General features: G+C 35.9%; 7 protein-coding genes across 8 annotated transcripts; 1 reads left to right on the plus strand and 6 right to left on the minus strand.

Moving 5' to 3' along the window:
* Positions 1–18908: 18908 nt before the first annotated feature.
* Positions 18909–19580, minus strand: LOC145691802 (uncharacterized). The gene has a single exon (XM_081767114.1). The coding sequence runs from the start codon at positions 19578–19580 to the stop codon at positions 18909–18911; it is 672 nt and encodes a 223-aa protein (XP_081623240.1).
* Positions 19581–19930: 350 nt separating this feature from the next.
* Positions 19931–20413, minus strand: LOC145691806 (uncharacterized). The gene has a single exon (XM_081767118.1). The coding sequence runs from the start codon at positions 20411–20413 to the stop codon at positions 19931–19933; it is 483 nt and encodes a 160-aa protein (XP_081623244.1).
* A 302-nt stretch (positions 20414–20715) lies between these two features.
* LOC145691814 (uncharacterized) lies at positions 20716–21600 on the minus strand. Its single transcript, XM_081767127.1, has one exon. The coding sequence runs from the start codon at positions 21598–21600 to the stop codon at positions 20716–20718; it is 885 nt and encodes a 294-aa protein (XP_081623253.1).
* A 53-nt stretch (positions 21601–21653) lies between these two features.
* LOC145691817 (uncharacterized) lies at positions 21654–22016 on the minus strand. The gene has a single exon (XM_081767129.1). The coding sequence runs from the start codon at positions 22014–22016 to the stop codon at positions 21654–21656; it is 363 nt and encodes a 120-aa protein (XP_081623255.1).
* A 2-nt stretch (positions 22017–22018) lies between these two features.
* LOC145691819 (uncharacterized) lies at positions 22019–27168 on the minus strand. The gene is made up of 2 exons (XM_081767131.1): positions 27118–27168; positions 22019–24049 (listed from the first exon to the last, which is right to left on the minus strand). The coding sequence occupies exons 1-2, from the start codon at positions 27166–27168 to the stop codon at positions 22019–22021; spliced, it is 2082 nt and encodes a 693-aa protein (XP_081623257.1).
* Positions 27169–27941: 773 nt separating this feature from the next.
* LOC145692710 (uncharacterized) lies at positions 27942–62774 on the plus strand. 2 transcript variants are annotated; one of them, XM_081768120.1, is made up of 6 exons: positions 27942–28066; positions 36176–36249; positions 37517–37639; positions 43165–43287; positions 48043–48180; positions 62649–62774. In XM_081768120.1, the coding sequence occupies exons 2-5, from the start codon at positions 36183–36185 to the stop codon at positions 48174–48176; spliced, it is 447 nt and encodes a 148-aa protein (XP_081624246.1). In that variant the 5' UTR covers positions 27942–28066; positions 36176–36182; the 3' UTR covers positions 48177–48180; positions 62649–62774. The 2 variants fall into 2 exon arrangements, with proteins under 2 accessions (XP_081624246.1, XP_081624245.1); XM_081768119.1 differs by lacking the exon at positions 62649–62774 and adding an exon at positions 51404–51582.
* On the minus strand, positions 58616–94067 carry LOC145692707 (uncharacterized). Its single transcript, XM_081768117.1, has 9 exons — positions 93890–94067; positions 91803–91876; positions 75742–75873; positions 73933–74082; positions 70588–70737; positions 67891–68040; positions 65496–65633; positions 62634–62780; positions 58616–58783 (listed from the first exon to the last, which is right to left on the minus strand). The coding sequence occupies exons 2-8, from the start codon at positions 91867–91869 to the stop codon at positions 62641–62643; spliced, it is 927 nt and encodes a 308-aa protein (XP_081624243.1). The 5' UTR covers positions 91870–91876; positions 93890–94067; the 3' UTR covers positions 58616–58783; positions 62634–62640.
* Between the last annotated feature and the right edge of the window lie 30417 nt (positions 94068–124484).

The following is a 124484-nucleotide window of genomic DNA, read 5'->3' on the forward strand; positions in this document are numbered from 1 at the left end:
CGATTGGCAACATTATTACTATGCACATGACATGTTGATTAAGGCAATCCATTCCCGATTTTTGATTGTAAGGACATGTTTTGCCCATAACAAGTTTCCAATAGTACATTCCTTAAATTTCGGACATTCTCCATTCTCAAGCCATAATAAGATACCTTTATGCAGAATTTCATGTCTCTATCTCATTGAAAAGTTTCTAATTAATGAAATGAGTGAATGAATGAACTTATTTCTGCTTGGCTAAGAACAGTTTTCGCCCATAAAATATCCCATAATCCATTCCTTAAATTTCGAACTTTTTCAATACTCATTATAAGATACCTTTAGTCAAGTCATTATAAGGTAACTTTATGCAGACTTTCACGTCTCTGTCTCATTGGGAAGTATCAAATCAATTTGATGAGTGAGTGAATGAACCAATTTCTGCTTGGTTAAGAACAGTTTTTCTCCCATAAAAATTTCAATAGCACATTCCTTAAATTTCGGACTTTTCCCAAACGCAAGTCATTATAAGGTATATTTATGCAGAATTTCACGTCTCTATCTCATTCGGAAGTTCATAATCAATGTGATGAGTGAGTGAATGAACCTATTTCTGCTTGTCTAAGAATAAGTTTTAGCCTATAAAAAATGTCCCACAGTACATTCCTCAAATTTCGAACTTTTTTCATACTCAAGTCATTATAAGTTACCTTAATGGAAAGTTTGATGTCTCTATCTCATTGAGAAATACTTAATCGATTTGATGAGTGAGTGAACGAACCTATTTCTGCTTGGCTAAGGACAGTTTTGAGCCCATAAAAAGTTTTCATAGTACATTCCTCAAATTTTGGACCTTTTTTCATACTCAAGTCATTATAAGGTATCTCTATGCAGAGTTTCACGTCTTTATCTCATTGAAAAGTACCTAATCGATTTGGTGAGTGACAGAGTGAACCTATTTCTGCTTGGCTAAGGACGGTTTTGAGCCCGGACTTTCTCCATACTCAAGTCATTTAAGGTATCTTAATGCAGAGTTTCACGCCTCTAACTCATTGGGAAATACCTAATCGATTTGGTGAGTGACAGAGTGAACCTATTTCTGCTTGGCTAAGGACGGTTTTGAGCGCGGACTTTCTCCATACTCAAGTCATTTTAAGGTACCTTAATGCAGAGTTTCACGCCTCTAACTCATTGGGAAATATCTAATCGATTTGGTGAGTGACAGAGTGAACCTATTTCTGCTTAGCTATGAACAGTTTTTAACCCATAGAAGGCTTCCCATAGTACATTCCTCAAATTTTGGATTATTTTCTCCATACTCAAGTCATTATAAGGTACCTTTATGCAGAGTTTCACGTCTCTATCTCATTGGGAAGTAATTAATCAATTTGATGAGTAAGACTGTGAATCAATGAGCCTGAAAACTGCATATTTTAAGGGTCCAATACTCTAATGTGATTGAAGCTAGAATGTGAGATTTGGTTTATGAGCACATCTCTCGAATGTATAAATTCTAAACCATATATTTCTACCTTTAATAAAATTTTCTTTACAGAGCTTCGAAATCGGCGATTATGCCCAAAACTCTTTTTCCTGTATAACATGCTCCCGGCACTGCAGGTCAGTTTATCATTGCCATCGAATTTTCTTTGCGGAACTTGGCTGCCATTCACTGCCTTGCATGTTGATTTATTATCGCATTTTAATAATTGTCGAAAATGAATAGAGAGAAAACCAGTTAGCGTTATCCCATTAACACAACTAATTGCATCAGCGTTTTTACGTCATTTAGGTCGGCTTCGTAGAAATGGATTGAGAGACTCTTACGCGATCACTTTCTTACTAATATTAAAATGAATATATGCTATATTTAAGTCTCTCTATTATCATAAATCGTGACAGAAAATGACAAAACATAGCATGAAAAACAACTTGTTTGTGTCATAATTGTTTTTTTTTTATTATTATTATTTTCTTCCTACACGTGTAACATCTTCAGTGTTGAAGGTTAATTAATATGGGAGCATGGTAGAAAGTTGTAAAATAAAATTTACAAGACCTGAAAATGCTTGTTTACATAAAATACTAAGCTATAGGTGCAGCTCAGAACGTTATTTGAAAACGAACTCTTAACTAACTTATGTTTGCATTTGTTTGTAAGTAATTAATCAAAACAAAGCACATTCGTTCGTCGCAAGAATCAGAGCTAAACAAATATGATTTTCTTAAGGATTAAAGAAAGCATTGGTATTTTTGATTCTTGATTAATTGTAACGCAAGTAACCTCTTTGTTTAACTGATGTTATATGATAAAGGGATTTGTGTTTGGTGCTCACGAACGCTTTAATGCACGGCAGGTCTGTCATTTACGGTTCTCTTCCGATCATTATTCCTCTTCGCCTATCGGGTTTTGTACCAGATATGTTAATAAGTTCCATTATGCATATTTTTTTAAGATTCTCAAGTCACCGTATAAATTACTTCTATATTAGCATGCATTTTACAGTAACAAAATTTGACAATTAGCACTGATTTCAAGTTTAGTCAAGACTCATTAGTTTACTTCCCTCCAGGCCCGTATCCAGGGGGTCTAGGTGACCCGCCCCCCCCAAATTTTTACTGGCCCCCTCTAAAATGTTCACGGTAGGCTTGCAAATGAACTACAATATGGAATGAACTAATATTTTTGGATCAGGCCCCCCCTACATTTTCGGACTGGCTACGGGCCTGCTTCCCTCCCATAGAAAAGTTTATTAGCGTCGGTTAAGTAAATATACGAAAATACCCATATATGGTGCCAATTTCTACCAAACTTCCCTTTATCTCTTTCGAGAAAATTAGTCTAAAAATCCTACACAATGAGATTTCCACAAGGGTTGGCAACACTGTACATAGTATGGGTTCTGCACTATCACCCCAATTGGCGCTGCGGTCGCCACCTGAACGTAGCCAAACAAGACATCTGACGTATTTCTAATTCCAGGTGTTTTCACTATTATATTCATAGTATTTGAGTGCGTGTGTGTGTGAGAGAGAGAGAGAGGGGTAGATTAAACATGGCGCCTTCTGCACTGAATAGATTGTTGATGAAGTTTTGTCAGAGCGAGAATTTGTTCCGCTAGATTTAAGCAGGTGAAATTTTGGCGAGACTTCGACCAGGTGAAATTTTTGCTCTACGAGATGTTGTCGCGCGAAGTTCTGAGTGGCAGGGTTTCGGCTACAAAATACCTTGGCCCGCTTATTTTAAGCGGCGATGTTTCGATCACAATACTTGACCTTATAACAGATCGGATTCTGGAATTCGAACAAATTAATTGTCATGTGAACAGGTCTTCTCGTGCTGCCCAGTAAATACTGTTATATCTTGCGACGTTTCGAGGGCTGACATCGTCCTCATCTTCAGACGAATACGATGGGGCAATAGAGTGTACGGAATATATATACTTCATGTATGTGTGATTGGACTCTTCTAATTGGTGGTTGAAATGGCGGTTTCTGATTGGTGCTTGAAAGGTGGGATATGATTAGTGTCCACGTTTGATTCTTAGATACTTTAAATTAATTGCCATTTAATAAGTATGAGTTAATTTAAATGCTAGCGAAGTTTATAGATTTTTCTAACAAACCAGTATAGAACAAAATGGAGATGGAGCTAAACATATTGGGTTCTGTTGATAACAGATCAATTATGTCTGTATCGGCTTAATAAAGCTAGAAACATCAACCTAGAAATAAAGATGGGAGACGATTGCATATAATATAAAAAGGATCTATAGGGGGTGAATCCGAACAAAGGTTTAATTGGAGAGAAAGTAAAGTATTTCTGTCACCTCACCCCTCCTGAAAAACCTTTTAATTCCTAATATCCACTGTATTTGATTTCAAATTTTATGTAGATACTTTTTTTTGTTTGTAATAAAATTGCGATGAAAATCATATAAATCGTCACAGTTTCCTCTAGAACAAATAATTATAACTATCGCTTTTTCGAGATTTAAAGCCTTACTTTCGATGAAAATACATTGTGACTCCGTGCGAGATTTGAATTTTATGTTAAACTGACGGTTCCCGTTCCATATATCTTTAGTGCTAAAAAAACATATTAACAGTAACAGCAAAACAAATTTGCTTTGCTCTCCTAAATAGTGAGAAGGGAACTTGTCCGGCTTCTGATGTCACTAGATGTAACGGAAACACTTACATAAACAACCTCCGCCTTATGCAGAGTCGTTTCGACGTATGATTAGTGTCATACTAAAGGCCTGACTACTGTAGGAAACATATGTTAATCGAACTCTTTAGTATGGCACTAATCACGCATCAGAACGACTCTGCATAAGGAACTCTATTTTTAAGAATGTTTTAAATAGTCAGTACGACTCATTTTCAACTAGCAAATTACTAAGGTGTAATGTGAGGGAAGTATAAGTAGCTTAGTAAAAAGGTGTTCACTTTCAGTGCGAAGAATTTCTGGTTTGATCTCAGGCAGTTTCAGTTTGGATGGAAGGTTGGTTGGTTTGGAGTTTAATCAACCCTCTGCCCTTAGGCTCTATGAGATATGGAACTACAGTTTAACGTGAGATTCTAACCACATACGTTCCCACAAGGAATGAAACCAAAGTCCCGTACACCGAAGGTACACCTTGTCTCAAAAAGGTTGAGCGCATTCTTTATTGCTGTTTCGAGGCAAAAATTTTCTAAGTCCAACTTCGGGTATCTTCGGGAAAAAGTATACCAGGTTCGAACCTCGAAGCCAACCTTTGCAATCGGGAAAAATCTTGCAGATGTGTTTTTCTCCTTTTAAATATAATAAGACTTATTACCAATTATATATAAAAAAGCAACATTGATTGAAATACTTAATGATACAATGTTTCGAAACTGTATTAATGCCAGCACATGCTTGTTTGTCATTTTGCTCTCCATACGTAATGGAATATTTAGATACGTAAACGAATCTTTCCATATGTAAAAGAATGGTGAAAGAAAGTTAAGACATAGAATATTATTCCCTCCTGAGTACTAAAATAAAAGTCAAAGTAGAACAAAAACAGCGTTTGCAGTGGATATGAATGTAATTATTATCTTAAATACCGTTAAATATCGCTAGAAGTATTATTCGAGGAGCGCTTGTGTTAGCTCAGTGGTACGCCGTTGAATTTCAAATCGTAAGGTCGAGGGTTCGATTCCCATCTGAGCCAATGCTTTTTATGAAATTCTATTTTCCGCAATGCGTGAAAAAATATTTAAAATAATTACATTAAAATACGTCAGTTGTATATATATAACATATAATCATTGCAGAACATTGTGATTATTAGAAATATGTTTAAAATATAACAGGTGCTCACAGTACGTTGGTATTCTATGATATGTGAATGTTAAATACAAATTAAGAAAATAATATCATCGCAATAAATAAATTATGTAGTGTATTTATTTGCAGCTATTTGTCATATAGGGGTTACTTCTGAACATTCGTATTACAGCATGTCATTGATATTCTTGAAAAATTATCCGAGTCATAAAAAGAGGGTATAAACAGAGAATCCAAAGTCGGAACGCTCGCAAGAAATTCATGAACCCCAAAGTTCACGTGAGCAGACTGGAATTGTCCTTATGAAGCATGCCACAGCAGAAGGTCTTTACATAGATTTTCAATTCAATACCTGATATATGCTTTTGCAATGTGGAAGTGGTGATGCCTTTGGTCGCTCTCTTTCACTTTCTCGCTCGCTCACTCTGTATTTATATATATGAAAGTGGATGTATGTGTGTGTTTTGACATAATTCTGATATGTCTAGAGCAATTTTAACCATATTTCTTACAATCTGGAAAAGAGTACTGTCGGGATATATATCAAAAATGCTAGAAAAGGATCGATATTAGTATCGAATCCATAGTTTCGTGGTCGCTTAGGTAAACAGTTCTACTTTCAATTCAAGTCCAATTAAGCTCCCATTAGCACCCAGGGTGGTTACGTAGCGACAAAAAATATCGAAATCAACCAATATTAGAGTCGAAGCGTAAGTTTTCAGAGCCGCATTTCCCATTAGTCCAACTAGGCCCGTGCCTAGAGGGCAACATATTTGAAGAGCGCAAAGTTTAAAATTTTAATTTTTTTCGTATGAAAACGTTAAAAAAAATCGAGAGCAAATATACTATTTCATGAGCAGTCCTCTTTTACTATTCTAATATATTTAATGATAGCGTAGGAAATCTGAAAATAATTCAGAACATGTTTCCATTTTTTTTTTTTTTTGTTACGTAATTGTAGCTGTAGCATCTAGTGAGTGGTATTTAACTGCAATAAATTCACTAATTAAGCATATTCGAATTAAGTTTTATTTGTAAGTTAGGGATCAAGGGACGGAGAAATGTGTAGTTATTGGGGGCGCCGAGAGCAAAAGTGCGTAGGGACGCCGAACTTCTAAATGCAGCACTGTTCGCTAAATTAATTGGTAGAAATTTTAATGCCATTTAAGACCAAATTTAGTCCTAGCAGTGGCAGTATCCGTTTGCTGTCCTAGGAGGAATGAAAGGGACTGACATCAAAATTATAAAAAAAAGGCCTACATTAGTGTCGAATCTATAATTTTGGGGGTCTCTTAGGTAAAGATTGGAACTTCAGATGCCATGTAAGTTAAGCCCTCATTAACACAATGAAGGAGTTTGTGAAATTTGTGACATGTAGAAATAATTGAAAATAACCAATGTTACTATACAACCCATATCTTTCGTGGTCGCCAAGTTCATTGGGGGCAGTTCTGATGACCTTTAAGTTTAAGTTCAACTTCCGGTAAGAGTAAGATCCCCCAGCACATCTAATAAGGAGAGCGTAGTTCTGGAATGTCTGGGACAACCTTTACCAAACTTGGGGGACATATTACTTTCAATCTAAGAAGAAAATATTGTAGTAGTATGAAGTTATGGAAGTTGGGAGGTGTGACATGTAAAAATAATGTAAAACGACTGATCTTAGTGTTTTATCCATAATTTTCTCGGTCGTTGAGATGGATAGTGATGCTCCCAATGGAGGTTACATCCAAATTCATCCCCATCTTCACAGGATGATGGCCTGGGAGAGCTAAAAATAAAATCTCAAAAATTACTTAAATATTTGTCGAATTCATAGTTTTCGGGGTGAGAAAGCGTTTCTAATAACTTTGGAAGGTAATTTGTACCCACGTCAAGATGGGCTTTTTAATCATATCAATTTCTCACCTTAAGAAGAAATTACCATTACAATTATGATATTAAGCCAACCTTCGCAATCGATGAAAGAATTATGTGGATGTATGTTTCGTCTTTTAAATGAAACAAGACATGTTAAAATGGATGGAGTGGGTCAGTGGGTCGATTGGTAAGTGAGTGAAATGGGTCAAGATTTGTGAGTGGATCAGTGGATCGTGGGTCAAAAGGACGTGACCTTCTGTGAAACACCACTCACCGTGACTCACACTGGCCCACTTGGTGGCCACCCTTTTAGTCCAAAGATATTTCGTCCAAAGAACATTTCGTCCAGAGACATTTAATCCAAAGACATTTGGTCCAAAGGACAATTCGTCCAAATGACATTTCGTCCAAAATACAATTGGTCCAAAGGATATTTCGTCCAAAAGACAATTGGTCCAAAGGACATTTCGTCCAGGGATGTTTAGTTCAAAGCACATTTCGTCCAAAGAACATTTGGTCCGGTAACGCTTGTGGGTCAAGGGTTTGTTTCTATTAGAAGAGTAAAAGTGATTCATATAACATTATGACTCAGTAGCTTCTTATTTCTAAAGGAAATTTGAAATAGAGATTTATTCCGCAATTTTCATTTTGATAGAACAAATAATGCTGAGATATTCAGAAAAACGTAAACGCCTGAAAACAACATGGCCGAACAACAGGAGTGAGGGAAAGGTTGTAGTGTGAAGTATGTTGCTGTAATAACTGCTATCATGACATCTAAAATTTTCATGTTGTGAATGAAATAGTTCTAAAATAAGTACCGGTAACTAAAATTAATGGAGTTTAAATTTGAGTAAGTTAAATATTAGGTATTCAAACCCTTGTGTTAGAAAAGTGAAAAATTATGTGTCAAGTATCTTTGAAGAAATACTGAGAATAGAAAAATACACACGTGTGAAATATATTCTTAGTGTCTTATACTCTTCAAAGATAATACTCTTAAACAGTCACATTCTTGGCTGCAAAATTGTGAAAAGTGATTGACAAATATAAGATGAAAGTTGGAACATTTCGTGTAGAATATACGTATCTTTTCAGGTTAACCACAAGTCTGGTTTCTATTTGTAGACTATTGATAGTGTGTAACTTCGGCAGACGTTTCTACATAATTAGTGAGTTGTATGACAAACCAGAATTGTTAACTTGTCTTGTATTTTTATTTCAGTGTTACTCCTTATGCAAATATAGTATATACTTTTGCTTTCATATTAATTTTCTCGGTACAGCACAGTACATTTAAGATATCCATTGAAAAGTCTCAAACCAAATACAACATTCACATGACCATGCGGAGGCAATGTTGTCCGCAAATGAAGAGGGAGTATGCTCTTCAAGGGGTTGTTTATCATTTTGGGAGGTGAATTCCTTAACCAACGAAGCTACAACTGTATTTCTGCGAAGCTAAAACTGTATTTTTGTAAAATTATTAATGAAAGCAAAGAAAGATGGCCATTTAGTGTTCAGGCGTTTACGTTTTTTCTGAATATCTGAACATATATTTGTTTTATTGAAAAGAAAATTGCGGAGTAAATCTCTATTTCAAAATTTCCTTTAGAAATAAGAAGCTACACAAGTAACACTTCCCAAGTGTAACACTCCAATTTTGATAAAAATTTGGCAGGCAGATACTACACCTAAAATAAGTAAATACGTGTTTTTTTTTATTTTCTGCGGAAAAACGGTTTTAGGGGGCAAAAGCCCCCACCCAAAATTTTGAAAGTTGTCGCCCGAAAGGCAAGAAGAAGTGGACCGAAATGAATGAAATCGTGCACAAATATTGTAGACGAAAAATGAGGGAATACGGGTTTCGTGTTTTTCTAGAAAGAATGGTTGGGTGGGGCGCGGACCACTGCAAACCTTTGCTCATAAAATATCAAAAGTGCTAGTAACAGTATGTCAGAAGTGCCTAAATTTACATGAAGAATTGCAACGAAACTTTGTGTATGGACAATATGCAAAAAATAAATGAACACGGGTTTTTTATTTTCTGCGAAAAAAGGGTTATAGGGTGCAAAAACTCCCACCCAAAGTTTTGAAAGTTGAAGCCCGAAAGCCAAGAAGAAGTGGACTGAAGTGAATGAAATTGTATGTAGATATTGGATACGTAAAATAAGGCCTTTCGTGTTTCACAAGTGTCTCCATCTGATTTCTTCAAATTTGGCAGATCAACAACAAGCACAAACAGTATAGTGTATTTTATAGCATTTCAGGAGGCACCTTTAATCCTTACAATGTTTTTCCGCATAAAAAAAAAAAAACACGTGTCGATTAATTTCCTGTTTGCTGTTGATGTGCCAAATTTGAAGCAAAACGGATAGGGATACTTCAGAAACACGAAAGACCTTATTTTACATAGGGTCTCTAAAATGTCTACCCACAATTTCATTTGCTTTGGTCCACTACTTCCTGCGCTATTACGGTAATATTTACTTTTTTTTTTTTCGGAGAAGGCCTAGGTCCCAACACTGTTTTCCGCACAAATTAAAACACGTTTCGTTTATTGTTTTGCGAATTGTCCCTATACGAGGTTTCGTTGCAATTCTCCATACTCTTTAAGAACCTCTGACGTATAATTATTTGCACTTTTGACATTTCGTAATCAACAGTTTAAAAGGTCCGTGATATACGCAATGGAAAGGAAAATACGAAACCCAATTACCTCAATTTACGTCTACAATATCTGTGCACAGTTTCATTCAATTCTGTACACTTCTTCTTGCCTTTTAGGCCTCAAATTTCAAAATTTTTGGTGGGGAATTTTGTCCTCTAAAACCGTTTTTCCTCAGAAAATAAACTCGCATTCGTTTATTTTTTGCGTATTGTCCCTACACAATATGTCGTTCCAATTCTTCATGTCCTTTAAGCACTTCTGACATACTGTTATTCGCACTTTTGATGTTTCACGATCAAAGTTTTGTAGGGGTCTGTGTCCCACCCAAACCTTTTTCTTTTTTTTTTTTTTCAGGAAAATACGAAACCAGTATTCCCTCATTTTATGTCTACAATATCTCTGCACAATTTCATTCACTTTGGTTAATTTCTTGTGACCTTTCGGGCCTCAAGTTTCAAACTTTTGGATGGGGACTTTTGCCCCCTAAAACCGTTCTTTCGCAGAAAATAAAAAAAACGTATTTATTTATTTATTGCGTATTGTCCCTACTCAAAGTTTCGTTGCAATTCTTCATGTTCTTTACACACATCTGACATACTGTTATTAATACTTTTGATATTTCGTGATCAAAGGTTTGGAGGGGTCTGTGCCCCACGTAACCATTTTTTCCAGGAAAATACGAAACACGTATTCCCTCATTTTACGTCTGCAATATCTATGCACAATTTCGTTCACTTCGGTCCACCTCTTCTTGCCTTTCGGGCGTCAACTTTCAAAATTTTGAGTAGGGGCTTTTGCCCCCCTAAAACCACTTTTCCACAGAAAAACACGTATTCGTTTATTTTGTGTGTAGTATCTACCTCCCTATTTTTTTTTTCAAAATCGGAGTGTTACACTTGGGAGGTATTACTTGTGAGTCATAATATTATATGAATCACTTTTACTCTTCTAATAGAAGCAAACCCTTGACCCCCAAGCGTTACCGGACCAAATGTTCTTTGGACGAAATGTGCTTTGAACTAAACATCTCTGGACGAAATGTCCCTTGGACCAATTGTGTTTTGGACGAAATGCCCTTTGGACCAAATATCTTTTGGACCAATTGTGTTTTGGACGAAATGTCCTTTGGACCAATTGTCTTTTGCACCAATTGTGTTTTGGACGAAATGCCCTTTGGACGAAATGTCCCTGGACCAAATGTGTTTGGACTAAATGTCTCTGGACAAAAATCCTTTGGACGAAATGTTCTTTGGACCAATTGGCTTTTGGACGAAATGTCCTTTGGACCAATTGGTTTTTGGACGAAATGTCCTTTGGACGAAATGTTCTTTAAACCAATTGTGTTTTGGACGGAATGTCCTTTGGACCAAATGTCTTTTGGACGAAACGTCCTTTGGACCAATTGTCTTTTGGACAAAATGTTCTTTGGAGAAATTACCCTTTGGACCAAATGTCCCTGGACCAAATGTGTTTGGGCTAAATGTCTCTGGACGAAAATCCTTTGGACGAAATATCTTTGGACGAAACGACCCAAAACTACCCACCGTCCCATTCTGTTCTGCGCATTGTAGATAGCATTTCTGAACACTGGTGAGCTTGTCTACGTTTTACTTTCAATATCTCCATTTTTCTTCTTCTGAATCTCCATTTCTAATGAAAAAAGCTCAGGCATTTTTGGATTTCGATATTTGCAATTGTAAGAGTGGCAATAGCAATAGGAGTTCAATTTTGAGATACAGCTTGTGAGCTTTTAGAGGAGGTAACTGCTGGAAAAAAATTTTGAATCACCTGTAATATATAAATTATTATACCTAGTATAAAAAACTGAAAGTAACTATGCCTGCGTGATTATCACGGTCAAATTGCAAAGTCAAATGAAATGACATTTGGTATATAATCAGGCCCCAATCCCAACTGGGAAGTTATCATACGAATATCACTTTCATTATAACACATATCCTTAGTGGGGAGTAGGTGTCCGAATTTTTGCGAAAAACTGAGTATCTTACAAGCCGTTCAACTTAGAGAGCTTAAATCCAGTATGTAACTCTTTACTAAAAATAAACAGAACGTGTCCTGGCATTTTTAAAAATGTGTTTTATGAGCGGGGGATTTCTATATTTTCTATACTTTTGCAATGGTAAGACAAGTGTTTACCTCTTCTGGATAGTTTCACAGTTTCACATTTGTAGAGGTGGTCAAGGAGTTTTCAATGAAGGATTTATTACCATCTTGAACGCTCGCTATTTTGCACAAGTTACCATAAAGACTCGGGACTCTTACCATTTTTTTTAATTTTAGTAATACCGGGGAACTTTGGGGCAAATCTTTTTCCTCGACACGGGGTACCTTTGGAATTATAAAATGCATGTTTTCTGGTGTTGACATCTGTTTCATCGTTTCAGACTTTTATTAGTGTCAACGGGCTTCATGGATACCATGCTTCTTTATTCTCTTAGTTTACAGATACAAGCCCCCATGTCGTAAGCGTCAGTGGACCACCGATGCGCAACTGGCGACATTTCGCCAAAAGTTGGTGATCCCGCAGCTACGATCCGTGGTGGCCCCACTTCGGTTTTGAAAATTATACCACAAGCGGCAGAGACTCAACGAAACGCCAACGAACCACAAAATTTCTCCCCCAAAATATATTAAATCGCCCATATGCTCGATTTGTTTATAGTCAGGTGAGTGTAAAAAACACTAGGGGAAAAAAGCAAGTATCCCAAGGTGGGCGCGAACCTTCAACCTTCAGTTTACTTGCCGCATATTCTTCTGACTTCGCCACGGAAACGATAAAGAAAATCTCGCTTGTAGAAGGATAAATTATTGAGGTCTTAATTTAGCCAATCAAACAAATCCCTCTATCTCGAGTTCTGTGAGATGGTACTGTGAACCGTTTCGAGATTTATTGCTTTCTGGTGGGGTACTATCTATGTGCAAAATTTGAGAAAATCGCTGACGCGCACCTTCGGAAACTCTCCTCTTTAGTGCAATGTTGACAAGAGATGGTGTGGGTCAATGAAACCTTGATCCACAAAATACTGACCCACTACACATCGTGACCCACAATGACTCAACACCCAACGTGACCCATTCACCCACCATGACCCACTCTGACTCACCACCAACTATAAACAACTCTGAACCATTGTGACCAACTCCGACCCACTAAAATACATCGTCATTAAGTTTGATCCATTATCCACGCCATCCTCTCTACTGACTTAAGAGGTTATATTTGTAATAAACCAATTTTTTCCAGTAGTTAGCTCCTCTAAAAACTCATAGCCTGCATGTCAAAAGCCAAGCAGTAAGTCCTATTGCCATTGTTACAACTGGAAATATCAAAATCCAAAGGAGCCTGAACTTCTTTCTTCATTACAACCAAATGAAAAAAAGAAGACAAACGGAGGTCTTGAAAGTAAAACGTAGACAAAGTTGCCAGTGTTCAGAAAATGCTATCTAGATGGCACTGAGCAGAATGGGTTGGTGGGTCAATGGGTCAGTGTGAGTCACAGTGATGGTGTTTCGCAGTGGGTCACGCCTTGCTGACCTACGATCCACTGACCCACTCATAAATCTTGACCCATTTGACCCACCGACCAACTCAATCTCTGATTTTACATTTAGTATATCATTTAAAAGACGAAACACACAATTTTTTCTCGATTGCGAAGGCTAGCTTGATACATATACTACTTGAGATGGTAATTTCTTCTTAAGGTGAGAAATTGATGTGATTAAAGAGCCCATCTTGAAGTGGTTACAAACTACATTCCAAAGTTATTAGAAACGCTTTCGCGACCCCAGAAAACTATTACTTCGACAAATGTTTAAGTAAGTCTTTACATTTTATTAATCATATCTCCAAGTCCCTCATCCTGTAAAGATGGGGATGAATTTGGATATAACGCCATTGAGTGCCTCACTACTCATCTCAACGACCGAGAAAACAATGGATAACACTCTGCAATCAGTCATTTTACACTATTTTTTACATGCGACTCTTCCCAAATTCAATCCCTTGAGGTATCTGAATTCCACAATATTTTTTTCCTTAGATTGAAAGTAATATGTCTCCCATGTTAGATAAAAGTTGTTCCAGACATTCCGGAGTTTCGCTGAAATATACACGTATACATACATCAAAACATTTAGAACTGTGCTCCTGTAAATTCAAAATCCAGGAGGCATAGTCGCTCATACCAAAACGTGGCATTAAATGACATTGTGTTTGTAACAGTGTCACGAACTCAAACTATGGATTTGACACTAATCTCAGTCACTTGAGACATTTTATTTTTCATCCTTTATCGCCCGCCATAATAATGGGTTTTGAATCAATTGAATTGATTTTAACGTCCCGTCAGCAGTGAGGCTATATGAGACGTAGACCTACTAATTAACGCGAACTACATGAGCTCTCGCTGGGGGCCGAATTTGGATCTCCCACACCGAAAACGTGTACGCTATACGCTTAACCACAAAGGAGCTTTACGATGAGAGTTAAATTTGGACTTTAACGCTTTCGGAGTTGTAATTATTAATTTCTGCAACAACGAGAACTATGGATTCGACACTAATATCGATCGCTTTTACTTTATATATATTGGCGGAGAGAAAGGGACCACATCCATATACAAAAGCCTTGCAGATTATTGAACTGAAATCCTTTGGAAAGAAATCCTATTCTGCCTTCTTTCTCGAGCATAAATAAGTCTCTTAGACATGACGTCGTGTTCGTAAATTTCCTGTTTACATAGTTTTGGGGATCGGGAGTTTTGTGTCTGTAACGAAGATTGGAGTTTGTATAATAATTTCTGATTATACCAGAATAGTCTCTTTACCTTTCAGAAAGCGTAAATCACTTGCTGTAATGAGAAAATTCAGAAGTAACTTCCGATGACAAATAGCTGCAAATAAATACACTACATAATTTATTCATTGCGATGATCTTATTTTCTTAATTTGTATTTAACATTCACATATATCATAGAATACCAACGTACTGTGAACACCTGCTATATTTTAACCATAATAATCACTTTGTTCCGCAATGATTATCTGTTATATATATACAACTGACGTATTTTAATGTAATTATTTAATATAATTTTTCATGCATTGCGGAAAATAGAATTTCATAAAAAAACATTGGCTCAGATGGGAACCGAACCCTCGACCTTACGATTTGAAATTCAACGGCGTACCACTGAGCTATCACAAGCGCTCCTCGAATAATACTTCTAGCGATATATAACCGTATTTAAGATAATAATTACATTCATATCCACTGCAAACGCTGTTTTTGTTCTACTTTGACTTTTATTTTAGTACTCAGGAGAGAATAATATTCTATGTCTTAACTTTCTTTCACCATTCTTTTACATATGGAAAGATTCGTTTACGTATCTAAATATTCCATTACGTATGGAGAGCAAAATGACAAACAAGCATGTGCTGGCATTAATACAGTTTCGAAATATTGTATCATTAAGTATTTCAATCAATGTTGCTTTTTTATATATAATTGGTAATAAGTCTTATTATATTTAAAAGAAGAAAAACACATCTGCAAGATTTTTCCCGATTGCAAAGGTTGGCTTCGAGGTTCGAACCTGGTATACTTTTTCCCGAAGATACCCGAAGTTGGACTTAGAAAATTCTTGCCTCGAAACAGCAATAAAGAATGCGCTCAACCTTTTTGAGACAAGGTGTACATGTCCTATGTAATCATAAGAGAGCTTCTGATTCTGGTGAAATAAAAAAAATAATCCGTGAGTTTTCTTAGTTAATTCTTTATTACACTTAACATTTGGTGTTTATAAGTTAGGGAAAATAGGTTGGTTAGTTGTTTTGAGGTCATGCATTCCTATCATAATCAAGGTTGTTCAAAAATAGACCTGTAGATTACTGTGGGGGAAAAATGAAATAAAATCTTTGAGTTTTCTGTCCCACGTTTATGCTAAAGGAGACGGTAATGATGAGGGATGAATGAAATGGTGGAATGAAGAAAGTTTGAGAAAACGGGAGAACCCCGAGAAAACCCATGGGCAAGGTGTTTGTCCACCACAAAGTCCACACGGTCTAGGATCGAATCAGGGACCCCAAGCACTGGAGGTGAACGCTCTACCACTGAGCCACCGCGACCCCAGCTTAATATGGGATCTGAACTTTATGTGCTCCCAGTGGAAATTGAACCCAGCCTCCTGCTCTAACCATATAGCCAGGAAAGATTTCTGTAAGGTAAATTTTAAACTCAGAAACGATTTTAACAATAGAGTTCAATATAACATGTAGAAATACATCTCGTAGCGAGCAGAACTCTCCCTCGCGATTTTTATTTGCGCTGACCCCCGTGTATCAGACTCAAATAAATAGAATGCAGTTTATTAAAATTGAGATAGTAATGCGCCAAGATTTTGCCAATGATATTAGTCAAGAAATACGAAGATACACATTGGACAAAGTTGCGATTATTTTCAGGTAATTCCCCCATTCGGTAATATTTCTTTTACAGAAGTATAATCTTGTACTATATTCTCAAGGCAGCTCAGTGGCTTAGGGAAGGGGGAACCCAGAGGGGCTGCCCCCCCAAAGAGGTCCGACAAAGTACTTTGGTACTTTGATGTTTGTAATTTTTTATATATTTTTATGTTTATATATTTTTTTGTTTGTAATTTTTTCTATATGTACCTATAACAGCACTTTGCCCCCCCCCCCCAACACACATCTTGGCTACGCTACTGAGACAGCTCAATGCTCTGGATAAACTTTGAAGCTACCTCGGAGGTAAAAAGAGTGTATTGATGACGTCTAAGAGCACCTCCCGATTGAACTGCTCTACAGAAACATTTTAGGGTGAATTGAAGAACGGAGTAACATATTGAACATTTAGATGGAGAATAATGCGAATATTATTCATTGTGCATGCGTTGATGTCCCTGCAGATGGATTATTTATAGAACTGCAATCGGTTTGACTATTCGAGATTTTCTAAGCTTCAGAATTTTATTGAATGACGCATAATCCGTTGTCCATAAAATGTTTGTAAAAAAATAAAAATTAAAATAAAAAGTATAAAATAAAATAAAGAATATTACTGTGAAGCGCGGGGCTCTGGGAAGTTATCTGGTTCGCCTATGTAAGGGTCGCTACTGCCACCATGTGGTGTTACGGTTAAACTTACTACTATTATTTAAAGCTAAAATTCGTAACGATAAGACTCGTACTAGTCGAGCAGATTCACTTATCGTTTTTTTTTTTTTTCCTGTCAGCTACCAATCAATAACCAATAATGTTAATTTTATCACTAATAAAAGTTTCAATGTCACACATACGTACTAGCTGTTGAATGCACTTATTAATTATTGAAAGTACTTAAGGCCCCTTATTAATCAATCTTTGTAGCCATTTGCCGTGGAACTGAAGAAAAACCAGAACAAAGATCGGTTAGGAGTGTAATCCGCTTACGAAGCTAGACTTCAAACCCTCGAAAAAGTTCCTTATCATTGAAGGTGGAAACAAGTTTTTAATAATAATAATAATAATAATAATAATAATAATAATAATAATAATAATAATAGACCTAATAATAATAATAATAGATATAGAAGGAAAAGCCAGAAATAAAGATAAAAGAGACTGGAATTGCAAACTGATATGTTAAGATTGAAGCTCGATATTGAATTGTATATATCTTATATATAAAAGAGAACGTACAAAATCCTTTGTTCCCTCATCACGCTAATACGGCTGAACCAATTTCTTTTATTTTTGGGGGGTTATTAGGATTTGGACCCTAGATGGTTTTTATCATATCACTTTAATTTTTAATTACCAGTGTCTTGAGATAATTGACCATTCAAGTGTCCATAACGTACAAATCCTTTGTTAGTTATTCATCATAGGTAAAAATAAACGTATTTATATGCAACCCGCATGACCATGTAACTCGGCGGGTTAACATAAATGACAGGCGATATAATGTTAACATTTACTGCAATCTACTATGGTTTTTATCATATCACTTGAAAGCGAAAACTTCCGGGGTGACCGCAGCGAAGCGGGGCGGGTTAACATAAATGACAGGCGATATAATGTTAACATTTAATGCAATCTTCTATGGTTTTTATCATATCACTTGAAAGCGAAAAAGTAAAAATTATCTAAGTAACAAAGTTTATTGCGTTCCGGGGTGACCGCAGCGAAGCGGGGTGAACGCTGCTAGTATATATATATAAAAAAAAAAAAATAAAAAAATAAATCTTTTGCAGGTGTGTTTGCTTTTCTTTTACTAACCACAACGAGATTCCATTTTTCGTGTTTAGGATTTTCTGAGTGCGAATGCCTTTTTTACTCCCCTTCCTTGTTCATGATGGGATAGGACACTTAAAACCATGTGGTGGACTGTATAATACAAACGCTGGTTCATTCTACAATAGTTTGATTTAATAATATTATGAATGTTACTCATAATTCAGTGGTGCCCACCCCCCCTTATGTCTATGACGCACCCCCCCAATTGTCTATCCGTAGGTGTTCTTCCATGAAAAAATCTTCTTTTCGATTAATTTTACCCCCCCCTCATCAAACATATTTATATAGATTTTAACCCCCCAATATTTCAATGACGCAGTTTGCGTCATAGCCCCCCCTTGTGGGCACCCCTGCATAATTCTGCAATTAAAATAAAAAACACATCAGCAACACTACGATGATCTAACTACACGCTGCGCGTATACTCACAGACTGCTGCTATACACAGTGTTACAGTCTATAAAAGCAATTCGTGTTTAAGAATCAAAACACAACTTTCTATCTTTTGTCTATTTTCCACTAAACATCACACATTACTATCATTCTACAAACAAGACCAAAACCATACAAATTGACTGAATGTTTTCAAAAATTACAAATGTTACCGGTACACATTACTTCAACCTTTTCTATAGCTTCTGCCGCAACTACTACGTTCCATTACAGTCAAATGTTTTTGAATTTTTCACAATGTTGCCAGATACAAACTCCACATCCTCCCACCTTTTGATTTATGGCAAATAAATCAAAACAAAATTACACTAAGTATCGTACAGGTATATTCACCTTTCGACCTTTTCTTGTTGTGACAACACGTTCACCCTTTTCTTCAATTTTACCTAAAGTCAAGGTTTTAGACGGACATTCCTCTTCATTTCTCGCTTGCACAACACCTTCTTCGGTTTGAACAAAACTCACTTCCAAGGGGTACAACCGCTGAACAGGTCTTGTAATTTCTCCACTCTCAGTCTTAATCCTAGCCACTCTTACAATATCATCCTTCCCAGGGAACACCTTTGTAATTTTTCCTAAAGGCCAGTCTAGTCTTCTCTTATTGTCACTTCCAACAAGTACAACGTCTCCTTCTTTTATTTCTCGACAAGTTTTCTTTCCGGTTTGCTTCAGTACTAACTGACTTAAATACTCACTACGAAATCTATCTCTCAATTGTGTTCTTATGTGCTGCAATCTTCTAAATCTTTTTGACTTGTCAACTGTCTCTATATGATCCAGATCAGGTACTCCTATCTCCAAATTATCTTGTAAAAACATAGCTGGAGTAATGGGTGTGAGATCGTTTGAATCTTCTGACAAATAAGTCAACGGACGTGCATTGATAACTGCTTCTATGTCACACAACACTGTACTCAATTCTTCATAACTTAGAGACGCTCTACCCAACGTTCTACGAAGAAGTTTCTTGATCATTTGTATAATTCGCTCCCACCATCCAACCCACCAGGCAGCGGTAGGTGGAATGAACTTCCACTGAATTCTTTCTACTGATGAGTACAAAGAAATTTGTTCCCAGTCGATTAACTTAAAGAGATTATCTGCACTGACAAAATTCGTTCCGTTATCAGAATGAATGACCTTCGGCCTTCCGCGCCTGTCAATAAATCTCCTTAATGCTGACAAAAAACTAGAGGTCGATAAAGACAGTACCAGTTCTAAATGTACTGCACGATAAACGGCACAAGTAAACAAGACAATCCAACATCTTTTCCCATCTTGAAGGAAGAGAGGCCCAGCTAAATCTACTCCGGTTATTTCGAAAACTAATGCATCTTTAACTCTGGCAAGGAAGCTGGTGTAACATTAATATTTTTTGCATCGTACCGTTTACATTTAACACATCTTCGAACAACAGAACTTATAGTTTTTCTCCCACGAAGAATCCAAAACCTTTCACGCAACTTTGTCAATAATACTTGAACTCCAGCATGAGATGATTTCAAATGTTCCTTCAATATTAACATCTTCACAACTTCATGCTCAGGTGGTAATACAATAGGGCTCCGAAAATCATCTTCATCGAGTCTACGTGCAATTTTAGTCTTTAACCTAATCAAACCTTCACCATCAACAAAAGTACACAATTGTTTCAAACGATCTGGTTCACTAACAAAACATTCTTTCTGGATAGTTCTCATTATAACCTTCTCAGCTGATTCTATTTCAAATACCAATAGCTCACCCGTTAACCTTTCACTTTCCTTTGAACGACAATTATGGATAGAACGCAAGATCCATGCAACCATACGTATTAATTTCTCATAATTTGAAAAATATTGCATTTACCACTTTGGCTCATTTGCAACACTTAATGAAACAACTGTTTTCAGTTTTTCATTATTTACTTCAAGCGCATTTGGTTTCATATCAGTTTTCGGCCAGAATTCTTCCATCTGCCGTAACCAGTCAGGTCCTTCCCACCATTTACTCTTCAGTAACGCTGCAGCATTGCAGCCTCTTGAGGGTAGGTCAGCTGCGTTCAAATTTCCCGGTACATGTCTCCAACACTTTACATCGGAGAGAGCTCGAATTTCCTTCACTCTATTCATTACAAACACTCCCCAAGGTTCATCATTTTTATCCAGTAAAGCGCCACCAAAGAATCAGTCCAATAGAACACAGGAATGTCTAAATTTAAACTCTCAATCACAGACACAGCAAGTCTAACTCCGATACAACAGGCCATTAATTCTAAACGTGGAATAGTTGACTTTTTCAATGGCGCAAGACGTGCTTTGCTGAATAGCAACTGGACATTAACTTCTCCATTGCATTCACTTCTCAAAAACACTACAGATGCATATGCATTTTTACTAGAATCACAGAAAACATGTAACGTCCAAGAGTTCCTTGTACCATCTTGTGCAAACTGTCTAGGAATCTTTATTTCGTCCAACATCGCCAGTTCTTTATACCACTTGTCGAATTTCCTGGAAATTTCTGAAGAAACTGGTGTGCCCCAAGAGTTGTTATTTTCCCAGCTTTCTTGAAGTAGCAATTTTGGAATCAACGTCACAGGTGACAGAAATCCTAGAGGGTCAAATAACTTATGAGCAGTAGATAAAATAACTCGTTTGGACACTGGTCCTTCTACTCTGCCTAAATTCTTTGTATCACACAATAAAGTGTCTGTACATGTGTCCCATAACATACCTAGAACTGGAGTGTAAACATCATTACTGCCTATAGAAGAACCACTATATACCCATCCTCGTAAATCGAATTTACCTTCACTGAGCAGCGACTTTGATTTTTCGATCAAAGCAAACATTTCGTCTTCATTGTCAACAGACGTGATACAATTATCGACATAAAGGGATTGTTTCAATTTACTAGCTATTTCTTCATATTCACAGGGAGCATTTTCTAAATGGTAATTAAGAACGGCCCCCAACAGAAAGGGACTGCAATTCACACCAAAAACAACTCGCATATGTCTAAAAGTTTTAAACTTCCTTTCGTCAAAATTCTCCCACCAAAGAAATCTTAAATAATCACGATCGTTTTTATTTTCCGAAATTCCAGGAAAGCTTTTCTAATGTCTGATATAATCCCTATCTTTTTCTCTCTAAACCTATGTATAAGTGCCGGAATTTCTTCAATTAAGTGTGGACCCTTCTCTAAACAGTCATTCAATGAATATGCACCCTTTGTTTTCGAAGACGCATCAAAAACTGGCCTAATTGGGGTAGTGGAATTCTCTTTTATCACTGCCCTATGTGGTAAATAGTAACTTCGATTGTCCAGCTCCTCCTCCGGTACTTCTTCTATGATTCCTTCTTCCAACCAGTTTCGAAAAACGTTATCATAGTCTTCGTATCTTCCTTCTTGCCACAGCTTCTCGGTCATCTTCACACTCTCTTTTCAGCTAGTTCCTTGTTGTCATGTAGTTCCATAGGTTCTTGCTTCCACGGCAATTTAACTTCGTAACGACCATCTGAATTCACACACAAAGTTTCTCCAAAATGTCTTAAAATTACTTCATGGTTTTCGCTCTTAGTCTTAACTTCTATTGGGTCAGTGATGCCTAACGTATCTAATTTCCACAAATCCGCAATACGGTCATTGATTGACAATAAATTGATCACAACATTGGCAGACATATCATAACATCTTTTAGACGGTAACTTACCCATTATCGTCCATCCAAACATTGTTCTAACAGCAAATAGTCCTGACTCTAACTTTAACATATCTACTGTTAAAAATTCACTAGCCATATCCGCACCGATTAACAGTTCTATTTCTCCCGTACTATCTAAATCGGACAGGCAATTTTTTCTCTTCTTCATTTCTTTTAACCACGGTCCACGTTTAAGAGAAGGTATCTCACCGCAAATCACTGGTTTCTCTAAAACTTCCATCCTACACGAATGATTGTCATTAACATCAGCTACAAGTATACTATATTTGTTAAGGGACTCCTTTTGTGTTTTGACACCACCAAACAAACTATGTTCTAAAGTTTCAGTACATATTGGTTGACAACCCAGCACTTCCACTACTCGCTTAGAGACATATGATCTCTGTGAACCACTGTCATAAAGTGCACGCACTACACATTCTTTCCCGTTTGTTTTCAATTTTAACTTGAGTGTTTGTAGGAGAAACTCATCCCTACCATTTTGATTCGTTAGCGTTACGTTATGCTGTTCTGAATTTTGTTTTGTTTTGTTTTCTAATTTTTCCGAGCACAAAACCGAAAAATGTTTTCCCTTACACAAAAAACAAACATTAAACATACAGTTCTTGGCAGTGTGTTTTTGAGGTTTCAAACACCGAAAACAACACTTTTGCTGCATTAAAAGTTTCTTTTTCTCTTCCAGGTTCATACTCTTGGCCTTTTCACACTTTTGTGGTAAATGATACGCCTCACAGAAAACACACTGTTTATCCTCTTTTACGTGATTTTGTCCAGAAAACAGATTATTAACAGTAGGCACCCTTTTTTCTTCTTTATTCTTTTTAAAATTCACCATGGAAGTTTGTTTCACTTTAAACCCTGCTTGAGCTAACGCAATGCGTTCTTCTCCCTCCACTTCATTTCTCAGAAACTGTAACAACTGTTTTAGTTTCTCACTATACGTATTTGCATTACTGTCACTTACACTAGCAGTCGCTGTATGCCTTAACCAAACCCTCAAAATTTCATCAGGCAAACAAGATTCTACCAAGGGGAATAACATAGCTGCATATTTTTCACTAGTCATACCTATTGATTCTAGCGCACGTAAATATGACTCAAGTTTATCATATAAGGAATACAATTTTAACTTATTTTTGTCATTTGAAACATTCTGTATAACAAGTCCTAACAGTTCACGTGTGTAGTACTCTATCAACAATTCTTCTCGACCAAAACGATTGCATAAACTTTCTATAGCTTTATCGTAATTATCGGCTGTGGGTGGATAACTGTTCACTACATCCCATGCTCTATTACCGGTACTAATTGCTTGTAGGAGGTATTGGAACTTGTCCTCTTTCTCGATTTCATCATCGTTATGAATTCGTTTGAACTGGCTCCAGAAACTTATCCACTCACTTATTTCCCCACTGAAAGTTTTCAACTCAATTTTCGGTAACTTAAGTTTCTTTTTATCTGTATGACCACCTGAACTGCTAGAAGGAGCTACTTTTTTCAAAATGTTCTCATGTTTTACACGCGCTTCGTCGAACATTTCCCGGTAACTTTCCACGTTGTTGTACTCTTCCATGTAACGTGCTTCACTTTTTTTGCTTGTATCACTAAGCAACAGTTCAAGTATATTTTCATCATAGGTTGACAATTCGGTTATAAGTCTCTCCAACTTCGTAAAATATAACTTGACACTTTCCACATTTACATTGTCCTTTTCACATTCAGCCACTAAGCTATTACACTAGTTAACAAAGGTTTTGTTACATAAAAGGAAATACCTGTTCTTAAAGGAACTTTTTGCGCTGAATTCGAATATGCACTCGGTTTTTCTCCATCACGTACGATTTTCCCGTAACAGAGGGATTTTCGGGGAAAATCCCTCAAAAATTTCTCTTTTCGTTTATTTTACACCCCAACATCTTGTCCCCTTGCATATACTAACATAGAAACTATACCTAAGTATACTTTGATTCATATTTAACAAACCCTCCAAGTTTCGTAATAATCGCTTTATTCTTTCTACAGAAATAAATATGTTTGTATGTATACTGTGTGTACTGTTTATTGCACCTTATAGTAATGCTTTCAGATCTCTTAAGTTGAGGTAAAACGTTTTGCTTTATTACCACAAACACATATATAAAATATAATACAATATAATTTACAAGTGTGACAATTTACAATAAACAATAATACAAATGTACCAAAAGGTCATGAAAAGACAATCAAAACTATCACAATATATGAAACTTCCATTGGGTCACAAAAACGTACACTACTTCCTTCTTTTGTAAGAAATGTTGCATTCTCTAACAAGACCCCAACAATAGTCCCCCATCATTGAAGGATCCCATCGTCCCTGGTACCTTTTCTCCATTGCCATTATATCTTGGTGGAATCTTTCCCCCTGTTCGTCGCTGAGAGCACCTAGGTTAGCAGGAAAGAAGCTGAGGTGGGAGTGCAAAAAGTGGATTTTTAAAGACATCCTGCAACCCAACTCTTTGTATTTCTGTATCATGTCCTGTACGATTTATGTGTAACTCTCAGCTTTGTTATTGCCCAGAAAGTTGCGCACAACACACTTAAATGCTGTCCAGGCAGCTAGCTCAGCACTGTTTAACTTGCTGTCAAAGCTATCATCAAGCATTAATTTCCTAATTTGGGGACCAATAAACACTACCACTGAAATCTTAGCATCACTCAGGTTAGGGAACTTATCTCGCAAATACTTGAAACCTTCACCAGATGTGTCCATGGCTTTGACAAAGTTTTTCATAAGTCCGAACTTGATATGAAGTGGCGGTAGTAATATCTTATTAGGATCTACCAAAGGAGCGTATTTGACGTTGCATTCTCCAGGTACGTAATTCACTCTAGGTTCCCATTCCTTCACTTCATAATGTTTGTCATCAGCTCGGCTATTCCATAAACATAAAAAACATTGGTACTTCGTGTAACCGCACTGCAGTCCTAATAAAATACCAACTACCTTGAGATCACAACATATTTGCCAACAATGGTCCTTGTAATTTATAAGATTTAGCAAAGTTGACATGGTGTCATAGGATTCCTTAATCTTCACTGAGTGCGCAAGTGGTATAGAAGGTTTTTTATTTCCATTATGTAAAAGGACAGCTTTAAGGCTGACCTTTGACGCGTCGATAAATAACCTCCATTCTTCTGGAACGTAAGGAATTCCTAGCTCCGCCATCATCCCATTTATATCCGTACATACGCACACATTATCTTGCATTGAGAAATAGCTTGAAAATTGAACATGTCTTTTCCTGTACACTCATATGTTCGTTTCTGCATCCAATAAGTTCCACTGCTGGAGCCTTGATCCCAGAAGTTCCGCCTCTTGTTTTGTCAGGTGCAAATCACGGACTAGGTGATTAAGTTCACATTGCCGGATGAAATGTGGCTCGCGAACAGTCAGGGATGAACGTTGGATCCTTGGATGTACATGTTGATGTCGATGGTTCATCAAGGTCATGATCATCATCAGAGTCTTTTGGCCATATCTCTTCCCAGTTGGTAGGGGGCTCGGGAAGTGGAAGTTCATCCCCGTGCGGAATAAGTCTAATTGCAGATTTAACGTTGGGATAACTTATTGTGTATTTGATTTTTTTAGAATGTCCCTTAACTACTGTGAGACAAAAATAACAATCATCCAGATGGTTGGTGGGTTCTCTCCACACCATTGGTACAGCAAATTTCATGAACCTCCGTTTCCCTTTGGCCCATGCAAGTAAAGTGACGTAGCACGAGTCTGTATTCCATTCTTTCTTTCTTTTGCATTCTGTTACATTTGATAACAAATATTGATAACCATTTCATGAACAAAACGAAAAAACTTGGAGAATTGTATATATATGTATTAAGATATACATATACTGTACGTTTAAAAAATATATACGTTGGAAGTACATTCTATTTTTATACATGTTTCTAATTTACAGAGAGCAATACAAGTGTGTTCTTGACTATTGTAAGTATTCATTTTTATGTCTGTGTTTGTAGTAATAAAGCAAATCGTTTTTACCCCAACTCAGGAGATCTGAAAGCATTACTATCAGGTGCAATAAACAGTGCACACAGTATACATACAAATATATTTATTTCTCTAGAAAGAACAAAGCGATTTTTACGAAACTTTTAGGGTTTATTAAATATAAATCAAGATATACTTAGGTATAATTTCTTTGTTACTATATGTAAGGGGACAGGAGCTAGGGGAATAAAATATCTGAAAAAGAGAAATTTTTGAGGGAATTTCCCGAAAATCCCTCTGTTACGGGAAAACTGTACGTGATGGAGAGAAACCGAGTGCATATTCGAATTCAGCTCAAAAAGTTCCTTTAAGATCAGGTGATTTTTCTCATGTAACAAACAAAAAGTTTAAATTTGTTAACTAGTGTTATAAGCCTTTGAAAACGATATCTGCACCGGTTTCCTAGCCTTTACTAATTTATCCATGATTCGTCCTTTTTTCCCGCCTCACGCTGGTGTGCCAAAATGTTACAGTCTATAAAAGCAATTCGTGTTTAAGAATCAAAACACAACTTTCTATCTTTTGTCTATTTTCCATTAAACATCACACATTACTATATCATTCTACAAACAAGACCAAAACCATACAAATTGACTGAATGTCCTCAAAAATTACAAATGTTACCGGTACACATTACTTCAACCTTTTCTATAGCTTCTGCCGCAACTACTACGTTCCATTACAGTCAAATGTTTTTGAACTTTTCACAATGTTGCCAGATACAAACTCCACACACAGTTTCAACAAGTATTTACTCGATTTGCTTCTTCTTCTTCTACAGCTAATAAGTTACATTCAGCAGCCATCTTTTAACAAAAACTAAAAATGTGAATAAGTTAGTTATGACTAAACACCGTGGCTTTTAAGATTTGTTCTTTCAGTAGCAAGGGAGCGGCGGGAAATGATGAAATTGCGCGGGGCAGCAAGTTGTCTAGGGCCGGCCCTGCACATATACACTCTTGGTTTAGAAAATCGTGGGAATGCTATTATGGAAACAAATAAATGAATACATAACCTAAAATATACATTTTCCAGAATGTTCCATTTTTTTCTCATCACATGTGTATTAAAAACAAAACAAAAAATGGCGTAAGTGAAAGAAAGAATCCACGCTGAGCAGTTGTCATGGCCGACAGGAGCGTCATTTCACATTTTGCTTGAGGGGGGGCAAGACCTCTAGAAATAAGTAAAATTTCACGTTTTTCACTGATTTACTCCTATTATATTGATAAAATCTATATAAATCTCAAACTCAGGGTGGGCAATTGCCCCTCCTTGCCGCCCTAAATGACGCCGCTGATGGCTGGAAGAAGATTCTACACGCAAAATAATCAAATAAGTAAATAAAAGACTTTAAATTTGATTAAAATCATCTTTTCCTTGTAAACAAGAATTATGTGAGCTAGAAGAACGTGATAAGAATTTTAAAACATAAGATTTCCTTATTTTACGACACGACCTTCCTCCTTGAATTTTATTGGCAGTTTGACAGGTAATTTTCACTAATGACACAGAACAAACGCTACTTGTTTCAAGGAGTGGACGATGTAGCAAGAAATCGCGTTGCATTTTTTTTTTTTTTTTTTTACTTCTATTTTGTTTATTTCACACACAAGTCGTTACTGAACCTGAAAATTACGTATAACAGTTATATTGTGATCGCTGCAGACGAAGCTGCTGGTGTATTTTACTATAGAAACAACAGTAAGTACTAATTTTCATAATTTCAGTAATAAACGTAATAGGATACACATGACCATCTTCAGTGTGAATGTCTACTCAGAGTCAGAGCCGTAGCTAGACGGGGGCGAGCGGGGCGGTTGTCCCGGACGCTGATAGCAAGTGGGCGCCGAATGAGCAAGAAGAAAGGAAAAGTTTTGTAAATGAGTAAACGACGCGGCGCCCCGTAGAATTTCTGGCGCCCTATTAAATCAATATTGTTGTCGGTTAGCAAAGAAATTGATTTTTTAAACTTGTCTCCACCTTCAATGATAAGGAACTTGAGTTGAATTGGTTTTAAGTTTAACGTCCCATTCAGCAGCGACGCTATATGGGACGTGGATTTACTGATCAACGTGGAATCCGAATCACGTGAGCTCCCGCCAGGAATCGAACCCGAGACTCCCATGCCAAAGGCGCGTACGCTAACCGCTTAGCCACGAATGAGCTTCTTGATAAGGAACTTGTTTGCGACAAAGACAAGACCAGTTTACGTATCAGCTACTGTTCGAGAATTGAGTTCTTGTATTTGACAAGAATCAAACAATTCATGCTGGGATTTGTTTGACCACTTGCTTTAGCACTGTCCATGTGAAGTTAAACTAATACGTCCTAATTATGATTTATGAATGTATTATTCAAATAGAAGGCCAGTTCAAACGTCTAACTACCATCATCACGAAATCTGTTTCCAACAAGAAATAAAGAGAGTTTTGACAGATTTTGTCACCCCTCGAAACTTGCAACCCCATGCCAATGCCGTGAGTACAGGCAAAAAATAATATGGCGCTTTCCGCAACACTGTCGTAGATTAAATTTTAATCTGCACACGAAATTATTTGCTAGGTTTCTAGAGTTTGTCCTCCCCTCCACGATATGTGAGGAACGAACGGATCATATGAATTTGAGCATTATGCTTCTTTACCATTTGTAAACCTTGTGGAATTACGCGATTGACCGTCGCGGCGGTATGTTGAACTGCCGTTTCTATTGTTATTTGAAAAAGTGGATTCTCTTCTCATACTCAGGAACGCACGGTTTGCACCATATTGGGATCTCTACAATACATCGCATAGGTCACTGATATGTAAGATATCAACCGAATATTGAAGAGCGCAGGAAGAGTGTTGTTTTCTTGCGATTGGACATAGTGTTGATCCCTTTGTAACGCTGGAACTCTTTGTAACTCATTTTTTGTTTACTTGGGTTGCAAAAACCCACAAATGTAGGGTGAGAAGGTCGTAATTTTATGGAGCCATATGGTCATTCAGTATACAACATTCATTGGCCCTGTAACTCACCACACAGCACCTTCGAACTATCCGCATTAACTTCTGAAGTGTATTCAAGAGGGCTGCTACCAATTAGTCGAATTCGTTACCATAATCCTAGACTATGCGAGTTCATGTTGGCTTCTGTTGGTTCTTCCATTTACTCCCATATCCTTCTTTTACCAATTGTTTTAAATTCACTTTCATCAATCAGCTTCTTCTTCTTCTTTCTTCCTGAGGAGCATAATCATGGAACGTGAACATTAGAAATTTCGCTTCATGTCATTTCGTTATCGTAATCCTGGAACGAGTATCAGTTGGCCTTATGCAGATTGGTTTTGACGTATGATTAGTGTCATACTAAAGGCCTGACTACTGCAGGAAACATGTTAATCGAACTCTTTAGTATGGCACTAATCATTCTTCAGAATGACTCTGCATAAGGCTCATTATGACTAACTGTAAAAGGTAACTTATGTAAGATCACGAATTTTAAGACGAACTTTAACTTTTCACAGCTAAGATTTGGACTTCAAAAGGGTTGGGGCCGTTTCGTCCAAAGATATTTCGTTCAAAGGACATCTGTCCAGAGACATTTAGTCCAAACTAGGGATGTAAAATACCTGGGTATTTATTTCAGCGGGTAAATACCCTGGGTAAATACCCGGGTATTTACCCAAAATGGGTATTTTAGTGGGTATTTTATGTTTCAATTACCAATAAATGAATTTTATCGTTGTCAATGAAAAATATAATGGTCATTTGTATCACCTGCAACAGGAGCACTAAATAATCACTAAATTAATCATTTTTTCTATCAATTAAAGAATGAATTTGATATTTATTAAGTAACAAGTACTGATTTCCTAGCTACTACCCATTATTTTTCTTTCTACTCACACTAAATTTCCTTTTATTATCCTTGGCGGAAAATAATTGTCCATTCTACTCCGTAAATTCTTACCTTAGTGTGCCCCTGAGGCGTCCAAACAGTTGCACGGTATAGAATTCGATAGTGGACCTAATCAACACGAAAATATAACATTTATGATAGAACATGACGATGACCACAGAAAGTGAAGTCAGTTGTCACCAAACTAATCATACACTATTATTAAGTATTCTGTCTGCCAGCAGCTCTTGGTATTAATAACATGAAATTTAAGTTATTCCTTAGGTTCGCGTTTGATGAAATTGCTTTCTTCTTTTCTCTCGATCTGGCACATCTTTTATTTCCAATACCTTCTCCAGTTTTTCAAATCACCGATGAGCACACTAACTAAACTATTTAAGTAACAGGGGGATCTCTATAACCAAAATGAACAACCACTTTTTCTTTAGGTTTACCAAATTCATTAATTGCAGAAAATGAATTATTAATAATTACTTTTCTATTATAAGGATCTAAAGTTTACATTACCTTAAAAATGTGAATAGTACTGATGAAAAACAACTTTAATAATTAAAAAAAACTGCTGATATTCCAAATACAGCTGGTTACTTTTTCAAGCAAAATAATGTTATTATTGGTATTTTATCTATTAGGTAATGAGATGTACTGAATTATCAATAATGCAAAAAATTGGACCAATAAGTTTCTTATATTTTACTCCTGGTTTATTGAATTAACAAATTAAATATAATTAAGAAACTATACTGTAACATCTAAGTTGTTGATATAGTTATATCAAGGTAAAGAAACTCGACTTTAGTAAGTAATAACCTAGAAAATATTTAGAAACTAAACAAATTACACATTTACTAATTTGCCATTCTGTAGAAGTTACGAAAGTTGCAGAATAATCAAAGTAACTGAATTTAATAAATTGTTCGATCAAATTATTTACTAAATATGCCGTTGAAAGAAAATGATCCATAAAATAAGAAATAACACTTTGTAAAACACTTAAGTAATTCATTCCTGATTTTTAGAATTGTTCACTAAATGGAGTTTAACACTAATAATAATGCTTTGTGAAAGTATTTATTGGAATAGCATATTTAAAATACTAATGTGATAAAAAAAACGTTAAGTTGTATAGTAACTAAGTGAAGGTAATATTTATACCTTAAATTATTCAATATAGAACAGCAATTAACCCCTATCATATTTGGAGCATTATAAATAAAACTATCACAAGTTTTACTGTTCTACTCAGTATCAACCGTAAGTTCAGAGTCGGAATCATCACACATTTCTTCAGTATCAACTTCAATATCAATCGTTTCTTTACTTTCTTCTATGTCATTCATTTCTTCTGTATCCTTTGCCAATGTCTCTGGTATTTTGTTCTGTTCCATGCCAACAGCTGGTGCCTTCTTCCTTCTAGACCATGGTTCTGAGTGTTGCATCTGTGAAACTTCAGGTAATTTCTTATTTAAAAGCTTCCAGTTATGCGAAGGATATTTTAGTTTCTCTGCCCTCTCCGATGATAAACAATTTATTGTTTTACTATGGTCCAAGTAAATGTAGAGAAAGTTCTTTCTGTGGCAGCAGATGTAACAGGAGCACTAAGGATTCGAATTGCAACATCAGCTAATTCAGTGATGCCTCGAAACCCTCTCCATCAAAGTAGTGAGCTCATTTGTTCCAGTCCGTCCCACAAAAGCTTCCTTGCCCATATTCCTTCCTTGTCCCTGTAGTCAGTCAAATGTGCTCTCGTAAAACGGAATTCAATCCCATTTGTTTTCCAACTTCACAAATAAGATTTATTCATCAAGCAATTATTCAGCTGTCAATTTGCAGCCCTGAAAAGTGGAATTGTGGAGAATTGGACCCACATTGACTTCATTCTTTAAATTTTTCCATTATAGATTGCTCTTCTGTTTTTGAAAGGGTTGACGATGGTAACTGTTCTGTCCGAGTTTGATGAATTCTCTGGAATTTTGAATACACAGTGTCTATATGAGGCTTATTTTACTCGAAGCAATTAATCAAATCCACTATAGGTTTCAAAATAGCTTCAAGTTTTTCAATACAAACTCAGAATACATTATCAAGAGGTCTTTTCTTGATTTCTAAAGGTAATGACAATTCTTCACTCACAGCGAGCGTCTGAAGCCTAGTTTTATTGACAAGAAACTTTGGAGGCAGTGTAAATGGCTTCCCCATCTTGTTTTCCTACCAACTTTAACGAAATTGTAACCCTTCTTTCCATTCAGATTTGTGTAAATAGTGCTTGCAAGTGATGTCTATGTTTGTATTAACAACATCAGTTACACTTCCCAGTAATGTCTTTACTGGGACATCCGAGGATGTCATCCGATGGACATCCGAGGATGTCAGAACAAAGCAAATGGAGATGAGCAAGACAACCCAAAGATACTATATTAGAATACTTCTGTTTTACTAATATAATAGCTGCTCTCATGTTATACGTGTTGTCTCCTATATTTACTAAAATTTTTACAGCGTTATATTGTTTACAGAACATTCATGATCTCTTCAGACAAGTAATGTGCATCTTTTGACAACGTGAAATCAACAAAAACAGGTTTAGACTTTGAAATGACGAAATAAATGACAGATTCATTTCTCAAGTTACTCCACCCGTCACACTGTAAATGTAGATTTGGAGAATTCCTCTAACTTCATTTTAACTTCCCCTTGCATTTCACTGTATTGAGCATCCAAGTAACTTGTAACCAGGCGATACATTGATGGGAGAGCATACGAAGGACAAATTTTCTTTAAAAAATTCAATCCACAAAGAGTGACCAACAAGTAACAGGGGACATCCACTAACGAGATCGCGTTGACAAGGCTTTCGTTCAACACTTCCTGTAATATACTTCCCGTAAGACTTCGTTAACGTTCCATATGTTGTTATTTGTTTTAAGAAACGTCTATATTAAGATTCATCAAAAATCCTAAATAGTAACGTTGAACCTAAGAGGCCATAAAAGTTAAGGAAAACATGTACATTTGATGGAAATTGATGTAATGCTTTTTTTTATTTCAGCATATTTTCATATAATAAACACGACTGCATCAAATATATCGAACTCATTTTCTCCTTTCATGATAAAACTACTCTAAAATGTCCTTTTAAGTTTAAAACTAGTAGACCCAGGGCACACTTTTTTCATGAGTGATTTAACTTGAAGTCCATAATGTTCTACTCGGAAAGGTTTAGATAATTTTGGTTGTCTTTATTCAACTAGTTATAGTCTCTGATATGTAATGCTTTAGATACATAATCCAGCTTTCGTTTATCTTTTATTTATGTGTCGGGTGTCTGAGTTGTTTTGTGTGAAACATTTCTGAGAATTTTAAAATTTCAAAATTGCACGTTTCAGGAAAAACTGTTGGATTGAAGTACTCTCAAAACATCTGCTCTCAAATGAAAATACCCAATAACTTGAAAGAGTTCTTGAAAATTGATGGCGTATTGCAGACTTTACATTTAAAACTGGGGCTTTCTCCCAAACATTCAACAAAGAGAATTTATGTACGATTTCTATGTTTGGACAACCTAAGGCTTAAAGTCATACTAAGTTTTGTTATTTTTTTTAAGTCTTGGTGTAAAACAAATCCAAGTTTAAAAGCTGTTCACACCTTGGCGAAGAAAGGGCATACACGCATAAGTATAGTAAAATAGTCCCAGATAAATCTTGAGACGGCAAGTGGGTGGTAGTGTAGGTACCCCGAGGAGACATTAATCCCTCAAGCTTCAACTCTGATTCTGATTCTCAATCTGATTTGTTCGTGAGTGATGACGTAAAATCGGAAATATGGTGTGAATTATTTCTCAAGATTGGCTTGATCGACGTTGATCAAACTTTGATGTACGTATAGGTGTACACGAGGGCTTCGTCTGAAAAATGTAACAACTTACCCCCACCATCTCCCCCTTTCAAAACATTCGATTCAATATTGTGATCTCTTTACCTATGAAGTTCTTCGAGAAAAAAAAATAGGTTTTAGATATCGCTTTAACCGAGAATAACCTATAATGTCCAAAATTGTACCGCTGGTGCGCCATGGTTAAAATTGCCTTCAAACCGGCATCGCACCTGGACGAGGTCAACTGGTTATTATTTTCCATATTTATAGTGAATGAATTAGACATCATGCTCGAGAGACCCCAAAATACAGAGAAACGTCACCGGTACGGTTAACAATTCTTGAAACTTCATAATAATTGAACTTTCGTAAAATACCCATTTTTTGGGTAGGTAAATACAAAAGGGGTAAATACCCATTTTTTATTTACCTATCCACTGGGTATTTACCCGACCCACATCTCTAGTCCAAACACATTTGGTCCAGGGACATTTGGTCCAAAGGACAATTCGTCCAAAAGACAATTGGTCCAAAGGACATTTCATCCAAAGACATTTGCTCCAAAGGGCATTTCGTCCAAAAGACACTTGGTCCAAAGGAAATTTCGTCCAGAAGACGATTGGTCCAAAGGACATAATCTATAACATTATGACTTGGACGAAATGTCATTTGGACCAATTGTCTTTTGGACGAAATGTCGTTTGGACCAATTGTCTTTTGAACGAAATGACCTTTGAACCAAATGTCTTATCGCAAAGCAAGACCTACGAATGCATAGAGCGTTTCAAACAAGGAAGAACAACCAATGCAGAAGTCATTGATGCGGTGCAAAATTAGTTACAAGTGCAAACGAAAAACTTTTTTTTTGTTTTTCATCGGAATCAAAAAACTTCAGAAACGTTGGGAAAAGTGCGTTGAAATGCTGAGAGATTTTGTGGAAAAATAATGTGTATTTCAGTTTTCAGTTTTCTTTCATTAGAATAAATGTATCCTTTCTCAAGTCCCTTTACATTTGAATTTCTCGTATATTAAGATAATAATAAAGACCTTTTGATGTGTATTCAATTGAACTATATGAGGATTCAAACAGAGACTTATTGTCGGTAAGCACAAGGAAGTAAATGAATTTAGATGCATCATTTAATGAGCAAGATGCAAAGCAAACAAATTCAATCTACATCATTATGACTAGTGTGATTTTACAATAGTAGTATAAAATACAAACATGAAACTTTTGGAATTTCAGATTAGATAAAAAGAATAATTCTGTCAGCGGAAGACCTCCGCATTCTACGAACTTCTTGTTTTAAGTTTTGACATAATATTAAAATAGAGGTAAGGCTTAAAGAATTAAATATGGTGATCCGTCATAACTGAATGTCATTATGCTCGTTTCAAGCTTATCGACAGATAAGAGAAGACTCAATGATCTGCTGATTGTCTGAACAAGAGAAGACCTTTTGTTTCTGTCAAAGACAGTTTATATACACATCAGTTTTGGTTTCCACCTGTATGTTTTTCTATTTTCATTTTTTGTTTCAATACGTACCGTACTTTCACTCTTGGTCATCACTTTCTGTTTCTAGCTTTCTAGCAAACGAGCTTGGATGTTTTTCTTTTTAGATGCTAAAATGCACACTTACAAAAAAATTATTAGATTTAGTATATATAAATTTTAATGCATATTACAATTATTCTATTACGGAGCTTTATTATATGAATACATAAATTAGTATTGAAGATGACAGTCTTAAAGATATGAAGATGTGAGACAATAAATCAGAACCTTTCTAACGGGTAGCTCACGAAAAACCGGCTAGCCTGCATGTTTGCAAGAGAACTTCTTATTGCAAGAGAACATTTTTAGCAACTTCCGTAATCTTCTTAAATTCTCATGACTGCAGATCTTTCCATTAATAGCATGTATTGTTCCTTTTTTACAAAACCACTTATTCAGCCTCATGAAAGGCGGGTCGGGTTTTCGTGGACCACCCTGTATATTAAAGATGGTACCTAACGTTATTCTTCTACTTTTAGGCTGAAGATGGCACAAGGAACGTGGATAATTTTCGTAGCCGTTGCACTTTTGTGTGTAGCTGACGTAATGTTACGTAAGTAGCGTCTGTATAATAATCAACACATATTTTACATTCTAGTTAGTTAGCTTCAGTGTTGAGACATCAGGATATTGCGGCTTTAACCTTTTTATTATCATGTAATAAATTCATAATTACTTTTATTGTGTTTTTTCTTTTCTTCTTTCTTCTTATTATGTATTCTTTTTCATCATTAATGGCTCTAAAAAAAGTTACGTTCACTTTCAAGTCATTTTCATTTCAATCTTTAAAAGAAAACTTTCAAATCAAAGAAATCGTAACCCTGAAATTAATTATTCTACTTGTATATAAACATGATAATGACAACTAATTACTAGCAAAGAATGCATAATTTACGAGCTGCATCCCGAAAGTAACTTTTCCCAAGCGTCCCATAGCTAGGAAACCATATTAACCAATGGATTTCAATCGGCACTATGTCCTATGCATTCAAAAACTTTATCACTGCCCGCACTTCATACGCAGCGGGAGCTGGAATAGGAACGTCCATCTTCAACCACTGCCACGACGCTACTGAGAGCACTTAGGGAAGTTCCACTGGCGCATGCGCCATGCTAGGATCTTACTCTCTCACATGCAAGCAGTCGCTTCGCGCAACATACCGTTTCCTAGATATGGAACGCGTGGGAAGGTTACTTTCTGGATGCGTGTCGCATTATATCAAATTAAATACCATGCTCGCGTAATGACAGTTTTACTATTACTTTATGCTGGTACATATTTTCAGACAAATTTATTATGATTTATGAAACAAATTTGTCAGTATTCTCGAACTGAGAGATATTTAAGATAAATTAAAACTTCCCAGTAATATTTTCTTTCCCTAATTTCTACCAATAGTATTCTTTTACCGTTGTAATTAACCCTTAACTATAGGCCTTCTAGATGTTGAAGTTCAGCCAAATATATTACGTATTCACATCACTTGTCCTCAAAACTTGTTAATACCTCCAAATGTTTCTTTTTTTTCTCCAAAATATAAATTAGTTTCACTAGTACGAAATTTTAAAAATTTCGCTTTTATTATTCATCAGTTCTCAACTGATGGCAATTAGTTTCTATCACTCACGTTTGGCTAGAATTGAACTAATTCTAATATTCTAATGTTTCTAATATTTCAGTCAAAAGCAAGTAAATTACTGTACTGTATTTCTTTAGTATGAAAATCTAGGAGCTCTACTCAAGTGTTGTTACGTGCTGCGTAGAAAGCAGATATTGTAACGAAGCTCACATCCTACCTAATTTTTATCATTCTTTGCAGAGCGAAATCAAAGTTGTCCAGATCCGTGTGCCAATGCAGGATGTACTTATAAATGCATACATCGATATGATCCATGCTTCGCACCGCCATGTTGTCCAACTGCAGAATGTGTTCCCGCAGACAGTATGTATGCTTTTAAAGATGAGAGTACTGTATTGTGTAGTTTTGACTTCCACTGAAAAATATTAACACAGGAATTTATCATTTTTTGGTATTTGCCATACGATATTTCTTTTTAATGGTATAAAATGCATGTAGTTATAGCATATTTTTAAAAAAAAGGACTAATGTATGAAGAAATGGAAAATTTAAGTTTGTATGTTTTTTATGTAATTTACAAACAAAATTTAAATATTCGCAATGAATTATATTTGTTATAATTCACGATATAAGAATAATTTTAAGTTATTGTCTACTATATAAACGTAAACCTTTTCTATGCACTTCAAGCAGCAAGAGACCTTTCGGTCATTTGGCGCTTGCTTCGCTTTTGGGTTTCTACGATTGTTCTTTAAACGCGTGCTTTCATACAATTTGCCTTTTGTTGTACTTGCGAGTGATACTTTAGATCCTTCGCAGAGCATCATATCATCACTGGCTGTTCATTGGCTATTGACGTGACTTGTAAAAAGCTTGCGTCAAGCTTGAATGGAACAATGATTGCAAGGTTGCCCCCATTGTAACATCGTTACTGGAATCCAGCTTGCGGCATGCTTGCACGTTTTCCAATCAAGTTGGATGCAAGCTTGCCGACTTCCAATGCAAGGTTACAGCAATCGGTTTGCAAATTGTCTCTGCTACTACGGACGAAACGTTATTAGGTGCCAATCCTTTCAGCTCTATTTAGTTTCTATAAATCTTTTGTTTTCTAAAATTTCTTTTTTCTGGACATAGTTCTAGGTACATAATAGTCAACATTAAGCTAAAGACTCACCTCTTGTCTAACCATGGTGTTAAAAAGCACGCTAAACTCTAATAATCCTCAAAATAAAAAATCCTTCACTTGGTAGTCGAAATAAGCAGCAGGAGATATTACTTCTACTATTGCCAAATGTGTAAACATGGTACAGTCACGAAAGAAAGTATTCTTCAGTTGACAAAATTTCTTTTCCTAAAAACTCAACAACAAATTAACTAACTAGAGTACCGATTTAGGCAAGTTATCAAGTTGTAATTATTTCTAAGGATAACAACAAAAAGATTCAAATTGATTCATTTGTTCCCGAGTTATTGGCAAATGAAAATTTGTCAACTGTCAAATACTTTCTTTCTCGTGTGTTCTACTAATCTATTAAAAGAAAAGTCATAATTTTAATGTATCCCGGTCATGCTCTTTAGGTTAAAGGAGAGGTACCGAATTAAATGGTATTAAAAAGCATAAATAAATAAATAAATAATATTGAAATGAAAAGTTTGGCCAGAGAGGAGACAAAACTCTGAGAAAATCCACGCATGCAACTACGTTCACTACAAAAAACATATATAACATGATCCAGGATTGAAGCAGAAATTTGAAATACTTTATTGTCTAAAATGTTCTTCAACTCTCTACACAATACCACGAGCTGTCCTTTGGACCAGTTTCTACTTTTAGATACCATTGTGATTTGATCCCAGTTCCAGCCAAGTGAGATTTGTGATAAACAAACATGATATGTATGGGTTTTCTTGGAGTTCTGTTTCCTCCCATTTTCTTCATTTCATCATTTAACTAATTCCCATCATCACCGCCCCCTTTACCCTAGTTACATAAACACAGGACGTTAAACTATGATAAAAGCGTTTTTCTCAACACTTCAAACAAACCACTTAGTTGCACTCCGTGAAAAACTCAATACGACGGGACCATGAACTGGAAAGAATTGGTAGTATTTTTGTTGCAACCCTCGGTTGTTCACGAATGAATATTCATTTTTTCTCCTATCGCTATGCGGAACAAATTTAACAATACAAGTAATCCGATGTCAGAATATGTAGGGAGATATAAAATATAGTCAAAACGGAAATGAAATGAAATGAAATCTTTCTCTTTTATGCTCCACTGTTATGCTGGCTCGGGTAAAGGAGATGGTGATGATGAGAAATGAAGAAATGGTGGAATGCAGAAAGTAAGAGAAAACGGGAGAAACCCGAGAAAGCCTCCTCCCCCACACACACAAAGTGTTGTCTACCACAAAGTTTATTTGAGGCGAGCCGGGATCGAGCCTGGGACACCACTCGGAGATGAACGCTCTACCACTGAGCCACCTCGAACCCTAGAGTTGAAACGGGTCATTGTGGGGATCAGTAGACCGGCGGCTAAACAATACAGCATTTTATAATGAGGAAAGTCCTTCATTACTCATGAGTGGCGTAGCCAGGGGTTGACTCAACTCAATTTCTACTTAATACAATGATATCACAAACTACTTTACTCATATGCATAATGTTCAATTTCACTTCCAGATGTTATGATGTTTTTCAAATAATTTATTAAAAAAAGTTATTGTATAGTCATGCTCAAAGAAAGTTACTTCCTACAAGGTCTATATTTAATACTGCATACAATTTGGACAAATTAGTTAAATGCTGTGTTCTTCATCTTTAAAGCTCATTCTCGTCAGCTTGTGCTTCAAACTTCGCAAGTTATTGGCTAGCGTACAAAGCGTTAGAAAGGAAATAAATGTTTAAGATGTTTTGTTATTTTTTCTCTATTTTTTTAAATACATACATACCTTCTGTTTAGTCAAATTATTAATGCGCGTTACTTCGGTGCGCATGGTATCTTACAACGTTTGGGAGCACTAAAAATTTCTCTATGCTGATCCAGCGTCATTAATCAATTAAGGAACAACCTGAATTAAGATATATCGAACTCTAGTGTCCACAAAGGCAAAAATAATGGAGCTTGGGTGACAAGGCACTGACTATATATTACTCAAATGAACGAGCTTATTTGGCTGGCCGTAGCTATTTATAGGTCGTGTACAACTAAAGGAAACTGAAGATAATGGATATGGGGTGAATACATTGGCTTCTTATACCATATTTCTGTACTTGATGAGTCAATATATGTAATGAATGCTATATGCCACATAATGCTTGATATACAATATTAACAACCTCCTAACGTCGTGCCTTAAAAGCATGGTTGATGATCGAAGAGTGACGTTCAGAAGTTGCTATTACTCATCATCCAGAATGAGTAGGTTAACGTTAACTGAGAGAAAATGATAACGAACTCTATGATTCGTTTAATAAATGTATTGATCTAAATGATGTCATAATGTCTGCGTGTATATTTGTTGTGAGTGTAACACAACAAATCAGATCACAAATCGTAAACGACTGGAAATTAAATCACGATCAACACGCACATAGCTGAGGCACACATACCTGCTTTATACGATGAATGTCTGGACTGATGGTTGTTCTCCTCAGCTCTGGATCTCCTGGACAGGATTGTTGGCTGTATGTAGTCTCCGACGAGATACCAACTAAAAGCCAACCATTACCAGCGGACTATGGTTGGACGTCGAACTGGAAGTGATCACCCTTGATCTACTTATGGTCGTGATGAATCTCAGACCACTGCTAGGCTGCTAATTCTCTTCTAATGTGTCTTTGATTTCTCTGATCCACTTCTGATCCAGATCCTCTCCAACAAGAGGTTTTTGTTCACAATTCCAGACGCTGGAATTCGCTTTGTGGTTCATTTGTGTTTACCTCAGCTATTGGTGAAACATTGGTTTCAACCCGTCGTGACCAAATTCCCAGTCTAACAATCGCTGCAGATCTGAAAGTTGTGCCACATTCAAATTGTGTCAATGTTAACAAACTAGATTGCACATTGATGACTTTACAACTTTCGATTTCATCTTTACAAAACAAAACAAAACAAATAATCTGACGATTTAGCGTCTCGCCATTATTTCAGTGACAACACAACATAAATACAACTATTTACGTAAACAAACAAATGCACGTGTTCATATGACATAACATTACATTAACACTCCAATTTTAATTCCAATAAATCTTAGTTTCCGTCACCAAAATAAAATCTTAAATCCGTACACCGCTACAATATATGTACATAATGCTCGAAAAATGTTCTTCTGACGTAGGTGCCAGTTGTGACTACCAGGCGCCATAGTAATATAAATTCAATTTGATATATATGACTACATTTTCTAACTAAGCGCCAGACACGTATTTCCAGCAGGCATGACGACTTGGCGGCATGGATTTTTCAAGACAGTTATGGTAGATGTGTCTTTTCGATTTAAGAACGTGGATTTGATCACACTCCAATTGTCCAATTTGATCACAATCTGATTCTGAGGTCCGAAATGACGTTTCCACACACACACACACACACACACACACACACACATATATATATATATATATATATATATATATATATATATATATATATATATATATATATGGACACACCGTCAACGTTTGAGAGGTGATTCGTGACACCAAGGTAAGACAAAAAGTATAGACCAATCTGGGTGTACAAATGCCTCCTTTCGGAGTTATAGGCTGCCGAAAACATGAAAAAATGAACTTATGGAGTTTAAGGTTCATAGCTACAATACTATGGAACCTACCGTTGTCGGGTCAAGACTTCACTTAGGAACTAGTATGTACTCTATCCAAATATCCATGTTTCAAAATCCTGCGGTACTTCCGCAACAATTTTTATACAGATTGTTTTTTGAGTACTTCAAATTATATGCCCGTAGCCAAATTGCCTCCATAAAACTTGTTGCGTGAGTATCTTAGAATTCTGAAACATGTATTTCTGGATAGAGCACATATTGGTTCCTAAGTGAAATCTTCACCCGACTATGGTAGGTTCCATAGTTGTGTAGCTATGGACCTTTAAAATTCAGTTTTTCATGTTTTCGACAACCTATGACACCGAAAGGAAGCATTTGTGCACCCAAGTTGGTCTATACTTTTCGTCTTATCTTGGTGTCAGGAATCACCTCCCAAACGTTATCGATGTCATTTTGAAACACCCTGTATATATATATATATATATATATATATATATATGCGTGTCTGTGTGTGTGTACATTCCTTGTTGGGAACCCTCTCTAATGAATTGTTGAACAACGCATAATAATAATAATAGTAATAATAATAATAATAATAAAAATAAACTGTAAATTTTGAAATTTTAAGAAGGAAGTTTCTTTCTCTTTAATTAAGAACTGTAGGTTTAATTCTTAATGGCTGATACTTTGAGCATGCAGTATATATAAGATTTTATTCTTCATATAACTATGATTTATTATACTAACTTCTAAGTGTAGTCAAAATTACTAAGTCCATCCACTTAATTTATCCTCTGAAGAAAATTATGTAATTATGTAAAACTATGAATCATTTGCTGCCTAAAAACAAGTCTCATTAGGGTTTGATATATTACAGGTGATTATTCGTATTATAGACTAAGTCTTGAAGGAATATGAAAGTGAGTGTTATAAATGTATCACGTAGTTATTTTAACAAAAGAGACACTGACCAAAGCTTAAAACCCACTTTGTTAAAATAATCAATCCAAAGCCATGAATAGTCTTACTAACCACGTAGTTATTGTACAGAAGTGGACACATTCTAACTTACTGACGCATTATCCTTCTTTGCAGAGCTAATCCCTACTTGTCCGGACCCATGTTCCAACGTGCGATGTAGATACAAATGCAGATCTCGATATGGTCCATGCTCGCAGCCTTCGTGTTGCCCAACGGCAGAATGTGTTGCTATAGATGGTACGTATATGTGGACATATTTTTTTAGATGTTTTTAGATAGATGAGGTGGGCCCGCTTAGCGTAGTGCTAACGCTCTCGCCTTCGGCGCGAGCGGTCCTGGGTTCGATTCCCGATGGGGCCATTCGGTCGAAAAAGTGTAAACGCTTTTTCAGGCCAGCCACCCTGAATGAGGTTTTCCTGAGTTTTTCTCATTCACACCAGGCAAATGGTACCGGGCCAGGTGGTACCTAACTTATAGGTCCCAGGCCGCTTCCTTCCTTCCCCAATCCTTTCTTCCTTCCATTTCCCAGGATAGTGTGCTCGCCGAGGGACATCATCCCTCAAACGTAAGGGGCTAAATGGCCATAGATGCCGAAAGCCCAGAAAACTCAATCCTAAATTCTTTTTAGATAGATGAGTAGTTATACATTGTGACACAATAAAACCTGCCACATTTTAAAGGTTAATAAAACAGGTTCTTTCAATTTTTCTTTGAAATTACGTATCAATTGACCACTCAATTATTGTAAATATCACATAATGGTTTGGCATGGAGCTCGTCGCGCATTTACAGTCGATTAAAAAAACAGCTGCTCTGTAATTACAGTAAAAATAGCTTTTTCTTAAACTTTGCTATTCCACATAGTGAAAATTTTCGTAATCGAAAGACTATCTTGCAGTGAGTCGAGAACTTTCGAACAACAGGTCACCGTTGGAATATCGAGACTATCAGACAGCCTATTTTACAGTCCACAGAACGTTCTGCAAAGAAGCATGCTGCAGATGTTGGGCCTCCTAGGGAGAGTGTAAAAACAGAACAATGTATTTACTAGACTTCGGATCGATATGCACTAAAAAACGGCAAAATATGCATGCAAATGTGCGCTAAAAATCACGAAAATATGCACTAAAAATATGCAAATATGCACTAAAAATTGTAAATATGCACCAATCAAAAGCTAAAGTTCATTTTTTTTTCTAGAAAAAGGCTGTATTACTTAAACTACATATATTTGTGTATAACAATGATGGATTCATGCTACAATATACAACTATGTAGTTTTCTGTAGCTAAAACTTTCATTTATTTGTTTTAACGCGTTACAAGTTACTTTACTTTCCTTAAAGCTCTAACGCGTTAGCAACGTGTCACTTGACGCAGAAAAATAAATGTTATCCTACTTCGAAAGTAACGCGTTGTTTTTAGATTCGAAACCTTGAATATCTAAACGAAAATATCAATTTTCCGTACTATTACTACCGCTACCATTATTATTATTATTATTATTATTATTATTATTATTATTATTATTATTATTATTATTATTATTATTATTATTATTATTATTATTATTATTATTATTGCACATTCTGATTTTCTCGAACCATAGTAAATGTTCAGAACTGTAGGTTGATAATAGTAGCGCTGCTATATCCTTTCATGCTGACAATTACTTTATTTGAAAATTTGATCTGCTTCACTGACTTTATAAACGCAATATTGAGTGTTCTGAATCTCTTTATGTAGATGCAAGAACAAATTCTTACTTGGCAGCTACAGAAAAACAGGGGCGGATCCAGGGGGAGGCGATCGGGGCGATTGCTTCCCCCCCCCCGCAGAAGAGGAAATTTTCTTATTTTATATATATAAATAAAACCCATCCCAAAGTTTGGAGTCCTTAAAATTAGCAGTATGACAACCCACCGCCCCTGCAGAAAAAACATTGTTTCCGCAGAGAATATAGATAATTTGTAACACGTTACCGTTACAGTTACTTTGGAAAAAATTCAACGTGTTACCACGAAACGTTACTTAAAAAAATAACGCATTACTTCCGTTATGTTATTTCCTGACTGGATGCTACTGGACAAGTAGTAAGACATTATCACTGTATTATTAATGTGTGCTTTTTTTATGTATAAACTATCGTAATGATAAATATATACTACGCTGTTGCACTATAAAAAAAATAAAAAAAAGAAAGAAAGAAAAAGAAACACCAATAAAATTAGCTTTGGAAAATTGTGTCACACCACATCCTACAACAAGTCTTTCTATAGTTTCACTTCGGGCTCGTCTTCGAATGGCCTCTTTCCAAGGATGTTATAAATAGAGGATCTGCTAATATATCGTCATCCTATTAAATCGATAAAGCCAAATAACAACCGAGCATCGGCACGTCTGACTGCTACTCTCGTTTCCACCATCGTCTGATTGGGTACTTTTGTTTTCGCCATGATTGTTGGCTCAAAACATTGCGATCCTATTGGGCGGAGTGGGCAAAGTAGGGGTGGCGAAACTGTGACGTATGGCTTCAAGATTTTGTTGTAAGGGCAGATCCTCTATTTTATAAGATCCTTGCCTCTTTGTGTGGAAAAATTTCTTCTCTTCTTTTCTTTTCTTCTTAAAAAAAAGCACTGATACTTCCAATCAAATATTCTACTTAAATTATACTGAAGTATGAAACAAAAAGGAAGTTAGTATTCATAACTCAACTAGAAGAAGAAAGCATGCTTTAATTACTGTAATATGTGCATAATTATCTGTTGATGTTGGAACAATGATCAATATAACTGGAAACAAGAAGAGACTGGAAGAGAACTGATGTTTATTAGAAGTCAGGTCTTTGCCTTTAGGCTTGTGTACGTTATTGGAAACATTGGATGACTGAGACTAAAATTATCGAGAGTTTTATTGTATATTTTTTTCACGCCCAACCCTAGCCAACTGTTTTTAAGTTGGTCACAAGGAACCGGCTGAGAGTAGATCGAAGTTGCACCACCCGAGTGTGATGTAATGTCACGTGGAATTATGGGGGCAAGGGTGGAATAAAAGGACTCCTGCTGGGCTTCTAACTCCCTTCGCTCACTGACGCCCGCTCAGCTATGTTTCGTAGTGTAAGTAATTCGCTTTTTTCTTTAAATTAATAAAATTGTGTGCAAAGTGGACTAAATACCACGTTAACATTACGCCACGAACGGATGATACAACTTCAATGTAAATTTAACTACACCTCAAGAGGAGAAGCGTAGCCCTATACCTACCTTTCCCTCTCCTGGTGCCTCTGGCAACTCTCCCTCTCTAACTCCCCACTACCCCTACAACCCATCGTTTCTTGAGGCCCCACTTCTTACTCTCCTGTTGGTTTATAACCTCATTGTTTATGAGCGTTATCAGAAATCTCTAGATAGATGGTGGAAAAAGCACGATTTATGCATTATATAATACGTACAAGGCTTTGAGCCAGGTTTGAAGCCACGACAAAAGCGATTTTCATTAGCGGTACTACCCCAGTCGCTAACATGCTCGGCTACGAGGATCGACATCATCTGACATTTGATTTGTGCTATGTGTATGCTATGTGGCGAGAAACGGATAGCTCTAACCAATCAGAACCGTGTATTTAGCTCCTATGGCTAGAGTCGAGCGTGATAAAAATATATATTTGCAAATATGTGTAATTTCGATATAAGCCTATTAGAAATATATTATCGTATAGTTCCTAACTTCTGCATAATAAAAGTGTTTCTATTACTATCTGTAAACACTGCTCAATGTAATAAGTTACCATCATATCTTACCTTCTTTAGTACTTCATTAGAGGCTGAAATCCCCGAATGACCGACAGCATCATTCAATTGGCAATGTAGTTGTTCTATTTTGCGTATGCTATTTCTTATTTCTTGTGTGTTTATGGTAACCATGGACATTTGGAAGTTCGAGGAGAAGTCAAAAGGTAAAGGGACTTCCGCAATTACTCGTATTAGGGTTTGGTAACACTGCTAGTATCCAACGCTGAATTAGTGTCGTCTGCAACACTTCTATGCAACATGTCACTCTTATTCCCGCGTTAGTCGTTGGAGTGTTCCAGACCGTTAAACATGGCAGCTCCATTGTCGATCTGCGCCAAGCAGGAAACGAGGGCACTGATTCGCATTTTGTTTGCGGAAGATGTTAGATCTGCTGAAATTATTCGTCGAATGCAAACACAGTATGGTGACAGCTGTTTATAGCGAACCAAGATTTACGAATTTGTAGAGCGTTTCAAACAGGGGAGAGCTTTATGTTACGAGGAAAGATCAGGCAGGCCATGGACGTCCATGACTGAGGAACTTGGATACATCATCACGAACCGGAAAGTAAGGCTGCGAGCATGGTTTGGAAATACCCATCATCACCAGAAGTTAAGAGATTTAAACGTCAAGATTAGCTAGTCATTAATGCGGTGCAAAATGGGTTACAGGTCAATCGAAAAACTTTTCTTTTGCGACGGAATCAAGAAACTTGTGAAACGTTGAGAAAAGTGCTTAGAAGTGTAGGGAGATTATGTAGAAAAATAATGTATGTTTCAATTTTCTATCATTAGAGTGAATGTACCTTTTCTCAAAAGTACCTATACTTTTCGATTTCTCTTCGTTATTCTATGAAAACACATTTTTCTAAAAATCTTCCCGGTACTGACGGTCATAATTTGCAGAATGCGTTTGATAAACAAAAGTTTAAAGCTTTATATATGTATATAAACAAGTCTGGATTCAAGTATAGTATATGATGGTCAGCTGTCCTCTTCATATGATAAATCATACATATATTTATTATATTTAACGCGTCAGATGAAGCATATTCGCCATTTAACCTGTAGGCTGTAATTTAACTATCCCTCATTATAGTATCGTTAATGTCGCACTACTTTGGGTTAATCACCTTCTTTTAATACTCTATGTTATCAAAATATTGAAATAAATGCACTATATGTGATCTGTATTATTTACAGAAGAGACATTTTGCCGAGATCCCTGCTCTTTTGAACCTTGTGGTCCTACTCAAAGATGTATAAGTGAACAACCAACTTGTGTTCAACAGCCTTGCTGCGCAACCGTACGTTGTGTTGGAAAAGCAGAAAGATAATTGGGTAAAAACCTTTGTTAATAATAATTACTAGTTCTGATAGCTATAGTTATTCACTAAAAAAATATTTGTAAGAAATGTGTAGCATTGCATTCTCAATGTAAGTCATTTTGGGTAATTTCTTAAAGTATATTATAATAATTTTCACTATATGTTGCAAAAAAAAATGGTTTAAAAGTTTGGTTTCCTTCAAGAATGCGTAGTAATGTAAAAAGCAAATCTTAAATCTTAACTTATATGTATCTTAAATCTTATATCTTGTCTCACTCTCTTGATCTTAGTAACTGAGGACTCAATTAGGCGGTTTAGGAGGGCACTCCAGTGGTAGTGTCCATTATCATTAACGAATACATATAACGCAAATTTGAAATTAAAGAATGAACCCAAATAACGAAGGAAGGATTTATGAATAAATAAGGTTATTTTTAATTGTTTCGTGTGGCGTATTGTACTCTTCAGGACAGAGTCACAGAAAGTAATTAAAGTCACTACGAAAGCTTTCGAATACATGCGTGAGGAAGAATGAATAAAGTTAATGAAATCTAATTAATGACAGGTGGGCAGTTAATGAAAGTTACACTGAGGGGAAAAAAACGCATGATCTGGCGTACGTAAAAACTTTGTTTACATGTGTATATCCTGTAGTTTTTGGACTTAACGTACAGCAAACGTATAACTGAAAAAGTATATTTTATACGTAGTTTCCGTGTAATGTTGCGAGTGAACGTACTTTCCGCACGAACGAAAAAACTGTATATAGGCGTTCAGGATCTCACATACAGATGGACGTATGTAACATATAGCTGACATATATAACACGTATACACAGGGTGTTTCAGATAAAACGTCCAGTGCTTATGAATCCGAAACGGCTGAGAATAAAAAGATGAAACAAAAACTGAGATAGGAAAATATCATAGGGCGCATCACATGGTGTTATTGTGGTCACCCCCAGGGCCCTCCTTCGAGGGGGCCCAGGGGCCAACTCCAAAATTTAAAATGGGAACACGTATTGAATCATACCTCATTCAATAGTACTTGAAAAACGAAACAACTTTTGTAGGAAACAATTTTCAATTTGGGCCACCGTTTTCAAAATGGCCGCAAAAAGTGGGTCCTGTATCAGATAAAACGTCCAGTGCTTATAGGCCTAAATCAGAAACGGCTGAGAATAGAGAGATGAAACAAAAACTGAGATAGAAACGATGATAAAGCATATCAAGTGGTGTTGTTGTGGTGACCCTCAGGAAACTCCTTGAAGGGGGCCCAGGTGCCAACTTCAAACTGATACAGGACTTTTTGCGGCCATTTTGAAAACGGTGACCCAAATCGAAAATTGTTTCATACAAAAGTTGTTTCGTATTTCAAGGACTATTGAATGAGGTATGATTCAATACATGTTCCCATTTGAAAATTTGAAGTTGGCCCCTGGGCCCCCTTGAAGGAGGGCCCTGAGGGTCACCACAATAACACCATGTGATGCGCCTTATGACATTTTCCTATCTCAGTTTTTGTTTCATCTTTTTATTCTCAGCCGTTTCGGATTTATAAGCACTGGACGTTTTATCTGAAACACCCTGTATATGTAATAGATGTCATACATCCTGCAACGTCATGATGTAACATCTAAGCGAGAAAAGTATGTAGCATATGGATAACGTATGCTCCGTATTGATTTCCATAGTAAATATAAGGATTCCGTATATTTGTACAATATACCGCTGTTCGAATAACGAATTTTTCTCAGTGTAATCATTATGAAATAAATTACCAAATAAGAGTGTGTGAGGAGACAGAAGAACCACGATAACCCACGAAAACGACGTTGTCAACCTCAAGCAGAGAAGATGATTAGATTTCCTTCATAGTTCATATGCTTTACATATTCTCCAATCGAGAAACCTGACAAAATTGCCTTTTACGCGTTAACTCTTTCTCTGCCACCTTGATTTCAGTACCCAAACCCAATGTGCCATCAACACTTTTGCAACATTTAGCCTTTTGCAACAAACTAGCTACATGTAGCGGAAACCAAGCACACTATAGAAAATGACCAGGCCAACAATGTGTGCCACCAGAGTATAAAAGCTCTATACCTGCGTGATACTTTACAGAGAATGTCTACAATGAGTACTACCTCTTGACGCCAAATAGCGTGAATGGCAGACAGCAATAGGTAAGAATGACGCTATATGGCGTCAAGTGGCAGCGAATGAGTTAATTTGCTTTGACTCCACACGCATGACATTTCTGACTAAATCATAGTAAAATACTCAGCTCTCTTCAATGTCACTAAACGCGCAACAGCTCATCCTTATTGTATTGAGAGATTTTAAGATAGATAAAGTATATTTGAGGTGCCTAGTATCAAAAGCTGCAAAATCCATTTTTTACCGAAATTGAGTTATATATCGCTTGTTATATGTTTGATCTAAAGGAATTCCATCGAAACAGAATTTTATTTAAAAGCTAAATATTTCATACTAAAAAAACTAGTTCAAGTATGGGACTTTGTATTATTGTATATGGAACTTCAGTGCACGTTTTGCGAGATTATTCGAAACTAAGCGAAATGGATGTGGCGGATTTTCATACTAGGCACCTCATTTGTGTCATTCTTGCCTCTATAAATACTACTGCAACATATCATTGATGCCTACCGTATTGATGTCTTACACACATTCGAATGGTTGTGCAGTGTGTTGAAATTATGATTGTAACTAATGTCCAATTTATCCGGAATTAAGTTAATAGTAATGCTTCACCGTAGCAATCATACTTTCACGTTCTTGTTATTCACTACAAACCATGACCTTAATGCTCTAGGTTACAGCCATTTGCAATATTTCCGTGTTTTTACAGTGTTGAAGTGTGGATAGTCTTGGTCATAAACACTTCTTGCTTTAGCGTAGATATAGTTAGCTTTATTTCCCTCTAAATAGAGGGACCTTATTACCGCCTGGTACTCAGTTGTACATTAAGTCCATGTATTTCTTCATTGTGAATCATGTACTAAAGATAGTAACGTGGCTTGATACTCTCTCGTGTTAGATTTCGAGATATAGAGACCGACGTTCAAACTGATTTATACTTCCTACAGTTACTTTGTATCCTACGAAAATAGTACTGTGAATATTAAAATTATCTTAGGACTTATATACACGTATAGACGTATAAGAATATTGTCCAATTTAAAGTTCTAACTCGTATATTTTCTTTCATTTTAGAGCAAACACTCTGGTATCCATGTTGAGAGTTGATTGAAATAATAAAGGCGGTTGCATGATACAGAAAGTATGACATTTAGAAAGAATAACACTAACAAATTATACTTTTTCTTTTTTTTTTACTGTATTTTCTACTTGTTGCGAAAGAAAGTACGTTTATGTTTGGTAATAGCAAATAAAAAGTTTTCGAAATTAATTTCATTAGCTTTTTTTTTTTTTTTTTTTTTTTTTTTTTGTCTTTTTGTAACACAATATCTAATAGTTAAATCTTGTTAAGGATACACATAATCTATATGCATTTAAGGTAAGTATATCAATTAAACCTGCCACCAAGGCACCTGATTTCTGAAGTGGTAATTTCTACACACTTTCAATGTTCCTGAAATGTCTAGATAGAATCTGTCTGAGATGGAAGATTCTTTTCTTTCTCACCTTAAGTGTATTTTAATAAGGATGTTTTTTGTCCGTTTTCCAACATTAGTTAATTGGGAAATTGAGGTGTTTTTGTTAATGTTTTTAAGTAAATGTATGTTGAAGTATTTTTCTGTTTAGATTACTAAATACTAGAGACTCAACTGAGACTCAAACTCCTGATTGTTGGTTCTATATTTGCCTATATCTTACACTGGTTTCTCAAAGAATACTGTGGCAGAGACACAATGTTAAATTAAGATAGTATGAAGCTGACAAAGTTCACTTATAATTGAGTGATAAAAGAGTTTTAATTCCATTAACTGTGTGCGAGTTGTGCTTGAGACACAAGTGAAGCCATCTGAAAATATTAGAAAAAGTTCATGAAAAGGTATTTACATAATGTTTGTCTGGTAACATGAAATTAATCTCGAAGCAAGTCCCTAAGACATGAAGTGTGATTGACTGAATTAAAAGAGTCGTTGTTAGAAGAAATATAGGAATACAATCCGCATGCCTTTTATAATTCCTCGTCTGGGAGTTTCAAGTGTCTGTCTGGTAGAATAAAATAAGCTTTCGGCTTCTTTCAATAATCCGAATTAGATTTGTAAAACAACCTGCACTTAATTCATAGAATGCATACAGTTGGTGTTTTGTATTCAAGCCTGACTTAAATCACTTACGTAAATTGACGAAATACAAAATTTAAATAAGAACATATTGCAACAATTTCGGAGGTTTTCAATGTTCGTATACTACTTAGTAGAGTATATTATTAAAAATACTGCTTGTTCCTGATGCATACACAGGCCCGCAACTAGGGTTTCTGTCACCCGGGGCAAACACACAATTCGGCTCCCCCCCCCCCCCAGGTTTAGTAGTAAAGTATCACTTACTTATGGATTGCAACTGTAAATAACATTCTTAATGAAACCAGTTATATCGATTTTTAAGTACTTTAATCAAACTTACTTTAACCACAAAAATATATTACATTCGTTCTGTGCTCACAAGTTTTAAGAATAATCTTGTACATACATTTTGTTTTAATGTTGTATGAAGAAATCAAAACAAAATGAACTAGAAAATATCTGCCACATTATACAGTTAATAATTGAAATAACACATTTAGTTTTAATAACCCGAAGAATAATTATAAACATAGGCTTTCATATTAAAATAAGAAACTAATACAAAATAAACTAGAAAATATCTAGTACATCATAAAGTTATAATTGAAATAACATTTAGTTCTAATAAACCCAAAAATAATTTTGTACATAAGCTTTCATTTAAAAATATAAAAACAATACAAAATAAACTTGAAAATATCTGGTATATTATAAATAGAGCAACCCAAAAGCATAAAAAGCATAATAGCAATTTAGAAATATGGTTGGTACCTTGAACATTGATGTGGTTGTCTAAGGGTCCAGAAGAGACTAATTTTAAAGAATAATAAAGCATAATTTTAGAAAATAAAGCATAATTTAAAATATATAGCATAATTCTTGGAAATTCTATTTAACTGCAAGTTTAACATATACTATATTAATATTTTTTAAAAAATATATACAATGCAAAATCATTGAGAACATAACAATGACAAATTAAAAGCTTATTTTTATTTCTGTAAATTTTTCGGTGTAATCCTTTGATGTGGAGAAAAGAAAAGAAGAAAACTTTCCATCAACAATGAAGCACACAAGACCTCCACACTATATTATGTGTACCTCTCGAACTTGAGCACTTTCTGTACTTTTTGTGCACCTTTCTGTATACTTTCTCTTTCTGTATATATGCACCTCTAAGGTGCACACAAGTGATAGAAAAAACTGATTCGAGCAAAGCATATCTCTTTACAGTGCATTAACTAGAAAGTTCATTAAATATGAAAGAAATTGCTTCATAAAATATTAATAAATAGATCAAGATATTTTGATTATTTAATGTATAGTAAATATTATACATTATACACGATTAATGTAAAATAATGATTGAAATTAACAATAAAGCATAATAAAGCATAAGTTGGACTGATAGATAACAATTCAAAATGCCTCGAAAAGCTCTCAAGCAAAACTAATAGATAAAACTTCATACAGCCTTCACTCGCAAAATCCCTTGGTAGGCGTACAAGAAACAATTAAATACACCGAGGCGTGTAACTTATCTTTTCCGCCACAAAACTGCCCTCTAGTTTAAAAACATTACAGCAATTGCGTAACATTACAGGGGGCGCGTCTGAGCTAAACTCTTCAACCACCAGCAAGCAACAAAAATCGGTAACTTTTCGCCCCCGCCCCTATTGATAACAGCGTTTTAAACTTCAGAGCTGTTTTCAATGGAATTATAGAGCTTCTTCGTGGCTAAGCGGTTAGCGTACGCGCCTTTGGCGTGAGAGACCCGGGTTCGATTCCTGGCGGGAGCTCATGTGGTTCGGATTCCACGTTAATCAGTAGGTCCACGTCTCATATAGCCTTGCTGCTGAAAGGGACGTTAAACTCAAAATCAACTCAACTCAATGGAATTATACAGACAAACAGCTCCTTGTGGTAGGAAAAGGAAAGGGGGGCGGATTCTCTGTGGTCGCCCAAGGGAACAAATGCATGCAATATTAGGTTTTTAATGTATGACATTACACCTATTTAGATGAGACTCTCTCTCTCTCTCTCTCTAAAAGAGGTCCCATGGAAAAGGCCAAGTAAACTTTTGATTTCTTTTAACCTCTAGAATAAGTTCCTCAAGGGAAAGGGTGCGATTTTTAAAACAATTGATATACTATCTACTTTCTGGCGCCCCCTCCAACCACGCGCCCGGGGCACGTGCCCCCTCTGCCCCCCTAGTTGCGGCCCTGTGCATACATTCTGTGGTTGTGAACATGCGATATAATCTCTATGCTATACGTAAATATTTATGTAAAATACTTTTAGTATTCCGATGTGAACAGCACTAGACCCGGGTTCGATTCCGGTGGAAGCTCATGTGGCTCATATTCCACTTTAAACTATATGTTCACGTCTAAGACACATTGCTGCCGCAAGGGACTCCAAAATCTAATACAATCCAATCAAACGTGGATATGTGCACATGCATAAGTTGTGACTTCTGAAAAATGCCCAGTTTAAACCAACACAGCATGATTAACTTGTAGTATAAAATTTTGTTATTGTATATTTTGTTCAATTTATTTAAATATATATGACAGCATTTGTTATGGTTGTTTTGATGTGAAAATTTGCTTTGTCCAACTTCGGGTATCTTCGGAAACAGTGAACTAAAGATGCCAGGTTCGAACCCGCAAGACAACCTTCCCAATCGGGAAAAAATGTGCCGATGTGATTTTGCTCATAATAAGCCATGTTGAAGTCTCATTAAGTGTAGAAACAGTAACATTCATTGAAATAAGCCATGATACAACATTTCAAAACTATATATACATATGTGCTTCTATTATGACCTACGTTTCCATACTTAAAAGAATATTTCCAATGAAAGGAAAAACAACGATCATAGGTCCTGCGTCCATTTTAGAAAGAAAACAAACGAGAAAAAACAACAGTATTTACAACAGATATAAATATCATTGTTCTTGAAATTCAATTATATATCTTTAGAAGGAGCTCGTCAGGGGTGTTCATGTTAGCTGAGAGCGTAGAATTGCTAATTGTAAGGTCATGAGTGCGATTCCAGTTTGGGAGATACTTTTTAGTATGTAATGATATATTTCTCAATGCTCAAATAATTATATTAAAACAAATCATTTGTTCATATATTCATACAATCATTTCAAGACATGTTATTATGTTTAAATTATATCATCTGAGATGTGGTGGATATTGACAGAATGTCGTGTGAATGTTAAATGCAAATTAAGTAAATGCGTAATGGCAATACATAAGTGTGTGTTGTGAATTTGTCTGCAGCTGTTTGTAGTGCAGAATTTACTTCTCAATATCCTTATTGCAGCATGGCATTCACGTTCTTAAAGATAGCACTATAATCTCTAAATATGACTCATTTGCATCTGGCACGTATTTAATTCTGTGCAAAAGTTGTGAATTATTATACACTATTTGCACTTTATTTTTCTAATGCATGATCACAGTTATGCAGAGTAAAATGCACTATTTATTGTATGATTTGAGTAAAGCGGTTTGTTCTACACTTTTGAAATTATTAGCATTTCTCCTCCTCACATTTTACGCGAGAAACTGAAACATACATAATTGTATGTGTAACCTGGGGTTCGTGTCATATCTTCTATAGTTACCAGCGGTGGTCGTATAGGTAGTATTAGGAAGTCATTAATTCAATTTCTGAATTCCAGAATGTCATATTTTCGGAATTTGGGAGTGTCGCAATTATAGAAAGTGAAAATCCCATAATCAAAAATATGAAAATGATATAAAAAGTTGACAGGGTTGTAGGAAAAAAGCCGTATAAATCCACATCCAATGGAAATAAATTCGGACATTTTCATTTCTATTTGTTTTTTATAAGTATGTTCAAAATTTGCTACACGAAGACTCTGGGGTTTCGGAATATCACACTTCTAGTACATTTTCAACAGATATGAGCCTCATTGTCACCAATCGTTAGGACTTCAAAGACATGTTACTTCAGAATCAGTTTGTAAGTGTATTCATGTTGACCCATTGGTAGAGCGCTGGATTCCCAATCGTCAAGCTTTGAGTTCAAATTCAACAGAGGCATTTCTTTATTAGTAGAATTGTATAAAAATATGATACAAACAGTTGTTTCTACGAGAAATATTTTAGGAAAGTTTAGATAGCCCTAAAAAGAGGTATTTGAGAGGTTCGGGTGGGCAAACTAATATAGTGTCCAAGACTCTTCTGCATTTATTACACGTTTCGTTCTTCTGGGCATAGAATCTATTAGATGAGAGACAAATCTATCTCCTTCACCACCTTCTGCCATGTCTCGGAACAAGATCCCGCAGATCATCCCAAGTTCATAATGTATCTGTCTCAGGCCAATTAACCCTTAGAGTACATTTTATCTCTGCTCATACATTTTCCTTGAGATCGAGGTATGCTCCACGAGGAGGCCAGTCAATTAAATCAATCTTAGGCTTCACTGAGAATCATTTTTAAACCGTACGTGAAGTATGAAAGAGGACAGGTCTTACTGGAACTGAATTACTCCATTAGGTTGAAATACTCGCTCTGATGGTAACACGTTACTCACGATGTGTAAGTACTGAGCACTGTCCTAGTGTCCTTCAATTCTGTGACTGTCCTGTACCGTGACTGGAAATCAAACTTCAATATAAAATAGATATATAACCACTCCGATTGTAAGCAGATACATATCCAGGACCATATCGGGTACTTCTCTGTCAATACACAAATTAGCGAATTCTATAGTTACTCACTTCTTGGTTCCCACATATACCATTAACCCTGGAACTACAGACAAAATTTTATACCTTTCAGTATCAACCGGGTCCAATGGACCCATGGTGATATATATACTGTATATAAATTACATATTTTTTGTATTTTGAAATATGTTTGTTACTTTTAGCAAGAAACATATATTTTTACCTAGACAATAGTAAAAAACGCTAAAATGAGTTTACAAGTAATTTGGCTCAAAAAACATTTCTTGTTTTGAGTCAATATCGAAATTCTGTACATCACCTTTTTCTAGAATGTTCATTAAATATTTTAGGGCGGACAGTGCTCAGTGTAGCCCTCCCTGGCTACTAGTCTGGCGTCTAGTTCCTAATTTTAATAACAATTTCCGACCTTACAAATCTCTCGATTAAAATAAAGGCGCATGATGTAATTGGTGCGATATCAATTCAGTTGATTTTGTCTAGAACTTTAGTCGTTTGTTGAAACAAAAATTACGTTAATTAACAAAGTCTATGGAATCCGGAGGTTTAATGCTGCATTCACAAAAGATTTCCATTGACTTCATTTCGTAGCCAGTTGGATCCATGTCCTTCAATACAAAAATTAGTAGAGAAAGTTCTAAGATTTTGAGGTGTGAAAACTGTCTTAACGTTTGCATCTCACTGTCCATACCTCGGAGATGGTAGAATCCTGTGGTGAACGATAAAATGTAGACCTTTATTAAAACTTATTCTGTTGTTTTCATACGTTGCAATAATATACTCAAAGTACATTTTGTAATAGGTATGAGTTCAATTTCTCAATATTAATATAAATAAATAAATAAAAATATACATAGTAAAATACAGCTCACGAAAATTTAGTCACAATAAATTGCTATCTGAAATTGTTTTTAACCAGCACTTGTTTCTTTTTCTTATGTGTTTGTATGCAAGTGTTTAACTTAAGTAGTCGCCATGTGATCTCATAACTTGACCACAGCTTCCGAGGAGAATAAAGATACGTGTCAGATCCTAGTCTCGCATAGAGTCGTCTTTATTCGTAGCTACCACCTCACTGTTTTCATGTATTCTTCTTTTTTCGAACTATTCCCGTAATTTTACTTAGTGTGATGGAAAGTTTGAAATGGTTATATAAGTAACACGTATATTAACTTGTAAATAACTATCATGGGGTATGCTGTCGTCATGCGATAGATTGGTATAATAGTTTCGTCCTGATAAAAATATTCTGGGATGAGTGTGTTGTAAGACTTTAACAAAAAATATTTGCCGTCCACTAATAAGCTAAAGTTATCTACAGGTTTATGCATTAAATATATGCCGATTATATTTACAATTAAGTTAATCATTACATGGTATTAATTATTTCAGAAAAAAATACTTTTGAAATAAATTTTGAAGTAATTTTATTTGCTAACAACAAATATAATAGTGCTCATTTTGCATTGTTTTTCAGTACAAGTTTAACAAAAAATTATAGTGAAGTGGCAAACTCATATATAAGTATTTTTATTCCCTTAATGCCTCTCATCGATTTGTCTTCTCAATTTCCAGGAACTATGATAGGGGATTCCACAACTTTTCTGTAAAATTATAGAAATATACAAGTTAGAAATGGAATAATATTTTTATACTATTTGCTATGTTTCCAAACCTTAAGCTCCTATTTGTTTCAAAAATAGAATCTAGCTTTAATTACAAAAAAAGAATTTCCACTTAACAACATATATGATTAGGATATAAAGTAACTCGGTGGTATATTAGAATTGTAATCTCAAATGTCTGGCTCAATAGCAAGAAATTCTGTACGATGTAGTGTTAATGTTTGTACTTTCGCATAGAAGTTGTTGAGTTGCGTTAACGAAATATGCATTGTTTATTACAGAATTTTCTGTGACCCTGTGTTCAAAGTTTGAAAGGTCACAGGTTGAAACTATGCTACATGACCGTACCTGCGCTGGATAAAAATTCGCAATTATTGATGGCGAAAGTGCAAAATCTCGTATCTCCACTTTTTATGAAATTTTAGATTTTGGTTACATTCAATTCCCTATATCTGAATCTACGTGTGTGCAAAAACTCGTAAACGAGAACCCAATGAAAACACGTGAAAAACTAACTTTTAAAACCTCGTATCCCATATAAGATAATGTAAAAGCAGAACGTTTTTTTTTTTTTTTTTTTTTTTGGCTCTCCTGAAAAGTTTGGTTTTGATGAGTTACGAGATTTTGCACTTTCGCCGTTGATAGGATACTCGCACGACTAAGTATGAGACAGAGTCAAACTTCCACCACTCAAAACGGAAAGGGACCGAGGAGATCTACAATAATATGTAAAGTGTTTTTGTTCTAGAATACTCTTTTCTTCAGTGTCCTGAAAACACGTCATTTCAAGTATAGTCATATTTTCATTGGAGGCGAGGTTTAGAGAACTAAGATATTTTCTATAGTGAATGGTAATGGGGAAAGACTTAAACGTGATACCTCGATGAATACCATCAACATAATTTGAACTAAATTGGGTGTCAGTTACAGTGCGGTTTTCACTATACTGCAAAACTATCTATACATGTCTAAAGCACCAACACACTAAATACTTAGGTTAAAGATCGCTGGTAACAAGATAGTCAAAATGAATGTTTTGCCCGTTTAGTGACAATCTAGGTTCATGCGTATGATTCAGAGAGCAAGTTCATAAATCTGGGGCTGAGAAGTAAGGTAGTATAAGTCATCAAATATTAATTTCACAGGAGAAGCGGAAAAGTGTTTTCAAGACAATATTTTGTTGAATTGTGTCGATTATTTATTGACGTTAAAATTTTCTCACTTCCTGCGTTCCAGTTGTTCACATCTCAAATCTTACCTAGTGTCCCTCGTACGAAAGTAAGGAAAAAATAGTAATTTAATTTCGGCCAAAAAGTGACTTGGCATAGTTTACGTCTCAGCCCCAAAAATATGTTGCAGAAACACCCCAAGAACAATTACCTAAAACAATCTATGATCAGAAAAAAATCACGTTGTCTGTATTATTGGGCTGTCAAGATGTGACCTTAATCGATTATCAACTCTAGGATATATTAACTGGAAACTTCTACTTATAACGTCTTGAAAAGTTGTATGATTTGCTAAAACAAAAACACGTATGAAAATAGTTCTGTTGTTGGTGAATAATGCATCGGCCACAAATTCCACGCAATAATCTTATTTGGCAGGTGGTGTGGTTTCAAACTGTTGCCCATACCCTTTTATTAATCAGATCCCATCTCTGTCTATTTATTTCCAAAAGTGAAGTTATGTATGAAATGTTTAGAATTCGGTGCGGCATTGAACTGCACCGGGTTTTATCTAAACCCTGACAATGGTAGGTGAAAGGTATAATCAGCTGATCCTTGGGAAAAATGGAATCGCGATTACATTAAGTATGATTGTGATCTTATTCTGATCAAGTCAAATCAAGAACTGGTGGACGAACAAAATTATGCCGCGCACCAGGTTCGTATAGTTGGTCCATATTTATAAGCAATAGTCTTCCAGTTCATTGCAGTTCGGATTTATCTATATGAAGGCTAAACCATACTGGTTTCTTCTCGTATCCGAAAAGAAAACGAAAGAAACTTAGTGCGTGCGAATGAAATAGTTGGTTATAGATTTAAATTTCACAATAAATCAACCAAGTAAGAAAGCTAATTTTCATTATTTTTTAAAACATAGCACTGATCTTTTCCTGATGATACAGTTAAAAAGAATGTAGAATAATGTAAAAAAAAATATTTTTCATGATAGGCTGTTACCGATGCTCAACAATATGAGAACTATTCATCTTAATATCGGTCATAATCGGTGCCACCAGTTGTTTGTAATGAAACGAGAGCTTGGCCTCCTGTGGTTAAAGTAAAACAATCTGCATAAATTTATTGAAGCTATACTTTTCGATTCTTTTGCTATATTATCTTTGTTTGTTACCCATTTCTAGTGTAATTGATCTCAAAATGTGTAGTACACATACGAAAAATTACATAGACAGATAGATAGCTTACTAATTCTAATCAACATTCTGAACATTGTCGAATCTAGTTCAACATTTTCTTTATTGGATCAAAAGATCCAATATAATTCAAACAAAAATTTCTTTCTAGGCCTTATATCTAGAGAATACATATAATGTAGCCAAACCAAAACTAACAATTTACTTAGTATGATGTGCTTATTCCGTAAAAATATGAAAACTCGATTTAGGGTCCATTCAAAAATTTTGTGGCCCCTACTCCACAAAATTCAATATATTTCATTCAATCAAACATTTTCTTGTACTCTCTATATCTCGATAACTACAAATAGTGTAGCCAAACCAAAACTAATAATTTACTCAGCATGGTGTTCTTATTCCGTAAAATATATGAAAGCTTAACTTAGGGACCGTTCAAAAATTTTGTGGCGCCTGACTAATTATATTTAATTCAATCAAGCATTTTCTTGTACGCCCCATATTTTGAGAACTACATAAGTTATAGTGTAGCTAAACTAAAACTATATTACTTAACTCACTATGATATCCTTATTCCGTAAAAAATACGAAAACTCGATTTATTGCCGTTCCAAACTTTTGTGGCTCCTGATGCAAAAACTAATTATTAGCTAAGATCGCAATCTTTTGATTCAGTTTTTGGATCATTTCTAAAATTCTTGCAGTAGACTTCATTATTACTAATCTTATGATCTAACTTAGGATTAGAAGATCCGAAACACTATCTGAGCAATCAGACAAATGTAGTTGGATATGTTTGGCTTTCTTATGACTGATCCTGAATAATTCGATTCCCCATGAATACTCGACAGTCTTAATTAATATTTTGAATATTTCTTTATCGAAATATGTTATACAGTTATTTTATTTCAAACTCTCCTTCAGTACTACCAACACTTCACGCTTATGAGATAATAGTAGAGTCAATGCATGAGGCGAGTACATACTTCAGACTCCAACGAGATATATTATGGGATATTCATCAACAACTTGAAGATCAGGAAAAACATTATGAAAACACCACTGTTACCAGAGATGCGTAACTGTGTTTGTGCGACAAAAAGTCAAAAGATGTGTTGAAAATTGATTATAAAAATAACATTGCATTTAAATCATTTCCTGTATACATTATTCTGAAAATAGAATGCAAGCACACACGTTCGTGCCAACTATTAACTGTTCAATTACGGAAGTGAAAAAGAAAATAGTGATCATGCGTCTCAATACAAGGTATCTCCATTCTTCAATTATTGGTCGTGCACTATAAAAGAGACTAAGTACACTAACTGAAAATCTATTAGATCCTGTGATATTTACATTTGCTCTGAGCATGTTCTACTTAAAAATAAACTTCTATAATCCAATGATTAGAGAAGGACTTTGTTACCGTATACTCTGTTTTGAACTAACCTTAAGATCATACAGGATTCCTGCAAACATGTCCACATCCATTACTGCAACACTTCTGAGAACCTGGGCAACTTCTATCTGAGGAACACCTTTCAACACATGGTCCAACTTGTCCAGGTAAGACTCGTGGGCAAGAACCAGGCTTTCCTGTAAATCAGAAAGAACATTTATTTGACACCTTAAATACTGCTCACATGTTAATTTAATATATGTGGAGCATCTTAGGTTTGTCTGGAAAATAAATAGGTAATGTAAGAACGAAGCTGTATTATATTTTTTATTTACTTCTTATGATATAATGTTTCACTTCCTATCTGCTTAGTAATACAGTGGTCCTGATAAGGGCCATTATGCCCATAATGAATTTGCAATGATCAAAATCAGAACTACTGGTTCACATACCAACTACATAAATCCTGACACATTTTCTCATATGAATGTCTCTTCAAATATTTTATACAGTAGTATAAGTGTATATAAAGGTATATTAAACATAAGGTCAAATTGTTTCCAAAACACAGAGTTTTGTGTAGGTAATTATTTTTTCTGTATGTTGCACACATTAAGTAAGGAAAGTCTGACGGTATTTACAAACTAATACATCAACCTTTCTGGTACCTGAGCAATTCAAGTATGGTGCATCAACGTGAACATTACTCTAAGCTTGAGGTGTAATTCGTTTCTATGGGCTAAAGGACAAAGACTACCTGACATTCATCGAGAATTGGTGGAGGTGTGTATATATAGAAAAAGTGTTATATCACGGAAACAATTGCATGTGTGGTGCAATGTATTCGCAAGTTGCGGGAGAACTGTGACAGACGATGACACCTGAATCAAAACGCCAGATTATGATGTGGGTCGCCACAGCTGCTCAAAAAATTCAATACCCAACATCTGCTAAGAAAACAATATCTGCTGTGTTTCGGAACTCTCAGAGTGTTTTCATGTCAAGTTTCTGGCAAAAGGTACGAGCATTGCTGAAATGCACTGTCAAATCATGAACAGGCAGAAACGAAACCTCACTAGAAGACAGATGTTGTTACTGCACGATAACGCACGACCATATCTGGCCCAAATGACCCGTACAGACATAATGATTTTCAACTCGGATATTCTTGGCCATCCTCTATATAGCTATGATGTAGCCTCTTCCGGCTATCATTTGTTAGGAGTTCTGAAGAAACACATCCATGGATGGCTTTTTGAAACACTGAAAGAAATACAATACGCTACGGTTACCTGGTTAGGGCACCTGGAACAACATTTCTTTGCAAAGGGCATGAACAATTTGATGTCACATTGGAATGCATGATTGGACCGCAATGGTAGCTACAAAGAGACATCAGAAGCAAACGATATACTTTTCATTGAAAAAGCCAGTTATTTGCAAACAAGAACATCGAATGCTGAATTGATTTTTTAAAAAATTACTTATATATCAATCAATACTCGTCCCACCTGGTCCCACAAGTTCTTGCTAGTATTTAAGCTCAGAGACATATTAGGCCAGAATAAAAGGCGTATGCTGAATACAGCATGTTTGGTTGCCCTGACACTTTGGAGTGAGCGTTATGATGCTGAAAGAGAAGTTCAGAAAAGATCGGAGGACAACTGATGATGTCGCGAACGTTTAATACACTAGTCATACTCCCCTGAGTAAAGCTGTAGTCAGAATTGAACTTAGGTCTTTTATTACCTTTATACTAGAATATTGTATGGCGAATCCTATTACACGTTGAATTTTGTATCTTTTACCTGGACGTCACCAATGACACACACGAAAGTCGCTTGTCCGAGACAGACACAATTATCATTGTTCAACACTACCGACCCCCTTTACTCAAAATTGCAGAGTCTTAGATTTTTTCGGGGATGAGTAAGCACGCGGGGAAATATGGGAACAGTTAGAGCTAATTGAAAGGAATATAGATTTTGACTTGTCTCCAACAATATATTGTTTAGTGTTCATGCGCTCACTTGAGAGTCCACGGCGGCTCTGATTACCGCAGTGCTCGCGTTCTGTCTGCTAATGCGTACTGAAAGATCCTCCTGTCCTTAAAATCCCTAGTGCATTAGGGGGACACCGGGATGCACTATTTGTTGGGACTCTCCGCCTCCCACCATGTACATCACCGCTGGACTACGGGCACATCATTATCCACGGAATTGTTCTCTTCCCAGATTGAAACTCTCGCGGTCTCAATACATGACTAAGCTTGAAGAGTAAATATTTTGGAGGTCGTCCTACCTTTCAGATGCATACTACTTTGATCCACAGAAAATGAATTTCCAGAACAACTAAGCTCGTCGTGTTCCGAGAAGACGTTTTATACTACTACCAGAGTGCTTCCTCTACAGACACTACAATCAGCCCACTCTCTACGTTGTGGTAGAAGGATCAAACTGAGATGAACATGTTCTATACAACTCAGTGTTGAGAATTTCAAGTCGTAAAATATATGTATACGGGACGGTCTTACTGCATGTTTAGCAGTATATACTGTAATCTATGCTTTCATGATTTATTCCACATGCACACTCAGTTTTTGATTTATAATGTAGAATAAATTGTTATTTATGTTATAAATGCTCATAAAATAGGCAATGCTGTATGTTGAATCTCCATTTCATGTCCCAAGTCTTTATCTAATCAGTAGTTTTTCGTCTTCAAAAAAAAAAATGATCTTCTTTAGCGAAACTTTTGATGAACGATCTGCCTATTAAGTAATATTATATCCAAGAAAATAAAAAAAGGATATCTTACTACTACAAAGTTGAAGACGAAATGCTTTTTACTCCTTAAAATAAACGTTCTATTTATTAGCTAGCTATTACAATTATTAATATGAACACTCTTACCCGCTTGTCTTACAGGCCTTCCAATGCAATGTGCAATAGCGCAGCAAGGCTGTTGAACACACACAACATGTTCATTTTCACATCTTTGTCCACGGCCACAAGGATTTTGGGAGCAGGGATCTCGACAGGCCTTGTCTTCTGTAAAACAATTAACATATTTATGTATGTATTAGAAAAGTTTTAAAAATGGTTTATGCTATCTAAGGAAAGCAATTTATGTGCAAAATACCACCTCATTTGTTCCTCTATTTTGCGATGCTCTAGTGGAAAGCCTGGTCCTGACGGAGCCGTATCCCTACGAATCATCTATTGGGTGATTTCAGGTGATTTTATGAAACTTTGGTCTCCTTTGAACATTAAGCTAAGTGTGACATAATTGGGCTACATAGCATATACAAATAATACAATAATTATATTCACATCTAAATTAGAAAGGTATATCAGTGAAACAATTGTGAAATGCATGTAGCATATATTAGACGTCTAATAATGTTTACATACTTGAATGTCCTCTTGATAAAATGCATTTTATTAGACTAAAAATGTTCGCTTACATACAACACAAAATTATTTTATATCACTCCGTACGGTAGCAATGGTAAGGACAAAGAAATATTCGGAAATAGTATGAAACTTTAAATATTTGATTGTCCTTAAAATAATGTAGTTGTCAAAGCTAACAAAATTATTAAAAACTTCAGAAGTTGTTATCGGTTTCTTCATTCTTTAGCATACATTGCAGTTAAATACTATGCAGTCTATTCTAAAGTAAAATATTCCCATGTATGAAACAATTACGGAAATAAGGATCTAAGTAGAAAGGATTTTCCGTAACAATAGACAAAACGAATAAGTTTGTAAGTGTTGTGTAATATTAGAAAGGTAAAAGTACTTCAAACAAACTGTAAACTATATGTCCCGTTAAAGTCATTCTTCGTAGTTTAAGTTGTTACCAGCAGATTGGAAAATTTATATATCTCATGCTGTATCATAATGGACACACTTTCAGTACATTCCTTTTTAAGACATATTATTGTGTTTCTCGGGTTATTATTATGTCAGAGACCAATAACTTAAATAAAAATAATTCAGATGATTTCAAATACAAATTTACAAAGATTTCGTTGTTAATTATGTTGAAAATCAACATTCAACCTCACCACAAAACTCAACGCCCGTGAAATTATTGCTTCCTTAAGCTTCAAGAATGTGTTAGGTCATTATGTAACACTCAGATAATATGTGATTCATTAAAGCCTTAATAACAAAACATAACAAAAATAAAAGAATCGTTGCAGAGTTTTAGTATAAAGAAGTTTAGTGTTTGTGTCTCAATACCTTTCGTATCTTCATGTAAGTACCTACTTACCTGATATTATTTACTATTATCCATCGTAGGACTCTAACCTGCACTAGTTCTTCTCAATATTTCTAATAAAGTCCATTAAATATAAGTGTGATTTGAATATTTTGGATAGGAAATCTAAATCTTTGCTATAGTTCGTGACTCATCAAACTAATGAATTATTTTATATTTAAGATGTGTGGCATAGATAGTCATCTTCTCAGAAATTATAAGCAAATTGCTAGAATTTTGAGTCATTTAACTATGTAGTTCACTAATACTCTGTAGATTCAATACGTGATTCTTGTGCATCAGGAATCACACATGAAAATTCGAGTACAGGGATACTATCATTAATACGTAGTAAGGAATGCATCTTTGTAATATTTTCTATATGCTGCCTCTACTCTTTCAGTGTTAACTGGAGTATTGTACGATACATATATTACGTTCAAAATAGTTTTATGAACATTTTATTAATTCTGATGAATGCAGAATTAACTCAATGCACTCCAAATGCTGATATTAAACGCAATGTTTTGCAGAGTATTATCCATATCCTTAGTTTATCTTAAACTTTAGTTTTTCATGCCAGAAGTAAATTCTTTGATTCCTGTTTTTAAACACTACAAGTTTGCTTCATGCACTTCGATATAATTGAAGACCACTCCACTGGTCTAGCGGCTAAGTTGCGCGCCTTTGGTAAACAGGGTCTCGAGTTAAAATGCCGGTGGAAGAGATTTAAAATTTGAATATATTATAGTAGTTTGGTTCCCACCTTAAACTATAGGTTCATGCATGGTGTTGAAAAATGAAGTAAAACTAAAAACTACAATATTTACGTCAAATGTGCATCTAGTAGCAGAAACACGCCAGCTTTAAATGTTCGATAAGTAAGTATTTACATATAATTCTGCTAACGAAAACTTTATTTTATGTGTTTAGGTTATACTATTGGATGTGAGAACCGAATATCTACCCATTACAAGATTTCAAATTTAAAGGAAAATTAATACACAACTACGTGCGTGAAAATCCGAACTTACGAACCTCTTACAGGTCCTTGGCATGTACGACCACATCCATTGCTGCAACATTTTTGATCTACAGGACAATCAGAGTCAAGCCTGCACGCTTCGATACAAATACCTCCTTGGCCAGGTCTTACTCTCGGACAAGAGCCTGGTTTCACGACAGTTCCTTTAAAAGAATGAATGAGTTACAGAAACTACCACTCCAACTTCATCACATAATAGTACATATCGTTCTTCAAGAGCAGGCATAGAATTTTTCTAAAGGAAACGTTGAACGAGAATAATGTATTAGTTCTTTCGTCAGTTTGTCGAGAAGATACTTAAGTTTATTGAAAGGTTTTTGTTACAATTCCCTTAGTAATGTAACACTTATTAATCTGCAAAATTCTAACTGTCCCATCTCTTATAGTTCATTTTCATGTTAGTAGTATTAACAGACTGAAAAACTATAAATTTAACAACCATCCTTGTGCAGTTAATCAATAATAACTGATTTAATATAACTATTCAAAATATAGTTGTGAATTTTATACAGGTATATCTTAGAATTACGGGAATAAGATTAGCAAGATAATCATTATACTTAGTTACAATTTTATTTTTACAAATAACCATAAACAAATTTGAGTATTGTTACGTTAATATAGCCAGAAATTACTTTTCCTCACACGTTGTTACATGTCGTAACTTGTTTCAAAAAAAAAAAATCAGTGATGAAGCTCGCTTGAGACGTTGTTTTTTTGCTTAAATTGGTTATCTACGCCGCGATGTGTTAATTTTGTGAACTACCTTGTGAGCTGAGCGTAATACAGATAGTACTACTTCATACTGAAAGTCGTAATGCTAAGGGTAGAAGCTCTTAACAAGGTTGAGTGTGTAATCGACGTGTTAACAAAAGCTGTCTAATATGGCTAAGTGAAAATGTGAGCAAATGGAGTTGTGTCTTACATTCTTTGGAAACTAGAGAATTATGAAGTATATTTGTATTTTTGTGCACCGAGTAGTAACATTTCTAATGAGAAGGCAGCTAATAGGTGTAACTTGGAGCTTACCTTGCTGGAAATAGAATGTTTAAATGCAGTTCAATAATTCCTATGATATTGTGGAATAAGAATTTACTAAATTCTCCCAATTTAGTTATTCGACGTTTGTTAAAGAACTATGTGTTATTTTCAACGTTTATATAAAGTTACTCTTTCTTAAAAACTGCTCTCATTTAACCCGAAAGAAGAATGTACTGAATTTTCAAAATAGTAGTAATTTAAACCATATAGTGAATTTACAAAATCTTGTGGAAGAAGAATTCCGTGGTTTAAATTTCAGCACCATTACATTTGAATTAGGTAATATTCTAGCCCATTACCTCGTCATTTCAGAACTAACTAAGCATAGTAGAACGTGAGAGAGCCGAAGGTTTCTAACATCTTATTGATTTTGTTTCCAGATCCAGCAGCAAATGCCATATCATATGTAAGCCTATGGTCACAGTACATCCGACTTTCACCGATTTTTTAGTCTGACATACTCTGACTACATCGGTCAAGTAAACAAATGCATTGAAAGAAGTGTACGTGGTCAGATTGGCACCGACATGGTCTGGCGACTACGGCCGACTTCTACCGACCACCGATCGGAAAAAAAAATTGTTTTTGTCGTCAGACTACGCCAGACTAGCGGGTGGTTTACAACTCATCGCAAGTTCGAAAATTACTTTGCTTCTCTATGCGTCCTCGGATCTTCTGTAAGATGTGCCGAAATGTATCCTGTTCCATTCTAAAGTACTAAAAAACTTCTGTGGCTGCTCCACCAACTTTGGAAATAGCGTGTGAAACTCGCCATATTTCTCTCTTTCTTGAAAAATAGTATAACATATTCGCTCCTATCTTCCCCTAAAAGTAATATTTTTAACACAGAATTTTCTAATATCAGCAATTTCTCGTCCATACTGTATCCCACAAGAAGACAGACTGACGACGGATCGGTTGCAGTGTGACCACGTAGTCGGCAGACGCGGTCGGCCGTAATGCGGTCGGCCGTAATGCGGTCGGCCGTAATCTCCAGAGTGAAAAATCGAATGCACTGTGACCGTAGCCTAAACCGTACACATGTAATCATTCTACCTCCTATTAAAATGCTGTCTTTACTACGTGGGTTCTTTTTCGCTATCTCAAAAATTCGATTCAGATAGATATTGAATAATGTTATCGAGAGACAGCATCCGTGTCGAACTTATCTTCCAATTGTACTCTCTTCTGGTATTTCCTTCTCTTTTTCTAAATATTATGTTAATACAATTATATACGAATACTTTTATAGTTCATATCCAAGTAAATACTGCTGTATAACGTTCCTTTTATAAAATAGTACCAAAGAACATATTGCTGTTTCTTACGAAGTTATAATTGAGAAATTAACAAATTTTACTTACGTGTTAAGTTTTACGAAATGCAATATTCAGGTCATAAATTTAAGTTATTATGTTGTCTAATTAATTTCCGCAATTATCTTAAGAAATTGCGTTTCACAATAGCACATTTTCATTGGACTTAAGGAACTAAACGCTAACTATTCAAATATTATTTGCGAAATTAAACACCAAGGCACCGGAATTTGAATGTGAGTGAGGAACTAAGCTACTACCCGTTGCACAGGAATTCAACTAAAAGTGAAATCTATGTACGCCTACGGTGCATGAAAAGCCGAGTTTACGAACCTCTTACAGGTCCTTGGCATGTACGACCACATCCATTACTGCAACATTTTTGATCTGCAGGACAATCAGAGTCAAGCCGGCACGCTTCGATACAGATACCTACCTGACCAGGTCTTACTCTTGGACAAGAGCCTGGCTTCACGACACTTCCTTTAAAAGAATGAATACGTTACTCTAAGAATTTATTCAATCATTATAGTTTAACATGCATACTAGAACTCAAAGTTTCTAAATGTTTCCTTGAATAGATACTCCATCATTCCTTAAATTTTCATCAAGAAGGAACTTAGCTTCATTAACTATTTTTTTTTACAATCTATGCTATATACTACGTACATTTATTACTCTACAAAATTATGGCCGTATCTTCGGTTACAGTTAATTTTCTTAGCTGCAGCCGGGAACTTAAATTATGGATTTAATAGCCATCACTGCATTTTTTAGCAGCAATACCACACTCTTGTGTTACTCTATAATTTTAAAATTCAGTTGTGATTTATAAACGCAGCTAAATATGTTTTTGTGCACACACACACACACACACACACACACACACACACACACACCATATAAACATAAAAATATATAAAAAATTACAAACACCAAAGTACCAAAGTACATTGTCGGACCTCTTTGGGGGGGCCGGCCCCTCTGGTCCCCCTTGCCTACGCCACTATATATATATATATATATATATATATATATATATATATATATGTGTGTGTGTGTGTGTGTGTGTGTGTGTGTGTGTGTGTGTATACACACAAAGAAATTTTAGTATAATGCGTCATTAAATGTATAAAATAACACATAAATTTTAAATAATATTAGATATGAAACTAAATATTATACAGCAGATAGTATTAGCTTGTCCATTAAATTCAATATGATAGTTCTGTATAAATTGATGCAATTGACTATAATATATTATATAAAAACGAATGTGAGTTTTTGTCTGGTAGCAACACACAATATTTACTGAAACAATTGAAATCATATATTAACATTAAGCCCCTCAGGGACCACATGATGTTAAATTCATTAAAATGCATGTCGTAAGGAGGAGCGAAATGGATCAGGATTTCTGGGGAAAATGTAATGTCTCAAGAGCCTGTCAAGTTAGAAAAATGAAATTTGTCTATGTACTCCTCATTAGAAATAAATGGGCTCATGTCACAGCGCCTTTGAAAATTTCAGTTTCGAGAGGGAAAGTGGCTATCTATATACTATATAAAAGTGTACGCACATTTGTGTGTATGTTACAACATACCTCTGAAGCTCCTGAAGGAACTTCAACCAAAGTCGGTATACATATGATTTACAATGTAGAAATATATTGTTATGTAAGATACCCCTATAATCCCTAGAGGACGATACAAGTGTAAAACTATTCAAAATCGACTGATGTCAGTGTAGAATACATAGTGTTCGGGATCCATTAGATAATTGGTGATCCTTCCAACGACATTTAAACACATGTTTAGGCAAGATCTTAGTGTCGAACATATAGTTTTCGGGGTCGAAAAGATGATTGGTGATCTCCTGATGACACTTAAGCACATGTTTAGGCAAGACACCCCTACCTCCCTTAGGAGTTGATTGGGAGGGAACGGTCTCTCAGTGGTAGAGCGTTACCTCTGGTACGTAGGGCCAAATAAGTTTGTGGTGTACAACATCGTGGCCGTGGGTTTTCTCTGGATACTCCCGTTTCCTCACACTTTCTCATTACACCAAGGCTTCCATCATAACTCACTTGCTTTAACCATCGTCTTCCTTAGTCTAAAGGTCACAACGTGGGACGTTAAACTCAAAGATTTCATTTTCCACTTTTCCTTACGGGCAGAGAGGGGATACATGTAAAAATAATGGAAAACTGCTGATATTAGTGTTGAATTCTTAGTTCCGTGGTCGCTAAGATGATTTGTGATACCCCGAATGACATTTAAGCACAAGTTTATGCAAGAAGAGGCACATTAGGTGGCCTACAAATTGACAGAAGCTAATTCAACCAATCGACATTTATTTCACTCATTTCTTTATTTTGAATCACTGTATAAAACTTATTCTTCGCGTGCAATGTCAGCTGGCCTGTGAATCAACTTGAGCGGCAGATACGAAGGATCTGGTGTTCATTATTTCTCTCACTCGTTCCTTTAATTTTCACAAAGGCATAGTTATAACAACATCAAAGACATGGAAGATGAGAACTGCTTATGGAAAGGAAGTGGTATTATGAATTTTTATCGCTATACCTTCATTGAAATGCATATCCTAAGGATAGGAGGTTTACATATTTTGCTTAAACCTATTCTCCAAATTCCAGCTAGGACTGTATTACCTAAATTACTTGCTATTCCTATAATACTACCTATCGAATTCAAAACTTTGTATTAAAAAGTTAACAAGTTAATAATTGATATTACATTGACTATAATTTGTAGCTTATCTTGCACTACTTCTCATAACAATTTGCTGACTAACAAGTAGTCTATTGGTTAAAGTTTGTTCGACAATAGAGTGAAGAATCACAGTAACGAAACTAATATTCACTAAGTATAAGAAGCAATGTAAGGAACGGGAATGCGTAGTGCCGGAAACTTCATAACGAGAATCTACGTAGTTTATAACGTTTGCTAAACATTGTTAGGGAATCAAATGTAGAAGGCAGGTCATGTAGCCAGAACGGAAGAAACGGAAGACCGTTTTCAAAATTTAAATGGAAGTCCAATCGGAAAACGACCATTAGGAAAACCTAGGTGCAGATGGGAGGATAATATTAAGATAGATCTCCCAGGAATAGGAATACAAAGTAGAAACTGTATCCAGTTGGCTAAGGATACAAGTCAATGGAGAGCTTTTGTGAATGCAGTATTGAACCTCCGGGTTCCATAGGCCATAGAATTAGTTAGTTAGTTGTAAGAAACAATATTTCGTTTGGATTAATTCTGCTACAAAAATTGCACTTTTACTTATCTAAACTATTGTGTGTTTAAACTGGTTTTCGATTTTAGAAGCTATATATACTGCTAATACTTATTACTTCTATGATTATTGCCTTTTTTTAAAAAAAAAAATGTACTTTTTCTAAATTACTAGATCTGCACAATTTAAGAAGCCATATATTACTTAAACTGCTTCAAATGTTGAAATTATGGAAATATACTTTGTTTAAACCACTCTCAGTGCTAAAGAAAAATTACAATTGAAGCCAAAATTAAGAAATTAGATGCCAAAAGGTATCAGAAATCGAATGTGAACTCAAAGAACTAAACTTCTACCCATTGCACAGGAATTCAAATTTAATCAAAGTACGACTACGTGCATGAAGATCCTAAACTTACGAACCTCTTACAGGTCCTTGGCATGTACGACCACATCCATTACTGCAACACTTTTGATCTGCAGGACAATCAGAGTCAAGCCGGCACGCTTCAACACAGATACCTACCTGACCAGGTCTTACTCTTGGACAAGAGCCTGGCTTCACGACAGTTCCTTTAAAAGAATGAATAAATTACACATGGAGCAACCATTACACGTTCAAACGCATGCTGCTGTTTCATTCCTTGAGCATTAAAATGTTTTTCAAGTGTTGTTCAAAAAGTGACTTAGCTTAATAAAAACAAAGAAAGAAAAAAAGATGGAAAGAAAAATGTTGTAATGTAATATTTGTAGTAATAATGTAAATCTTGTAGTAATGTAAATCTTATAGTGTAATATTTATTACTTTATAAAGCTATCAAATGTTTCCTTGATTTCACTTCAGTCAACTTTCATTTTTCGGCACAAAACAAAATTACCAGATGTAATAGACGTTGATGCATAATTTAAGTAATAATAATACAGAGTTCTCTTCCTTACTATAGTTTTTGTAGTTTTTGTCTTGGAGTTCGCTTCTCATTTTAACACCAATGCTATAAGAAACATGGATTTTCAGATTAAAGTGAAATGTAAACTATATGCGCTCCTTTGTTCAGCACACTAAAGACAGTATACATGTATACAATTGCTAAATAAGATATTTAAAATACTTGAAGAAGGGCTGTGAAGAATATGGAATGAAAATAAATGTTAGAAAGACAAAAGTCATGGTGATTGGAACGAAGCGGTAGGTGCCAGATATAGATGTAGGAAGGGAGAAAATAGAACAGGTGACTAGCTTCCGATATCTGGCTATTAATATTAGTAATGATATGAAATGTGAAAGTGAAATAAAAGCAAGGAAAACAATGGCGAAAGAAGCCTTTAGGAGAAAGAAAATACTATTTTGTGGGACCTCGAACAAAGAGTTGAGAAAAAGATTCGTAAAATGCTTCGTGTGAAGTATTGTATTGTATGGGAGAGAAACATGGACATTAGGCAAAAATGATGAAAAACGGTTGGTAGTTTTCTAAATGTAGGTGTGGATAAGAATAGAGAGAATTAGCTGGGTCTAGGGAAAACGAATGGGAAGGTGTTACAAATGGTGGGCTAGAAAAGAAGGATTTTAGAATTATTAAGAAGTGTAAGTTAAACTGGTTGGAACATTGGCTAAGAACGAATTGTATCATGAGTGATGTGCTAGATGGTATGGTGGCAGGAAAGACAGGGAGGGGGCGAAGAAGACAAAAATTAACACACGATATCAAAACAGAGAAATTGTTTGAAAACAAAGAGGTGAGCGGAAGACCGTGGAGCATGAAAACTTCTCAGCTGGAACAAGTTACCTGCCATAATGGCAGAATACCTATGACGATGAACACTACATTTAATACTGAAGTTAATAAATAAGGTTTATCTTAATCAGCTTTAATTCTAATGTTTTAAAAAATTGCAATCGAAAGTTCATATAAGTTGTGGAGTTTCAATGTATTATAAAATATTTTTGATTATTGATTTTGATATTATTTTTGTTTAAAAATGTTTATTTGCATACTGAATTATCTTCTGTCTTAAAAGATACATTAAAACTATAAATTTGAACTCCTTCTTTTATCATAACTAAAAGCTAGTAAGTTATGCTGTAGTTACATACATTTTGCACCAATACACGTAAATGTGAGAGAACAAACACCAAAATTAACCTATTTGTTCACAAACGTTTTCTAGTTTAAGGCAAATTATGTATTGTTAGATGCCTATTTATATATATATATTTAAAAAAAACGTTCGTACCATTTGATAGAGGAATACAATCTCCGATTGGACAACATTCCGGGTTCTGGCATTGCACGTCTCGAGCCACACACTTAGTACCTCCTACACATAAAATAGTTGAACACGGATCTGGACAATCTCGGTTCCGCTCTGCAAAGAACGACAAGGTGATGATTCAGTTTATGTCTTTCTGTAAAACAGTCATTAGTAACGAAATGTCCTGTGACGACACAGCCTGTTGCTTCTCTTCTAACAAGTAACACTTCGCTCCTTTCAATCCGGAATAGAGGAATGCGACACATCCTGAAAGAACCAATCCTAATAAAGATGCATATGGATTAGCAGTGACATTCAGCAAAGGGTTCGGGCGATATGGGCCTGTATAGTTAATTTTAATAATACATAGGGAGCATATAACGTCTAGGTATTTCCTTGACGTGTCTTTATGCTAAAAAACTAACTAACTCTATGACCTATGGAACCCGGAGGTTCAATGCCGCGTTCACAAAAGCTTTCCACTGACTTCTATCCTTAGCCAATTGGATCCAGTTTCTACTTTGTATTCCTATCTCTGCGAGATCCATCTTAATATTGTCCTCCCATCTGCGCCTAGGTCTTCCTAATGGTCGTTTTCCGATTGGTCTTCCAGTCAAGACTTTGAAAGCGTTTCTACTTTCTTCCATTCTAGCTACATGACCCGCCCACCTAAGCCTTCTAGACTTGACGACCCTAACAATGTTGGGTAAACCATATAACTTATGTAGTTCCTCATTATGAAGTTTCCGCCATTGCCCATTCCCGTTCCTCTTGGGTCCGAATATTCGTCTCAGGATCTTGTTCTCAAATACTTTCAGTCTATGTCCGTCCCTCAGAGTAAGTGACCATGTTTCGCAGCCATACAGAACAACAGGCATAATTATCGTTTTGTATATTTTAAGCTTCAAATTCCTCGACAGAATTCGCGACGACAAGAGATTTTGAACCGAATAGTAACACGAATTCCCTGCTTTTAGTCGACATTTAATTTCTTCGTGAATATGATTTTACTCTGTTAATATTGATCCTAGATATTTGAAAGTATGCACTTTATCAAAAGTATTATTTAATATTTTAACGCATCCATAATTTGCTGTATTCCGGTCTTTATGGTAACATTATGTAATATATTACATAGAAATCATACTATCTATAAAGCATGAGAGGCAAGGGAAAGATAGCATTCAAACAGATAAGACTGAATTTTGTTTAAATCAAAACATTGTTATTGAAGGCACGTTGGAAGCATTTACAGAGAACAATAGATATGCAGATCGCGAAATAGAGCATGGGAAGCACAGTTAAGTTTGCTCACGGTTTAACAAAATCTAATTGATTACACTTGGAACATGTGTCACTGACGATTAAGTCAAAACTGTAGGAATCCATATGCATCTTTACTAGGGCTGGTTCTTTCAGAATATGTGTCGCATTTCGTCATTGCGGATTTAAAGAAGCAAAATGTTACTTGTAAGTAAATTACATTGTGTGTAGAGCATACAATACTAATGTATTTGCATATCAAATTTTTGGTTTATTTACATATATGGTAATATTTCTATTTTGCATATCAATATTTTAATTATACATATTTCAATAAAGAGTTAATTGTAGAAGCATAATTCAGTATTTAGGTTCCTTATATTTATGTGTAATTGTGTATATATACAGTCACAGGGGAAGAACTTAGATATTTTATTGATGTAGATTAATCAAATATCGTAGCTGCAGTATAAATGGAATAACGAAGAGTTACTTTGCATATATGCATTATATTAAAACGTATGGAGCCTCAAAATCACGCATAAAGTCACAGCATAGGAGCTGCGCTTGAACGTTACAAAAAAGTTTTAAAGACAGGGTTCTTTGTTTCTACAGTAGCAGGACATTTGCTCAGAGGAATGTACAGCAGCGTTGCTAACAGTAATAAGCAACTAATGGGTGTTTGCTTCTCCAATCAGCGTACTAACTAGAGAATATAGTCTTTGAAAATGGAGGATACGATGAAAGGAGTACCTTGAAAAGAGCCTTCATGTCGCGTACAGCTTTTGTTTAAAACGTTCAAGGAAGTTCAGGGATACATGTGAAAATACAGAGAACAATGAGATGTGAATTTTCTGCGAGTTGACCATTTTTAGCATCTCGAAAGGGAATAGCATCACTCAGCAGCTATGTCAACCGTCAAGAAAAAATAGCCTAGAATTTTGAACAATGTTGGTAGCTGGTTTGAAAACGAGAGAGAAGTAGTGTTTACTCTCAGATGCCTTCACCCCTATCATGTAAATAAGCTTCCACAATTCTTTATATTTGTAAAAATTTTCTTGAACCTGTCGTTATATGAATATATAGCATAGATTAGTCAGTGGTACCCACCCCCTCATGTCCATGACGCACCCCCGCTCAATTGTCTATCCGTAGATGTTCTTCCATGAAAAAAAACTTTTCGATTAATTTCTACACACCCTCAAACATATTTATATAGATTTTTACCCCCCCCCCCAATATTTCAATGACGCAGTTTGCGTCATAGCCCCCTCCCCCTTGTAGGCACCCCTGGATTAGGTCGTGTCTCGTTATATATTTATTATCTATTAGAACAAGGCTTATTTCAAATTGTGGTTGTATCTCCGGCAGTCTCCACGGGGAGGATACGTATTACTCGTATCAGCGTAAAGATGGCCGTCGCTAGCAGAGGATGTCTTGAGTGAAAAATAAATACAACATTAGTAAAAATCCTTTAAATCTATTGAAATATGAGATGACAGCTTTTCAGCTCTTAAATATATTTGTAAATATGAATATGCTTGATTTTAGCATAGTGTTTCACCTAATCAAATGTTTAGTTTATAGTAAAACATCAAACCTTTCAAAAATAATGCACGGAAACAAATACTCATGCACGTGGGAAACCTTTGTAAAAGCGCCACCATAGCGCAGCACCTGTTGACAGAAGACAAGGATCATTCATGTAGTTAAAAATACAGGTGCATGATACGTGTTTTTGTTGATTTCTGTGCCATTATCAGAATTAAGTATAGTGTGATATATATCTATTTAAAGCTTGAAGTTGTGTGAGAACAGTGGTAATGGAAATACTAGCAAATCCATCATAAGCGTGTAAATCGCATGAGAAACTAGTGTAGTGCTTTAAGTAAGTCAGGCAGTCCAAAGACCTGTGGTTTCAACCCTCTTCACCTCAACCACCCCCGTCATAAGATTTCATCGCGCTTCGAGGCGAGCCATGACAAAGTGAACAACCAGGATTTGTTTTAAAACAAGGACTGGGGTGGAGAGAGGTAATTCGGTTCTTGGTCGTGAAACTGTTGACGTCGAATCTGTGTGGAAGGCTTTGAAATGCGCACACAGCATCATGTACTGTGTGCTGATAAGAAACGAAGTGACAAATTAACGTCTTCTTCAATGAAATTTTTGTCAGTGTTAGTAACCGGTGTGCTAAAACTATAACACACACACACACACACACACACACACACATATATATATATATATATATATATATATATATATATATATATATATATATATATATATATATATATATATATATATATATATATATATATATATATATATAAAGTGCGAGAAAAGTAAACCATTTCTTTTCTGATAACTGAAATTTTCAGCGGTACGAAATGATCACAGAACATTGCGTGTAGGTGATCAACACCGAGGTCATTCACGACAGTGAATCCGTTTCGTTCTCAAATTAAGTGTCATCTTCCTTTCACTTATAAAGGGGATGATCGCGATAGACAGGGAATTTCGCGATCTTTTGAAATTCCACTAATGAAGAAGACACACAATAGTTTAAAATTTGGGATCGCAACGACATTCCCAATCTAAAGTCTCTTACTACTTCTTTACCGAGCGAAGTAGCTCAAGTGGTAGAGCGTTGGCTTCGCATTCGGGAGGTCGTGGGAGTAGTAGTCCCCCCGTTATATTGAGCCGAGTCAGCAAAAATTTTTGTGACGTCATAGGTCAAAGGTCAATGACCTTGCCCCGGGGTCAATGACCTAGGGGTACCTAGGACCACCCCCTCTAAATTTTGGCAGGGGTACCTTGGCCCACCCCCTAAATTTTGGCAGGGGTACATAGGACCACCCCCCTTAAATTTTGGAAATTGCCAAATTTAAAAATTTGGTATGGTAGCCTAGGACCACAGTATGTACCTCTATCAGTATTGGGGGTCTATGTCGTTCCCTTTTATGGGTAAAAAATTGCCAAAAAGTCAATTTTCGGAGGTTTTTGACCTAATTTATCCCCTTTGATGAGGTGTTATTACCTTATATAGTTATATGGGCGTATACAGGGGTCCATTCCCTTTCATAAGACATGGGTATATTAATGCACCCCTTGAAAAATTTGGGAGGGGTACCTTGGCCCACCCCTTAAATTTTGGAAATTGCCCAATATAAACATTGGGTATTATAGTACAGGACCCTAATATGTATTAGGTTAAATTTGGGTGGTTCACCTCATTCCCTTTTAGGGGTACCAAATTGCCAAAATATAAACGTAAGCAATACGTTGTACCACGTGTTTGGTTTTTGGCTCAATTTATCCCCTTTGATGAGATGTTATTAGCTTATATGGTTATATGGTCATGTATAGGGGTCCATTACCTTTCATAAGACATGGGCATATTAATGCACCCCGGGAGGGGTACCATGGCCCACCCCTTAAATTTTAGAAATTGCCCAATTTCAACATTGGGTATTATAGTATTGGACCCTAACATGTATTATGATAAATTTGGGTGGTCCACCTCGTTCCCTTTTAGGGGTACAAAATTGCCAAATTTTAGTACAACCACATGTTTGGTTTTTTGGCTCATTTTATTCCCTTGGATGAGGTCCTATTACCTTATATGGTTATATGGTCATGTATAGGGGTCCATTACCTTTCATAAGACATGGGTATATTAATGCACCCCGGGAGGGGTACCTTGGCCCACCCCTTAAATTTTGGAAATTGCCCAATTTCAACATTTGGTATTATAGTACAGGACCTCAATATGTATCATGATAAATTTGGATGGTCCACATCGTTCCCTTTTAGGGGTACAAAAATTGCCAAAATATAAACGTTGTACCACGTGTTTGTTTTTTTGGTCCATTTTATCCCCTTTGATGAGATTCTATGATTACAGGGATTCATTTCCTATCATAAGACATGGGCACCCTTCTTAAATTTTGGCAATGGGGGTCCACTGAAATTGTCCAATTGAAGCATAGTACAGGACCTCAATATGTTTCGGTGGTCCTATTACCAAATTTGTTTAGTACAACCACGTGTTTGGTTATTGACTCAATGTATCCTATTTGATAAGGTATTATACCCCTTTCAATTTGGTAGGACCCTTCGGGTGTAGTACAGTCACGTGATCGATGATTTGGTTTTGATGCACGACGAGGTCCCTGGTCAATGTTCTCTAGGAATTAGGTGGAAACTTTGAACAAGATTCTTGGCATTTAAAACTTTTTTTTCAACTTTTCAAACTAAAAAAATCAAAACAAAAATTGAAACGAAAACTTTTAAACAAAAATCTTGAAACTAAAAATTTTTCAAAACAAAAATTTGAAACGAAAAATTTAAAACAAAAATTTCGAAACAAAAATTTTCAACAAAAAATTTGAAACGAAAAATTTTCAAACAAAAAATTTTGAAACAATAAATTTACAAACAAAAAAAAATTTGAAACGAAAAAATTTTTAAACAAAATTTGAAACAAAAATTTTGAAACAAAAAAAAATTTTAAACAAAATTTTTGAAACAAAAATTACAAAACAAATTTCAAACGAAAAATTTTCAAATAGAATTTAAATCAAACAGTGATCAGCTTTCACGGTTAACCGTTAAACTTTATCCGGTTTTTAACTATTCGATTAACAAATAAACGGTTTTCAACTATTCGATTAACAAATAAACGGTTTTCAACTATTCCATAAACACATGAACGGATTTTTCCTTTTCACACCAGTGAGTGCAAGAATTGTTGTACTCGCTTTAAATACGCATCATTTTTGAAACAAGGTGTTAGTGTTCATCATGGATACACAGTGGAAACATCCATTTACCTGTATTCTCGCAGGGCCTAGTGGGTGTGGAAAAACGTATTTTGTGAAGCGATTACTGTCACATCTCCCAACCATGATCAATGCAAAATTTCGTAAGATATACTGGTATTATGCAGAATGGCAAGACGTGTATGCAACAATGCCAGTTCCAGTAGAATTTCACGAAGAACTTCCACGAATGAAAGATTTTCAGCCTCAAGATGGACCACATTTGATTATTATTGATGACCATATGCGAGAAGTGAATAGTGATATTGTTGATATGTTCACAAAAGGATCACATCATCGAAATATTAGTGTGATTTTTATAACACAAAATGTATTTCATCAAAGTAAAGCAAATAGAAATATGAGTTTAAATTGTTCGTATTTGGTGTTGTTTAAAAATCCACGTGACAAGTCACAAATCAAGCATATGAGTTATCAAATCATGCCTGAGCATCCACTGTTTCTACAAGAAAGTTATGCAGACGCAACAAGAAATCCACATGGTTATTTACTGATGGATCTTAAACAAGATACCCCCGATGAAATGCGATTTCGTACAAATATTTTTCCCGACGATTTGCATCATTATGTTTACGTACCAACAAAACATGTTTAAATTATTGTGCATGTGAAAAGAATGACTTAGTCTGTCACGATGTCTCCTACAGTGAAACACGCTGATCTGCTACGTGCTCTGCACAAAGCTAAACCAAGATTGCGTAAAGCTATTATTGCCAATGCAGACGCTTCATTAATTCATAGTATTTGTGAATGTTGTTATAATGTCTTAAAAGGCAATGTTCCACTGACAAGTGCGCAGAAGTCAAGATTAAAGCGTTACAAGAACACGCTCCGCTATCTCGTAGACAATACAAAATCATTGGATAAAGAGAAGAAACATTTAGCCGTACAACAAGGAGGATTCTTACCTGCATTACTTGCACCTATTGTAGGAAGTGTGTTATCCAGTATTTTGTTTAAACAATAAACTTCATGGAACATAGCAAGAAGATGGTTTTAGTACCACCAGAAATGCTTCAACGAATGCATGCATCATCATCCCGTGTGAGTGAAAATCGAGAATCTAATCTCGATCGTGAAATGCAATCTATATTGAATACATCGTATCCAAGTGATGAAAAAAAATGGAATCAGTACAATAGAATATTACAGAAATATCTTTATGTGATACGTAAACAAGAAGAACCAATACCACTTACAATTACATCAATGAAACCTGATGGTGACGTCCCGAATGTTGACGATAGCACGAAACAAGAAATTTTAGCCGCAATACCACAAATGTATCGTAAGAAAGCCGAACTACTATTCCGTCGTTTAAAACAAGATGACGCAATTACGTGGGATCATAAAGGAACAGTGTACATCAACGATAATAAACTACATGGATCCAATATTGTAGATTTAATGTGCGATGTGACTCGACCGAGGAAACATTCTAATCCTCAAGGCTGGGAATTGTTTTGCAACTACCTTGCATCGTCAAACACACCTCAAGAATTGATTGGTAATCCACGAAGATTAAACTATATTGTCAAGCATAATAGTACAACAGCATCTGAAGGATCTGCACCACCAAAACCGGCACCTGAATTATTTTCTTCCGGAGAAGAAGAAGAAGAAGAAGACGATGATGATGTTTTAGAAGTCCGACCAAACAGAAAACGTATCATTCCACAATGGTCAACGTACAAACCATGAACAAAAAGTTGAAATCCATTTATTACAATCCAGCACATCCTGCATCGTTTTCTACTGCAAAGAAATTATGGCAAGCCACAGGAAAATCTATACCTCTAGCCAAAATAAAACTTTGGTTAAACAAACAACCTACCTACACGTTACATCGTCCTGTACGTCGTCGTTTCCGTAGAGATTTTTATCTTGTCAACAATATTGATGATCAATGGGAATGTGATTTAAATGATTTACAATCACTTCAAAACTATAATGACAATTACCGCTATATTCTTACAGTGATTGATGTGTTTAGTCGGTACGGGTGGGCTGTACCACTAAAATCAAAAAGTGCCGAGGATATAGTGAATGCATTTGAAATGATTTTCCAGGAGAGGAAACCAATTGTACTACGTAGTGATCAAGGAACTGAATTTACCAACAAGACAGTACAAAAGTTTCTCAGAAAACACAACGTGCAACATGTTACAACAAAGGATCCAGATATTAAAGCCAGCATCGCAGAAAGATTTAATCAGACATTGAAACATCGTATGTGGAAATACTTTACCAAATATCAAACATACAATTACATCAAAGTATTGCCTTTACTTGTAAAAGCATACAATGAAAGTCGGCATTCCAGTATTAAAATGGCACCTGCAAACGTTTCTCAGGACAATTTACTGGAGGTGTGGCATAACTTATACGACAAAAAGCTACAACGTTCAAAACAAGATACGGATTTGTCTGTTGGTGATACTGTTCGTATAAGTAAAACAAAACGTATCTTTGACAAGGGTTACCTCGAGAACTGGACTTGGGAAATATTCAGAGTAAAAGCCATTGTACCAAGAAACCCACCAGTGTATCGACTAGAGGATTTAAATCATCAACTTATCGATGGTGTTTTCTACAGAGAAGAATTACAACCAGTACCGCTCCCTTCGACGTTCCTCATCGATAAAATATTACGTACAAGAACAAAAGGTCGCAGAAAGGAGTATCTCGTCCAGTGGAAAGGATATCCTTCCTCATTCAATTCGTGGATCCCTGCAACTTCATTGAAGAAGAAGAAGAAGAATGGAACCTGATCAAGATTTTTACGTTACACTTCCCAGTAATAGTTCCATGGATTATTTTCCAGAAAATACATTGACTTCATATATTACGAAATTACAACGACGTGTAGAGTTTCGCCAGAAATGGGATGTGGCAATTGTAGAGATTCATTATCCACATTCTTTGCTGAACATTAACAGTAAAAACAATAAAATATATTACAAATCATCAAGTAGTAATGATCAGGAACCGTGGAAGGTTGTAATGATCCCTGTACGCTATTATAACAATATACGGGATCTTATTCATGCAATTAATATACATCATAAAGAAACCAATTTATTTATATCTCATGACGCAACTAATAATATATGCCTCATAAGACATCCCAAAAAGGAAATCCATACTTCTGTACAATTGTCACCAAGTGTTAGTTTAATGCTTGGATTTGACCCGAAAAGTGATTTAAAAGATATGGAAAAGGGACAATATACACCGGATGTACGATTAGGCTTACCATCACAAATGTACGTCTATTGTGACATTATTGAATCTGTCATTGTTGGAGATACAATGGTACCCTTGCTACGAATTGTCAACATGGATCCTGTGAATCATACTTTTGGAAGTCATGCAGTACAAATCTTTAATCCTGCACATTATGTTCCGGTGGAAAAAATGAATTTTGAGCAAATACAAATCGATATAAGGGATAGCACAGGTCATCCTATGCCATTCACCTTTGGAACGGTGTGTACAAAACTACATTTCCGTCGTCGTCGTCATGACTGATCCGTATTTGCAATACTACCAAAAACAAGCGTTATCCGGTATCGGCAACGTCTATGTGGGAAGTCCCTATCAAGCAGGACATGGCATTGGAAGTTTCCTTGGTGGCTTATTTCGTTCAGTGTTACCACTTGTGAAGCAAGGCGCTAAAACTGTGGGAAAAGAATTATTAAAATCAGGTGCCAATATGATTAATGATGTTGTGATCTCGAATCAACCGCTGGAAGAATCGTTTCATCAACGGATGCAAGAGGCAAAAACGAATTTACAAGAAAAAGCTAAAAACAAGTTGAAAACTATGCTGGGAAGTGGATATCATAAACGAAAATGGGATGACTGCTCTCAGTTTGAGGTTGACCTTCCAACGATCAACAACACCATCAATCCTACAAAGAGACGTAAATTATCACATAAGAAGAAGAAGAGATCATTGGCATCGTCACCAGATATTTTTGATTAATTCAACGATGGCTTTCTTACATCATCAATCCTGTGAATGTGTAAAAAGTGAATTGGACATTTTTTCAACGTTGCCCACGCAAACCAGTGTTCTGGACAATCGTATTATTGGCTACAAACCAATTAGTTCAATAGCTGAAAATTCACCAATAGAATTTGTAGTGAGTGGTAGCAGTGATGAATATATTGATTTACCACAAACCTTATTATACATCCAAGCACAAATTGTGAAACCAGATGGTTCCTCCTTCACCGAAACGGATAAAGCAATTGCACCTGTCAATGATTTTCTAAATGCTATGTTTAGTGAAGTACAAATCTACTTGAACAATAAACTGATTTCATTTCCGTCACATAATCATCCATATCGTTCGTACCTGGAAAAACTACTCAATTATAGTGATGGAGCTAAAAATACACATTTACAAACAGCAATGTGGTTTCAAGATACGGCTGGTCATATGAACGCAACCACAAGTGAGAACAAAGGATTTCAACAACGCTATGAACTGACAAAACAAAGTATGAAATTCGATATGATTGGACATCTTCATTGTGACATTTTTAATCAAGATAAATTTTTAATTCATGGAGTGGAATTACGTGTGAAACTTATTCCTGCAAAGCCAAACTTTTGTCTCATGGCCGGTGAAAGTGGTGTCAGTGCAAAAATCAATATTCTAGATGCATCGTTGCAGGTGAAAAAAGTCAGCATCAGCCCTAGTGTCAAATTGGCACACAATAAAATTTTACAATCTACACCGGCAAAGTATCCTCTGACAAGGGTTCAAATGAAATCATTTACCATCCCGAAGGATATACAATCCAAAACTATTGATAACCTGTTTATGGGAACATTGCCAAATCGTATTATTGTAGGATTTACATCGAATGAAGCATCCAGTGGAACTATTACCACCAATCCATTTGAATTTCAACATCTAAACATTAATTTCTTTACATTGTACGTGGATGGAAAAGCTGTACCTTCAAAACCATTGCAACCCAACTTTGAAGAAAATCTCTACATTTCATCGTACCACACATTGTTCTCAGGCTCTGGCATACATTTTACCAATACTGGAAATACAATTTCAAGAGCCGACTACAAGAATGGATATACACTGTTTGTATTTGACCTAACTCCCGATTCTTCTGCTGGAGATTGTCACTATTGGAATTTACAACGACATGGAGCCATCCGATTGGAAGTTCATTTCCAAGAGAAATTAGCAGCACCTGCAAACTGTATTGTGTATGGAGAGTTTTCCTCACTCCTAGAGATAGACCACCAGCGCAACATTATCCTGGACTTTTAAATTACAAGGTACGTATACGTTATGTATCATTTCCATTCACGATGTTGAATACATTACAATTAGCTAGTGCTTTAAACGGTAGTCCATTATTCAGAAATCATTTTACCGGGGTATTTGCAAGCGATGAGTTGCCCTCACGGATTTCTCTTCCTCTGGCAATCATTGTAAATACAGATCCATCCACAAAACTAGGAAGTCATTGGATTGCAATTTATATTGATCATCGCGGTGTTGGAGAATATTTTGACAGCTATGGCCTTCCTCCTTATGTACCACAACATGTTGCATTCTTAAAACTTCATTGTATATACTATAAATATAATAATAGCCAAATGCAAAGTCTTGGTTCATCCGTATGTGGCTATTATGCTTATTTTTATTTGTGCTGTAAAGCCCAAGGAAAATCTCTGCGTGAAATTCAATATTTGTTCACAACAGTACCCATGGTTAATGATCGTAGACTGTTGCAATATACCTTCCAGGTAATTTTATCATATTTATCATTGTAAGTGTATTTGTTTTATCATCATCTATTTCTATACTAATCATCTTTTTCCTCGTTCTTTTTTACAGAATTCACAATACGAAGCTTTGCAAACGGGTGCTATGCTGCAAAACATGGAAACAAATCATTACAATCAAGAAGAGGAGGCAGTCTAATGAAGAAACCCAGCTCAATATACAAACATTGTCAATAAGAAAGAAAAAGAAGAAACCAGAAATATGAATAAAATACAATTTATACTTATTTATGTGTTTTTATTGTCCATTCCATATACAACGTTATCAGATTCTCCTAAAGAACTGTGCGATATAAGACGAGAACCCTGTGCAAAGTTTCCACATAATTCCTAGAGAACATTGACCAGGGACCTCGTCGCGCATTAAAACCAAATCATCGATCACGTGACTGTACTACACCCGAAGGGTCCTACCAAATTGAAAGGGGATACCCATCCATACCTTATAACCTTAATTGAGTCAATAACCAAACACGTGGTTGTACTAAACAAATTTGGTAATAGGACCACCGAAACATATTGAGGTCCTGTACTATGCTTCAATTGGACAATTTCAGTGGACCCCCATTGCCAAAATTTAAGAAGGGTGCCCATATCTTATGATAGGAAATAGATCGCTGTAATCATAGGATCTCATCAAAGGGGATAAAATGGACCAAAAAAACAAACACGTGGTACAACGTTTATATTTTGGCAATTTTTGTACCCCTAAAAGGGAACGATGTGGACCATCCAAATTTATCATGATACATATTGAGGTCCTGTACTATAATACCAAATGTTGAAATTGGGCAATTTCCAAAATTTAAGGGGTGGGCCAAGGTACCCCTCCCGGGGTGCACCAATGTACCCATGTCTTATAATAGATAATGGACCCCTATACATGACCATATAATCATATAAGGTAATAGGACCTCATCCAAGGGAATAAAATGAGCCAAAAAACCAAACATGTGGTTGTACTAAAATTTGGCAATTTTGTACCCCTAAAAGGGAACGAGGTGGACCACCCAAATTTATCATAATACATGTTAGGGTCCAATACTATAATACCCAATGTTGAAATTGGGCAATTTCCAAAATTTAAGGGGTGGGCCATGGTACCCCTCCCGGGGTGCATTAATATACCCATGTCTTATGAAAGGTAATGGACCCCTATACATGACCATATAACCATATAAGCTAATAACATCTCATCAAAGGGGATAAATTGAGCCAAAAACCAAACACGTGGTACAACGTATTGCTTACGTTTATATTTTGGCAATTTGGTACCCCTAGAAGGGAATGAGGTGGACCATCCAAATTTAACCTAATACATATTAGGGTCCTGTACTATAATACCCAATGTTTATATTGGGCAATTTCCAAAATTTAAGGGGTGGGCCAAGGTACCCCTCCCAAATTTCTCAAGGGGTGCACAAATATACCCATGTCTTATAAAAGGTAATGAACCCCTGTATACGCCCATATAACTATATAAGGTAATAACACCTCATCAAAGGGGATAAATTAGGTCAAAAACCCCCGAAATTTGACTTTTTGGCAATTTTTTACCCATGAAAGGGAACGACATAGACACCCAATACTGATAGAGGTACATACTATGGTCCTAGGCTACCATACCAAATTTTTAGATTTGGCAATTTCCAAAATTTAAGGGGGGTGGTCCTATGTACCCCTGCCAAAATTTAGGGGGTGGGCCAAGGTACCCCTGCCAAAATTTAGAGGGGGTGGTCCTAGGTACCCCTAGGTCATTGACCCCGGGCCAAGGTCATTGACCTTTGACCTATGACGTCACAAAATTTTTGCTGACTCGGCTCAATATAACGGGGGGACTACTACTGTGGGTTCGAATCCCGCTGCCGACCATCCTGACTGAGGTTTTCCAGGGTTTCCCTCAGTCCTACCAGGCAAATGCCGGGATGGTACGTACTAAACAGTCCCTGGCCGATACCTTCCCAAATCCTTTCCATTGTTATTGTTGTTGTTGGATATCCAGTGTAAAATGGCCTCGGAGATGTATCTGGTGATTGTTAAATAAATTTAAAAAAGAAGAACTTGCTATTTACGGTAAGATGACTAAGTAGCAGTTTTTATTCTAGAACTTCTTGGTAGCAAGAGCTAAAATCAAGAAGGTGGCTGTATCATCAATGGGAAGAGATGAGACCCCCGAGGGAGCACCATAGCTTGGACCAACTCCAGTGAAGATTTGGAAATCAGAGAGGGACCGGAAATCGCGTCTGTAGAATTTTAAAAGAAGAAAATTCAAAATCGTAAAAAGGCCTAAAATAGTAAAACGTGTGAAAATTATTTTTTCTTCTTCTCTGTGTGTATATACATAAAAGTGTATCGCTTTTCGCGTGTGAAATATTAAAATCTTCTGATCCAATGGAAGTTGTGTTACATTCTTCACCAGGAGTTCCTCTCAGGTATGTGTCACAATTCTATGTAATATGTTTTCTTTCCAGCTGTTCGGAGATGCAGAAAGCCATTACGGCATGATTACAGCTAACATACGTGCTAGTTGTGTGAGTGGTATTATTGGTACGTAAAACCTGAAGTAAAACCATATAGTGCCTGAAATCTAGAGTCTCATTACATTCTATTAAAATAAAGTAACTTCATTTTGTTCAGATAATTAACTTATAATTTTTGCTCCACCGCTTTCATTTTGCTCTACCACATTTATTTGAATACTTTATGTCATTTGCATATTAGTTTAAGATCGATTCTCATTTGCACATGATTTTCTTATGCAAATTGTAACGGCCTTCAGCCGTTCGAAAGGCAGCCTCTCTGCCTCTTCTTCCCCCTCTTTACAATTGAAAGAGAAAGAGCAGACAGACACTCTAATATTGATAATAAATAATCGTGATAATCAAACAAAGACATCAATACCGAAGTTGATGATTTTGCAGAAGACACCCTACTTCTCGTTCCTCATTCTCTCCCCTCTTTTGTTCTAGTACTTCTCTCTGCCTTTCTCTTACTATAGTACACACACACTGCCAACATTTAGTAACATTTCATGTACCTGCACTTCAAATATTACCTATGGAAGAACTCCTGCAACATCTTAAAATCAGGACTCTGGGAGTACGCAGAAATAACTCTGATCTGAACTTTCTTGAGAAAAATAAACACACTGCTGAACAAGACTGCACATATTTAATAAAAACATATAAAAACACGTGCAAATGTGTTTTTATTAAATAAGTGCAATCTTGTTCAGCAGTGTGTTTATTTTTCTGACTTTATTTGCAAGACATATGACTATGATTGTGTGTCAGTTTGAAATTTTTTCATAAAATAGTTATAGAAACTTAAGATTCGAAACATTATTTCAGGAACTATCCTTACCTGTCCCTCCCCGCATAACCCGGAATATCCACCTATTACATCTTGCCCGCCCTATTTTGACAGTTATACAGAGATCTCTTTGTTACAGAATAACGAACAGTTGTAATCAATTCATGTGGACATTTTTTCGAGCTACACGATGTCTGAAACGGCAATTAAACGAGTTCTGGCGAAATCATATTTCTTTTCACTATTTGTGGACACTGTTCTTTTATTTTGTTTATTTTTCTGTTTGTTAACATTTCCCTGCGTAAAATAATAAAGTTATGCTGTATATGGGAATTTGTTTAATAAATAAATAAATAAATAAACGTAAGAAAAATTCCCTTTATACCTTTTCGAAAAATTAATGTAAAAATATCTCAGGAAAGGGATTTTTCCAGAGATTGGCATCACTAAGTGGTTTCCCCCCTATTTTCAATACATGTAGCCTGAAAACATTTTTTCATTCAAACCCTTTTCCCTAAAAAAGAGGACGAAACAATTTATGAGCTGCAAGCCATAGATACCACGATTTCTTTTAAAAGTGGAAACAAGCGTTGCCTGCCGAGATAATTTAACATAAACAAAACGTAAGTTTCGTGTATGTGAAAAACAACCTTTCTACGAAATCCCGAGGTACCATCCACATGAAATACTATTTTGTGAAGTCATTTAATCAGGAAACTTAACTGTTAAGTGTAAGAGTCAAGGTAAATATTAGTTAATCAATAAGAAAATGTAAAAATTGTAAACTTAGTACTTACGTGACATTACATCAGCTACACACATAAGTGCCACGGCTACAAATATTGCCCATGTTGCTGCTGCCATCTTTAGCCTAAAAGTAAAAGAATTCAAGAAATGAACAACCTTAAGGAAATTGTAATTTACAATCGTTTTAATTATCTGGTGCAAGAGATTTTTTAAATGAATGAGTGGGTAACACAAGGTTGCATTAGATGGGCGAGTGAGAAGCATCGTGACATCGTTCGGAAATTAGTTATTATTAATATTATTATTTGTTTCTATGCGTCCACCTACTTATTGATTTGCGAAGTCGAACCGGAACTGTTTCTGCAACAGAGATACACGCCAATTTGTTTTCCTGCTTCTCAAAAAAATCGATAAGTGAATAAACAGTCAACACGAGGGGCGCAAATCTGTCTTCAACATTGAAGGGTACAAGTAAGACAATTGTCTTTTTCTTCTTTTTTTTTGGGGGGGGGGTAAATGATGCTCAAAGTATTTGTGATGTTGAAAAACAATCCTGTGGAGGATCAGCGAGCAGAGTTGTTTTCAACATTGGGAGGCGGGCAGATTTGAGGCTTATTCGGAAGGGGGGACATCAATTTGATCTCATTTTCCTTTGTGGCAATCGGACACAAATCATCACGTTTCTCGCCCCCCCCCCAATGAAAACATTTCAAATCGGATTATTGGGGGGACAGTCCTCCCAGTTCCAAGATTGGAGGGGACATGTCCCCCTCATTCCCCAAGGTTTGCACCAATGGTCAACACATAATAAAAATAAATAGTATGAATGTAATGTATGCTTCAGCATAACTCTAGAACGCACGGAGCAACTTAAACCAAACTTGACATAGATACATATGACTTACAATCTGTAAAATTCACTGTGGGGTTAGGGATGGAAAAGGTTTGGCATGTAAAATCAGTCGAAAACAACAATTTTTAAGGTCGCTGTGGGGCCGCGGTGGCTCAGAGGTAGAGCGTTCACCTCTGGTGCTTGGGGTCTCGGGTTCGATCCCAGCCCCCGCCAAGTGAATTTTGTGGTGGACAAACACCATGTGCGTGGGTTTTCTCGGGGTTCTCCCGTTTCCTCACACTTTCTTCATTCCATCATTTCATCCATTTCTCATAATCACCGTCTCCTTTAGCCTAACCGGCATAACCGTGGGACGTAAAACTCAAAGATTTCATTTCATTTTTTAAGGTCGCTGAGATGAATGGTGACACCCTCGATGTCGTTTAAGTTCATCCTACATCGTCATAGGGAATGAAAAAAGGTAAAACTAGAATTACTGATGTTGTTTAAGAACGCAAGGGGTTTGTGGGTTTACGTCGCCCTTAACTTAGCTGATACGCAAAAATAAACACGTATCATGTTAAAATATTTATACGAACACCTCAAATGGTGTTCACGTGGAAGCTTGAACTCCACCCTTGAGAATTTCAGCGTACGCCACTGGTTTCAAGAATATATTCCATTTCTCATCTCTAATCTTTCTATTAAATCAGAAGTGGTAGAAATAAAATACCACATTCGGTTTCAACATTAATTGAAAAACTACCGGGTACGCAAAAAGAACTTCATGTACACGTGACACCCTAGTTGTTAATAGGAAAGAAGGCGCATTTGAATTGTGAAAAATGTAATGTTCCAAGAATCAGTCCCCTCTAACTATCAAATTTGAGTCTAAGAAGTGAAGTTTGTTCAAAATATGACTTCTGAGATTGCGGAAACCCATAGGAGAATGAATTTATGTCAGAGTGGTAGAATATTCACACTGAGTGACTCGCGGGCACATTTTGTAATGGTTTACGTCAACGCAACGCAAAATTAGCAATTTAGTTTGCGATAATCGGCATAGCAGTTATAATGATATTTTATTATTATTATTATTATTATTATTATTATTATTATTATTATTATTATTATTATTATTATTATTATTATTATTATTATTATTATTATTATTTGCAGTGATTTACGTAGAATTTTACTTAAACATGTACAGAATATGGCTCTCCGTTGTAATTCTCACGAAATGGAACTACCCAAAAAGGCTGCCCTACCTATTGAATTAGGATTTAACAAACAAACACTTACAAGTTTCTACTGAAATATATCAAAAGTTTCGTCTGCAATGGTCACAACAAACTACATGATTTGAACTTCATTGACAGCTTATATATGAAATAAGTTGTTAAAAGAAGAAGTACGCGCTTGCAAAAATTAAATTTTCCTGTTGCATCCTTCATCAGTACGAAGAAGCTATCTTTGTATGTCAGTAGGGGAAATCACCTGTGAAATTGCCAATAACATGAACGAGGAAAGTCGTGCTGAAATATACGACAATGTTTTAAATTCTTATCACGTTGTTAATCTAGAGCTCGCGTTTTATTTTCATCTATAAGGAAAAGATGGTATGTTTTGATCAGGTTTAAACTGATTGAGGGGGATTTATGTTTCTTTTATACAGTCCAATGCACCTGGCGGCTTTAACTTGTTGCTTTTCTTGTGTCGTAGCAGCCACAGCATTGGATTTTGCTTTGCGCGTGTCACTTTGTCAGCATTCATGATGGTTTCTTCTTCCAGCTACGTCATTGTCATTTGCATACTTTCTTCACACAAGTGTGGTAATCAGAAAAATTCTACGTAAACGCATGTTTATTCATTTATTGACAAAATTAATGCGATTTCTTCTCCAAATACAAGAGGGTGTATGTGAATAGTTAAAGTGTATACCAAAATTTCTTCCAGTATATTTTTTCACGGGGGAATGAGAGTGAATTGGGTGCACTGAAACCCTATTTGCTAAGGGACTTTTCCTACGGAAGACTGACATATAATTTCATGTTTAATTTACCTTGGTTCTGCAGAGCAGCTGTTCAACTCCAGGGTGAGCGGAGATCCCCCCCTCACCCGGAAGTATACCTGGAAACAATACTAGACAATTTACCGCCTAGTGCAATGCCATTATTTGCCGCCTCCTTTCTCCAGAAAGAAAAAAATCTTGAAAACCACAGTGTTAAGTATGCTACTCCATCATAAATAACGAAGGGGAGAGAAACTACACTCAGAAAGGTCTAAACACTACAAATACAATCTCATTGTGTCTGTTTTCTCTTTAAATAATAATTTATTACGTTAGTGAGAGATAAACCAAACACATCTGCTGAGGAAAGATGGTAATCCATTTAAAAAAAATTCAATATCGAGCTTCAACCTCAATATATCACTTTGCAACTAGCTCTTTTATCTTTATTTCTTAATTTTCCTTCTACATCTGTTAAAGAATATTTTTAATAAAACTTATTTCCACTTTCAATGATAACGGACTTATTTGTGACAAAGGCAAGACTACTTTCCATATCAAAACCGATAACTAACTAAATGGAACAGGTGTTGGCTACTGTTAGAGAATTGAGTTCTTGTATTTGATAACAATGAAGCAACTTACTCTGGAATTTGTTTGACCATTTGCTTTAGCACTGTCCATGTGACCTAAAACTAATGCTACCTACACATGATATATGAATGTAGTATTCAAATAAAAGGTCAACTTAGTAAATTTAACTATCATCATCATAAACTGTGTTTCCAACAAGAAATATTTATTTTAACTAATATAGTTACGACAGATTTTGCCGCCCCGTGCAGACGGACGTGTTCCACATATTGTAGAGCAGTGTTGGGTAAGTTACTTGTAAAAATGTAACGCGTTACAAGTTACTTTACTTTCTCTTAAAATGTAACGCGTTAATAACGCGTTACTCGCCCCCAAAAAGTAACTGTTACTTTACTTCGAAAGTAACGCGTTACTAACGCGTTACTTTTAGGTCCGAAACTTTAAAAATGTGAAAAAAGTATGGCTTCAATTTTCCGTACTACTATTACTATCGCTATTATTATTATTATTATTATTATTATTATTATTATTATTATTATTATTATTATTATTATTATTATTATTATTATTATTATTATTACTGCGCCTTCTGAATCGCTTTATGTAAATGCAAGGACAAATTTTTATTTGATATATGAACATTTTCATATAATGTAACATTGATAAAATGCTATACTGCGTTACTCGTACGGATGGACACGAGCGAGTTTTCTTTGACACTCGATTCGACTAGAAACAGACATCTTTGAGCTCGACCCGAGAATTCGACTCGAAACATTTCCTCCAGCTCGACTTGAATTGAGGTCGAATTTCGAGTCAACTCGAGCCAAATCCGGTGTATAGTTTCGAGTACATTCTTCAAGTATATTAATAGACAGTATAATTATTATCAATTACACTACTACTACTACTATAACTTATTTATTATTATTATTATTATTGTTGTTATTGTTATTATTATTATTATTTATAACAACATTGTATATAAAAAGAAAGATAGGCGGTTTGTATTTGAATACTAAAAAACTAGTTGATTGCCAACCTCGGTAGCCGTGAAGTCAAGGAGTCAAGGACATTGTTCACGAGCTTCTGAATTTGGGTTGAGGGTTTTGAGTACTCGGGCACGAGCCACACACTCTTAAAAGTTATAGGGCACTGGCCAAATATCTTCAAAACTGCTCGGCCTGGGTTTAGAATTGTCAATGACTCGAGCAGCTCGGCTCACAGCTCATTCAGTATCGACCCGAACCGAGAAGTAAGCCGAGCCAACAGCTCACAAAACCGACTCGGTTAAAGCCCTCGGCTCAGTTGAGCCGAACCGAGCAAATGGCTCATCCCTACCAAGCCAGCTCGAGCCGATGGTTCACCCCAAGTGAGCCGGCACGAGCCTTCTTCTCAGTTGAGCCGAGCCGAGCTGAGCTTGTTATAAAAAATCTCTTGTGGTCTCGCTATCGAGACGAGACGAGATGCAAGCAGTGTTCCCTCTCGTGAGCAACACTAAAAGTATTCCATATTACTGTTTAGCTTCATTTCTCATGGCTTTCGTTTTGCAGTGTAATCAGGCCATGATTTCAAGACGACTTAAAACGAACGAGCCATTTATCAAACTCGACTGGACTCGAAACTCGACGCGAAAAACTGAATCGGCTCGGAACTCGAGTCGAGGATATTACCCTTGACTTGACTCGAAACTCGACTTGAATTCAAGTCGAGTCGAGTTTTAGCTTGACTCGTGCTCATCCCTTAGCGTTAGAAAAAAATGGTTGCTTATTATTATTCTGCTAAACTAATTATATAATAATAACAATGTTGTTATGTAAAATTAAAAATAAAGAATATAGAGAAACATTACACTACTCTATAATCAACGGGATGCTAGGATAAGCAAACTGATCTGAAAGAACTCCAATAGTACATACCATCAGTAATAAAATAGGCCTGCTCATCAAAACAAAGTTTATTCATATTAACCCCTTACTGTAAATCGTTAATTATGGCTTGCTAGTTGTTGATATATATTTTCCGCAGGGGCACTTCAGACACTTTACTTTTAAATTCTGTTCATCATCCTCAGCTCCTAAGAAAAAAGTATTCTTAAGAGCTGAGTAAAATGTTCGAACGGTAAAATATTTTCGTTCTCCATCTTTATAAAAACACCACCAATCAAAGTAAAATAGATTACCGGTATCATTGTACTCCTAGTTCAGTCACTGAATGTATTGATTTGGAGCTGTCAAAATCTACGACAAAATCTTCCGGGTGCTTGCAATCAGTACACGTGATTTCCCTAAGGTTGTCCTCATCTTCAAAAAAACAGCAAGTTGCACTACGAACTTATCTGTTTCTCTGTGTGTCTGTGACTGTTGGTCGCTCGATTGTTTTTTTCTGAGAAATTCACTTACAGGAAAGAAACATTTGTTTCCGAAAAAAATATACATACTTGTATATTGTAGTTACTTATCCGAAATGTAACGCGAAAAAAGTAACGGAAACTAGGTACGTTACTTAAAAATTTGTAACGCGTTACCGTTACAGTTACTTTGGAAAAACTGTAACGCGTTACTAGGAAACGTTACTTAAAAAGTAACGCGTTACAAGTAACGCGTTACTTGCGTTACGTTACTTCCCAACACTGTTGTAGAGCCAACATTACCTGGAAGAAACACCGGTCCCTGCTTCGTAGTTGGTAGCTTGTGGAATTCAAATTCAAATCCTGATTTACATTTTTCTTTCCTCAATCGCACCAAGCGAATGGTGGAATAATTCAAAAGTAGATCAATAAAGAACGCTTGATAGTAACTTAAATGTTTTTAAAAATAGTATTTTCAAGTCCTCTTCGTCCCTTCTCAAGCAAACTAAAATTTACATCATTAATTTCTAGGCGAATTAGTACTTTTAAATGCATATTTTTCACTCTTCGTTCCAACGTTTTGTAACAATTCTTTATTCAACTCTGTTAACTTACTATAAGATAAATTGAAAATTAACTTAACGTGTCACAATTGTCCTCTGTAGTTTACAGGAGAGGAATATTTAATTATGAAAAAAAAAAAAAAACCTGCTGAACTGAAAATGTGGCGGGTAAAGCAAACCCCTGAGAAAACTTACAGATAATTTGTTTTTTCATCACAAACTCAGGTGGTTGGGGATCGAACCTGGGAGTTGTCGCAGCCAAGTTAGGAATCTATTATTGACTCATTGTAAAACCCTCTTAATGTTCCAGTGTAAAATGGTTGCCTTTGACTGTGTTGAGTGAGCTCTTGTAAAAGGAAAGAAAAAAAACATTCACAATGTCTACTAATTTTTAAGGAGCTTGGTTTATCAAAACTGCTTTATATATTTACCTTGTCTGTCCGTGTGCCCGTCCGCATGGAGACAAAATAAATCTCAAGAAGTATAGTGGATGGCCATCAATTTTGGCCAGGTTGTAGTGGGTTAAAACATAGGAACCGAATTTTTTAATGCAGGTGAGATTCTAAACGAGAGGTTCCAACAGTGAAGCATCTACTTTACGGGCCCTTCTGAAAACTTTGTAGTCCAATCTAGAAGGAATAATGAAATTTTACATTTATTCTATGTACTCGGCTTGAAGTTCAACGCATTCTTGCATAGTGCTCCCATTTTTTTCAGACCAGTTTTTAAAAAAATCACAAGTATGATTCTTTCAGTACTGTTCCATAGCACTAATTACTTTATTTTCAGATCCAAAATAGTGTTTTTTAAGTGCTGTATGAATTTGGGAAATAAGAAATAGTCTGACGGACCTAGATCTGAGAAATAAGGAGGAAGATCTAGAAATTGAAACCCTAGATTATACAACGTCAATTGTGTTTGCAGTGCTTGATGCACATGTGGTGCATTGTCCTGAAGGAACAGAATTCCTTTTTTCCACATTTCCAATTTGTATTTCAGTTTTGTGTGTGTGTGTGTGTGTGTGTAATTACTCTGCATTAAATGTATAACACTTACACAGGTAGTCTATAAGTACGATTCCATCCTTATCAGAGAAGAATGTTGGAAACATTTTCCCAGATGAGTTCTGTCTCTTGAACTTCTTTGGATGAAAGGGAATCTGAGTACCGCCACTCCATTGACTGTGTCTCGTTTCAGGATGGCTATGGTACACCTTGTCTCAAAAAGGTTGAGCGCATTCTTTACTGGTGTTTTGAGGCAAAAATTTTCTAAGTCCAGCTTCGGGTATCTTCGGGAAAAAGTAAGCCAGGTTCGAACCTCCAAGCCATCCTTTGCAATCGGGAAAAAGTTTACAGATGTGTTTTTCTTCTTTTAAATATAATAAGACTTGTTACCAAGTGTTTAAAAAAGCAACATTGATTGAAATACTTAATGATACAATATTTCGAAACTTTTTTTTTCAATGTCAGCACATGCTTGTTTGTCATTTAGCTCTCCATACGTAATGGAACATTTAAATACGTTAAAGAATCTTTCCATATGTAAAAGAATGCTCAAAGTTAAGAAATAGAACATAATTATCGCCTGAGTACTAAAATAAAAGTCAAAGTAGAACAGAAATGGCGTTTGTAATGGATATGAATGTCCTAATTATCTTGAGATCCGTTATACATCGCTAGAAGGTTGTGTTAGCCCATTGGTAGGCTGTCGGATTTCAAATCATAAGGTTGAGGGTTCGAATCCCGTCTAGGCTAATCCTTTTTTTTAAATTATATTTTCCGCAATGCATGAAAAATTATATAAAATAATTACATTAGAATACATAAGTTGTGTATATATAACATAATCATTGCAGAACATAGTAATTATTATGTTTAAAATATAACATCTGAGATGATTTTCACAGTAGGTCGGTATTATATATGAGGATGTAAATACAAGTTAAGAAACTCGTTCAATAGCAGTAAATAAATCATATAGTGTATTTATTTGCAGCTATTTGTCATATAGAGGGTAATTCTCAACATTCATAATACAGAATGTCATTTATGTTCTTGAAAAGTTATTCGATGCATAAACAGAAGGTATAAACAGAGAATCCAAAGTCGGAACGCTCGCAAAAAAATTCATGAACCCCAAAGGTCACGTGAGCAGACTGGAATTGTCCTTATGAAGCATGCCACAGCGGAAAGTCTTTACATAGATTTTCAATTCAATTCCTGATATATGCTTTTGCAATGTGGAGGTGGTGATGCCTTGAGTCGCCCTCTCTCGCTCGCTCGCTCGCTCACTCTCTATTTATACAGAATATAAAAGTGGATTTATGTGTGTATTTCAACATAATTCTGATATATCTAGAGCAATTTTAACTATATTTCTTACAGTCTGGAAAAAGAGTACTGTCGGGATACATATCAAAAATGCTAGAAACGGGTCGATATTAGTATCGAATCTATAGTTTCGTGGTCGCTTAGGTGAATAGTTCTACTTTCAATTCAAGTCCAATTAAGCTTCCATTAGCACCCAGGGTGGTTACGTAGCGACATAAAGATATCGAAATCATTCGATATTAGAATCGAATCGTAAGTTTTCAGCGCCGCTAACAGTGCAGCATTTCCCATTAGTCCACATTAGTCCACATTTCACATTAGTCCCATTGCCTAGAGGGCAACATATTTGCAGAGTGCAAAGTTTAAAACTTGAATAATATTTTATTTTTTTCCGTATGAAAAAGTTATAAATCAAGAGCAAATATACTATTTCACGAACAATCCTCTTTTACTATTCTAATATGTTTAATAATAGCGTAAGAAATCTAATAGTAATTCAGAACATGTTTCACAGTTGTTATTTTTTGTTACATAGTTGTAGCTGTAGCATGTAGTGAGTGGAATTTAACTGTAATAAATTCACTAATTAACCATATTCGAATTAAGTTTTATTTTTAAGTTCGGGATGAAGGGGTGGAGAAATATGTAGTTATTGGGGGCACCGAGCTTTTCTACATTTTACTTTCAAGATCTCCATTTTTCTTTTGTCATTTGTTCCTAATAAAAAAAGTTCAGTCACTTTTGGATTGTCATAGGATAGTAGGAGTTGGATTTTGGGATGCAGCCTGTGAGATTCTAGAGGAGCTAACTGCTTGAAAAAAATATTTTTGAATCATCTGTAACATATGAAATAAGGATATGTATCATAAAAAATTGAAAGTAACTATGTCTGCGTAATCATCACGGTCAAATTGCAAAGTCAAATGAATTGACGTTTGGTATATAATCAGGCTCCATTCCCAACTGGGAAGTTACCATACGCGTGTCACTTTCATTATAATACATATCCTTAGGGGGAGTAGAAGTCCGAATTTTTGCGAAAAATTTAGTATCTTACAAGCCGTTCAACTGAGAGCTGAAATTCAACATATAACTCTTTATTAAAAATAAAGAAAATATGTCCTGGCATTTTTTTAAATTATCTTTTATGAGCGGGAGGACGGGGGTGCATTTTCTATATATTGGAAATTGGTAGTGGGTTGATTTGTAAAAATAATCGAAAACGATTGATATTATTTGAGAAAAAAATTGAGTAATGCAAACTAAAGTTCTTTTTTAATTTTATACCCACTGCTTTCTATTTATAATTGCTGAAGCTGGTGTTTAATGTATGGAGCGTTCCGAGCATAAGGCAATCAAGCCATAAAGTTAGAGAAAAATGGCCATAAAATTTGTATTCTAAACTTAATTACATGGGCATTTTCAATTAGTACGGCATGCTTAATTATATAGAAAATTAGTTTCTCTCTCTCTCTCTCTCTCTTTTTTTTTTTTTTTTTTTTTTACGTTGGTCTACTTTTCCTTGATTTGAAACTTTCAAATTTCACCCTATTTTCTACTGAAATGTGTCTTAAGGCAACAAAGAAATAATTATATATGATAAATTTAAATTCATTTTAATTTGGAAGATGAGAAACACTTTGCCATTATATATCGTAAAGGTCAGACCCACCAGTATTGTAACAGAGAGGTGCTTGAGCCATTGACGGTAGAAATTCAAACTCCGATAAGTGATAATTTCACAGTCTTGTTTTATTACAAGTGTAACCTCTTTAGTCAATGGAGGGGAGGACGTGGGCCATCGGTCAGAGTTGATGTCGATGGGTTTTGGTGGGTCGGAGTTGGTCGCAATGGTTCAGAGTGGTTCATAGTTGGTGGTGGGTCAGAGTGGATCACGATGGTTGATGGGTCAGAGTGGGCCAATGGGGCATTTGGGTGGTGGGTGATAGTGGGTCATGGTGGGTCGTGGATCAAATTTTCATTGACCCACACCATCTCTGGTTAAAATTGTACTAAAGATAAGAGGCACCGAAGATGCATGTCGGCTATTATGCTCAAATTTTGCTCATGGATAGTACTCCACCAGGAAGCAATAAATCTGAAACGGTTCACGGTATCACCTTCTAGAACTCGAGATGTAGGGGTTTGTCTGGTTGGCTAAATTAAGACGTCAATGATTTATCCTTCAACAACCAAGCTTTTTATGATCGTTTCCGTGGGGAAGTCAGGAGAACACGTGCCTAGTAATCGTAATATTGATAGTTTGCGTCCACCCCGGGTATTTGTTTTGTGTTTTTTTGATTCACCTAAATATAAACAAATCACACATATAGGCATTTTGACATATTTTGGGAGAGTAATTTTGTGGTTCGTTGGCGTTTCATCGCGTCTCTGCTGCTGGTGGTAAAGTTTTCAAAATGGAACTTGGGCCACCACGGATCGTCGCTGCGGGGCCACCAATTTCTGGCGAGAGGTCAATAGTTGACCATCTGTAGTCCACCGACGCTTACAGCTTAGAGTAATGAACGATGTCTTTGCCTTGTAGAGTTCATGACTACCGACGTCGGCAGTCAACTAGCTTTTAGTATTCCTTTACTAACCATATATTGTTCATGTTTGTACACGGTGTTGTCATAATAATAATAATAATAATAATAATAATAATAATAATAATAATAATAATAATAATAATAATAATAATAATAATAATTATTATTATTATTATTATTATTATTATTATTATTATTATTATTATTATTATTATTATTATTATTATTATTATTATTATTATTATTATTATTATTATTTGTAGTAATAGTAGTATAATTGATGATAGAATAATTATTGTCTATGTATTGTCTAGGTAGGACTACACACAGGATTTGGCTCGTTTTGGTTCGACTTGACTCTAATCCGAGTCGAGTTGGAAGATATTTTTCGCGCCGAGTCCAAGAGTAGACCTCAAAGATGTCTGTTTCGAGTCGAGTCGAGTTTCAAAGAAAAGTCGTTCGTGCCCATCCCTACTAATGAGAGCTTAATCGGAGTTAAGCGAAATTGAAAGTCTCACTATTTATCTAAGCGACCCCGAAAACTATGAATCTAATATCGATCATTTTCTAGCAATCTTTTATATGTATCCCCCTCCCATTCACCATAGGTAACCCGACAGCAATCTTTTTGAAACTATAAGAAATGTGGTTAAAATTACTCTAGACCAGTGGTTCTCAATCTAATTCTGTCACGATCCCCTTTTATCACACGCTCTTGCCAGCGACCGTTTTATAATTTGTTTTATAATAAGCTTGTGTGGGATTTTTAACATACCTATTTCTATAATAGTAGAATCCATTTTTTTGTTTATAGTGAACAGTGCCATGGAAAATCAGTGCCCGGAGCGAGAGTATAGTACGATGTCACCGTATATATGAGTGACGTCGACAGACTAGCTACGAAGCGCCACCATGGTTGGCACGAAGCTCAATAACATTTTCAAAATAAACCCTACCTTTCCTTAATTTTGAGCACATTTTATTACGTTTTTCCTTCTATTTTACACATGTGCACATGTACTTTCCTAACATGAGTAACACACTTCCTCCGAAATGTGTGGCCCCTTTTCTCGGCGCCCGGCACTGACAGTGGATACAGTAACTGTAATATCTATATTCCCAATGACGAAGGTGCTGGTTCAAGATGGATGTTAAACTCCTTCATTGAAGGGGCCATTAACGTATTCGATCTAAGCCCACAACTTCTTGACCAAATAATAGAATGATCATGCGACAAGTCTTTGCAACTGGTTTTTTTGTGACGAAGACTTGGACAAGTTCTGCCTGATGAGGAGAGAAGAATATCCTGGTCTGGGGATTGCTGCTTTAAAAGTAATAATTCCATTTGCTATATCATACTTGTGCGAAAGTGTGTTTTTTTTTATGGTAAACATTAAAACAAAGATAAGAAATCGCTTATCAGTTGAAAATGGTTTGATAATGTTCGTCATGAAGATTGAACCGGACATTGCTGCACTAGTGAAATTACACCATGCTTAGGTATCTCATTAGGTTTTAATTTTAATTGTATTTCAATGTGCAGGTTTTGTTGCATGTGTATTTTTCTAGTATTTCTATATACAGTTCTCATTAGTTTTATATCATACCTCTTTGATTTAAATTCATTTTTTAACAACTCTACTAACTAACTAACTCTATGGCCTATGGAACCCGGAGGTTCAATGCCGCGTTCACAAAAGCTCTACACTGACTTCTATCCTTAGCCAATTGGATCCAGTTTTTACTTTGTATTCTTATCTCAGCGAGATCCATCTTAATATTGTCCTCCCATCTGCACCTAGGTCTTCCTAATGGTCGTTTTCCGATTGGTCTTCCAGTCAAGATTTTGAAAGCGTTTCTACTTTCTTCCATTCTAGCTACATGACCTGCCCACCTAAGCCTTCTAGACTTGACGACCCTAACAATGTTGGGTAAACCGTATAAATTATGTAGTTCCTCGTTATGAAGTTTCCGCCATTCCCCATTCCCGTTCCTCTTGGGTCCGAATATTCGTCTAAGGATCTTGTTCTCAAATACTTTCAGTCTATGTTCTTCCCTCAGAGTAAGCGACCATGTTTCGCAACCATACAGAACAACAGGCATGATTATCGTTTTGTATATTTTAAGCTTCAAATTTCTCGACAGAATTCGCGACGACAAGAGACTTTGAACCGAATAGTAACACGAATTCTACACCCTTTGAAAATGTTCAGTAGACTTATTTTTTATTGTTGTTTACAGTGTGTATAAAAAATAAAAGTATGCTTATCAGAACAAAATTAAAAATAATATTTAAAAATAATTTCTGGTATTAGATTCTAACTATATTTATCTCTTCCGCCTATCTTCGCCATCCCCTAGGGGCCGCGACTCCCAGGTTGAGAAACCCTGCTCTAGGCATACATGAGTTATGTTGGAACATACATACATACACTTTTATGTGTATAAATGCAGATAAGAGAGAGTTGAGAGAGAGCGATTAAGGAATTGCCGCTCTCAATCTCTTCACTTTACTTTTGCGATTCGCGAATTTCTTGCGTGACAGTTTGGGGCTAGCTAGTTTTTTGCCTTGGACCACGATCCGATTTTCGATATGCTCTACCTAAATGCTGTAATGCGAATATTGAGAAGTTATCTGCGATGAAAGTAGCTGCAAATAAATACATTACATAACTTATTTGTTGCTATTACACGATTTTTTAAAATTTGTATTTAATATTCACACATAACACACCGACGTTCTGTCAATACCTCAGATGTTATATTTTAAAGATAAGTATTACTTATGTCGTGAAATGATATGAATATATATATTCAACTGATATATACAACTGATGATATGAATATATATATTCAACTGATATATACAACTGATGAATTGTAATGTAACTATTTTACATAATTTTCATGCATTGAGGAAAGTAGAATATCATAAAAGAATTTCACCTGAACGGGTATCGAACTCACGATTTAAGCGCTCGGTGGTGTACCACTGAGCTAATATGACCGCTTTTCGGAAGCTGCTTCTGAAATATAACTGAGCTCATACGTAAATGCTCTTTTCCGTATGGAAATCACAATGACGAAACGAGAGTGTGAATACATAGTCTCGAAATATTGTATCATTAAGTATTTCAATGTTACTTTTTTCTACACTTAATACCATTTCAACATGTCTTATTATATTTAACAGAAGGAAAAACATATCTGTACATCGTTTCCCGATTACTAAGGTTGGCTTTGGAGGTTCGAACAAGTAGCTTTAGTTTACTGTTTTCCGAAGATACCCGAAGTTGGACTTCGAAAGTGTTTGTCTCAAAACAGCTATCATCATATCGCTCAATCTGTTTGGTATATGGTATATGTTTTTATACGTGTAAAGTCAGTATAACAATTCATTCTTTAAACAGCTTTTCGTATGTATTAATATTCCTTTATAAAAACTGTTCTTAATATTATTATTACGGCGCACCATTTTCAGATTTCTTTCGCGAGTCGTTGACCAAGTCGTTCCCCACCAGCGTTGCCAGACTCACAGCTCGGAATTATTCTAAAACCTGATCGAACTTATGCCAGATTCGGTCAAATTATGCTAGATCCTCATAATTACTAATTCAGGAGTTTAAAAAAACGAAGTTGAGATACGATAACGTAACTTAAAATACACAGAGAGCAAGAATGCATGGATAGAACTCAATACTTCACGCACCAAAATTTTAACTCAACTAAATTAATGCAGTCGTTGCCAGATTCAATGGCGTATATGTCGTATAAATGAATGCAAAGTTTTTGTTTACATAATTTGAAAGAAAATTACTTCGCAGCATAAGCGGAGTTGGGAATCGTCTGCTGTGGGGGGGGGAAGATTTTTGGTCGGTCTCGGAGCTGTCATTTCAGGAATAAATATGATCATGAAGTCAGAAATAAAGATGGTGAAGTTGTCAAAAAGTTGGGGGGAGAATGGCCCCCATAGCTCCGCCCATGCGCCGGAGTTAAAGGATTAGAAAACCCTGGGTGGAGCCACAAAAAAGCTCAAAGACGTTTCGAACTTACTTCGAAAAATAAGACTGCCTGTATGGTTTACCGACTGTATGAATCAATGGAAGAGGATACATTTCTGCCGTTCTTTTTCTTCCCACGACCAACTTCTTTCTCATCTCCAGGTTTTACGGCTTTTTGACAAACTTGCTGAAATTGTGCTAGATTTGGGCAGGATGCTAAAAGCAAGATGCTAGATGCTAGAGACATGCAAATTATGCTAGATCTAGCATCATTATGCTAGATCTGGCAACGCTGTTCCCCACAATAGGCGTGTCGTGCAAGTAACCAATCACACGTCAGGTACTAGCTTTTACCTATTGCTTCCTTCTCACAGCTCAGAACATTGGTAACTATGGATAGACGTACAGCAGTAATTACTTTATGTGAGTTGGAAGGTTATTCTGCAACTGCAGCTAGCAGGCGAGTAGGTGTCCCGGCCTCTACAGGAAGGCGATGGATTCGGAAATATGGTGCTACAGGTCAGACTGATAATTTACGATCTCCTGGTCGTCCGCATGTGTCAACCGAAGCCCAAGATGCGAGATTAGTAAACGAAGCCCGGTTAGACCCACTAAGGACGTCTAGACAGCTAAGGGAAGTTTCTCTCTTTCCTGGTAGTAAGCATACAGCTCTGCGAAGGCTTCGTCATGCTGGGTTACGTGGCCGTGTTGCTGCCGTGAAGGAAAAACTCTCAGGCGACCACAAAATTTACCGTCTCGCGTTTGCACAGGCGAATGTGGGTCTCAATTGGGAAAACGTAGTTTTCTCAGATGAATCCATATTCACAACATCAAAGGAGGGACGCCGTTTTGTGTATCGTCCGAGAGGCACCCGATATGACCATGGATATGTGGCTGCTTGCAATCGCAGTGGCCATGTATCTATTTTATGTTGGGGTTGGATTTCCAGTCGCGGAGCAGGACAGCTTCATAGAATTGAAGGACATCTGGACAATGCTCAGTACTTAGACATTATCAGTAATATCATGGTGCTATCTGTACGAGTATTTCAGCCTGATGGTGTAATTCAGTTCCAGCTATACCAGTCGCCAATACATACTTCCCGTGTGATTCAGGAATGGTTCGCAGGGCACCCTGAGATTGATTTAATCGACTGGCCGCTCGTGGAGCAGACCTCAATTTCATGGAAAATATGTGGGCAGAAGTGAAGCGTACTCTAAGGGAAAGTTGGCCTGAGGCAGATCCACCAAGAACTCAGGATGACCTGTGGCATCTTGTTTCCGAAGCATGGCTGGAGGTAGGGGAAGGAGATAGATTTGTCACCCATGTAATAGATTCCATGCCCAGAAGAATGGAGCGTGTAATAAATTCAGAAGGGTCTTGGACACAATATTAATGTCCCCGTCTTAACTCCCGAAAACAGCCCTTTTCAGGGCTACCTAAACGCTTCTGAAAATATTTCTAGAAGTAAACCACTCCTTGTATCCGATTTCTGTGCAATCCTACCAACAAAAGAATGATAATTAGCTGTAGGTTTTGAACTCAAGACCTCTTTATTGGCAAGTCCGTACTCTACCAGTGAGCTAACATGAACACACAAACCCAATCTGAAGAAACACGATTTTCAATTTCTGGTATTCGATGACGATGATGCTCATATACTTGGCAAATGTTGTATTCAACTTGGGATATTCCGCAACACACACACACACACACACACACACACACACACACACACACACACACACACACACACACACACACACACACACACACATAAACAAAGCGAAAGAGAGAGAGAGATGAATATACAAAAGCATATTCAACGTATTCGAATGAGACTCTAAGTAACGACATTCCGTTCTAAAGAGAATTTGTGTTTCTTCCCGTGACGTTAAGGGGATCGGGAAAAGTTATGTGTCTTGAAGCAGGATACGACTTTGGATACTCTGTTTATACACTTTCTATATCCGTAGGAATATATTGTATTTCACGAATGTAAATGACATGCTGTAATGAGAATATTGAGAAGTTACATCTGTATGACAAATAGATGCAAATAAATACACTACATAACTTATTTATTGCTATTAAATGATTTTCCTAACTTGTATTTACATCCTCATATATAATACCGACCTACTGTGAAAATTATCCCGATGTTATATTTTAAACATAATAATTACTATGTTCTGCAATGATTATGTTATATATACACAACTTATGTATTCTAATGTAATTATTTTATATAATTTTTCATGCATTGCGGAAAATATAATTTTAAAAAAAGGATTAGCCTAGACGGGATTCGAACCCTCAACCTTATGATTTGAAATCCGACAGCTTACCAATGAGCTAACACAACCTTCTAGCGATGTATAACGGATCTCAAGATAATTATAACATTCATATCCATTACAAACGCTGTTTCTGTTCTACTTTGACTTTTATTTTAGTACTCAGGCGATAATTATGTTCTATTTCTTAACTTTGAGCATTCTTTTACATATGGAAAGATTCCTTAACGTATTTAAATGTTCCATTACGTATGGAGAGCTAAATGACAAACAAGCATGTGCTAACATTAAAAAAAAAAAAGGTTTCGAAATATTGTATCACTAAGTATTTCAATCAATGTTGCTTTTTTAAACACTTGGTAACAAGTCTTATTATATTTAAAAGAAGAAAAACACATCTGCAAACTTTTTCCCGATTGCAAAGGCTGGCTTGGAGGTTCGAACCTGGCTTACTTTTTCCCGAAGATACCCGAAGCTGGACTTAGAAAATTTTTGCCTCAAAACACCAATAAAGAATGCGCTCAACCTTTTTGAGACAAGGTGTACAACCATGTTTTGTACATGATTACTATTAGTGACAGAAGTGGGTCTGCATTGCGGGCAAAATGGGAGATGCCTTCCCTTGATGCTCTCACTCTTTCATACTTTTCATCGATAACAGTTATAGATAAATTGTTTTTTTCGAATCTGTTTATAATGAAACGAATATTCGGATCCAAGGGGAACGACAATGCGGAAACTAGAACGAGGAACTACATAATTTATACCGTTTACCAAACATTGCTAGGGTCATCAAAGCTCATGTGGGCCCCCTATTGTATTTATGAATATACAATATTTGGCATGATTTGAGTACAATTTCTTAAAATGTTCATATGGGCGCCCCCAAATTTACAGAGAAATCGGCGCCCTTGTTTTTGTTCAACAATTTACAAAGTCCAAAATATGTAAACGAAAATACAATTAACGATCCGAATTTACAACTTACAGTGTATCTTCCAGACATGTCTTTTCGGGGCCACTGACCCCTCCGCGGAGTTCATAGGGTGCCCCCCGGAGAAGATCAAAATAATTCGTCTATAATATAATAATAAATAGAATAGTACCGTGTGAAAATATTATGTGTCCTTCCGAATACTAAGTATGTCTCCGGAATATTCTTTTTTAACCTGAGAGAAACACTGATAACGTAGTGTGCCAATCAGGGTTCTGCCGGGACTACAAGTTGATTTTCAGTTTAACGTCCTGTTCAGCAGCGAGGCTATATGAGACGTGTTCCTAGTTTTCCTAAGTCTAGTTATATTTTTCAATCTTCAATTGATATTGGACATATACATAAATCAACAACAGAATACTTGTTACAGTTACAATACGACCACCAAAAATGTCATTCTCGGATCCTTCGAGGTCCTCGGTTGGTATGTTAAGGGTTAAAAGAAGAATTTTACACATAGGCAGTGGCGTATTTAGGGAGCTATCTGGCTCAAGCCCCCTCCCCCGAAATAAATATGCTAGTTTTTCGAAATCCACGTACAACAATAATCCTTCTTACCCTCTGTAAGAATTTCATTGACTTTCCATTTTCTTATGCTCATTGTTCAGAAATAATACTGTATCTGTCAAATTTGATGCCAGTTTAAAAACTGCGTTCTTTCTTTTTTCGTCCATTCTACTCTTTTGTTTCTTTTTCTTAGTTATTTTCATCATACTTTGTTAGTTGTTATTCAAGTCGGCCATTGTCAATAACACCAAAACTAAGGAAGTATGTAGCTTAATATAGGCTCTAATCACAATACTGTTCACAAAGAGCTGTTTTAAAAAAAATGTACAGTTATTAAATTAGTTTTGAAAAATTATAGAAGAACAAAATGTTGTATGTAGTATAATAAATAGAGCAACCCACATTATGTTTTATTTTTTTATGCTTTTTCTTTAAATTATCCTTTACTATGCTTTATTGTTAATTTTCATCACTGTTTTACATTAATCGTGTATAACGTATAATATTTACTATATATTAAATATTCTAAATATCTTGATCTATTTATTAATATTTCATGCAAGCAATTTATTTTATATTTAATGAACTTTCTACTTAATGCACTGTAAAAAGATATGATTTACTCGAGTCAGTTATTTTTTCCCTTGCGTGCGTCTTGGAGGTGCATATATACAGAAAGGGAAAGTAAAAGATGCCACCAAAAAGTACAGAAAGTCTTCAAGTCTAAGAGATACAAATAACAATATAGTGTGGAGTTTTTGTGTACTATTCATCGTTGGCGGAAAGTTTTCTTTCTTTTCCTTTTTTCTTTCTTTTCTCCACATCAAAGACTTACACCGAAAAATTTACTGAAATACAAATAAGCTTTTCATTGTTGCATTGTTATGTTCTCAATGATTTTGCATTGTAAATATTGGTTTTAAAAATATTAATATAGTATGTTAAACTTGCAGTTAAATAGAATTTTCTTAGAATTATGATATATATTTTAAATTATGCTTTATGCTTTATTTTCTAAAATGATGCATTATTATGCTTTTAAAATTAGTTTCTTCTGGACCCTTAGATAACCACAACCATGTTGAAGGTACCAACCATATGTCTAAATTGCTATTATGCTTTTGGATTGCCCTAGTAATAAAATATAGCGCAATAATATTAATATCCTTGTATTGTTCATAACTATTTTATTCTTTGATTTTTTATTCAAATTTCGCCTTTTCCATTAAATGACTTACATTTTTTTTCCTTATAGCAGAATCTGTATTTAATTTTAAACGATAGGTTACTTATTTTTTGTAAAATGTGACGCCACTGAATTTCATACCTTTCTCCGATGCATTTCCTTTTTGATAATTTAGGTCTTATCTTACCTTTCAGTTATTTCTGCTCCCTCCCCAATCCCACTCAATGATTTCATTCCTCAGACCTGGAAGTGTCATTATACAAATATTAAAAGGAAGGAAAATGTCGACACCCAAAAGGAAAAATATAAGTGATTATTCACATGTTGTGCATAGCCCCCGCCGAAACAAAATCTTCAATACGCCACTGCACATAGCGAAACAAAAAGCTACAAATGTAGTTTGATATGACGTCGAAGCTGGAAGGAATGATGAAACACAAGCAATCAAATCAACCATTTAAAAAAAAATCAATTACTTTCCCTTACGCTTACGAAAATCACACTTACTTTTTTCTCCTGAACCTAAGAATGAATGTGTTTGTTTTCGAATAAATGTTTACAAACAAAGATAAGCTAACAGTTCACTTGATAATTCCGTTCTGTGCCACAATTAGAGCTATTATTAGGCCTACTTTATATAGTCAAGCATTTTCTGGCCTTGCAAATTAATTTTCTAACATTTTTAATGCACTTCCCATTTTCATTAACCTTCAACGATGAAGATTTTGCACGTGCAGAAAGGGAAATATGGAAGCCGGTTGTCATACTCTTGTTATATTTTATCGTTTTCTGTCACAATTTATGATAATAATGAGTTTTTATATTCAGTACCAACTCCTTTTATTACGATTATAAGAAACTGGTAATATAAACATATGCTAAATCACTTTCTACAAAGTGCAATCAAGCAACTTCTAACATTAGAGTAATTAATTTCGCTAGAGAATTGTTGTAATACGACAATAAGAAAGGCATCAAATATATATAAGTTTTGTCATAAAAATCGGTTAATACCAATGAAGACTATCACACAGAATTTTGTAAAGAAGTTGCATAATAATTCCCGGGTGGATGCAATTCCCGGGTGGATGATGGGGACATGTCCTCCCCAATCTTGGAACTCGGAGAACTGTCCTCTCCCAATAATCCGATTTGAAATGTGTTTTTTGGGATGGCCCCGGGTAGCGTAGTTGCTAATGCTCTCGCCTTTGCTGCGAGTGGGCCCGTTTTCGATTCTCGGTGGGGGCACTCGATCGAAAAAGTATTTTTAAAAACTTTTCAGGCCAGCCATCTTGAATAAGGATTTAATGGGTTTACATCATTCACACCAGGCAAATGCCAAGAAGGTACCTAACATATACTGTAGGTCCCAGGCTACTTCCTTCCTTTTCTTTACCCGGATAGTGTGCTCGCCGAAGGACATCATCCCTCAAACCTGACGGTCTAACATGGCCATAAATGACGACAGTCCAGAAATATAAAATCCTAAGTCCTGTGTTTTTTGGGGAGAAATGTGATGATTTGTGTCCTATTGCCACAAAGGAAAGTGAGATGAAATTGATGTCCCCCAGAGCAAGCCTCAAATTTGCCCGCCTCCCAATGTTGAAGACAATTCTGCTCTCCTGATCCTCCACAGCAGGGGCGTCATTTAGGGGGAAAGGACGGGGCAATTCCCCCCCCCCAAGAGTTCGAGGAATACATATACTTTAATAGATTGTCTACTGATATGTATACCAGTAAAAAACGTGAAAGTCTCATGTCGGTGGTGATCTTGCCCCCTCAAGCGAAGTCTGAAATGACGCCCCTGCTCCACAGGATTGTTTTTCAACTTCATAAATATTTTGAACATTGCTTAACAAAAATTTTAGAAATGATAGAAAAAATAGGTCAAAAGATTGCGATCTTGGCCAATAATTATTTTTTGGATCAGGGGCCACAAAATTTTTGAACGGCGCGGCCCCTAAATCGAGTTTTCGTATTTTTCACTGAGTAAGCACATCATACTGAGTTAAATAATACTTTGGGTTTGGCTACACTGTATGTAGTTCTCCAGATATAAGGTCTACAAGAATTTTTTTGGCTGAAATACATTGGATCTATTAATATAGTAATAATAAAAAATATGGGATCCGTCTTATCCCCCCCCCCCCACCTCAATGTTCAAGACTGATGTGCGTCGCTGCATAATATAGTTCATATCTTAAATTAATATGTAGAAAATTTACTACAATCTACGTACTTAATTGAAAAGAACAAGAACCTATTTATTATGTTGACTATGCAATAATATCTAATTAGATACAGCTGCAAACATTCAAACATTTATTGCCTGGTGTCCAACTATCCGTCATATAAATTTGACAGTTCCATAAGACCTTTATTATTATTATTATTATTATTATTATTATTATTATTATTATTATTATTATTATTATTATTATTATTATTCCCAGACCTAAGTTGTCGTTAAAAGAATGAACAATTTTCACCATTTCAAATGTCAAGATATATATATATATATATATATATATATATATATATATATATATATATATATATAAATGTGCAGGTAAAGAACTCATTACGTAAAATGTAATGGTGACTAATGTAAAGAAATAAAAACAGTTACCAAAAGAAACATTAATCTTGAGAAGAACAGAGTGTCTGCTGATGCCTTCTGAAAGCTCCAACAAAATATGAGGGACCATGGTGGTACAGCGGTAGAGTGCTACTTCTGGTGTGTGCGTTCCCTGGTTCGTTCGTTCATAGCTAGTCATAATGACTAGAACCCTTTAGAGGGTTACGCCCTCTCTTAGGGAATTCCCTGGTTCGATCCCTGGTAACTTTGTGGTGGACAACACCTTGTCCGTGAGGTTTCTCGGGATATTCCCACTTCGTTCTACATTCTCATTCTACTAATTATTCCATAATCATTTACTTGCCTTAACTCTTTCGCTGCTGCCACCTTGATTTCAGTACCCCAACCTAATATGCCACCTACACTTTTGCAACATTCAGTCTTTAGCAACAAACTAGCTGCATCTAGCGGAAACCAAGTACACTACAAAAAATGACAGGCCAACGTTGCTTGCCACCAAAGTAGAGGTCTGCACGGGACGGAATTTTTAGCCCGGGCACGGCCCGAGCTCATATGATGATCAAATGATCCCGAAATAAGCCTGAATTACAGAAACTTAATAATTAACGCAAAATTGTATTTTTAATTTACAACAATTAGAGGTTTAATTTTGCAGTTTAAAACCTTACATTATTGAGAGAGAATAACGAAATAAAGCTTATCATTTGCACATGCTAACTATATGAATTCTCTAAAGGTGGTGGCCAGTTCCGTCTCCCTTAGCCTCGGTGCATAAACGTCGGACGTCAAACTAAATATTTCATTTCATTTATATAAATTCTCATGAAATGCCAAACTTGAAATTAATACTCCAAATATTCAAAACAATGTGTGAAATGTGTGCAAATTCTTATGCAAAAGGATATGTACTGAACTCTGAAAGTCCTCAAAGCAGTCATTGTCGATTGCTGTGAAGAAAACGAACGGAGTCCATATTCTGGCTGCTCAAACGTTCACTCACGAGAAGCTAAATATGTTTATTTCTGTTACTTTTAGTTTTTCTCTCCACTACGACACAGTTAGTTTTACTCTCAATTACAAAATGATTATCAGATTTTTAGTGTGGGCGTCTCGAGTTAAAAATTTAGATGTGCTTTAAAAGGTTCTCCAGCAATAATGGTCCCATAAATATCGTTGTACATTATATTTACAAAGTTAGGACCGATAAAGCCCTAAAAATACGGTTCCATAATTAAAAACTTACGGCCCGGGCCCGGCCCGATCCTGAAGTGATCTATGCTTCGTGGCCCGGACTAAAGAACGTGTAGACCTCTATACACAAGAGTATAAAAGCTCTATACCTGCGTCCCACTTTACAGGGAATGTCTACAATGAGAACTACCTCTTGACGCCAAATAGCGTCAATGGCACACAGCAATAGCTATAATGACGCCATATGGCGCAGATGGGAGGACAATATTAAGATGGAGCTCGCAGAAAAGGAATACAAAGTAGAAACTGGATCCAATTGGCTAAGGATAGAAGTCAGTGGAAAGCTTTTGTGAATGTGGCATTGAACCTCCGGGTTCCATAGGCCATCGAATTAGTTAATTAGTTGAATAGATGGTAGTATATCCTTTCTATTCATGTTTATTATTTTTTTTGTCAATAAAATATCAATAAAAATAATTTTGTCCTTTTTAAAGGCAAATAAGAAACACTGAATTAAACAAGACAGTATTAAGGCTGAAAAATAAAAAAAGCGAAAGAGAGGCACAAAAATAGTTTTTGATTCTATATTACTCTGACAGCGTTTACACCAGGCCGCTAGTAGATGCCTCGAAATTATGAGTACACACGTATGTAGGTTTTCTCAGCATCAAGTATTATTCGTAACTCAAGGGAAAAAGTTACTTACAATTTGTTCGCAGATTGATTTTCTTCACGAACTGAGGGCCCATTGTACTTCAAAAAATAATAGGATTGATTGATAAGAATATAATAGAATTGATTGATTGATAATAGGGTTTTTATCTAAACTATGCAATGCGTCGAGTCTGGGAAGTTTTATAGGACGGCTACGAACGTCTGTCTATAGATAAGTATTATTAATAGGGCAATCCAAAAGCATAAATAGCATAAAAAGCATAACAGTAATTTACACATATGGTTGGTACCTTCAACATGGTTGTAGTTGTTTAAGCTAATTTTAAAAGCATAATTTTGGAAAATAAAGCATAAAACATAATTTCAAATATATATAGCACAATTCTTGGAAAATTCTATTAGAACAATTCTTGGAAAATTCTGTTTAACTGCAAGTTCAACATACTGTATTAATATTTTGAAAACCATTATTAACAGGGAAAACTTTTGAAAATATAACAATGCAACAATGAAAAGCTAATTTTTATTTCTGTAAACTTTTCGGTGTAATCCTTTTGAAGTGGAGAAAAGAATAAAGGAAAAAAAAGAAGAAAACTTTCCGCTAAAATGAATAAACAATAGTTTTATTTTAAGTGTAACTGAGCAGTTATGTATGATGATTCGAAATGTCGAAAAATTGCATAAGAACTATACATGTGTACCTCTTGATCTTGAGCATTTAAGGTGGCATCTTTTACTTTCCCTTTCTGCATATATGCACCTCTAGGGCGCACACAAGTGATTAAAAAAAAAAAAAAAAAAAAAGGTGATTCGAGTAAAGGATATTTCTTTACAAGTGCATCAAGTAGAAAGTTCATTAAATATGAAAGAAACTGGTTGCATAAAATATTAATAAATAGATCAAGATATTTAGAATATTTAAGGTATAGTAAATATTATACATTATACACGATTTATGTTAAACAATGATTGAAATTAATAATAAAGCATAATTTGGAAAAATAAAGAGCATAATTTGGAAAAATATAAAGTATAATTAAGCCAAAAATAAAGCATAATGTGGGTTGCTCTAATTATTAATATTATTCAATATTCTGCCTGTTGGCAGGTTCGTAGACTAGTGAATTTTCAATGTATCGGTATTTCTTTATTTATTCATTCTTTTTTTTTTTTTTTTTTTTTTTAGATTTGGGCCTGCAAACGTTTCTTCCACGTTTCTCGATCCTCAGTTTTCCTCTTTTAACTCCCAATATTTTCTTCTATTTTTCAAATCATCGATCACTTGTGTTCTTCTTCTTCCTATTCCTCGCTTTCCTTCCATCTTTTTTTCTATGGCAGTATGAAGAAGACAATTTCTGCGCAAGATGTGACCAATCCAATTGGCCTTCTTACGAAGGAGGGTTGCTAGAAACGTCCCCTTCTCTCCTATCCGTTTTAAAACATCTTTGTTTGTGACTCTTTCTGTTCAGTTTATCTTCTCCATCTCCTCCAACACCACATTTCGAAGGTTTTCTAAATATTTGTTCTCTAACTTCTGTAATCTATAGAGAAGTATCAGGGCAAAAACGATAATGCATGCTTAGAAACGGCACTTTATTTTAAAAATTGATTGATATATTGTTAATCAGCAGCGAGGCTATTTATCTCCGTCATGAGTTTAATATAGATTCAGTGTACAAAGAAAGAGGGCACGGTTGTTCAGTAGTAGCGCAATTACCTCTGGTGCGTGGGGTCTCTAGTTTGATTCCCAGCCAATTATGATTGTGATGGGCAAAACCGTGTCTATGAGTTTTCTTGGGGTACTGAAACATGCACCTTAGATAAAATATGTAACGTTGTAAACTAATGAGTTTTCAAATGATGTTTCCTTGTGTTATGGACTGTTTTGCCTAATTTTTATGTGAAATATCACACATAGTAGTTAGACGCATTTCTATAGTTGTGAAACGCATTGTATTATATTTCACAATAAGATGAAAATAAATCCATTAGTAATTCTTTTATAACTTCCTGACGCTAGTACTTAATTAATTGGGAACAACGCTCTGTTTTAATTTCTGAGAGAGAAAAAACACATGGAGGTTGTTATACTCAGGGGCATGGTCAAAGAGAGGACAAATTTGCACACGTGTTGCTCTTTCCTTATAAATGAAAGTGTGAAGGTATTTCCTAAAACACTTTTCCTTAAGAATTTATCAACTTTGATAATTAATGTTAATGGAAGCTTGCCTTTATTTTCATGTGCTATAGCTTAGTATTTTCTAGTAAATTTTGCATCATCTATCTTCTATATATATAAAAGAGAACGCACAAATCCTTTGTTACCTCATCACGCTAATACGGCTGAACCAATTTCTTTTATTTTTGGGGGGTTATTAGGATTTGGACCCTAGATGGTTTTTATCATATCACTTTAATTTTTAATTACCAGTGTCTTGAGATAATTGACCATTCAAGTGTCCATAACGTACAAATCCTTTGTTAGTTCATCATAGGTAAAAATAAACGTATTTATATGCAACCCGCATGACCGTGTCACTCGGCGGGTTAACATAAATGACAGGCGATATAATGTTAACATTTACTGCAATCTACTATGGTTTTTATCATATCACTTGAAAGCGAAAACTTCCGGGGTGACCGCAGCGAAGCGGGGCGGGTTAACATAAATGACAGGCGATATAATGTTAACATTTACTGCAATCTTCTATGGTTTTTATCATATCACTTGAAAGCGAAAAAGTAAAAATTATCTAAGTAACAAAGTTTATTGCGTTCCGGGGTGACCGCAGCGAAGCGGGGTGAACGCTGCTAGTCATTCTATAAAAAAAGATGTTTATTCAGTAATATTGTCAGTGGCGGATCTACAACGTAAAAACTGGGGGATCAGTCATAACCCAGGCTGTGATAGGTATATTATGAGTTTCCTATAAACATACAAAAATAAATAAATGATAGATTAAATTATTTTTGTCACTTAAAAATTGGAAGGCCTATGCCCTCCATCCCCGGCCTAGATCCCCTACTAAATATTGCACAAGTGATTGAAGCGAAATTAAATTCCTTGGAGCTTGTTCTTGAAAAGAAACGAAAATCGTTCAGTTTATGTCCCACGAGTATGTCCTGTAACCTTAAAAAAAGAGAAAACAATAATGTGTGCTCTGGCCGCTGGTCTAGTAGCAAGAGCAAGCGTCCTTGATCCCGGGTTCAACTCTCACTAAGAGTACCACGGAATTTAAACGGTTGTTCTGATTCCACTTTAGACTGTATGTCCAATTCTCGTATAACATTGGTGGTGAAAAGAATAGTTAACTCCAGTCCTACCAAGGAATCAACGGACGATTAATGAAAGTTGTTGTTTGTTGAAGTTCATCGACTCTTTTCAGTAGCAAGCCCATATGAGACATGGACCTAAAGTTAAGGGTGGAATTTGAATCACTGTACAAAATTCAAATTTTAATGTTTTCCCACCGGGAATCGTACCTGATACCACCTGGACCAAAGGCGCAATACTCTACCTACTTAATACAATTCAACATTTCAAATTGTACTGTAACTTACTTATAATCATACATATACAAAAAAAAAAAAAAAAAAAAAAAAAAGGACTTTAAAATTTACAATGTGGGTTATAGTTTAGCAGTTCAAAAATCTAGCTATTTTTTGTGTAGAAAAGCTTATTTCTGAAGGTCATCTAGCCTATTTTCTTCAGAGGTTCTTGGCAACACTGGCAGTAACTGTACACATATTCTGTTACGTGCACAACAAATTCGTAACAGCATAAAACCCACTAAACTCTGGGCTATCTTTTATTTCATTAGGCATACTTGCTGGAGGGAATATTTATTAATCCATCGGGAGGAGAGTAGCACTAATGGTTAGGGCGCTTATGACACTGTTGCGACATAACTTAAGGATTTCATTGTAAGTGAAAGCAGGCAACTTGCAAGAGCGTTAGGACGTCGAAGGTACTAAGGGGAGCGCTATTTACAATAATGTGGCGCAAAACTACTTTGGGAGAGAGTTCATATTTTGAATAATTGCTTCCTGTACGGTAGATTACACAACAATGATATTGTAGTTGTGGTAGTTCTACCCAGTGGCATATTTGGGGGGGGGGCACGAAATCTTACTATAGTTAAGTATATGAAATATCTTGCAGAATTTTCAAATTTTCAGGCAAAGCCCTCCCCCTCCAAACTTAGCAAAGCCCCTCCCGAAACAAAATCGTAAAGACGCCACTGGTTCTACCATATTGCTTCAGTTACAGTCATACTGATTGGACTATTTCTATCATAATGTGCTAATAATTAAGTTCCTCAGATCTTACTCTTTCTTTGTGAATCTGTATATTTTACTCGTAAACCTTCGAAACAGTGTCTGCAATATTCTTAATCTGCGCCTAAAGTTAATACTTACAAGAATTTCAAGGTGCAGCAGAACAATGAAAGACCAAAATTTACAGGTAAAAGCTATTATGTTACTATGAAATACCAATGTATAAGGATCACATATACTCAACCCTAAAATAACAACAACAAAAAAAGTAAGATTACTATTTTATAAGTCCCCTAAAATGAAGTCCTGTACATTGTATACACTCCTCAACACTATAATATACTAACAGTGTACAAAGTTACTTTTACTAACACACCTATTTTTTTATTTATTTTTCCTGAGTTATATATATATTTATTTATTCCTGAGTTATATATAATCTTGAATTAAATTTGTCTGAAGATAATTTTTCACTTTATACTCTTAATATAAATAGGGAGTTCAGGATAATTTTATAGGTGTAAACTAGGTTTCAAACAGGCCCAACTTTCGTTTTATACCCGGGTGGGGATGGAACCCAGGAAGGGACGCGGCGCGCTGAATGCAACGACTCATGATGCAAAACTTTCACTAGGCAGTTAGTTAGACAAACATTGCTGTGACTATTGTTCGGATATCGCCCAGTAGGGATCCAGAAAGAGGGCGCGTGGCTCTCGAGCCCATCCATGAGGAGTAAAATAAATAAGTCAGTCCCTAATGAGAACCTTGTTCAAAGGCTGTAGGGAAAAAACTTTTAAAATTTATCTCAAAAGGAAGGTTCTGAGTGCGTTCTCCACTTATTGCAAATAATGTATGCGTTTCCAGTTCCTGGTAATCCTGGATTCTCTCGTGTTGAACAACATGGCTTTCCTCAATGCCGCCTTCAGAAGGGCGAAGATAAATACATATTATGAAGCAGTCCATATTTTTAGTTAACGAACCAAATATCGAAAAATGTCTCAAGTTTATTATTCACACCTGCGTTCCTGCGACCAAAAATTCTTGGATCCGCCACCAGTATCGGCTGTTGTCAATTAACTGCCAATAGTCATAGCGTACCTATTAAAATAATTTCAAACGTTCTTTGCATAAGAAACAGTTTTCCGTATTCTTTTTTTTTCGCACTTACGCCCTTTTACTGTGTGTCCTGGAGCAACGGCTCCACTCACTCCATTGTAGTTACGCCACTGTGTAGAGTTACTCCCCTTTGGATTTCCAGTACGTGTGTGGCGAACTTCATACATACTCTTTCCCTGCGTACGAGGATGTCTTTGGATCTGTCCGGGTGATTCCGTGTCAGAGCTCTATTCGAATCATTGAGTCAGCCCAGGTTGCGGGTCTGACTGCTTCGGAGTCTTCTGGAGTACGAACTTGGTCCTCATTTTATTAGTGGTATTGGCATCACCTGTCATATGCGTGGAACCGAAATGTAGCCTTTCTATTTCAAGTGTGCCCTCGGAAAATGTGAAACAGACTTCAGCCCCACCCCCGCCGTGTTCTTACGGAGGAAACTTTCCCTTTGCTTTGGGGCAAGAAATGAATAAATTCGTGTGTTTTGCCAATTTACCATCCAGTCGTTTGTTATTGGCCGGTGAAGATCATAGGCTACTTAGAATGGCTAATGAGATAGTACACAACGAAGCCCATGAATTCATTGTGGCAACTCCGTCTGCATTGAACTATTAAAGAATCTCTGTCACAGTAACTTGTCCCTCCTATTTCGAGGGAGGTACGGGAAAACACACATCGACAGCAATGTCGCCAGGGACACATTTGAAACAGAAAACTTTGTAAATATTGAGCCTCACGTGCACTCAGTCCTTGGGCTCCTACTTTCTACCCCAAATGAGGAACATTTTTTACCTTCATGTTTAGTAGAAGTAGTAGTAATAGTAATAGTATTTTTTTAGATTCATGCGTCATAAGCAGGCTTCTTTTGCATTTATAGGTATTTTACGAAGTTTCTATTCATACTCGAGGCATTTTCGTGGAAAATTTATAGCCAGGAATATGACTCTCCGTACTGGTTCAAACATAAAAAAATGGTGTAGGTCATACAGGGTGATTTTTTTCAAACTCACGGATTTCATTTAGGTCTAGAATTTCTAACTGAAGTCCGATTTTCATGCGGTTTCTGGCAAATTATCAAGGAACAATGGGAGATTTATGGAACTATGTTTAGTGGTTAGTGATGAGCGCAAGAGTCTTGGTCTTGCAGTTTTTGCAAGAGTCTTGCATGCAAGACCAAGACCAAGACCAAGACCAAGACCAGGAATCCCGATGCAAGACCAAGACCAAGACCAAGGGATGCAAGACCAAGACCAAGACCAAGACCATACCTGCAAGACCAAGACCAAGACCAAGACTCTTGCGCAAGAGTCTTGCACAAGTATGGTACTACTTGATTTTTTATAGAATGTAAAAAGGAAGGGGAAAAATCATTACATCTTTCACGTGAACTTCTTGGCTCCAGTAAAAATACCGGAGTGAATGTGTTCCCAGTAGTTTATGCAATCCATGTGAGTCGATCTGCTCCTGTAACATATAGCTACAGTATGTCGTTTTTTGAATCGGTTGTTCACGAGACGACCGACAGCATAATTCTATGAATTGTTACAAGCTATAATAACTTCAGTGTCTGATTTACTTTAGTCATCATTTGATCATTCACGACGGTCCATGATTGGATTTTGGGAAATCATACGAAGAATAATTGTGTCCATAAGAAGTGAATAAGCAAAAATAAACTAGAGCATGTTATGGACACGGTAGCTCAGTGGCAGAGCGTTCACCTCTTTTACATGGGGTCCTGGTTCGATCGCAGCTTGCGCTATGTGAGCTTCTTTGGTGAACAAACACCCTGTGCGTGGGTTTTCCCGTTTCCTTGTACTTTCTTCATTCCACCATTTCTTATCACTGTTTCCCTTAGCCACAGTGTAATAATCGTGGTACGTTAAAGTAGGTATTTCATTTCACTTCAAAACATATTAGTGGTTCTTCTTCCAAAACTAAAGAAATGTAGTATTGAACATCGGCAATTCCGTACACCATAGGTGCCGACTACATGGGTATGGCCTTGGCTCTGAGGTTCAAGCATCCGTTGGAAATTTTTAATGTGTACTTATAAAATTAATATTGAAATAACATTTTCATGGCATTGACAAAAACTTAGCGCATGTGACCGCAAGTTTGATTTCATAGGTGGATGCTTATACGTTGAATAATTGTTTATCAATATAACTTATAGCTCCCTTAGGTATACGGCATATCTAGGATTAAACGACATAACATTATACAACAATAAATAATCTATATTCACAACTGAGAGTGATTTCATACTTATTTCAAATAACTTGAAGTTTGATGCCGTTATTATGTATTTCTAATGTAGGTCAAAAGTATTTATATAAATTGAGTTTACACAAGACATAGACAGTTGAGTCGTTTTCAGTTTTCACTCAAATTATTCTAAAATATTGGGCCGCGGTGGCTCAGTGGTAGAGCGTTCAGCTCTGGTGTTTGGGGTCCCGCGTTCGATCCAAGTGAATTTTGTGGTAGACAAACACCGTATGCGTGGGTTTCCTCGGGGTTCTCCCGTTTCCTCCCACTTTCTTCTTTCCACCATTTTCATTCATTTTTCATCATCACCGTCTCCTTTAGCCTAGCCGGCATAATCGTGGGACGTAAAACTCACAAATTTAATTTCATTTCATATTCTAAAATATTAAGAGTT

This window comes from Thermobia domestica, chromosome 8 (assembly GCF_964235325.1).
Source record: "Thermobia domestica chromosome 8, izTheDome1.hap1.1, whole genome shotgun sequence".
In the NCBI taxonomy this organism is placed as follows: Eukaryota; Metazoa; Arthropoda; class Insecta; order Zygentoma; family Lepismatidae; genus Thermobia; species Thermobia domestica.

Coding starts and splice junctions, on each gene's coding strand:
- LOC145691806 (XM_081767118.1), bottom strand. CDS start 20,413: ATGGTTGCATGGATCTTGCGTTCTATCCATAATTGTCGTTCAAAGGAA.
- LOC145692710 (XM_081768120.1), top strand. CDS start 36,183: ATGGCACAAGGAACGTGGATAATTTTCGTAGCCGTTGCACTTTTGTGT. Junction 37,640..43,164: donor AGAATGTGTTCCCGCAGACA/GTATGTATGCTT, acceptor CCTTCTTTGCAG/AGCTAATCCCTACTTGTCCG. Junction 43,288..48,042: donor AGAATGTGTTGCTATAGATG/GTACGTATATGT, acceptor TATTATTTACAG/AAGAGACATTTTGCCGAGAT.
- LOC145691814 (XM_081767127.1), bottom strand. CDS start 21,600: ATGCGAGTTGTTTTTGGTGTGAATTGCAGTCCCTTTCTGTTGGGGGCC.
- LOC145691802 (XM_081767114.1), bottom strand. CDS start 19,580: ATGATCAAGAAACTTCTTCGTAGAACGTTGGGTAGAGCGTCTCTAAGT.
- LOC145691817 (XM_081767129.1), bottom strand. CDS start 22,016: ATGACCGAGAAGCTGTGGCAAGAAGGAAGATACGAAGACTATGATAAC.
- LOC145691819 (XM_081767131.1), bottom strand. CDS start 27,168: ATGGCTGCTGAATGTAACTTATTAGCTGTAGAAGAAGAAGAAGCAAAT. Junction 24,050..27,117: donor AAGAAGAAGAAGCAAATCGA/GTAAATACTTGT, acceptor TTTGTTAACTAG/TGTAATAGCTTAGTGGCTGA.
- LOC145692707 (XM_081768117.1), bottom strand. CDS start 91,869: ATGGCAGCAGCAACATGGGCAATATTTGTAGCCGTGGCACTTATGTGT. Junction 65,634..67,890: donor ATGCCAAGGACCTGTAAGAG/GTTCGTAAGTTC, acceptor ATTGTTTTACAG/AAGACAAGGCCTGTCGAGAT. Junction 62,781..65,495: donor AAGGCCTGTAAGACAAGCGG/GTAAGAGTGTTC, acceptor TCTGATTTACAG/GAAAGCCTGGTTCTTGCCCA.